The 132,502-nt window shown below is 41.6% G+C and overlaps 1 protein-coding gene across 1 annotated transcript; it reads right to left on the reverse strand.

Moving 5' to 3' along the window:
* Positions 1-25,168: 25,168 nt before the first annotated feature.
* Positions 25,169-99,396, reverse strand: LOC121192776 (contactin-associated protein-like 4). Its single transcript, XM_041054651.1, has 24 exons — positions 99,307-99,396; positions 81,449-81,559; positions 71,788-71,981; positions 68,271-68,418; positions 66,126-66,332; positions 61,410-61,585; positions 61,072-61,218; positions 59,483-59,750; positions 58,773-58,922; positions 58,145-58,316; positions 51,057-51,163; positions 49,133-49,252; positions 48,040-48,240; positions 46,636-46,798; positions 45,237-45,364; positions 44,593-44,763; positions 41,784-42,002; positions 37,415-37,654; positions 36,411-36,635; positions 34,665-34,798; positions 31,919-32,006; positions 28,606-28,824; positions 27,173-27,244; positions 25,169-26,341 (listed from the first exon to the last, which is right to left on the reverse strand). The coding sequence occupies exons 1-24, from the start codon at positions 99,389-99,391 to the stop codon at positions 26,145-26,147; spliced, it is 3,942 nt and encodes a 1,313-aa protein (XP_040910585.1). The 5' UTR covers positions 99,392-99,396; the 3' UTR covers positions 25,169-26,144.
* Positions 99,397-132,502: the final 33,106 nt, after the last annotated feature.

The following is a 132,502-nucleotide window of genomic DNA, read 5'->3' on the forward strand; positions in this document are numbered from 1 at the left end:
ACAACACAGTGAAAGCAGAGTTTTGTAGTGCGAGTTTGGTTTCTGTGTAAATGGACTTAACATGGCTCTGATGAATATTCACGATGCACCTGATGTTTTGTTTGCTGTGGAACAACTGCTGTGTGAGCATTATGAGGGAAGTAAAGATTAAACCATAGCAGCGCTTCTGTATCCAGTCTGTCTCTGTCTCTCTCTCTTTTTTCTTCTTCTTTTTTAATTAACGATGAAGCAAAAAGGCGTTTTAACAGACTGACAGGACAAACATACGAGACAAGAATTACATTAAACAGGATAGAGCAGGATGCAAGATGTGTAGCTGACATGGTGAAGAAATTCATGTTTCAGTGTGATGCCTGTGTGGTTTGTTAGGAGAGGATGGCATTGATGGTTTTTACACAGCTGTTTTCACTTATGCTGCTTGTTGATTTAGGTTCTGAAATACAGGCTGCACATTAAACTGTCCTTTAAAAAAAAGCACAGTGTATATAAGTTATGCTTATATGAATGGGAAACTCTTAGACCACTGCATAGTAACGATTTCAGATCCACTGATTGTATACAGAAGGCTTGAGTGTGATAGGGATGATGGTCTCTTACGCCGGCAGGTTACTCAAAACTATGAGCATGGCTGAACCCTGAATCTATAGATGAAGGAAAACAGATGGTCTAACATGGTTTGGAGCACAAATGTTTAGAGATACTCACCGTCAACAACAACAATAACAACAACATATTCAACTCATCTACAGACAAAATGAGTCGCTGGCGTCTGCTGGAGCGTAACAAAGCACAAACAACGTCAGAGCTGTAATGACAGGCAATAATTAAAGCTCGTTTCACGCCGCTGCAATTTGTGATGCTGCACGCGCACACACACACACACACACACACACACGCGCACACACACACACACACACACACACACACACACACACACACACACACACACACACACACACACACACACACACACACACACACACACACAGAGAGAGAGAGAGAGAGAGAGAGAGAGCTATTTGTCAATATTAGTTGGGATTCTCAGACGCACATCACACCTGTCAATCAGTCTTTCAAATCAATCTGTGGTCGCACTGATCAGCAGCACTGATGCTGACCAAGGCTGCACGGCTCATTCATCTTTGGAAGGTGCTGTCATGTTTTAATGATGTGAGGAACCATATTTGATCTTTTTGAGTGGCTTTTGTTTTTTGTTTTTTTGCATCATCTCACTCTTCAGTTTCTTTAGTCAATTTCTGTGTTTGGTGAGAAATCGTTATTTGGAAAGAAGCTGGCTGCAGTTACTTCAGGTTCTCGAGAATCAACCCTGAGAATATTGGCTGCTGCCAGATGAACAGCATGACAAGGCCTTTCATGTCTGTTATATCCTTAGATTTTTCTTCTTTTTGGTGACGTTAGTTTCAGCGACCTTGGAGGAGTTTAACCTCACATACCGTGGGTGTTTCATGAGCTGATTTAAGCATTTTTAGACTCTCTGTCTTCAAAATTGATTATTTTTTGGTCTTCAGAAGTCTCTAGAATATCTCCTATGGCTATGTGGGGAAGGTTTTCATCAGGCATTAAAAAAAAGTATAACTGTGGCATTTCTGAAATCCTGACAGCTACAGCACGCGGACCTCCTGTAGAGGCTGAAGAGTAAAACAACACATTTTTAGTCGTCTACTGGCGCAGTGGGGGAGTTAAGTGCCCTGCTCACAGGCACATCAGTGGCAGTGTTCTCCATGAACAAACATTTAAAGCTTCCAACTATGGCGTCCGCTGTCCGTTTGTCTTTTGTACTAACACATCAAATGCACTTAGAAAGATGGTTTTGCTTTGAGGTTGGTTGCACATCACAAATAAAGTTCTCATTGCAAGTTAGTGCACGGGATTTTGTTTGCTACTTTCAATCCATTCATCCCCTTCCTACGCACTACGAAGTGTTCTTCTGTTCTGAGGCTGACTGTACACTCAGTGCTTTAGGGTGAGGACAGCAGGGAAAAGAGCAGAGACCCTCCATCACTGAAGGGTCATGGCGTCCATTACCCCACAGTTAACATGTCCATCTCTGTCACAGAGTGCTTCAGGGAAGCACTGAACTGTTTTCTGAACCATGGCTGAGACTACGGGCTGCTCCTGATCTCTGACCCCTCTGGGTAATGGAGGGTACAGTGGCCCTGTTTCCATACAGCTGTCAAATATGTAAAAGATCCAGTAAACAGAATAAAAATATTTCCCACAGCCTGAACAAAGTGGATCATTGTTCAGTATAAAATTATTTTTCTTTCATTAAATCATTTCACATCTTCATCTCAAGATAAGACAGAAAGCTGCCTGTTCTCACATTGGCTAAAAAAATAAAGTACAAAGTTCATTATTGAGCTATAGTTGCATGAAAAACAGGAACCCTTCACCTGCTGATCATGTGACATGACTGAGAACTGTGGGTGCTACTGAGCCAGCCTGGCAACCACGCCCCACTTTGGTTGTTTTACAAATGTGTGTACCGGGTGGGGACAAGGTCAAGGACACCGCTTCATTATTCTTTAAACCCACAACCTCTCTGTTATCCAAACTGCTCCTTAACCAGCTAATCAATTTGGAGTTTGAGCTCCATCGGCTCTCACACAGAATAATTAGTTCGCATAAAGGTGAGCTTGTCACTTGCTAAAATTAATTGAGGCAGACAAATTATTTATGCACCATTACAGGGGGCTGATGTGTCTGGCAGTAAAATTACACCTTTGTTTTGAAAGGCAGAGTATGCTCAGGTGAACTGGTGGTGAGAGAAAGAAGTGAAAAGTGAGGACCACGTGTTCTGCACTGTAACAGCAACAGGGCTGATTGTCTTCAATACTCCAGCTGTGGAGCTTCATTTTGATCTGTTGGTGAAAAACTCATTCAGTCCAATAAGCCATAAAAACTGAATTTCATCCCTGAGTGAGAGACCTGAAAGGTGGATTGACTGTATGGATGTTAGAAGAAAAAAAAAAAAACAGATGGACATTTGGCACTTATATTCCCTGAGTGTGTGTGTGTGTGTGTGTTTGTGTGTCATATCTTTTCTTTATTTGCTTTTATTATGGCCTCTATGAGTGTAGTTTTATTCCTTTTCCACGACCCCAGCAGAGCTATAGATTTTCCAGCAGGGAGCAGTGTTAGTGTGTGTGTGTGACGGCAGACGCCTGCTGAGGTTTGTCCCAGTGATTTGTTTGTCCTGCTGAATGAGTTTGCTGCCCGTCATTAAAGCAGCCGAGCAGGGAGAAACAGTCCGTCTGTCACGAAGCCCCTGTGATGCTGCACTTCCCCCCCGGCTCACTCTCTGTCTGCCTCAGCCTAACCGAATCTCTTTTGCAGACACCATCTCCACATTTAACTCTAGGTGTCTAATCAATGCTCTTATGGAAAAAAAAAAAAAAAAACCCTTGCTCAACCCATCTGGAACGGTAAAACAAAGATCTCAAATAAATCTGCAAGCAAGAAGCAAGTAGGCAACCACGAGTGCAAGGAAAGCTAAAAACAAAACAATATATTATCCTTTTATGCCTCACAAACACCGAGGCTCAGAGGCAGGCTTTGTGTGTGACGTTTTATCACTTCTACAAACAAAACGTATTTCTCAGGAAGACTAGGAGTGTGATGTAGATGTGGTTATAAGAAACTGTTTATATTTTCCCACAAATCTTTTCATAACCTTGCAAAATAATCTTGTGAACACAGATTCTCCAGGTTGAGGGGAACAGCTGGGGCACACAAGATTTATCCAAAGCAGTATCGAAGTAACATGAAATAATAATGATAATAAAATAAACAGTTACAGTTTAAGAGCTGCATAGGCTTTTCTTGGAAATATATTAGTAATTACCAGCTAAAATAACCAGCCAAAAATTATTTGGAAGGTTTCCAGGGAATTAGTTGGAACATAAGGCGCTCGTAAAATAAAGCATTATTCAACTAAGCAACAACAGCAGGTTATTTTAGTGACAACATTAGCATTATTAAAATGTTTATGCCTATTTTATGTTTAGGCACTCACAGCTCATACATACTCAACTCATACAGAAACAGAAACCACGGTCTTTCTGTGCTTTGTACAGAATGTTGTGTTGTGTTGTACTAAAGTGGTGAAAGTCTACAAAATACAAAATGTGACTATGATGTTGATATGCGCGTTCCAAGTGAGCGAATATAAATAAATTAATAAATTAACAACAATGTAAGCAAAGTCCTCACTATAGCTGTCTGGAATCTGTACAGAAAAACATAAAGAGTTCACATTCGGGTCAAAGCCATTTTTAAAACCTCGTGTCCTGAAGATAACATGATGTTTTATTATACAGTAGATACAGGACCTTATATATAAGTCAAGCAGACAGAGGGAAATGCAGGCAACTAGTCGATCTGTACTGTTGAGTCTATAAATACTGTTCCGTATCTAAAACCCTTTTCCACTAACATATATAAAATATCTCTATGGGTTCTCAACAGAGCCATTATTCAGACAGGAAGATGGTGGAGAAGCTGTATCAATACGCAGAGTGATCGAGTGCATATTGAGCATGATGTGAACGTGTGTGTCAGTTTGCCTGTGAGTGTTATCTGTGCATGCGTGAGTGTATGTGTGTGTTATGAGCCTTTATCTGAACTTCCTAGCTCTCCAGACATTTCATTTACTGTATATATGGATCATTGTGTGACAGCTCAGTCTGTATTAAACCTGTGTATTTTCATCTGTCTCTCTGAATAATCCCTGAGCTGCAGCCTCGCTCTCACGTCTGTTGTGTTGCGTCTCATCTCCCATACATTTCAAATGCGACGGTCCTTTCTTTTACGGATGAAATGAGATCTGGGAGCCTGTCTGCTTTCGTATGAAGCAAAATGCAATGGCATGCCTGACTTCCTGTTTGAGTCAGATGCATCTTACAGCCCCACTAATCAATACTTTCATATTACTAATGGATCTGCAGCTACAGATCATTTTAAGTTTCTTTTAGCTTGTTGTTTTGGGTTCATGGCACGTTTACCTCATGGTTGAGGCTCAGTGCGCTCATCAACCCCATTTCCAGCCACAGCAGGAAGCCGTTTACAGCGAAAAGGTTCTGATGAACCCACTGTACGCCACCTGCCCAGCACCAAATGACAGTGTTAGGAACTGGCTGATGAAGAAAGTATACACAAGTATTACGAACACACACCCACACACTCTTATATAACAAAGAAAAATGATCGGTGTGACAAAAAATAGTTTAATTTAATACAAATTGACACAAACACACTTCTTTAACGACAACCACAAACCCCAAACACTTCATTACATCAACACATTAATAACTTATAATCATTTGTTTCTTTAAATTAAATTAGAAGTTTATTTTCTGGCTTTTCATTTCTCGCCCCAGGCATGTTGTTAAGTTTAGGCGCTCTTAAACTCTAAAACAAGATGAGCTGTAAGAGCCAACATTCAAATACTTAACTCTGCCTTCAACAAAACCCTTTGTTTGCAGATACAAGACAAGAAAGAGTTCAAACTGAGGCAGTGAAATGTATTTCCTCCCACTTCTGACCTTCACTCTATTTACAAGCCAGATTTAGACACGCAAACACTTAGTTCACTCCCCCTTCTATATAAAAAGCACTTTTCTTCTAGTTATAAGACAAACTGCGACAGCAAATACTGAGAGCGGGGATTATACTGTGACACCCAACGGCTTCGCAAGACTGAATTACTGCCTACTGCTTACAGAGAAAAAAAAATGAGATGGAGTCGAGCCAACTCATCATCATTCTGCTGGAGAAAATAGAAGACTCCCATCACAGAGGAAAGGATGTAGGGGGAAAAAAAACTAAAGGAGGGATGAGAGGATAGGGGGGTTAAAGCAAAGGGGTGTCAGATGAAGGAAGGTTAGAGGGAGGTGGTCGAGCATGAAAGAGGTTTGAAGTGGAGAAAGTGAAGGAAGAGACGAGTGGAAGCTAATGAGCTGGAGCTTCACAGCATGAAAGCAGGATGCTGTTTATTCTACTCGCACCGTTAATGGCTTCCACTATAGAATGACACGGTAAGTTTTCTAAAGGCTGCAACTTTGACTAAAGGTTCCCATTAATGGCTCCCACCAAAGACTTTCACAGACATTTACTAATGTGGACTTTTACAGAGTTTTACTGACTTCCACTAATGGCCTTTTAACTACATTTATTACCAACTTCTACAATGTAAGGTATGTCCTACCTTACTAAACTTATTTCGACAGCTACAATTCTCAATGATAAACTGAATTTTCATCAGTTTTCCCTAAAAGCAGATTAAAATGCAATCTTACAGTTCTGATATATGAATAGTATTAATACACAACACACAACGTTTAATATATTATTAGCTATTAGAAGACGTGCGTGAAGGAACAGACTGAATCAGGATTAGCATTAGCATGTGCCAATTATCAGCTGTCACAGGAAATCATTCTCAGCTGTGACTGTTTCAGGCACATAAGTGTCATTTCTCTGTCTCTCCAAACCTGTTAAACATATTTTCACTTCTTTTTCCTCCTGTAACATCTAAATTGTTGTCTTGTGAAAAAACACACGCAGTTCTGTGTTCACCATGAAACAAGCAGAACTTTGCAGTCTTTGCTTATACTGGTACAGGGGGGAGTCATCATAATGTGATCAGTAAAGTGAGTCTTTCTTCTCCTCTCTCCTCAGGGAAATAAAGTTCAAAGTCTCCCTGCACTATGTGTAATGGCCCGAGATGTTAAAACAGCCTCCATCATCTGTTTCATTGAAGCACTGGACCAAAGCCCAATGTGAAAAATATACCCTCTTTAATTAGATTTTTCTACTCCACTCTCTGGGGAGTTGGAATGCTGGAATACACTGCTCGGGCTTGTATATGCATAATGTGTTCATGCACCTGACCTCTGCATGTGAATTGATTCTGCCTGATTTGACCGTCTTTCTCTTTCTCTTTCTTTTTTCCTCTTTGTCTTTTATTTGGTTGAAGGTACTTTTTGTGCAGCCTTTGATTCTTCGGATCGGTCTGTTAGGTCTGTCTCTGTCTGACAGGAGTGAAGTCATCAAGCGTTCAGCGATCGATAACGCTATTCTGATCTCTGACAGCCTGGACGAGTGTGTCGTTATCAGATACTGCACTTGATTTGTTACTTCACTAACAGCATCTTTTTCACTTTCAAAGGGTCTCTCTCACACTCTCTCTCTCTCTCTCACACACACACACACACACACACACACATACATACATACAGGTAGTCAGTAAACCACAGTAAATATCCAGGATAAATCAAAATCCGATGCGGCCCCTTCATCTCTAAAGATCAGACCTGGGCCCCAGTTCCCAAAAGCATCTTAACACCAAGATGATATTTGTCTCATTCTAAGTCTAAAGGCTGAAATTGTCTTAGTCTTAAGCTGCTTTTGGGAAGTGGGACCCAGATCTTTTGTATCTGTCCTCTTTTCTACGTCTGCTTCCTCTGGACAACATTATTGGCTGATAAACTGTTTGCTGCCACCTGAACTAATAAAGGTTTCATTACAGCTTCAAATCGTATTAAAGCACAGAACTCTCCATATTAGATCTTTTATGATCATTTATTCTGAGTATTGGCTCCGAACCTGCAACTTGGGCCAGAAAATTCTGGAAATGTTTCCACTGTTTTATACCATTAAAAATGAACAAAGGGAAAAAATATAGAGGCAGGATAACAGATGCACCATCTTCTCTTTAGTATGGTACTGGTTTTCATTTCTTTTATCAAACAACAGCAGTAACTTTCATCTGAGGCTGAGGGGAATGTCTGTGATTTTCAAGATATTTAGATGAAATGAAATTTTGACCTAGCTAGTCTGGTCTGTATAAAATTTCCCTGCGATCCATCCAATAGTTGTTGAATTATTTCGGTTTGGAAGAAACTGGTGAACGGAGCGATACTCACTGAATGATATTCATTTTTAGAACCATAGTTGAAAAAGCAGTGTGAGCCAGTTCTCATGTGAAAGAACTATTCTGGGTCTAGAATTAGTTTCTCAGAGTGTCTGACCCTTGCTCTTCACCTTAGGAGACCCCTGTATATTTACCATCAGCACGTTTCAGTTCGCAGCGCCGCCGCTCTGGGATCCTTCGACCCTTTCAGTGGAGAAGGAGGAAATAAACGGAGCTGCTGAAGCTTGAAGATGAGCAGGCAGAGCTGTCAGCACTTCACCAGTTCAGACTCCTCTACAGGTTAAAACAGGAAATTGACAAAGTCCCTCTGTAGGTCAGACATGGTGGAAAAGTGAAAGTCCTCAGACCAGCCCAAGGTTATTCCAATAGCTTGTTGAGAAAGTCCTTTTAAGTGCAGTGGATTTAAAATTCTTCGACGGCTTTTTCTTCAGACTCCATCAAACTGCTCTCCGCCTTGGGCTATATTTGTCTTCTGACCTTTCCGTCCAGCTCCAGGCTAAATCCTCTGTCCGGTCTCTTTTCCCTCATCAATGTCAGTGAATCTAGTCCCCAGTGTCATCATCCCAAACATGGACGATGGCAAGCTGCCCTTTCAGGGGCACAAATTAACAGCCTGTGGTGGAGAATGATCTTGAAACTCTATACAAAGCTGTAAGAAACTCATCTATTACTGCGTTCAACAGAACGCCTTCAATAATACATGAGTGATTTGGTATTTCACCCTTTACACACACTTTTTTTTTTTTAATACAGTTGAATATTTTTTGTACGAACCTTCCCTCTGCACCTTGTGGGCCATTGTGAGTGATTTATGAGACCCTGTGACAGAAACAATATTTTGTTCACATATCTAGGTGTGAAAAATGAAAACAAACATATGTGCAGCCTGCAGCTGTGACAAAACTCACACAACAGTGGCTGCAACAACAACAACAAAAAAAACAAATATAGAGAACAGAAAAACATTCGTCAGGCACATTACCCCCTTAAAACCGGATATTCTCGTTTTTATATATATTTTTAAGGATTAAAACAAACAATATTCAGGATGATACGTTAATTAGCGAGCTTTAGAGGAGATGGCAGGAGGAATCTGTTACCTCTGGACAGAGCCGAACTAGCTGTGTCCCCTGTTTCCAGTCTTCAAGCTAAGCTTAGCTAAGCTAAGCTAACCAGCCGATAGCTACAGCTCCATATAAGTACAAAGTTCTTGTGCGAATTTCACAGTTCAACAAAAGTGCAGTTGAAAATGAGTTCTCTGAAAAATCACATCAAAGGAGATTTTTCTCTAAAAAAAAAAAAAAAAAAAAGTTAATAAAATTAACTGTCCAGAGCCAAAATCACAGCACAGACATGGAATCCTCTCAGTGGCTCAGACACAAGCTCAGACACCTGAGGGTAATTTGTGTTCACTGAGAGAATGAAGCTTTAACCCATAACCTCATCCTGACCCTTCCCTGGGTCCAGACCAGCTCTCTGGGCCACTTCCAGCCTTGATCCAAGTCCAAACCACCCTGCACCCCCCCGGCCTCAGACCTCTGCACCGTCCTGATCAGCAGACAAACCCTTCCATTCATCCATCTCTTTCACCAAAGCTGCCAATCACCTGCAGCTGCAGATCCACCAGACCAGTTGCTCTGTTTTCCACTTCAGGCAGCAAAACCAATTAGTGCCTCTGACCGTCGGCCAACGAGCTGCTGCTCAAGTTTCCAAACTGTTTTTATTTTCTTCTCCCTGTGACCACAAAACAAACTGGTCCACTGACCCGTGCCTGCGCAGGTCAGCCAGACAGGACAAGCTGCAGGATACCTCAGTGTTGTTGTGATTCATTTGTCCCCCAACTGTCCAAATCAGATCCTGTTCATCCTCGTTTGTGTTTCCAGAGGGGCTGTTTTAAGGTCTCCGATCTGGTTCATCTTCACCCTGAAAGCATTTTTGCATCCATTGACTTAATTTTCACTCAGACGAGATCCCAGAGAGGCTGTAACAATCACGGTAAAACTACCGGCAGAGTTTGCGTGAGCTTCCTAAACTGAGGCGAGACCAGATACAATGACCCCTGTGGAACTGTTAATTTCCCTTTAGCAGCATGTGTCTGTGCCATTTGCATATGAAATCTGTTTTATTGTTCTGTGATAAGACATCAGCTTTTTGGCATTTAGAAAATACAAGTTTCCACTTTTTATTCAATTTGGCAAACAGGAATAGCGAGTGTGGTTGTGAAATACAACTCTGGAACAAGCCAACCATGAGAAGCAGCTATGACAGCATCTATTGTTTTTCTCTGAATCATTTCATCAACGCTTCTTATTGTTGGGAAAGACAGTAATTAAGTTAAATCTCTGCCTGCGTTTTGTTCAAGCTTCCCAATCACAAAGTCTAAGAGAAGCCCTGGAGGGATTTTTCTTATTTAGAGAGTTTGGTTCTGTAATGAGATTTCCACTGTTTGAAACAACTGACGCCTGTGCAAACAAATGGATTGTGCATAAAGTCCTTAAATGACAAAATGATGAAGCTTGGATCCTTTTGATTTTTAATATTTCAGTTGATGGATGGCAGCAATTTAGAAATCGTTTCCATCAACCGCTTCCATTTTCTTTCACCTGCTTCTCATTCAGAGGGAGTTGTGTGTGTCTGAAGGAGATGTGTGTGTCTGCAGAGTGGGCGCTCAGATTACACTGTACCACAGCGATAGCACAGATAGCTGGAAGAAAAATAAAGATGAAAGGCAAGATGTTGTCACAGAGCAAAAAAAAAATTAAGCGCAGGTGCAAACTCTTAAGCAAGTCCTTGGACATAAAAACAAAAGTTACACAAACTGTGTAAAAATGGAGCAAATGAAGAAGAGATGTGAGAGTATGAATTAAGATTATTTCACCTTGGGTGTCTTTCACCAGCTTTCTCATCATTTGTTTCTTTCTTTCTTCCCTTCATTGCTAATCTTATCATCCATTCATGTCTCACTCTCACTTTTCTCTCAAACTCTTCATCTCTCTTCGTCTTCTCTACTAGTCCCACTCAGTTCGCATGAACGGTTCGATTCCTGTTTTATTGTCTCCTGCCTCCTCCACGCTGAAAACACAGAGCAGCATTTTAACATTTTCAAAATTATGTTTTCTGGATCCTTATCACTCGTTCCCGTCAACCCACAGAAAATTAATAGGCATGTTCTTATAGGAAAAAACAGATTATTCACTGGTGTTTTGACCCCAAACATAATTATCCTGTATATGCTAATTATTCCTGAATTTATTTTTGTTCTTTGTCCTTCTTAATGTTAATTTGCATTTTAAATCACCTCTAACTGTTTAAATGTTTAGTTGAATATTCATTTTCCTACTAAACATTTAGATTACTTCAGTATAGGAGATGTTCCAGTCAGATATTTAATCTCTAAACTGTTGTATCTGTGCTTTGAAAAAGAGTCTGAGTTAAGACTGATTTGGATTTTTATTTAAACTTGTTTAACATATTCGAGTTTACCCCACCTATGATTTTGAATACAGCAGTTTCTATCCCATTTCTTTAGCATGTTTTGTCTTCTCACTCTTGTCTGTCTCTCCCTCTCACTTTGTCCTCTTTTCTTTTTCCCCCGCCTATAACAGGCTGCAGTCGGCTGATAGCAAGCCTCCAGTCAGACCGTGCTGTGATGCTTTTATCAGCAGACAGAAGAAATAAATGAACTTCTAACTGTGTCTCTGAAGCCACATCAGCCCTCATCCACCTCCTATTCAGCACTCTGGCCTCAGCTCCTTTATTTCCTGTCCTCTCATACCTTCTGTCAGTCCCTCTCTCTGTCTCATTTTGTCTTCCTGTCTCATTCTGTGACTCCTTTGTATTTTTTATATTTTTTCCTTCATGTGTTTTACTCCTGTTTTCCTCATTGTGTGTTGCAGAATCCGAATCTTTTCAGTCATTCTTCTTGTTTGGGTATAAGTGTTTGGGTGTTCGAGGTTTGGTGCGGTGACTTCGACTGGTTTCTCCTCAGGAGTCGGTGCAGAAGCTGCTGCTGTTCACCAGTCTGAACAACCTGTTGTTGCTATGCCTGGGTTTTACTCATTTGTGGATGATTTTTGGTTGCCAGTGACCTTCTGTTATTAAAAATACCATTGGTCATCAGATTGCTGTGTGTCTGTATTTGGGTCCTTTCTGCCGGGTTCCTGGCCACAGCCCCTGCAACAGATACGCATACAGGTATTCAACGTACACATTGAATAAGCCAATGTGCATTACATCTTTTGTGTTCTTCATAATCACTTTCTTTCTTCAGGACCATTTTGGCCAAATCAAAATAATTTTATCAGCAGTAATTGATTGCTCTGACTGTGAACAGTTAATTAGGACTGTGGATTTTGGGTCCTGACCAGCGAGGCTGATAAATCAAACAATGGATGATTCTACTACTATTTCCTCACTGACACCGCATAACAGATTACCCATGAGCCTCTGGGGCCAGGCTGAGGCATGCAGACAGAGTCGTGGGTGGTCAGTGAATTGACACAGTAACAAGCTGTGAGCCAGCGGCCTTCTGGGAAGAGGCAGCCATGACTGACTGCAGGCTGAAGGAGAAACAAACACTCTGAATGTTGAGACTGATGATTAATGGCTGCTGGAGGTTTTCCACCAGTGAAGAATATAAAAGAAAATGATACTATAGGAGAAGCAGGAAAGTAGCTGGCATTAGCACAGATAAATAACAGGTATTATAGGAACATTGCTAGAGAAAAATAAACGGTGCTGCAGAATCATTTGTTGATCCGTATGTTTTGGTGTTGGGCTGCAGAGTAATGAGAAGGTCTGAGAAACGGAACAGAAATGGGCCAACAGAGGGGCGGTACCGAGGAGATGTGAGGCTCCTGGGAAATCAACATAATGAAACCTTCTCACCTGAAAACACAGACTGCCGGGCCACAGAGCGATTGCCTTTCATCTGGCCGTCTGGATCAGATGGAAAAATGAGCCGACAGCGGTGTCGACAAACACCGAGGCTTCTGAAAGAGGAGGATTTAAGTGGCCTGTAAAGATCTACAGTGGTGTTATACAGTGTGTGTAAGACTATTACTGCTCTGCTGCTTTAGAGAGCTGAATACACAGAGGGAAACATTTGGTTAGACACACGTTCGCTGCTGTAGAGCAGAGTGATGGGAGCAGACCTAAAAAGAAGTAAAGAAGCCTAAGGAGTGATGTGATGCTTTGGATCAACAGACAGGTGACAAATTAAAGGGAAAACCAGAATAAATGAGTGGAGAAACATAACGAATGCAGATGCTTCCACACAGGTGCACTGCATTGTACAATTAAGCAATTAACATCCAGTCATGCTATATGGCATGCACAAAAATGCTGAGCAGGCCCCGCTGACGAGGAACTTGATGACGAAATGCCAGAAATCCAACAGACACTCCTCCTCCTACAAGAACAATTACAGGCCCCGGGTAGAACCCTCCAGGGTCCCGTACTCACTGTGAACTTACATTCTGCTCTCCTTAACAACACTTTGTGTGCCTCAGAGACTCTGTCGCAGGTTGTTAGAGAAGACATATATGTGCGAGTAGGTTTAATGCAGGACCTCCGAAATTTAGAACCTCACTCAACAGCATGAGCGGTGGAAGAATACCAGCTCATCTGTTTCCGTCCTAAAATATGATACTACAGCTAAGTGATCCCTTCACTAGAGATGAGACCTACTACATCTGTGGCTTCAGAGCAGAATCTCCTGAGCAAAACTACCAAGGTAGCATGTCTGTCAAAGATCAAGGAACAGAAACAAGAGCTGAACAAGCTGGCTAGCACATCGAGAGCTATCCTAATACTGCTAAACTGTGTTAGCATCACAGCACCAAACTGCACCAAACACCAAGTACGGTGTTGCAGATTTAAATAAGTCTTTAACAAGCTGATGTAACTCTGCCTTAATTGAAGACATATTTACTCTCTTCCAACATCAGTGTCCACGTGGTGGCATTTGCTTTGCCTCTGTGTCATAGTTAAGCAGCTCCTGCAGACAGCAGACCAGCTCAGATCTGATACACTCTCCTCACACGTGCTGAAACACACGTGCTGACACCATCTCTGACTGTGGTGAACAGGAATGAACAACACAGTGATGGTGAAATGAATATGGAACAGATCCCATTATGACTGCAGGTGTTTTCTTTCAACCATGTGTGAATTTATTCATTATAATTACCTATATGTGTTTGTGTGTTTGTGTGTTTGTGCGTGTGTGTGTGTGTGTGTATATGTGTGTGTGATGAGAGCAGATTCCAACATGCTGTTAAATACATGACACTTTTCATCTGGGCAGAGAAAGTGGTTTGGTGTCAGACGGCTGGTGTTGCTGCTGAATGCGATTATGAAATAATATATGTCCATGTCTGTGCCATCTGCTCTTGTGCTTTCACTGGTTTTCATGAATCAGAAGAGGCAGAAATGTGCACGTGTGTCCATATAGATTCTCGTCTAAACTGTCAGTTCACTCCCATCTTCTCCCTCTGAGGAAGCTTGAGCAAAATTTGTTGCAGCTCTTTAAAGAAAGCTATCTTCCTGCCGTGTCTCAAGTTTTCCTTTGAGATAAGTTGATATCCCTTGTGATTCCCACAAGCAGAACTTTCTTGAGACCAATCATTGCTGATCTTGCAGTCATTTTTCTGTTCCTGTCAAACTGTGGCGCTTTGAAAACCCTGAGGAGCATTGAGCCGTGCCAGCTCTTCTCAAAACCCCCAAACCACAGCAGGCCCGTAGAAACAAGGAGACACAGTGGTGGAGGTTCACGTAACAAGCTGCTTTATTGTGCAGGTGTGAATTTAGCTGAACCGTAACTGAACATGGAGCCCACAGCAAAACCTGGTTGTTGTTTTCCTTCCCAAGCGAGCCCCTAGAGAACTCCCTTTCCCACTTTTCAAAACAAAACAGTGCTAAACAGGTGATTGTGGAGTCGAGAGCAAACAGCAGCACTAACAGGAGTCAAAACTGATTGTTAGATAATGATTTTAGAATTAAAATTGTGTGAAACTAGTTTTCTTTCATACTGTCAGTTATTTTGAATGTTTATGATCCAAATTAAATGTTGTTTCATGCATTAGTGTGGAGAGTAAACAGTGATGACATTTTATTGACCACGTCACCTGTCACAGGTGTGGGACCCAATTAGCAATCAGTAGCTGAAACACCTGACACACTCCTGTGTCTTTTTAAATATACAACAAAAGCAAAGAAATTAAAAAAAAAAAGTTTCTTGACATGAATAAAATGCAGAGAATCCAATCTGTGCGCTGTCCTTCTTTTCCCATGTGCTCAGACAATCAGCAAAACACCACAGCTGTGATTAAACAAGGGAGACCAGGCCAGTGAAGGAAGAGACATGAGTTAATGTTTTTAATATGTTGACTAAGTCAAATCAAATCTTCATGTCACAGCTTTGATTAAACAGCAGACAGTCTGTGCTGTTCTCATGCTTTGGTTTGGAATCTGTGGAAATAAGTTAATACTTTTGTTCTTTAATAAATTGATTTATCTAATTTTGCTCTCCAGACTCTCGCGTTGCTTTGGTTGTCCGGGGTTTTTGGTCTGTGTATTGTGTGTTTTTGGGCAAGTGTGTGGAAGTGTATCGTTTTTATGACTGAATAAAACCAAACCAAACCAAACATATTACTTTTATCTTGAGGTTTATAGTAGCCGATTAAGTTATTAAGCAAACAAGGGAGGTGATACGGTAAATCTTGTATTGAGCAGTGTTTCAGATCCACAAATTGACTTCACTGAGGCAGATAAAATACAAAATGTATGGTTTGAGTCCTGAAGAGTTAATGTTATTAGGGGTGACTGGGTTTCTCCAGCACAGGCTCAACTTAGACTCAACTTTAACACTGTGACTATTTTAATGCTATCACATACAAATAAAAGGACAGTATTAACCAAAACACTTAAACATTTCTCCATTGTTACAGGATTTTCAATTACTCCAAATGATGTTACCTTTTTTTTTTTTTTGCATGTCTGAGAAGACCTCTGTAGTGTCCATATATGGAAGAGACAGGAAGTGTGCCAGGTGCTTCACTTGCTGATTGCTAATTGGGACCCACACCTGTGACAGGCGATTTGGTCTATAAAGTGAAGTGAGTCAGTTGTGCTCTGTTTGCATGGAGGAAGGTTTGAAATGTTGGTCTTCCCTGCAAAGATCTGTTAAGGAAATAAACACAGTTTTCACCTCCAGTTTTTGGGGATTTGGTTAAGGGTTGGCACAGCTCAATGCTCCTTGTGATTTTCAAACCACTGCAAAAAGAAAAATGACTTTGTCCACAGAGTTGCAAAAAATAAAAAAACAATTATCACTGCTACCAGTTGCATGTGAGTTTCATCCACATGCAAAATTGCACCTTTGGGTTTGAGGCCTGTACTGTGTTTCCTGTGGTCTCTAACTGGGAATTTTAACCTGCAGTTCACTCGTGTACCATTTGATGGTAGTGATGTTGAAGTCAACAGGCCCCCAGTTACACTACTGATCGAGTGATGGTGACATGTAACATGCGGGTACTGTCCACCTTTGACTAACATTATCATGACAATATGTGGGGTTGCTTCTGTTTCCTGTAACATCAGAGCACCAGAGGGCAAATGTTTCAGTCGACAGCTTAAGCGTTTAAGTGGCACCAAAACGAGGCGCCGACATCTGTGTTCTTGCGTGACTTGGTCACAGCTGTTCTGTCACTGAAATACGTCCGTCTCATGCAGCTTTGTAAACTAATAAACCATCACTGGTCTCTGACCTTGGGGCATCAACAGCGACGCTGATGTGTTGCAGGAATACAGAGTGACATGGAGCAGTGGCCCACCTTTAACACCCGGCCTGACTGACTCCCTGTCAACATGGACGGACAGAAACATGAGTCCAGGTTGGACATGAATGTGGATGTGATCACAGCAGGAATAGGGACTCTAAACTCCACAATGATGGATACAGAGGTTTTAATTATGTGCATGTCTGTTGTATGTTGTGAAGATAACTACGATGATAAATCTGATGTGTAAACACAGTGTGGGTGACGACTTTGAGGAAGCTGTGATGTGTGAAACCCATCAGAACAGATGGTTTACATACTAATGAAATGATAAAACAATGATGAAGCCAGGAAACTGATGATCCGCCATGAAAATGGATGGTTTCGATGTACTTTGATCACTCATCAGAATCTGTTACTCATGATTATACAATTAGAAAATAGGCCACAAAGAAATACATGCTCATTTATCACAGATGATCTGAAGGCATTTCTATGTTGGTTCACTAACCTGCAGGGAATCTGTTCCTCTAACATAAAGTCATTTAATCCCACACAGCAATGGGAAGATCAATCAGTCAGTCAGTCAGACTTTAGGTGGCCAAACCATTTCAGTTTTGATACCACGGTTCCCAAAACGAAATAAAATGTAGTTTAAACCTAATTGGGTTACTGTGAACTGTACCACCTGTGTATATGTGACAACACTGACAAATAATACTACAAAACAAAACAGCAACATTAGAGAAATGGCCTCCAACACTGTAAATAAATGAATGGAGATTATACAGCAAAGTAACAATATGATTAGAAATTTTTTTTTCTGAGGTGATTAAGGCCAAACACAGTAACAATAAAGTTTTGTATGAATTTAGAAGTAAAGAATTACAGGTCATCCAGATCTTTTTATCTTTAAGATGTACCTGAACTTTGACTGTGCTTCCTGATAATATTGCCTAAAGAAGACATCCTGTATATAAGGTGAAAATTATTGGCCCTGGCACTGAAAACCTGTTGGAAACCCCCTCCTGTTACAGATAACCTACAGGATTGGAAATGCACTCTAACAGAGCTCTCGTGTTGAGAGGTGTGAATCTGCCGGATGTTTGAATTAAATTGCATCCATCATTTTTACAACCCCCTCGGCTGCTGCCTGCTGCCGCCGACGCTCACATTGTTGTGTGCTGCCTTTGTGCATTAGCAAATATAGACATGGCACTCTTTTTTGTTGAAAGATTTATGTCATTAAAAATCAACTGCTGACTAACGCTGCCACCATGGCTGGTTTGGAGTAAACAGGACACCTGCGCTAAGGTGTCACCTCTCACTCAGATCAACATTTACAAAGACAGTATTTCATTTTCATATGCATGTGTCGTTTCTTCTTGTTAAAAAATAAATAAATAAATATAAATCTCCAGCGGATATGGGAATGCTTTCTAAAATCGTCATTTCAACAGGGCCAAATCTGCCCAGTGGGGAAATTAATCTGTGGCTGTCAGCTCCACCTCAGCTGTGCTGCTCCTTGTGTGAACACACAAACGAGAGGAGAAAACCTATCTCAGTTTAAATAGATCCATTTGCAAATACATTATTCATGTTCCCCCGGTGAGCACTAATATATTTTTACCTGCTGCTATGTTTAATTCATTACTTGGAGACATTTCTCTTGCCTCCAAACTGGGTGAATAAATTGTGAGATATGTTGTGTGATATATCTCAGAGGCTGTTGTGCCGACTCAGGCCACATACCTCGGCTGGCACTAATGATTCCTCCAGCAACCACAATCAACCTTACTTTAGCAGGATATATTTATTAGGGGATACCAAATTGGGACATATAGCAGCAGCTACAAGTGTCAGTTTGTGGCAAAACTTTTTATTTTCCCACCGACAGCCGAGAGATATCAGTAAACTACACTCAGGGTACCTACCACTCTGGATGTTGTTTGATACTTAATTGTCCACAAACATCAGGATAGAAGAGAAATGTGTTATGCATTCTACAGACACAACAGAAGAAGGATTTCTAAAATGGACTAACTGTGTTGGGAATAGTATGTTGGCTGCAACAAAGATTTAGCAACATGGTGCATAATTTATTCGAGTTAATGTTGTACCACCGTTAACTGGTAAAGCATGTGTTCGCTAAATCTCAATTCAGAGTGCAGAGTCTCCCTGCATTTTATCTCAACTAAACAAAAATGCAGATTAAAAGCAAAGAGCACACAACAGGCAAAGAAACAAGTTAGAAAAAAAAAAAAAAAACAAGCCAGAAAATAAAAATAAGAGTAAGTTGCAGGTGGAAAGGCAGAGAGAATGGGAAGAAGGAGCCTGCTGAGCTGAAAATAGCTTTATTATCTGTGTGTGCAACAAATAGGACTCCAGTGTAAATGTCAGGATGTAGGTGTCTGCAATGGAAGAGGAGCGGTGGAGTGAATGAGGCACTTTAGCAAGTGACTGCCTCAAGATACTAATGACAGAGAAGGAGCTTGAAGGTGATCTCGGAGCTTGGAGTGTATAATTGAAAACAGAGAAATGATTCTCACACAATCAGATAATTCTGAATTTTGTACGGCCTGATGTAACAGATGTAATCATGGAGACAGTCAGATCAGAAACGAGGATCCTGCAGGACAGAGTCAGGTCAAGGGTTTTACCACTGAGTCGGTTAACGCACGATGAGTGAAACCAAAACTATTAAGTCCCAGAAAGGCTTCACTTTAAGGCTCAGAGGCCTTATTCAGGGGAAGGCTGAGATTGTACCACAAGGGGAAGTCTGTTGCCCTGAGATGGTTTTTAATACAAGAGCCTCCAAAGTCTTGAAAGAAATGTCAAGTTTGGAGGTTAAATTGAAGATGGACTTGTAGATTGATGTGATTCCCCCCCCCGTGTTGTACAGGGTACAGTCAAGTGGAGAAGCTTCCTGGGTGAGAGCCTCCGTGACTGTTAATATTTCTTGTTTGAAAGTCATAGAGGTCAGACACAAAGACACAAAATCACCACAAACACATGCAAAATGACTACCAAGATGCAAAATCACCACAAAGACACACAGGATGAATACAAACAATGCAACCGCATCTCTTTCAGTTGTGTATAGGAATATAGGAAAGGTGGGGAGGCCTTTTACCTGCCTGTGCCACCTGTTCCAAGAAAAACATAAATGCAAAGAAAAGGATCCTTAAACTGTTTGTACACCGAACGTGAGGTGTGTTCAGAATCAACTCATTGAGCTTCCCTGCATAGAACTGAAGATTTAATCAGCAGAACATCAGCTCCGAATGATCTATGTCTTTACTCTCTATCAGATTTAAGTGATCACCTTCTTATCGGAGGGATTTAAAGAACGCAGGGTTTTTTCGGAGACAAAAGATCTTAATTAATTGTCGAGGTCGTCTGAATTCTGCTGTGCCGAAGGCCCGCTCTTCCTCACGGCGCTCCACCTGCCTGATAAGAGGTGAAACTGAAAAATGTTTTTAGAAAATCAGTTTCTTATTGGACAGCGCGGCTGGAAGGTGGAGGGTGGCGGGTGGCTCGGCCGTGATAAATGAAACGTATAACGATGAACACTGTCTCCTCTGTGTGGAGGCAGACAGAGAGGGAGGGATAGAAGAGAGAGAGAGAGAGAGAGAGAGAGAGAGAGAGAGAGAGAGAGAGAGAGAGAGAGAGAGAGAGAGAGAGAGAGAGAGAGAGAGAGAGAGAGAGAGAGAGAGAGAGAGAGAGAGAGAGAGAGAGAGAGAGAGAGAGAGAGAGAGGAGAGAGAGAGAGAGAGAGAGAGAGAGAGAGAGAGAGAGAGAGAGAGAGAGAGAGAGAATAATCCTTTAAAAGTACGTGTCTTCTGCAGACAGCCATGTTTAAAAAGTTGTCCTCCACTGCTGTTATTTCTGTCACAGATTAGCTCTGTTTCTCCAGGGACTGTTATTTTCCCATTAGAGATTAGACCGGTGTTATCGTCTGTTAAGGAAAGGTGGGAAGAGTCAAGGTGCTCTTAAACCAAATCTGTGAGACTGTAGAGGAGTCTGATAAATATTCTCTGCAGACCCACACAACATCAGCTTGATCTGTTCAACAAGACATCCTTCTCTTTTAACGCTCATGGTCTCGGTCTACTTTGTCTTCTCTTCTTGTGTCTTCTCCTGACCATCACCTGAGGACTTTTTTTGGAAAAAAGTTTTCACACCACTGATCTAAACTGCTTTTATAAAATGTCAGTCGAAGTTTTCAGATATTAAGTTGCAGTCCACTTTGCCTGATCCATTTCTAAATCATTCCAAAGACTATAAAGCTCCGTCCAACTTGCCGACTTCTGTCTACATCTTTTCCTTTGTGATAGGTTTGGATTTGATAAGAGAAATCAATACAAGGAAATTGCCTTTGCCTGGATTCATCTTATCAGTGAATGTCATGAAAGTCTCCCTGGTATTTTGTACAGTGGGCTAACTCATCTCTAACAGGGCTGGTGATGTTGATGGGCTGTTTGATACTTTCACTGTGAGCAGTAGCTCTAAGGAAGCTGTTATGCTTTGTTAAATGTCACCTTAACCTTCTGGATAACTGATGATCCAGTCTGACGGGACACTGGAGGTCTGGGTGTTTTTTTTTTCTGGTCTGGTATTTTGTGAAACTGGTTCACCACACCTCAGTATCCACACAGCCTCATACTGACTCGTCCATACTGCTCCAACATTTCCGTATGTTTTTTTTAAAACCAACACCTCAAAAACAGAAATTGTCCATAAAGCTTGACTCCTGCTTTGCCTGCAGCAGCAGATTATAGTTATTCTGCTATTGGACTATTAGACACGCAGTTTCCCCACCTGTATATCAGAAATAATAACGGATGATTTTATGACAGTGTGGCACTGTAACTGCAGCAGTTATTCTGAAATGGTAATAGATGGTTGTTATAATAACTGTAGATAAAAACAGGCTGAAAATGGGGCCCTGATGAGCTCAGGCCCTGAAGGGCTCACAAATCAAAACATTTGATTTGACCAGAGTTCATGTTTGAGATCTTTTTGTTACCACTCACATGCCCTACTCTGTTAGTGGAATGAATGAAACTGACTTCCACTTTAAATACAAAACTATATTATAAACCATATCAAACTTTTGGCGATTCAATGAGTGTGTAACCTCTTCCACGTGGTCAGACGCCGTGTTCCAACGGAGGCTCTGGTGTTGAAAATAATCATTTATTCAAAGACATTAAAGGCTGATCACAATCTTTAAATTACTTTTAAGAGGAAATGTGTGATACAGCACATTATTCATCACAAGTATTACAGCAGTAAATGCTGGCTATTTAAAATCACTTCAGCGTCACTGTGTTGAGTTATTCCGCTACATTCATATAATTCACTGACTTTTCTTCCTCCACCTCAATGAATAAAATAATAAAAGATCTTAATCTTTAAATTACCTTCATTTTTACATTTAAAGACTCAAACGAAACCTGTGCTTGTACAGATGAGTGAGCAGGTGTCCGTCAGCAGGGGCCCTCTGGGTTCACACTGTCTGTGCTGCGTGAAGTGCTGTCGATGAGAGGATCGACTTCCTCCGGCTGAGCTGCTCCTCTTCTGCGGCGGTTGCGGCATAAGAGGAGCCGCTCTTCACAATTAGTCAGAGGGAGATACACAGAGAAGAAAGAGAAACGGAGGGAGGAGAGAGCGACTCGTGGATCTCTGCAGGATTCAGATTTCCTTTCCTCTGCTTCATTACCACTAAGCAGCAACACAGCTGTTTATTGCATTACATCATTGGCAGACTGGAGCTGGAGCGTCTCTTAAAGAAGAAGAAATCTCACGGTGTGACTAAATATCACACGGGGCAAATGCAGTTTCCGAGTTTCAAACGCTCACACACTTGAAAGGTGGCTGTAAAAAGTTCTCTGTCTCAAACTGCTGCTTAAATCACTTGAGGAAAGGCATCCCAAAGGTGACAAGTTCTCCCAGCAGAACATCAGAAAGTTCTGCAGCGCAATGCATGTTACCAGGCGTCAGGAATGTCATGGTCCCATGCTTTAATCCCACAGCTGGCATTATAAACTTGTATGCTGTGCACCGCTCAGTTTTTTTCTTATGGCACAGACACTACTGATCTCAAAACATTGTGGTGATGAACATAATATTGTATGGAAGAAAAAGACTGTGGAAAAATGATTTCATAGTGCATTATAATGCTAAATTTGATGGTTGTAGTATAGAAAGTGTTACTGTGACTTCTTCAGTAGTTGTAGGATTATATCATTTTATCATCTTATGCTCATTTATCTACATCCTCTGGGGTGAAACTCCAAATGAAAACTGTACTTATCTGAAAAAAACAAACATTTTTTTTACAAGTTTCTTTTTTTATTTTCATGAAACAGGATTTTGTCTGTAACCAAACAACCAGAATATGGTTCAAATCTTCTGGATATTATATTCCCCCCACCCACTCCCTTTAAAAAAAAAAAAAAAAAGAAGAAAAGAAAAGCCATGTCACTCAGACTCACTGACATCACTGTTATTCACCAGTCACCAATACTATGTACCAAGGCCGGACGATATGTCAAATGAATTCAAATTTTTGTTTTTTAATGATGTGTCTGCCATGGAACAGACCAACGCGCTGTGTAAAGTTTGTAAAAACTCTAACAGAACAAAAAAAGCAGCAACAGGACAAGCCTGTCCCAGCACCTGCTAGCTCCCAAAACCACAGCAAAAAGCAACAAACTTCAGCTGCCTAATTTTCCAGTGTCACGACGAATGACAAGACAGATTGACGTTGATATTGTTGTTTGTTGATATCACACATATGTGGTATATATATATATATATTGTCTTTATAAAGAAAACCATTTTTGAACCAAGTTTTGTCTTGAGCTCATGTGAACAGGAAAGAAACTGATCAAAATCATAAATTATCCATATCACTGAAAAAAAACTGAGATGTGATTATTTGGCCATGTCGCCCAGCCCTACTATGCACCATGACATTATCACAGCTACCCTGACAGCCAGTAACGAGAAATCAAACCATCAGCAAAATCTTGACTTTTGAAATTTAAACATTGTACAGAAGCACCAAAGCAGGCCAAAGAAAGCTATCACTGTTATGACTCTGTTCTTCTCTCATTATGGTTCAACAGATCATCTTCAGGCTCAGTTTTATCAGCTGACAACTTAAAGGTCTGATTCAGACCTTTGTCTCTTGTTAGTTATATGTTGATGATTATTACCTTTTTTTTTTTTCCTGCCAGGTTACCGTGATGGCACGCTACGTTTGCTTATTCGCATTTTCTAATTAGCACTATACACAAAGTAGCTTGTGTAGTGTTTTGTGGATATTTGTTGTTTTTTCACTTCTGTATCAAGCAACTTTTTGTCAGGAGATGAAAATAGTAATTTCAAATTAGTTGGACATGTTACCATCTATCTCTTTTGTAGCTGTGTGTGTGTGTGTGTGTGTGTGTGTGTGTGTGTAACAAGGTTGTTTAGTTTTACTCCTCAGTGTGTTTAGAGCGAGCAGCTGTTGCAGAACTGATGCGACAGAGATGCACAGCAGTGATGAGAACTTTCTAAAGTCAGCGACAGAGAAACAGCTGAGAACAATGCCCGAATCAGCGTCTTGTTGTGGGGTGAAAAAATAAATACTCAGAGCTTAAAGATCCACTTTGAAGTTTTTTGAAACTTCTGTCGTTAAAATCCCATCAGTACTTCGGGGTCTCGCAGAGAGACGGTGGTGTGTGTGTGTGTTTGATAAACAGCTGCTGTCGATCCTCTCTGTGCTTCTGAGCTTCCCTCTATCAGCAGCGCTCTTTACACAGGAGCTGAATTAACACACGGAGGGATTTGCTTCATCTTCAGTGTTAATATCAGAACGTGTTTTCATGGCAGCCGTGTCTCCTTGACATCCTGTGTCTCTCGGATTATCTCACTGTCTCATTCTGATCATCTCGCCGCTTTCCATCGACTCACAATCCACCTGTCAACGCTGACGCGATTAGCATTTCAGAAACACATTAACTGTCTCTGCGTGACAGACAGCCACAGTGTTACAGAACCCTGTGCTGCTGTCACTGTTAAAAGCTCTGCTGCTCAGAGACATTTAGAGAGCTGGGAGAGGAAGCTCTCAGCAGGTGGCATGCAGCACGAAGGAGAAAGCTTCTAAGTGGGGGTAGAAAGAGAAAGCAGAATGAACTGGATGTAATGGCTTTTGAACAAACCACAAATGGTAGAAGTCTACAACTGATCACAACTCATGGATGTGATTTGGTTTCCTGCCTGCGCTGTATGCTTCCTATGTTCAGAAAAGAGAGAAGCGGGGGAAAGAACAAACTGAATCCCAACATCAGTCCACCGTTATCCTGATTATGGCTCAGAAACTGTCATTGGAGGAAACATTCACAGTCAACTTTTCATAAATGAGCCCAGACCACAGACTAGAAACCTAGTTTTACTAGAACAAAGTTGTTTGAATCACTTGAACCACGGGAAGGTAAGAAGTCTCACTCTGGTGGTGGAGTTTCTGCAGGAGAAACGGCTTCAGTTCTTCATACGGAGATTTTTCAGAAAGCTTTCTTCAGGGAACGTTGCATCAGAGAGGGAACTCTGAAGTTCTGTAGTCAACCTTCACAGCTTCAGATATCTGTGCAGTTTTAATGAAACCTTTTGCAATGATTTGTGTAACTATGGGTTTAAAAGTTATTTAACTTACAGATTTTTTTTTCCAACACTCATATTTCCCAGTATAATGTTTTGATTTTCACCAAATCAAAATGAAAAGAAAATCTGGGGATGTTAGAGAGATATGATGTTACCAGGCCTCTGCAGCCTGTTCCTCAGCTGAAATTGACACTAGTGGCTCCAGGCTACATTAGTCCAGCAATTACTCCAACAATGTTGTATGACTGCAATGGGTAAATAAGGCAACGACCTGCCAATCTGGAGTTTGCCTCTGTCTCTACGTGTACCCGTCTCTCCCCAGGAGAAACCCAACCACAAGAGGGCGTAGCTTCACAGTATCCCTTCCCGTACACCATAAAAATACTGATACCTCCACTATTTTCAACAGTTCAAAATGACAAAGTGACATTAGCCAGAGATTGTTACAAAGACATTAAATCAACATTTACATTTTTGGAATATTTACAGCTGAAACAGGGATATCAACACCTTTAAGTCCAACACCGTTGCCTGTTTGCATCAGTTTTCACAATCTACAGAAAAGCAACAGAAAGACAACACTGTGTGAATTGTTCTTTTTTTTGCCTCCACATGCCGTAGAACCACTTCTGTAAGGGAAGTGTCTGAGTGGCTCAGAGTGCCATGTAAAGTCCTGAGGAGCGGCAGGACGCCCCCCCGCCCCCGTCTGCACCCTCAGCTCCGTAAACCACCGGTTCATCAGGTCATCGGGGTCTCCAGTTAAATGAAATACTCTTTTCGGTTTTCACTGGAGACGTTCTGGGAGTCAGTCTGGTTGTTGAACGGGAACTCTGGGCTGTCGTCCTGTTTGACTCCCTTCACTTCCTGATTTCGATACGTCTCTTTTCTCCGGTAGAGGAATCTGGCGGTAATCGCCAGGCCAGTCACAATCACAAAGATCACCACGGCTATCACACCTGCAAGGCAGAAGAATTTTAAGACGTACAAGGCTCGGATATTGGATAATTGTCTTTTCAAAGTTTAATATGCATGAATGCTCCGAGACCTGCAGAAACTGCTCCAAAATCAGAACTGTCTGTCCCCTGTGGTACAGTCATTTTCTTTCCTAATGCTTTGATTATCTTGCTAATCTAACTTTCGAGTACATTAAACAGCATTTTAAATCTTTTAAATCTATTGGGCTCCTCTGCTCTGTCGAGCACATCTGGGAACATGAGAGCAGGTTTCATTTAATTGGAATTCAAAAATACGTCTGAAATCAATTTAATACCACATTACGTTATAAAGAGCATGCAATTTTGAGATAACGGCAAAAAAAATCTCTGCCATCAGCAAGTCATTCCTGCACAGGTTTAATTAGGTGAGCTGCCCTTTATGCACTGAGACAGAGTCAGGCCAGTTTAATGGACAGTTTTAAATGACTTTTCTCAGGGTCTCACCTTTTTCTATCTGCACGATTATAGATTGAACCTTTTCAGTCTTCACTTTGAATCAATCAACAAAGTTTCAAAATGGACTCTTGCCTGGAACAACACTTTACTCCTACTGTCCACAGCTTTGTTCACCTGCTTAAAGGTGATGCGTAACGTAACCTTTAAACTTAGCCTTTGGCACTTTGTTAAAATGCATGCAGCAAAAACCATAACAAATGTTAGGTTGCAAGATTAAATATCAGTATGATCGACTATACAGTAAATTGATATGAAGGTCCTGGTGTTATACCAGTGAGACAAAGTGAAATGGGTCCCTGTTCGAGTACAGTGAAAGATGGTGAAATAGTTCAGTACCTCCAATCAAAGCTGAGTCAGTCCTGATGGCATTGACTAAAGGTTGACCTGAACCCACTGAACCAGACTGGTCTACAGCAGAGAAAGAGAAAAAGAGAGTGGAAAGAAAGAAGAAAAAAGAGGACGTTGTTGTAAGAAAGGAAAGCAGAAATGATATAAAGGAAACATGTGAAGTTGGGAAACCAAGAAAACAAAGATTGGAAAAAATCCGGAGACAGGAACACATCATTGAGAGCAGACGGGGAATAACTACAGCACCTCTCCAACTGGCACCTATAAAGCATCACAGACTGCATGAGAATTCACCCAGAGGAAATAAACCCCAAGGGAAACTCCCCGCTGTGGTCCAAATGAATGAAATCATTGATCACACTGTCGTCAGTCTCCCCAAAACAAGAAGCATACTGTATGCGATTAATGAGCCCCTTATGAGCATGGAAAGCTGCTTTCATGCAATTTACACACACAGAAAGTGAAAGACAACAGGAGGCGAGTGCTGCTCCACTCATAGATTAAACCCCAGAGCAGGGAGACAGAAACAGAGATTTCCCCCAACTAACTTCTAATCAGCGATAGTTAAGCAATATAATAAAAAAATGTCCTTGATTTAGAGCGAAATGCTTCACTGGGTGCCATCAACTTTGTGTCGTTGCTCAATTTGCACACTAACAGCTCTGCTGTAGCTGAACCAAGTCTGAGCAGAAGCAAAAAGCCATGTCAAGTCTGAATGTGTTGAGCAGCGCAGCTTGTCATGCTACATAATAAGAGCTTCAGGCTTGACAAGTTAAACCAAAGATATTTTAATGACTCCCAGTCTGGCATACAACACTCACTGTCAGCCGCACTGACTGTGGCCTCTTATTTAATACTGACAGGCTAAAGCTGATGATATTCTGATTTTTTTTTTATTATTGTCAAGAAATTGCATGAAACGACCAAAGCCAACAACGTGTTAATCTGTCTCTAAACACTTTCTGACCTCCCTAACCCTGCCGCACTCAGCAGCAAGCAGAGCTGCTACTGAAGACGCAGATGTTTTAAAAAATGGGTCACAAACATGTTTTCATTTTAAATAAAGGATCTTAAAACAGCTGGGAACTGTCATTTGCTGGGGACTATTTTCAGTGAGGGATTCTTAAACATTTTTTGCTCTAGTGATATTTCAGGCAGCAGGATGGTGTACGAGTGGGAACTGACTAAATATAAACACAGTGTGTGATTTATCTCCACAGGAGATACTTGTTAGATTAGTTAATAGTTGGTTTTGGTCATGTCATAGAATTTTTAACAAGAAGAAATTCATAAAAACACATAATGGACCTCACTTTTCATACGTCACCAAACATTTATTTTTGTTCAGAAACTCTTTACTCGCACTCTCACGTCTGAAAATACACAAAATACAACACCTAACCAACTCCTCCACCCTTTACCTGACAGGTGGTGTGTGTTCTCTGCCGCGTAGGGATTGGCCGAAGCCGAGGAGCCACAGTTGGACTGGACTAAAGGTCCGGTGATGACGACGGGGCTGGTGTCTGGGTGGAGCAGAGCAGCTTTCAGAGGGCTGATGGAGTTAAAGTGGACCACTGACAGACAGCCGGTAAAACCGAGAGACGCCAGCCTGGCCAGGTCTGGATCCAGCCCATCAGAATCTGGAGACAGGGAACTGAATATGTATCACTGCTGTAAACTGTATTTGAAAATGAAAAACATTTTATATTTGAAAGCTCAAAACACATTAAAAGCTCATTTAAATACAATCCTGAGCCTTTTTCTTCAGTTTCATCACAGGATGCTAAAGTACAGTTATAAATCACCAAATGGTACAAGAGGAAAAGTCAGAGTATCACTGAAGTCATTAGGACTCATCATCTGGGAAGAACGAATGTCTGTGTTACATTTCATGGCAATCCATCAAATAGTTGTAGAGATACTTTACTGTGGACCAAGCAGGTGGATGGACTGACTAACTGACACCGCCATGCTGCAGGCGATTTTTAAAGCTGACACATGGTTTGGTAGCTGTAAATGTTTTTATGGCAACCCAACCCCCAGCCCTCCTTCTGCGTCACATTAACTCCTTACATACCCGTATCACACAGGGACAGATTCACTGGCTGAGCTGCAGATCCCCCTGTTATCCCTCATCGGAGGACATAAGCAGCACTACGTCGACTTGAATCGATTGAGCACATAGAAACATGTCATTCACTCATTATCCTCCTCCTCCTCATCTGTTGTGCGTTTGCATGTTGACTCTGCCGACTGTGGCAGCAGGAAACAAACTGACATCAAGTCAGGATCAATCATGCTCACCCCCCCCACCCAGTCCCCAAAGATGCCAAACATACAGTGACACACACCCTCATTACAGTATACACTGTCAGTGATTCAGCCTCCAGTCTCCATCTATCACTGCACGAGACAGATGTGCTCTCCCGCCCTCTATCTGTTCATTTTATTGACTTGAATCCCTTCATCATTCACCTCCACTGCTTCACGGCAGCGTAAACAGCAGCTGCGAAGGCCGACGTTACGGCTGTAACCGGCTGCATCAGTGTCTGTTTGGATGACTGAGAGGTGACTGTGGTTTTACCAGGACACATCTGCACGTTGATGAGAGCAGCCGGCGACATTACTGCAGCCTGCGAGCTCAGCTGAGACACTCCTCACTCCATCACCCCCCTCTCTGTCTCTCTGTATTCCTTCCGGGTCCATTAGTTAGGCTGATGGATGATAGGGTTGGCAGGGAACGACAGAAAATCCACTTTCCTGCTGCTTTTCTGATCCTGAGCTGACTCTGCCTCTTCTGGTTTGACAGAGGAGACGACCGGTCACACGCTGACATGACGGGGTTAAAACACACAGTGCTACACTGAGCTGAGCTACTCTCTGAGGATTTACATCCAAAAACACAAAAGATCTTGAGAGAAATTGTATAAAATTAAATAGAATAGAAAGGGTTGTTTTTTTTTTGATAGATATGGATATTTGAAAAAACTAAACACCAGTATGTTTTGGCATGAAGCTGCTGCCTAAAGTTTTGAGCACTGATAGAACAGAGAACCCTCTGAATTACAGTCTGAAACCACAGTCAAGGTCTCTCTCTCGAATCCAAAGAAAAAAAAATCATAACATATTTTCATGCTTTCAAGGGATGTTTTTTAAGTTTAAGGGCTTCACATGGACAACTGCTGGACTGTGGAAAATTCATGCAAGAAAAATAAACAAGCTTCTTATTATCTTGCACAACACGGTTACACGATTATAGTAAAGGGCAAGGAAACACTTTGACAGAATACACCCGGGAAAAATTAATCATTGTCTTACTTGGTATAACTTCATAGCACTGAAGGACACCGCTGATGACAGCTAGTTTAAAAAATCTGCTTCAAGTTTCACTACTAATAACCCGTGTGTTTCCTTTTAAATTGAGAGTGTGTTGCTGTGACTGTCTTATCAGAGAGCTGTGACAGCAGCCTGCGGCTCCTCAGCCCCTCGTGTTATTAACAGCTTATATCTCAGTCTGTCCCTGATGGAGCCGCTCAGAGAGAACATGAATAAGTCATGACAGAGCAAATTACTGTCTCACCCCGACTCTGTTACAAGTCCCTGTCCAGGACTACACAGCTAAATGGATAAAGCATGGCACTAAAACACCCTGGGTTGGTGAAACTTTGCAATAAAGCATCCATTAAATGGACTATCTTCTGTTCACTTCTGTAAAAGTAATGAGGGAGAGGCAGCGTGTGGTGGCCATAGGAGTTTTATAAAGGAAAAGGAGAAGTGATCCACACACTGAGTAGTGCAAGCTGCCAAAAATGCAACGAGGCCACATTTTGACCTTTAAGTTTTTCATCTGGAAGTTAGAGTTTGGACAAAGTCTGAGCTCCTGGACAGCAAATCACGTTTATCTTATAATTTACCCACAATGCATATTTCAATAAAATGTCCAAATCCCATATAATCAGAGAACAGCTACAACAACTAAGGATATCTATCCAGAAGTTTGATCCAGCAATCAGCTCACCGTCTATAGTCCAGAATCTTTTACCTGTACACTGCAATGCAGGTGTTTTTAAAGTCACACACTGAAAATACTATTACTCTTTGTCTACCATGGTTTTAAACTCTTCTCATTACCATTAGAAAGTGAAAATGTTGTTAAGTCAAGGCTATTACTGGTGTCTGAAGTCATCTACTTCTCAAAGTCAGTCAGTCAGGAGAAAATCTGGATTGTTTAAGGAGAAAGTTAGTGACTCTGTTGTATTGTATTGTATTGTATTTCATCAATCTGTAAGGCTTCAACATTCATTTAATAACTGGGTAACAGAGTGATCTGGATGTAAGAGAGAACATAACTGAAAGGTCCGAGAAACGGTTCCTGCAGTAATCGTGCACACGTCCGACAACATTAGCATCAACTCTCCGCCGGCTCACTGCACGCTGTTATAGATGTGAGCCTCAGCTCCAAACGTAACACCAGAGCTTACAAATTTTGTGGCTGTATCCGACATCACTGTCTGCTGAGCCAGTTTCTGTTTACATTTCAACTCTGCCCTACTTAGCAGATAAAGTAAAGTGATTTGATTTTCATCTTAGCGCTAACAGCTCTGTAGATTTACATAAGAAAGCGCACGCTGCTTGTCAGATGAGGCCAAAGTTCTTTGAGCTGTTATTCAAATGAGTGTGAGTGCTCTCTGAGTAAAAAGGCCTTGTCTTTGCTTTTACTGCCTCCTCACTTACCGTGCACTCTGCCCAGCACCAGCGACTTGATGGCGTTGAATTCTCCGTCAGAGGTCAGGTTGAAGTCTTCTCTGACATTTTGGTCGATCTGAAACAACCAACACATTTTCCTTATTGATTGTGGGGGAAAAGATTTTTGTTGCCTCATTAGACTAATTAAATAAAAAAAAAACACTTTAAAATCACTCAGTAAGTTTTGGCAGAGTAGCATTCAAAACTGAAACTGAAATCTGAATTTGGAACTGCGCTTGCTCATAGTAGAATTTTTAGAACAGTGCTCAGCTTCCCCTTTGTTTCATCCATACTTTCAGTGAAAAACATTCAGTCATCCGGGGTGAAATTCTCCACTGGAGATTATTTTAATGAGGGCTGCTCTACTGAGAGAGTCTCACCATGTGGCAGCGGAGAGGAAAGCTAGTCAGAGCCCAAACTAACTTCAGCATTTAAAGGACATTTAACACCAAAGCCTGAAGAGACTTTACTACAGTCTATTTGGCTCTGTGAGTACAAATTATAAAAGCTGATCACTGTAATTAGGTATTGCTTGACTTGAATCTCAGACTAAAGTAAGATCAAATAGGTAGTATTCTTAAAATACTTTATTACCTCATTTCAAATGTGATATCCAGAGATGAGAAACACATCAGATGGAAACAGTGAGATGTTTCCATTTCAACTATCTATTGAACTAAACAAGGTTTCTGTGTGTCAGTTAAAATACAGCTTTATGTAAGAATATGTGCAATGTGAGTATAGTTGAGTATATAATCAAGGTCTTAAAATTGGATTTTGACTCAGGGCTCTTAGATAAAGCATAATGCAGGACCCACCTTTGTTGATTTTGTTCTTTATTGGTGCAAATTTGCAAAAAAAATATCTGTGATTAATCAGATTACCAAAAGCCACTGACAGGCAGTGAACCTGGGACTATTGGGAGAGAGGGAAATGAAAGTGCTTTTCAGCCTGGTATAAATTAACTCTTAAAGAATGGGGTCAGTTGAATGTTCACTGTTTACATACATACTGTATCCAAGTGAAGAGTTTCTGTTTTCAAAACTGATCTTTGCTGACAAACACAACGTCAAACAGTTGCTAGTAAAATGTATGAGAAGCAGTAGGTGTTGTTGGTGACAAGCCTGCTCTGCTAATATCAAACAATAAGCTCTGGGTAAAGTTTCCTGCCTTAAACTGATATGATTTATTTTACAATCCGTTTCTGGAGATTATGACCTGGAGTATTTCTCCTCCGGCGTCTGACCAGAGTGGACTAACTGGAGCATGCTGCTCAGAGAAACACACTGGACTCTGGTCTCTCTGAAAACAGTTGCAGGAACAGAGGAAACGATGTATTTGCAGCCCAGAGAGAGTCAATTTTTCAAAGGGACATCAGCTCAGTGGAGAGGATATGACACAGTCCGGTTATGAGACCAGGGTGGAGACTGGATGCTGCTGGTCATCAGGAAACAGCTCGGCGAAACACCTCGTCGAGGTTCACCTGACGTCCCCAGAGTATGTTGCTAACGATATAATGATTCAAGGTGATGGAAACTATATCGTATGAGATGCACCTCATATTTCACTGGAGCGTCACAACACAGTGACTCAGGAGGCTGCACCCATGCAAGACGAGGTCACCTTGTATTTCATCTCACTGTGTTGATAATTATACTGATGTTCAGGTTGCTGGCTCCTGGTTAGATGAAGTTAACCTCATATATCATCTGAGGCTGTTGTTAACAAGATAAGAGATTCACTAGATCCAGATATGATTAAGATGCTTCATATTTCATCTGGAGCTGTTTTAATGTGTAGTTTGTCCCTGCTGCCCTGCCGTAGCTCTGGTGTCATCACAGGGGCTTAATGATGGCAGAGAGGAACCATACAGTGCTCTAGAGATGGGACTTTGTTTGTTCTCGCTTCTTTACTGATTAAAATTATACACGAAGACACACGTGATCTACAATGTGTCTCTGGCAGATCATTAGTTCCAGTATTCTAACATTTCAGAGTATATTAGCTGGAGTGACAGCAGGCAACTCATTATCTCAAAACTAGGAAAACAAATCAATTTAAATGCCATGTACCCAAAACTGTCACTTTTGCGCTGGATTGTTAAAAGTTCGACACAAATTGTTTTCATTTATTTAGAACTACTTTTCCTGTTTTTTTTTTTTGTTGTTGTTTTTTTTTAACACAAAAACCCAAAACAAATTCAAGCTCTGTTCAATCTGTAAGTCAGCACAAATTCAGAAAAGTAGAATTAGATTTGAGCAGGAGGGCACCTTCAAACCATTTCCAACCAACAAGGTGCAACAGGATACAGGCAACACTGTTTTATTCTTAAAATGATGCAAACCATATCGCTCTTTGTCTCTATGTGGGTGTGTGAGTGAGTGTGAGAGTGTGTGAGTGTGTGAGTATGAGAGTGTGTGAGTGTGAGTGTGAGTGTGAGTGTGTGAGAGTGTGTGTGTGAGTGTGTGAGTGTGAGAGTGTGAGAGTGTGTGAGTGTGAGAGTGTGAGAGTGTGAGAGTGTGTGAGTGTGAGTGTGAGTGTGTGTGTGTGTGTGTGTGTGTGTGTGTGTGTGAGTGTGTGTGAGAGTGTGAGAGTGTGTGAGTGTGTGTGTGAGTGTGTGTGTGTGTGAGAGTGTGTGAGTGTGTGTGTGAGTGTGAGAGTGTGAGAGTGTGAGTGTGAGTGTGAGTGTGTGTGTGTGTGTGTGTGTGTGTGAGAGAGTGTGTGAATGTGTTACCTGCACAGACACTGAGTCTGTCAGTCTCCTGATGGTAACAGTGTGTAGTTGTCCGTTGGCCACATTCCTCACTCTGCTCCTCAACACCTCTGCTTCTCTGCTGCTGTCCAGCTTGTACCTCACCTCCAGCTTATCTTCACACAGAAAGAGACACACAACACACAAAGTTTTTTGTTTTTTTTTTCTATTTAAACTTTTTCTTCTCATGAAAATCAGACCCGGGTCTTATTCTCTAATCTTTACTTATGATTTTTAAAGATGAATTCAGTATCTGAATTTTTCTTATATTCAGAGCACTAAGAGCAGATTTAATGTGATGTCTGTGGACTTTTAAAATGAAAAAGGAGAATAAGAAATTACACATTGTCCTTCAAATGCAAACATAATAACATTTAGCATAATTTTCAATTACAGAAGAAGGGATAATTATTTGGTGTAAGAGCTCATCCAGTTAGCTGCTCTTTCTGATAACAAATACATTTTTGAAAACAGATTGACAAAGGATGTCTGTGTTTGGTCTGAGGAGGTTTAACGGCAGCAGGGGGCATAAGAAATAAATGAGCCGAACAAGAGAAAGCTCTCAGGGATTTAATTGGACACTTCAGTTTAAGAACATTTACCTGACAACTCCACGGTCAGCACGAAACCTTAATGCTCTGCTGTCCATCAGCTTTGAGTCATTAACACCAGAAAAAAAAATCCATTTACAGCTAATCCAGCAGCAGAGTGCCAGTTTTAGTGGTTTAAAGTCAAAGTGCCTCCTACTACTCTTAAAAGCCAAATTCACAACATAATCATTGAACTCAAAAGTTTATAAAACACGTCAGCGAGTTTTCTGCTGTTTTCTTCTGCAGCACACTGATCTGTCACCCATTAACAGCCCACCCAACTTTTATTCCCTCAGCATCACTCATCGGGTCTCACTGATAAAACCAGTCAGAGACAAAACATAACAGCCGACCCAGATGGACAGACTGAAAAAGGCTGATGGGGTGAATCCAGAGAGAGGAAAGATCTGACAGATCCCCATAGATCTGGGAAAGCTGCAGAGCAAAGGATGAGGAGGAAAGAGAGAATGGCAGGGAGGGAGATGGAGAGGAGAGGAGGATGAGAGGTCGATATCACAAGAAGATGACAGGGATGGGAGAGAGAAGAAGATGAGAAGAAGAGGGGAGGAGAGGCGAGATGAGAGGCTGAGAGGAGATGTGAGGAGAGGAAAGTAAAGAAAGAAGAAGAAAAGGAAAAGACTTGACAACATTTTTGATTTTAGGTTTGAAAATGTGGACAAAAAGAATAAAATAAGGGAGAGAAACAACCAACCAAGGAAAAGACAGAGAAGTGACGAGTTGTAATTAACTGAAATGTGATGGATGAGTGGCGTGGGAACTAGAAAAAGATGTTCAGAGTGTGCAAGAAGACTGGAAGGGAGACAGAGACAAACGGAAGATGCTTTTCATAAATAAGGATATTCAATTTCAAGTCTGAAATGTCCTGGAGGAGAATGAAAAGGATGTGAAAAGAGGCAGGAGGAGAGGTGGATAAGAGGGGTTTTTTTTTCTACCAAAGATGATAGACTTAATCTTGTGTGCAATCTTCTTTAAAAAAGGATTTGAAAAAATAAAAACTGGAGAAACGAGAAGTCAGGGTGGAGAAGAAGGTTGAAAAGACAAAGATGCTCCAGCTGGAGCTTGGACACCCATCACGCAAACAAGCTCTTTCAAAATAAAAGCCTTGTGTCCTCCTCACCGTGCTTGTTGATGAGCAGGGCCAGGTACTCTCTGTAGTAGGAGCTGACGTAGAGCAGCAGAGCCGGACTCTGGTTCGTCCTGAAGTTCAGCGAGACGTTCTCTCCTCTCAGAGTCACGTCAGAGTAGATGGAGGACGGCAGGGCGCTGCTGTTCCTGATTAACTCGTACGGCTCCTTGAAGGTGTAGCTGACAGACGTCCCTGACTTGAAGGTGGCCGACACCTCTGGAGGGAGAGGGAAAGTCACAGAGAGGCTCATTACACAGAAATGCAAAAGAAAAATGAAAGCAGATTATGGAAGATAAAGTACAGGCCCACATCGATCTCCAAGGCAGCTCTTCCTATCACATAATGCCACATTAAAAAGCTTTCATTTTGGACCACTGATCACCATCACCACCATCTTACAGACTACAAGTGTAGTTAAACCTAGACAGACAGAATAGTCTCACATTTTTTTTACTTTTCCTGTGTTGTATGTGGAGTTTTGATATCTGTAAAAAGGTATATTTGTGGTTTCAAGTACAAAAAAGCATCTCAGTTTAGTCTGACATCCCCTCTTTCTCCTCATCTCCGGTATGTCAGGAAAAATAAACTTCAGTCTCTAATTTTACTGTCACTGGACTGTGCAATAATATATTAGATGCCTGACATCCAACTATTGTGCAGTGTTTCCTTGACATTTCTCTGTCATGTACCTTGCTCAGTCAGGTCAGCAACTGAATGAAAAAAAAAAAAACATTGGATGGTAGGTCTTGATCTGCAGATTCACAAACTCTGCTCACTTCCATCAACGCTTTCACTCTCCTCCTAAAGAAGGGAGGGGGTGTGACACTATGCAACATGTAAAGTGCTCAGACAGGTCTCACAGAGAGAGGTCAAGGCAGACAGCACTACTAATGTTGCCTGAGCTAAAGTTACATTTCTGATAAAATAAACAGCTTCAGCTTTATAAGGACTCTGACAGCTTTGTCTTGCTCGAGGACATAAGATGTGGACAGTACCCGCATGGCAGAAGACTCCGGTGTAGGCTGACAGGCCGCAGTCACAGTGGAAGCCGTTGGCTCTCTCCACACAGCGGCCCTGGTTCTGGCAGAGCGAGCCGTAGCTGCTACAGTGACCCGGGCAGCCGGGCCGAACCCCGGGTGTGATCTTCGCCCTCTCCTCCAGGTCCAGTGTGACGCCGTTCAGCTGCAGAGAGCGAATACAGCCCCGAAAGCCCTTCTGCCTGGACGCTGTGCCGCCTGACAACATCAAAACATCGCATGGTGTTTATTGCTTTATATTTCATGCCGAAATGTAAAATGCTACGCTTTTACATTTCCTGTGTAGCTGAAACTGTTATATTGCAAACACCACAAACAATCAGTGGCAAAGCATGTAGCAATCAAAGCTAGCACTCCAAAGATCGAACAAATATTCTTGTCTGTCTTCTTTTCCCCAGCCTTTTTTTCCGTTTTCTTTGGGTGTTGACAAGTCTGCTTTCTCTGGTTTTTCATTTCCCCTCCTCCTGTCATCTACAGCAGATCCACATGTCGCCTCTGTTCCCCCAGAAGCTCCAAACTGTCAACACTCTTCTTATGAAATGACACAACAATGAAACAGCCATGAGGCAACAAGCTGTAGGTGGAAAACTGATTTGGGGACATAACTTTCATCAGCTGTCTTTGGATCTGTCTGTAAAGCATCACTCTAGCCGTTGACAGGCTAACTTGGTGGTTGGCTGCCTTTCTGAATAAATATCTGTCTGTGTGTCTGGTCATACGTCTGTCTGTGTGGAGTAGGAAGATTTTCTTCCCTTTCCATCACTTTTCCTTGCACCATCTCCAGCACCTCACTTGCAATTTGTCAGATTTCTTTTAATAATAGCTACAGGACGGCGAATAGTATCAAAAATACATGTCCACCTTTCCACACACGCGTACTGTGCTCTCACATGTGATGGCACATCAGGAGTTCAAACCTGACAGCCTGCCATTTCTGCATAGATCACAAGTTGAAACTGTTCTTGTCCTCGGAGTTCGTGCCGGCACTTTGCTCTCAGCGCTCAAAGATGACAACTTCCTGCGGCTCAGCAGCAGAAGCATTTCACACTAATTAATCAGTGAGCTCTGTTAGACTCCTCTCTCTGCTCTATTACAAGGCGACTAAACGAGTAAAGCCAGTCAATTGTTCAAACAGGTGTGAAACACAAAAGGAGAAATATCACAGAGATGAAAACTTATTCTGTTGGCATTCTTCTCTACGTCTGTACTTACGTCTACAATTTACTCCATTGTAAGGAGATCTTATGCTGCACAGTATCTCATATTCTGCTCTGGAAAGGCACTTCACAATGTTTTTGCTAATTGAAAGGGCACTCTTCATGGCATTTTGTTTTTCTCGTTCTCACCCCACTACAACGGCAACTCACAGGGCACTGCATTACATCTTCATTTAAAGGGCACTTTATCTTGTTTTCCTGCTTGTGAGGGCAGCTTCGGGGGCACTTCTTTCCAGATTGCCACATATGGAGGCATTCGACAGGGCACATCATCCCCATGTTTGCTCTCTTGAAGGGGCATCATCAGGTCAAATGTTCATCCAAAACTTTCCTTTATGACAAAATACCTTCAAAATTAAACACATTATCATGTGAAGAACTGCTGTGTCTAAATACAGCCTCACAGAGATGCTAGTGTGGCTGCGGACTTGTTGTCAATGAATAGATTAATTGTTTGAGCTATGAAAAAGTGCAAAGTCAATTCATAGAAGAAAATAGTGTATTCAGTTTACTGTTATACAGAAAAGAGGAAAGCAGCAAATCTTCAGAACAATAATCTGGAACCGAAGAATGTGAGACTTTACTGACTGATGAATCACCTAAATGACTAATTTAAAAATATTGGCTGTTATTTCATTTTCTGTTGATTTACCTTTTGTTTCAGTATGAATAGATCAACAGATATAAAGATAATTTGACTCTGGGATGACACTGAAGATTTGTTGAAATCCAACAATACCTCAAAAGCTAGACGATTAAACCAGGTTTTCTTTTAAACTAATAGGAAATAGAGTGTTTACAGAACCATTCACAGGACACACAGAACACATTTCTGAACACACCAGCAACACTGATGCCAGTTCAGCATCAATAAACAGCTTATCTATCCAAACCAGGCAATACAACAAATAATGTAAAATGCTGTTTGCAATGAATGCAAAAATCTGTCACTTGAAACTGCTGCGTGTGGATATTTTACACATACAGATATCAGGCAATAAAAAGCAATCCTGTGGCTTACAAATCCACGTAAGGCAATAACATGGGTTATTAACTGAGATAATTCAGTGTCTTATAAATCTGTACAAGGAATAATTAAAGCACATAAATACACAGTTTATGAAATTATGGCTTATGAATTCATACAAAACAACACTATACAATTAAAGTGCAGTGTTGTTAAGGACTGACTGCCCCATAAAGACACTGCACATGACAGTACAGCTTAGTTGTTCAACATGCATGCAGAGATTAGACATCTTTCCTTATGAATTCGTCAAAGGCGGGCAGCTCATAAATAAGCTGTTCATAACAACATCGCTTGTTCAGCGATGTTGTGGCTTATGATTGCAGAAAAGCTGAGTGGATATTCATGCTTATTTACACATACTGTAAACTGTGCACTTCACATTTATATTTCAGGAAGAGAGCCGACGCTCTAAATAACGCTTTCAAGTACAGTTTAACCGAAAATACATTTTACTTGTTACTGTAAAACAGGGTGGAAATTCTTCATATCTGCACATCAAGTCGTGACCCTCAAGTCAAATATTCAGCACATTTCCATTCAAACACATAAAGCTGTCAGTATTCCACTGTACTCTATAATTCAGAGGTAAACATGTACGGGTCTGGCTGATGGTGGTGACCTGCTGGCTATTCACAAGGGATTATCAGCTGAACACGTTCAGCCAATCAATGTCCACCTCGATATCCCTGCTTCTCCCGCCGTCGCTGCCGCCTCCATCCAATCTCATCAGTGTTTGTTGGTTTGTTTTCCCTCCACAGTGTGTTTACTGATATGAAGTGACATGCATAATATTTGGAGAATGATAAAACCTGATAATAACGGAAAGATGGATTTTTTTTTTTTTCCTCCCTGCAGATCTACACACAGACTCAGAGGTTGAATAGAGAATCAGACTCTAAGTGATGAAACTGAGATAAACAGAGGTGCAGTACTGATGAAGCTGGTAGTTTGATATTCTCAGTCTACATTTTGTTCATTACTTGACTTCTTGCTAATGAACAACTTAGAGGTTCAGATTTATTTACAGGTTATTTAAAGACCCTCGCTGCAAGAACTCACATTGCACACTACATATAATCACTGCTCACTGCTGCATTTTTATTTATGAAATGTGATTATTGCTCATTGATCAAAAAATAGCAGCACTTTTAGACCCAGTGGTGCTGAGCAGCTGGTGGCATCTGGTCAATGGGAGTGTAGGACTTTGAATCTGAGAATTTGTTTATAGGATTGAAAGAGGAGGCCAGATTTGTTACCATCTTGAATCCTGGATCTCTGTCTGTCAGGAGTTTGCACTGTGGATGAAGACGTAGTAGGAGCAGTATAGAACAGATGTGCAGACTCGGCATCTTTCATATCCAATACTGCTGAGCAATCAGCAAGATTCAGTCAATAACGGATTAACATATGTAGAAAAAAAAAGAGAAGATTTTGAGCCATTTTCTGAAGATTTAATCCCAACAGACACACACAATACTCTGCAGGATCACATCCTGTAGTACCAGTTACTGATCTCTAAACTTTACATTGTGTGTCAGGCTTGGCTCTAGATGCAGAGGTTTGGTATTAGATCCTCAGAGCCTGTGAAGCAGTTGTGATTTTAAAAGAAAAGGAGTCAGACTCATACTGTCTCTCTTCTTTGCCAAACAGCAGAACATGAATGAATGATAAAACTGAGAAATGTGGTTTTGGTTTAGCCATTTAGAACAGAATAGTATCGAAGTTAAGAAAGAAAACAAGAGTTTATCCTGTTCAGGCTGCAGAGACAGAAATACTGAGCTACTGATTCTCTCAAGAGCAAAAAGGGCAAAGGAAACAAGAAGTAAAGGAGATGGGGAGAGACACTAATGTTGTTCCAGCCCCTGAAGATTTAAGAAAGAGCCTCAAACCCACCAGCGCTGAGCCTAATGAGGCGAACAATCCCACAGACACAGAAGAACTATTGTGTAAAATTGTTAGGGCTGTTTTATAATATATAACCAAAGAAACTGAATCAACAAAATATGATGGCTAAGGATTTTTTTCCTTGCTGGACAACTGTAAGGACATTCAGTCACTGTGAACACGTCACACTTCTTACCTATGAACAGCTGGCTGTTGAGCTGCAGGTGGAAGTGTCCGTCAGCAGGGGCCTTCTGAGTGGCAGCAGGAAGCTCGTCCAGTCGAAGCGACGCCTCCTTGACGTTGCGCTCGGCTCGGACTCGATGCCACCGGTTGTCGTTCAGCGGGACACTGGACTCCACACGAACTTCCAGCGGGCCGTTACCCACATCGAAGGAGAAAAGCACCTGAGTGGAGGCTGATTGAGGGAAGATGACGGGATAGTGGAGACAAAGAGGGAAGGAGAATTTTAATGGAGGTAGAGGGGGATTGATTGGAAAGAGAAAGGAAGGAGACATAGAAGCATCCAAAGAGAAAGAAACATAATTAATGTAGTGAGAATCGCATTCAGATGAGTCTTCACCATCTTACTATTCGTTAGCCAAACAAAGCCATACAATTACTCTGTTGCCTGGTGAATAGCAATATATTATTGCATAAAGATATTTTTAAATTTCTCTTCTGACAAAACAGTGCTGCGATGGATTAATCAAAGCAAACATTTTCCACAGACCAAATTTAATCACAGAGATAAATTCAAGTTTTTCAATCACCAAAATATTTTTTCACAAAAAAAATTCTGATCTTGCTGAGCAGTAATTAATTCAGAAAAGTAACTTTCAATAAAATAGTGAAATTAAAATGTAAATGTAGTGTTCACCTGTCACTTCCTCTGGCACAGAAAGCCACAGACCCAACACCATCATTCAATTTGTGCAAAGAGGACATGTCCACATCCTGATTAATGAGAACTGGACATCTCTGCTGAAACCTCATTTTATGATTTAGTTTGAGGAGACAGGTCTTTACATATAAAATCTTACCAAGTGCAGCTGGTAGCTGCATATTTCTGCACTGCTCCAACCATCCATCTAAAACCTGCCAATGGCACAACTGGGAATGCAGACAAGAGCTTTAACAAGCAGGTAGGCTGGACACAAGTGTTTGGAGACCAAACAAGCAGACAGGGGAAACGCAGGGCTCTCTGGAATGAAGTTTAATTACTCTCTCACAATGAAACAACAAACCATAAAGCCAAGAGAGCTTCTGCTCTAAGTAGACTGGGACCAGTTCTCACAAGATAACAATAAACAAAAGACTAGAGAGTCTGGTAAGAGGCTACGTACTGATTACAAGGAAAGTAATTATCTTCATCACTTCAAATAATTCCTTTTCACGTTATCATTTAATACATTTTTTATTAAAAAAAACTGATCATAGGAACTAAATACTTCTTCCACCAGTGCCCTGAGAAAAGTTTGCCTCTGAGCTCCAGCATTAGATTCAGGACCACGGCCAGCGCCTCAGCCCTGATTCAGCACCATGGACAGCACCTCGGTGCTCAGCGTCTGTCTCGGCGTCGGTCCTCTCTGGCTTTCTGCTCAGCTCTCTGTGTCCTCTCCACCAACAGCCAAAGATTTACGAGAGTACAAACAAAGCAAACTATCATTCTTCGTGTCGCGCCGGTGGAAAGTGAGGATGTGTTACTATGGGAGTACAGAGCACGATGAAACAATATCCAAGCATCCTACGGTAATTTCATTTAGAAGTTGTTGACAGGCTTGGCCACAGTGCTACGGAGCGATCGGAGGCAGCCAGAAACAGAGCAGCAGTATCCAGAACTGGAACAACCACACTAACAATGATTTCCCAGAGGAGAGAAGCGGTTGGTGCTGCAGTGTTTCTGTGTTAGATTCTGTTCTCTTAAACAACTCCTTCCAAAATGCAACACAACACTAAAACAACCACCAACGCCGAAAACTAAACCAAACTAAAAGGGCAAAGTGTGGCGGAAGAGCTTCAAAAGGCAACCATGGACGACTCTGATAACTGATGCAAGGCGTCTGTACAGGCCTTTCTAAATGACACACACCATAGCGGCTCATAAATGTGTACTTCATATCTTGCTGCATTACTGTCATAACCGTATAAGCACAAGGACACCTTGTTGGGTAATACAGCTATATTTCAAATGACACAATCTATGGCAGGATATAAACATACATCTCACACCTTGCCACATTTCCATGGCATCCCATAAACTAAATAACACCCTGTTGGTTATTACTGTCATAATCTAAATGACACACTGTGGTGCCCATAAATGTGTGCGTTACGCAAGAGACAGGAATTAATGGAGGGTCACGGCGAAAACGCCCCTCAGAGTTCATGTAACAACTGAAAAATTAATAACAAGGTTGCAAAAAAATGCCTGCGGTAATTATGAGTTCCTGCTTATGGGTTTAATCTTGTTCACATTTTATTGGTTGTGTGGATAATGCAGTGCCGTCCCATGTGGGCCAGATTACGGTATCCATGGAGGCGTATACAATGCATTCAGCTGCAGTCAGAGGGGGGAGAAAATTGATTCGAAGGCAACAAACAATGCAGCCTAAAGTGGAATAAAATGTTGGAGACACACGAGCAACAACAGAGGAAAATGGAAACACAAATAGAACAGCACAATCCAGCCTCGCAATGAAAAATTGCCAGTTTCATCCAACCTCAGAACTTAAGGGTTAATGGTTGGGAAAATGTCACCATCCTCTACTGTATGGCCTACAGACATTTTCAAACAAAAAACAAAAATCAGATTAAGAGTGGAAAAAATATAATCCAAAGTTAACGTCTCCTGCATCTTTTAATCATCTTCTAACGGCATAACTATTAGACCCCTAATTAGAAATAACACTATTAGTTTTTGCTGTCATACAATAAATCACACACCATAAAGGGTTTAAAATGCCCAGACACACACACACGCGTGTTTGGATTCAGCTCCTACTCACAGCTCAGTTCGATGCGGATGAAGTCTTTGATGCCCAGGTTTTCCAGGAACACACCAGAGGAGGCCGTGGTTTTGAATAGGAAGGAGATATCAGCGCTCAGCTCTCCGTGGAAGGTGGGAAAATGGAGGTATGACGTCTCCTTGTCAAAAAACGCAGCGTTCCAGAAGTTCTCTGAAGAACACAACCACACACACAAAAAACAAAAACCCCACTGTCACATCAGAAACAAATGAGCCAACCGGTAAAGCTAATTAGCTGAAAACAAAGGTGTACAGTTATTCTGGCGACGCTTTGACATTTGCATCAAATGTATTAATTTTCAGGGGCTAAAAACTGCAATTACAAAATACCTTAAAAGAGTAAAGAATGGTTGCTTTGATAAGGTTTGAATAAAACCCAAAAGAAATCAGGTTTAGCCAAGTTACCAAAAGTCTCAGTGCGGTAAAGTTGCTAAGTTAAGAAATAAAAGAAGTTTCCATGTCTGACCATGCAACTTGTTGCCATAGTTTGTGATCATGGAGTTACTGAGAGATTTTGTGTTAGCCTGTAACACACGTGACAGGTGGACAAATGAGACAATTTCTGTCATCTTAGAATCAAGTGTAACCAGGCAGCTTTTTTGGGTGGGTGGGGGGAGGACTTACTGTCTCCATGACAACGAAGTGGTCCCACCCTGTAGGCAGCCTCTGACCCCAGCCTCTGGATGTCACCCAGCACCAGAGACCTGACTGGGAGGCTGTCCTTATGGATAAGCAGGCCCGAGTCTTCAGCCCTGGTGGACAAAGAACAACAAAAGTAAATAGGAGGAGAGGGAAAGAAAAAAAACAGAGGAGAGATGAAAGACAAAAAAAAAAAATTACGGGGAAGAAAAAAGCAAAGTTACAAGGAGGAAGACGATGCTGAAGAAGATAAAGAGGAAGCAGGAGGATGAGGACACAGATCAGTAGGTAAAAGAACAAAACGTTTGAAGCCAATGAGCGAAAACACATCAATCACACATACCAAACTTTGCTCATTTGCTTGCATGGATTTACTGGTGTGTCTGTTTTTAATGTTACATCACTCTTGTGACAATATTACATGTTGCGACAAGCTGATGCAAACGTTGCAGTGTGTAGGTGCAATCTCTCGGGAACCTATTTATTCCAAAGCCAAATTACAAACATCCTGACACTCATCGCTCCATGCCTGGCAGTTTTTGGAACAGCTACTCCCAAAACAAGACACCTCCTGTCCATTCACGCCCACACCCAGCGTTTTTCGGATAATCTGGCTGTTAACCTTGTTGCTGAGGAAAGCTGTGTATGAAAAATACATTCAGGACTGGAAGGACTGGTGTATACAGCACTTTGTGAGTCTGATGAAATATTAAAGAGCAGCTGTGGCAGCTCTGGCATGTAAAAATAGAGGCGGCGCTGCACAAACAGTTTGGACTGGTGGTAGAGGAACGACAGAAGAAAGGAAGTGATGCATGGCAGGATTGCTTACAACATGAAGAAACGTTAAAGCTTTTGTTTCTTCCTGTGCTCAATTTATCCCAGTCATTTTGATGTTTGCTCAACCGCCAACATTACAAGTCAAACAGGGACAGCTTGCTTGTGCAAAGTTATCAGTCATGTTTGGTATCCTGCAGGAAATTAAATTTAGCAAGGAAACTTTTCATATATATCATCTTTCTTATGTCTCATGCGGTTCTTTGTAGTCAGATTGTGTGCAAGTGTTCCTGCTACTTCCTTCAACCAAACTGATGATGACATGTTTTATTAACCAATACAGATTTTGAACAAACTGCTCTACTCTGCTATGTAGACTTTTACTTTTGTGTCAAATGAAAAGCACCATATTTTTAATGGTATACCAAATTCAAAGAAATAATGTCTCCTGTATATAACAGAGCATTTTGTGTTCCTGCCCCTTGTAGCTTCATGAGACATGATGGTCGATGCTTTGAATGTATGCTTAAACATGAAGTTTGTCACGTTACAGGAGAAAAAAACATGACTTTGTGACTAGAACTGTTGAGAAAATTTTAAACTTCAGTACCACTCCATGCGGTCGGCGTCACAGTTGCAGTAGTGTTGTGGGTCCACACAGTCGCCCCGCAGGCCGCAGGCACACTGCTGGCTGCCTGGTTGAGCTCCGCCCCAGTACGTCTGAAGGTGACCGGAGCCGGGACCACCGAGCCACCAGCTGAACGGAGATCCCTCTGAAACACACACATGAAAACTAGCACATACTCCACTGATCTGTGAGAGAAGTCGTTCATTAAACACCGTAGCTTTAATAGACTGAAACAGCACATGCAAATTAAACATTCAAACACAGACGCATAAAACCTTTTGTTGAGTGGTGCTTTCACTTCACTTCCCCTAAGCTGCACCCTGCATTACGTTCTGCTCTTGTAGTGTTGATGTACAGAATGAAGCTTTTTCAAAAATGCACTTTATTGTAGGCCACTCTAAAAAAAAGGAAACTAAATGCCAAGCGAGTAAAATACTCCCCACGTCTGTCTCTTACTCTGTTCTTTCCTCAGTGCATCTACCATTTCCCCCTAATGGTTCCAGCCTTGTTTACCTGCTGTCTTGGCTGCAACCAGACAGAAAATGGACAGAGGGCATTAATATCAAAAGATTATCCCAATGCCCTGCAGCAGTTTTCTCTGAAGCTGTAAACTTACAACACTGTATGCTGGCTGAATACAAAAAACCCCCCAAACATTAAAGACAAATGTTGGAATTATGTATGGATAATGGTAATCATAAATATTTTCCTTTCCACTTTTGTCATACACAGTGTTTACCACAAGCAAAACACACATCTAAACACTTTTGGTGGTTTACGTGATTCTAAGTCACAGTTTTAGGGTCAATTAATGACCATGAAAAAAAGATTTGAGAAAAACAAAACACGGATAAACTAATTGGATTCAATGCTCAGTCTAAAAGAAGGAAATATTTAAACAAATCATACACAATCCATTTGTCTGGCTCACTGGTAAACAGGAAGAAAATCCTCTGAACCTGATTAGGTTTGCTGCGATGAGAGTTACAATTATTTTGTTTTTGTCTGGTAGAGCGAGAAAAATGTGTGGACCTGCAGGGAATTAAATTGTTTCCTCCAGAGTTTTTGTTTTAGTACAGAATACAGAAACATGCCTCATAACTCACTCTTGTTAAATTAGATTCAGTGACAGCACAAAAAGTAAAACAAGTGGTTACAATTCAGTGGTTACAACTTGAGTAAAGGGGCGTCTCGCTTTGCTTAAAACCATGTTTCCTTGATTCCTTTCTCCTTGCACCTTTTTCATGCTTCCTTCCTTGTGTCTTTTGTGGGAGGAACTAAGATGTATGGAAAAGATGCAGATGATGGAGACGTGGAAGCAGTCAAGGCAACTGAGATGAAACCAGTTACTTTCTTTCCTGGATAGAAAAACAAAACAGGATTTACCTGGAGTGTTGAGGAGGCGGGACTTCCTGCAGTGGTAGGACAGTTCCTGTTCGCAGTGGTTTGATTGGCTAATAGCAGCCAACAGCTGTTCCTCTTCGATCAAGTAGTCAAAGCGAATTGAATACTGGTTTACACCTGGAGAGGGTCGGACTCTGGTCAGGTCTGTGTTGTTGTGCTGGATCACCATCCACGTGTTCTCCTCTACACAGACACAGACACAAGAAAACACCACAAAGGACACAATATGGTCAAAGGAGTTTTGGCTTCTGCTTGACACTTGAGGCTGAAGATCACTGAAGGGATGTTTTCTGTTGTTCTTCCCATCTTCTTTTTTCTTGTTATTAAAGAGGATCAGATTATCATATAAACTAATATCCATGGGAGAAGCACAGGGACTTCTCACTTTCCACTGTTAACAAGAAAAATCTTCCACTGACAGGAAAAATATCTCCAAGTTTCACACGTCAACATGGCAACATAATGGATAGCAGTGTAAGGTGTGAACATAGGAAACTGAGACACCAGCTCTGCGTGAAAACAGGCTTCCTGTTCCTCCTCCTCCTCCGTGTGTTTCAAACTGTTTGGGAGACTCGTGTTGTGTCTCTAAAAGTAGAAACACAACTCTCCTCAAAGTCATTTGCTGAGCTGAAGTTTCTTCTTGTTCTTAAAACTGGCCAATGACCCATGAGTCTGAAACATATGGGAACAATAAATTTACTTACACTACAAGGCCAAAAGTTTATGGGTGTGATGTGTAGGTGTCCTTGTATGTATTTATACAACGATCACATAAAGCACTGTCATAGTGAGGGAAAGATAAATATGAAGAAGAGAGAGAAAGAGAGTGTCATGATACAGATCATATAAAGCACCAGCACATGGACAGACAGGGAGATGAGTTGGGGGAAAGAGAGAGATTGAGGAGCAGAATGCAAGACAGCCTTATTTAAAAAGGAGGATGGATGATGAAGTGGGTCAGAGAGAGATGAGCGGAGCATCATCATTTACAATTATGTAAATGTTAATCATACAAGTGATGAGTGATGATGGGAAGATGCAGGGGAGTGAAAGTGTGTGTGTGTGTGTATCTCACCTGTCATGTTGCAGTACACCAGTTGTGGTCTGATCGGTCCGCTGCCGTCCACATCGATGTAAAAATGTCCCGACGTGTTGCCCTTGTGTTTGTACGCCTCGCAGGACTGTTCGTACACAGCTGGAGGAGGAAAATAATGAGATCAGCTTCAACATGAATCACATCAGCATCACACACATCAGCTGGCACACAGGAGCTGTGAGGAAATGAAGATCACACACTGTGGAGGATTATGGGAGCTTCTTCGTACGAATGTATCACCACCAAATCATAACCGGAGCGAAGAAAATCATTGGAGGTTTTATTTTTACTGCAGTGTCCCGTAAAGTCAAGATCAGCCCAGCTGGAGAGGACAGATGGGAAAGCATCTACTCAATAAATAAAACTTAGACCTTTATCAGCCCCGCCTCTTCCTCTCTGTCTCCACAAGTCTTCCTCCTCCAGTCACACACACACCGGTGCTTCCTCTGTAGTCAAATAATCGAGCCCCTTCGAGACAAATCCATATCTAAAGGTTCCCACACTCTGCTCACCTGTTTATCTCTCCTCTGCTCCACAGCCAAAGGCCTTTTATTCATCACATTCCCTCAGTGTGGTTAGAAAAAGGTTTGCACACAAACATCAGCAATGAAAATGAGACCAGAGGTGAACTGTGTGGGAAACTCTGCTCTCCAGGATATGGCTCGAAGGGAACTGGCACAGAACCAGTAACTCTCACCAATAAGCTCACCTTACCTCCATGGTTTTATTTATTTATTCGTTCAGTATTTGGCAGGTTAGTCACAGCTACAGACTCATTAACCTCCATCATATCACTCACACACAAACAGGTTTTTTAAGGAGTCTGCAGTGGGCGAAGGATATTACGCAGGCATCACATGAAGCTCACAAAGTGGTGGCTTTGTTTTAAAAATGCCCTCAGGCTGCAGCCAAAACATAAACCAAGAAATACTGTTTTTTTGTTTCTGGCACAACTCACAGTGTGCAGCGCCTATGCTAAAGGGGAAAGCCTCCGCACAACTGTAATTACTGAACAATTTAGCTGGTAAGTGCATCTGTGATTGGCACCTCCAGTATTACAGGTTTTCTAGGTGGTAAAGCTCAGACTGTGAACGGAAACCTCTGCCATTTGGAGCTGTCAGCGTTAAAACACTCCACCTTAAATGATGGAGAGAACTGACATGTACATGAAAGTAGAAACACAGCACTTTAACAGCAGCCTTCAGGCTGTTTTCTTTCATTCATTTTTCATCTCCGTACTGTTTCACTGCATGCATCGTTTCTGTTGTTTCGAAGTGTGTAGTATTTTCTTTCCAGTTTGTGCTAAAATCCAGTTACAGTATGTGAAAGGAAATTCATTATCTGCTGTTGCTCTTTCTCTCATATTTTACCTCTCAATTGATTCTAATTTCCATTTTATCCGTCATTACTCGCTCCCTGCTTCTCTCTCTCTCTCTCTGCCTACAACCCTGTCTCCCAGAAATTACATTTATATGCTACTAATTTGCAAAAGAAAATATATCTTGGGAGAAATGTGATGCCACCCCGATTATTTTTATATCCTCATAATGACAAACTAAAGGAAGATTAAACTTTTTTTAATGGTTATGTTTAGACACTCACAGCACTCACGGTGTTAGGGTTTGGGAAAGATTGGTTTTGGTTAAATATAGAAAAAGTCTAATGCGATTTAAAGCACGAGACACAGTGAGTTTACTTCGTTAACATTTAACCAAAACGCCAACACTTTCTTAACCTAAGCAGGGTTGCTGTAAATAAATGTCATTTTGAAGAGACAGGGTTACTGTCTCTACATCAAGCAAGGCTGGGTTACCAGTTGGGCAACTTCCACAGGGCCTCGGATTCACTGTATGCCAGTTTAATTGCTGTTCTATAGCCACACGGTGACTGACAGGTGACTTACAGCTGTGGCAGGTCGCTCCGCTGTAGCCGCTGTCAGAGCAGTTACAGTGGAAGACGGTCCAGGACTGACTGCAGCGGCCGCCATGTTCACAACGACTGGGAGAGCACCTGAGAGACAGAGAGAGAAAATGTCAAGAAGTCTCCAAAGTTTGTCGCAAAGTTTCACAAGAATTTTATTTCACTTCTCAACAACATCCTGATGGACATGTGTGGGAGGACCTTGAAGTTTTCATTTTTGCTGTCAAGAAAAAAATGAGAAAAATGTATAACTACATATTCTTTTATATACTCTGTACTGAGACAGCAGTTTTAAAAAAAAAATCTATTTTGCTTGTTTTGGCAGCCTGAATATTCTGCAGCTTTTACAGCCAAAAATCTTTCAAAGAGGACAAAAGCGGTCAATGCCAAAAGCCACCTTTCATCAGTTGTTGTCAAGAGAAGTACATGTTTTTTTTTTGTTGTTTGTTTGTTTGTTTGAAAAAGCAGCGGAAGCATCTTTTTATATTTTAGCTGAGTCATTTATCTCACAATGAGTGGACACATCAGGATCAGACCTTTGACCTTTTGGCTTTATTTTATACGGCAGATACTTGATAGTGATGACTGGCTAAAAAAAAATGCTTTCAGACTCTTACCATTCTCTCAAACAGAGTGTGCTTGAAACAAATTTCAGAATTAGTCTGTTACATAAAGCTTTTTCATTAAATGGGCAGAAAGCACATTGTGTTTACTCAAGCATGTTATTCTGTGTGTGGGAGGGTCAGAAATAATGTGACTCGTGGAAACAGAAAGTATTTCATTTTTAATATTTGGAGGTCATACTTTCCATTTAGGCAACATATTGTAGGAGGTTGCTGAAAAAAATCTCTTTGAAACTACTTTTTGTTCCGAATGTTGACTGAAAAGGCATTTAAACTGAACCACTGCACCTTTGTCCGAAGATTAAAAATCTTTACTTCCTCACACTAACTTTTTTTTTTTTCTTATGAAGGCTTTCTTGCAATTTGATATTTGGCTGTGTTGTAAAACTTGAGATGAACCATTTTCCAAATGAGGAGACTTTTTTTAAGACCAGTTAAATCTGTTATCCTATTTATCATACATCTTGTGTGGCCAGAGCTCCACTGCTGAGCTCAAATCATGGCAAACCTTGTCAGAATATCTGGATAAGTGTCTCAGGACAGTTAGAAAATGCCTGACCCAGATTTTGAGTAGATAAAAACAACTTCTCCAGAGTACAACACTCCACAGTTCATGTGCCCTCTTTTTTTTTTTGGTGCTTGAATTTCTCTAAACTTCTGTCACACTGACAAACCAGAAGTTTGCCTAAGTGGTTTTTAATCCCTTTTTACACCATGCCTGCAATAGATCAGACGTAGCTATGTGATATTTCAGTTACACTCTGTTAATGTTGCTCAAATTATAACACCATTATTCTCTTGTTTCAAGAAGATGCACCTAAATAATAAAACAAATAGATAATTTGTATTGTACAGCAACAGATCTTTCTATTGTTAAATTTGTACTGAACTAATTTTAAACAGTTCATCCGGATGAATTTGTGTCAAATAATGAACATGAGCACTACTTTTACCTTGCCTTTATGTTTGCTTTGTCCTTTGAGCATGACTATTTTTTACATACACTGTTCCCTAAGGTGTTGTCAGGTGAGCACATCCAGCTGTGATGTAGTTTGGTACCATAGTTTTTTTCATAGCCCAGTTTGTGGTGCACACTGTGACTGAAACAATAGACATCATACGACCTCATTCTACTGAGCGGGGAAACATGAAAAAACAAAAAACAGACAGAGAACGAAAAAAAAAGAAAATATATCTTTATATTTCTAAAGACGGTTGGATGCATCCTGCTTGCTAAGTGTTTCTCTGCCTGAGGAAACATGTTGCCCGTCTGCATGTTACATTAATGTTGCTTCGTCATTTGCTCTGCGTGCACCAGCAGCTTTGATAAGTATTATATTGTGCAAGCAATGTGCTTCAAATTATCTTTATATTTATCCCGGCTTGGCCTCATTGGAAGCCTCCTTTTCCCATTTGCATTTGGCTCAGAGACAATTTTTACTCACACGGGTTTCTTCCATTTGTTACAAGCCCAACTGATTCCTACAGCAGGGTTTAACTCTCTCTCTCTCACACACACACACACACACACACACACACACACACACACACACACACACACACACACACACACACACACACACACACACACACACATCCAGAGACATAATAATAACCACCTCTCTCCAATTCCATCTCATCAGTCCTCTGTTCTGCCTTTGCCAGTGTGTTTGTGTGTTGGTACTTCGGGGTGGTGGGACTCTTCATGATTTGGTATATATTGGAATATTAAGAGGTGCCAGTGTTGCGAACTAAATATAAACATATGTGACAGTGTTTGAGCGTGTGTTTGCCCAAACTCGGGCAGGAATATTGAAGAGAAAACAGATGACTGCACAGAATCTGCAGCCTCCCTTTTATTTAGGTGAAAGCCCTGACTCAGCAGCCTGTCAGCCCGCTACAGCCTGATTTTTTACCTCCATTTATCTCTATACTGCTTTGATGTAAAGTCAGCGAGTTAGCTTTCACATTAAAGTCACAATATTAGCCAAAACTACCACTGCATGTTGCCGACTTATTTTGTGCAGTGTGTGTACTGTGTGGGTTTTAGTCTGTAAGTGGTGACATCTGTCTGTTAGAACCATTAACAGATACGATTCTTGGAGCGGTGTTTGTTTCTTTGGACAGTCATGAAGATGGTGATGATGATGATGATTATAACAATAAAGATGTGGAAGATTAAGGAGAACAGGAGACTTGACTTCTACTTTCATTTAATAAAACACTAAGCACCACTCACAACATCCCACACAGAAAAAGAATACAAGAAATGATGCGTTTTGTGTTTACGTCTTTTCACTGCAAAGATCAGCTGCGTATCGTAAAAATATGACACTGACAGCGTCTGACAACCAGTTGTCAGACACAAAACAACACAGTGTCACAGACAGATAACCAGTTAAGTCCTCTTTCAAACTGCAAACAGCCTCATTTAAACCACAAATGCGTTGAAATGTCATTCACAGAAACTCAGTATTCATACTTAGCCCTAAGGCAGGCACAGAGCGGCCCTTTAAACACTAAATCTGAGTCCATCAGCCCGATATCCCACAGTGCCATGTGTGCTTAGTCTGACAAAACCGAAAATCAACAGAACACTTTTAACTGCAGTCCACACAGACATGGATCCCAGTATGTATAACCCAGCAGAGAAACCCTGCTCCTATCCTCCCTCAGACTGAGCACCATGCTTTTGTTGAGAAGCAACGGAGCACAACAAACACGCACCGTGACACATCTGATCTTAACACCGATTTTTTTTTTTTTTATGTGTGTGAGATATTACGATGCCATTTTTATGTGTTGACCTAAAATAAGCAGGCAGGTGCGGCGTAAAACAAGGTGTTAAACTGATGTCGTAATAAAGAGGCTCCTTGTGGGTTTGAATTCCATTTGTGCTGTTGATGGAGTGTTTGCTTTGGATGATAATACTCTCTGGGACTGGCACCAATAATAAAACACACAGACACACACACACCAGTACACACGCCTGCAGATATAATAACCCACTCTGAAGTATGACCACACGCTGAAGCTGTGTCGGTGAGTCCATTTTCCACCTGACTTTACAGTACAATATGTCCCGTGGGCCCAAAATTCAATCAGCAGGATTACAGTGAGAAAACATGTGGGAGATTTTTTTCTTTGTCTTTGCTTTTTAGGTTTGTTCCAGTAAACAGTCAGATCTGTGCAAGAACTGCATTGTACTGAATAATAATCTAATGAATGGAGAAAAATGGAGGCGTTTAATTAAAATCAGTGGAGCAGATTCTCTTTATCTGGCAAAGATATGTGGTTGGTTCAGTACTTGTGTGTATGCTAATGTTTACATACAATATACTGTGTGTCTGTGTGTGTGTGTGTGTGTTATGCCCTAGAGGCGGGTGTATAATTGTTGTAATTGTCTCATTAATTGTGCTGCTATTTGGCGTGACACCAAGACAGCAAACGATTGGATCTGCTCTCTCTCTCTCCCGTCCTCCTCTCTCTGCCTCTCTCAGCTCCTGAGGCTGATTCTGCATTGTCACTGATGATTCGCACTTTGATTTATCATCTTACAATCCACGAATTACACTGAAAGTATTTATCACGAGGACTAAAATCACTCGCACATCAATTAATTTAATTTAAACCCTCTGCTCACTGTTTTACTTCAGTGAATGTTGTACAAACATGAGTGCCAAAGTTAGAGTTGCATTGGATTGTATCTAAAAGCTGATCATGAGCTTAAAACATTCACAGCAGCTATGACCAGTATTGTTATATTAACAGTGGATCTCGTGGCTATTTGTACCTGAAAGGTGTTGCCTGCAGTGATGAACTGACTCGATTGTAGAAGCACATGTTTTCTGTGTCTCATTTCAGGCAATAAATGAACTGGCTCCTTTTAACCTCTTGTGTTTTGTCTCCGTTTTTATAGTTAGTTTGTGGTTTTTCTGCCTCTGTCTCTCTTCCTATCTTATACAGTTATATTCCAGTAAATGTTACTGTTGTGATGGTCGCACAGTTCAGACCTCCAGCCCATGTTTCCACTGTCTCTGAGATAATTGAATTGACATTTATAAAACTGTCATAATAACATGACATTTTGGGGGGGTGTCCACACATTTTTGGCAATTTTGTATATTATACATGAGTAGTGCACTGGATTCTAGTAGGAAGAGAACATGCGTCCAAACAGAACAGAAATCAGCAAGAATACAGTTGTCATACCACAGGTCTCCACTGAGCAATAATTCTGTATTTCCCAAGGGTGATACTGAGAGTGTGTGTGTGTGCAAGCTTATGATTCTTTGTGTGTGTCTGTGTGTGTTGTGGATGGTGCAGTCCCTCTGCCTCATAAATGTCGTCCTGCTGCACCTCACAAATAAACTACAGTCTGCCAGCAAAGAAAAACAAACAAACAAAAAAAAAATTTAAATCAACGAAAAAAAAAAAAAAGTTACTTCAGAAAAAATTCTGCGTGAGAAAACAATGGAGGACAGACAAAGAGTTCTGGAGGGCACAGTTTCTTAAATTATGCTTAAAGCCAATTCTGTCTAAATGAGATAATGAAATAAGTGAAAAAAACATCTTTAAAAATGGTCTTATGACTTGAAGAATTTCCATACATTAGCAAATAACTAAAACTTGTTTCACTCAAGATTGTGATGCCCCATGTGTGTCATCATCTGGGTGTGTCTGTTCCTCCTGGTTGCAGGTGTCTTGAGTGGCTCAACACACCTGGGCTCTGGTGAAGAGTCTATTTAAGCCCCTGCAATTGATTGCTCACGCTCTCATTTTCTCTGTCCACAAGCACACCATGGTTTTGGTTTGGTTTGGTTTGATTATGTTGTTTTGAGTTAACCTTTTGCTTCTGTTTTACATCATTCAACACTTGCATACTCACACTTTTCATTCATGCACATTTTACACCACTGACTCCACTGATTTTCCACATCCCATAATGTACATATTTAATTTGATTACTTAATTTGGGTTCAGTTTGGTCTTATTTGGTTTAATTTGGTTAAATAAAGTATTTATTTGAACATTTACATGGTGTGGTCTCCCTTTTTGTTGTGACCCTTTGAGCCAGGTCATGACAAATGGGGGCTTGTCCATTTGAGGTTATTTTGTGGTAGGTTTTGTTTGTTACCTTAGGAAGTGGACCTGGGGTGGTATGTATTTTTTTGTTTAGTTGGTTTTGATCTAGCTATATGCTGGTTTTGGTTGTGCTTTGTATTTTGGGCAGTTTGTGTGGATATTTTGATCTGTTGGCTTTGTGTTCATTGGGGGAGCTACACCATGTGCTTTCTGGCAGCCATTTTGTGTGATTTGTATACTGATCAGGAAATTGGTATCACCGTCTAGTTGCACTTTTGGACAAGGAATTCTCCAGCAGGTTGTGGGGCACTTTCCTTTAGGGATTGGGTCCATTTGTTTTTTTGGGGGGGGATAGTGCGGTGAGAACGTGGCAAGAGCAGTTGTCTCGGGGGCACATCCGCTGCTGCAGGTGGGTAGCCAGTTCATGGTTACTTTACCGGGCTGTCGGGTTGAGTCGTTGCCTGCATGATTATTGCCGGCAATGCAGTGCGTAAATACCCACCACAAGTATCACACGAAGACTAGGGTTGAGATTTAGCCAGTTTGGGGTAGGCAGTGAGGGGAGATATTCCTTGTGAAGAGGCTGGTCTTAGCCTCAATGCGGCTTGACGGTGTTCACTGTATTTTCTGAATGAGTGTTGGTGGTAATGGCTTTTACATGGTGTGGTCTCCCTTTTTGTTGTGACCCTTTGAGCCAGGTCATGACAAGATGAAATGGACACGTGTCCTCGTGGACACGCACTCCTGGCAGATGGTTTCAACTCCAGGGAGTAACTTTGAATTAATGCATTAACTTGCATTAGATGAGGGCTGCATCAGAGTTACTGGAAAAGCAGCAAGATTTCCAAAAACCTGTTTCAATGCCCTGATGATATTTGTATTCAAACCAACATGGAAAGGCAAATTCCACTCCTGGTATGAGTTTTCTTGACTACAGGGAGTAAACTGAATATAATGAAAAAAAAAAAAAAAAAAAAAAAAAAAGCACAGACTCATTCTGTGTCTGGCCTGGCCACACACACACACACACAGCAAAATTCATTCATACATCCTCACAAAATGGGTTGTGCTGGAAGGTTTGTGACTGCCCATTAGTTCCCTCAGAGGTGAGCACTGTCAGGAAATTGGCTGGTAATTTGTGTGTCGAAGTAAGCCGAAGCTCCGTGATTTATTTCACCTCCACGAGCGAATGCGCTCAAGGCAACTGAATTCTGCCCAAAGTTTCATTGCTTAAATACTGGTGTGATAAAGCTCAGTGGACTGACAGAATATTAGGAGACGATCACATCAACAAAAATGTGTCTTCACTTATGCCAGTGAAGAGTTGCTTTGGGTTTGTTTTTTGTTTTTTTTGGAAACTGACCTGTCGATGATTCCACACATGTCAATCTGCACGTTGCTGTAGTTTCCCAGCTGCTTCTGCTGCACCATGATTAGGTCCACGTTTTGGTTGTCCAGAGTTAAGAGACGCATGCAGCCCTGGAAGACATTGAAGGGGTTTCTGCATTCCTGACTGTCGTCCTCAGCAGGACAACCTGAACAGAAGAGAGAGGAGTCATCAGTTAAGAGTACACGTGACAACTGTTATCCAATGAAACTACATACATTAAAATGACAAACAAAAAAATAATTAGTGATAAACTGGGAGATTTAAACATTATTACTTTTACCTGAGTAATATCATATTGAGTAAATGTACATGCACCAAATTCCACATAATGCAAGAGATATGTAGATATTCCTTCTATCATGATGTGTCCTGTGACTGTAATTGGTTACTTTCACCATTAGTTGCCAAAATATATATGCTGCATTATGGGTACAGATTTCCAGTTTTTTGGGGGTGGTTACTCAGAGCAAAAACAGTCTGAAACTGAAACTTTCCTCAGATTCTGTGCTCAGTCCACAGTTCAGCACCTTCCGCGTGGCTGTTTGACGCTTGACAGGTTTTAATTTCCAACAAAGACACAGCTGACCTGTTTTACTCTTACCACCAAAGAAGAGGTGACTTTCTATGGTGACAGGAAATGAGGGGCTGGCATGAGCAGTGCCTCCTTCTTCTTTATCCACAGCGATGGTCAGACGTCCTCCTCTGGAGTTCAGCTCCACTGAATGCCACTGACCATCATTCAGAGCAGAACCTGGGAACCAAAAACTCATTAACACACACGAATGAAATTTTTTTTTTTCATGTGTTCATGGCTGCACATGGAGCCATTAAGACCTGCAGCAGATGTTGCAAGATTTTTGTTCCAAAGAGAAGAGGGCAAGCATGGGCACTCGTGTGGTGATGACCAGATTAGATATCCTATCACTCCACAGCCTGCCACACAGGCACCAAATTACCATTTGGAAACAGTATTTAGATTAGATACTCTGCTTTTGTCTGCTTGTGTCTGAAATCAAGGGCTCATTGGCTTTGTCTGGTAAAAGTGCCATCATTATCACTGTGAACTGCACATGTAAGAACAGAAAGCCTGACAGGCTTAGTGAAGTGCTTATTGTTACAGAGGTTTTGTCAGAGAACGACTTGACTTAATGGGTTAATTAATTTTAAGGCTAATATGAAACTATGTGGGTCAACTCGCATGAGAGGTGACACAGTAATGACTCAATATCCACAGGAGTAACCACTAATTTAACTTTCAGTGGATCTGAAAACGTAGGGTTTGATGGATGAAGCTTCTGGTTGTTGACTGACCTGCGCTGAGCTCCAGCAGTGCCCTGCCAGCCTTATGGATCTGTAGCCGGAGTCTGGCCTCACTCAGGTACAGCCAGACTACACCCCCTTGCTGAGGGAGGTCAAAGGTGAGCAAAAGTCCCGCCTTGTTCCACGTCCTGAACTGTAAGCCCATGGACACGCCTCCTGACGAGGACGCCGTCGTCCCAGGCAACTGGAGGAAGCTCCGAGGGCCCGGGAACGTCACGGCGACGGAAACTGGCTCAGCACAAGAAAAGGTCACATTGCCCTGAGATAGAGAGAGAGAGGAGGAGGTGCGACAGGAAAAGTGATTACTACAGAGATAAAGCAACACAAAACATGAATATTAATCAGCTGCAGAGGGTGTGTCGATGTGACATGTCGCAGTGATCTCATCAGCAAGTCTCCTTAAAGAGGACATGGGTATTACCATAATGATAACAGCAAAGCTTCGGATACGATTAGGAAAGCAAACTGAACATACCAAAGTCACCGAGGTTGGATGAAAGACAGATAAAGAATGAAAATGGAAAAAAAGGAGAGCGTGCAGTGTTCCCACTGCTGCTGTGACTTGACGTCTCTGTTACAGTCTATTGTTTTGAGTGGTGGTAATGACGCCAGGTCCATTGCTAAAGCTGCAGCAGTAATATATTACAGTCCCAGCTCTCTTCTGGGAATATCAGCCTGCTATCTTTATAATACTCTGGAAACACAGATGACATCTAAAAGCACTATGTGGTGCAGTTAAAGTGATGTACAATAACTCATGCTGGGATGGGATGTGCTGCTCCACAACCCAAAGTAAAAAGTTTTACTCAAAAACCCTGAAAAGCCTTAAGACTGCAGAACTGACACACCGAACCCCCATTCACAGTCTTATTTTCTTTGTATTAATGCTCCCTGCACAGAGGTACATGAAACATCATTTAGTCTCTGTATTAAACTGGCCCATAACTTCGTGGCGAGTACCTTAAGAGCCACAGCACCATTACAAAATGGCCTCTATTAGATCTTCAGCCATGCATGTGAGTCTGTACACCTCTTTACTGGGAATTCATGTTTTTTTTTTTTCTTTTCTGCTGCCTGGACCTTTATTGTAATGAGAGAGCATTTATTACTCCCTGTAGAGACGCTTCGCAGCCTCTACACGATGAGCTGGCTCTGCTCATTGTGAACGTAGAAACATCTGAAGGTCCTAATGGCCAAAATGAAGACGCATTAGTGAGAGTCTAACTGTCTACACTCTTTTGTCCTGGCTTCATTAACCCCAGCCAGCGGCTCATTTAGCAGCAGCGGCAGCAGCATCCAGATCGGTAAAGCCAATATTTCACCACTAAGATTGAATCCCAGTGGGTCCAATGGGAATCTAACACACATAAAACGTAAGAAACCAGCAGAGAAATCCCACAAGAAACCTTATTACTAAATGCTATCCAGTACATGGTCTGTTATGTATGCGCTGTATTGAATAACTGTTTAGACATTTGAGTTCAACTGTCTAAAACCACAGGACATTTGAACTCTGATCCACGTGGTGGTCCCCAAACAGCACTAAGCACAGGTGGCTGTGTTTTGATAAATTAACTTACCATTAAAGTAACTTGGTGGTCGTTGTGTTTAGCTCGTTCTATCAAGTTGAGGCCATTGTAGAGCAGGTTTTCCAGGCAGCCATGGAAGTTCCTCTTTGAGACGACTGGTTTCTGAGAACTGACGCTGTGGACCGCCCCTAAACTCAGCTACATGAGCAAAATGTCACAGAGGGTTACATACATGAGATTTACTTTTATAATGTAGCTACAGTAGTTTTAACAGCTCTAAATAGTTCTTTAGATTCCTTAAAAAGTGTTGGATGTGTGTGAGGTGTTTTCCCGGTTGTGCTGTGTGTGCATTTAAGTGTTTGTACCTTGTGGATTCTGTTTAATCCCACCTGTTCGACATCCCAGTGGTTGAACTCTGCTGGGATTTGAACCCTCTCTGTGTGTTTGTCCACAGTGAGGTTGAGGTGAGAGCCGCGTCTCTCCAGCACTACATGGTGCCAGTGCTGATCATCTAACAGGCTGCCGAGGGAGGCAAGACGCCGGGGCTCTGAGGATGAAGTCTCACCTGAAACAGAAGGTGAAGAGGTGGGAGAGGAGAGAGTAGTTAGTAGAGCCAAGCTGACAAGAGGGAGTATAAAACTGGGATTTTCTGATCTCACTAAAAAGAGTGTTTTCCAACATCCATCAGCTAAGAGAAGTGAACAACAGCCCAGTAAAACCTTTACTGTTCTGAATTTTCTAATTTTGTCAGCATCCCACAGAAAGGATCACACTCAGGTCACCTTCTCTCATCTCATTAGGGACTACTTGATATCTGCATACTCTGAGTTTGAGAACTGAATCCAAATATGTGACAAAGCCTAATCTGAAAAACTGCAGAGGAAACATGGTTAGACATCATTAATGATTGATGAGCACTAGCAGGTCCAAATTTGTGGATTCATTTCTGCATCCCCCAAAGAACTGGGAAAGAAACTTTGTGTTTCTGCTGAGAAAAGGAACTGCGGAAAGAGCTGAATACAGTCAGGCATGAAAAATGTATAAGGTGTTCTTTAGGGAGAAACAATTCGAGCTTCAGAGAGAGAAACACCGACAGTTTGGAAGATGATGGACAAATGTATCTTTGAAATTTCAGCCCGTTTTGTGAGACGATATGTATTTGCCGCTTGGATTAGAAAAGCAACTTCGTTCGGAGAAAGAAAGTTGGGATGTGCACCTGATGATAAAGTGGAAGCCTGTCCCTTCAACAATTCATTGTGATTATAGCCTGGACAAACAGAAAGAGACAGCGCGATCAATAGGAGAGGATGGATGACAAGACTTAAAAAAGCATAATATCACTTTATTGGCATTGATTAATGGAACAATTATTATGTTGATGGAGGTGGAGAAGAGAGGGAGAGGACTTTATGATTGAGTGTTTTATTGGACGGGTGATTTGATTACAAGCTGAATGGATGAAAAGAGAAAGCAGGAATCAATGTGAAGGATGGGGCAAACAACTAGAAAATGAATTGACATTAATATATACAGTGCTCGCTCTCTCTCTCTCTCTTTCCTGTCCTTTGTCGCTGTTTGTCTTTATTTTCCTCAGTGGTTTCCCTCCTTTTTTTTTACAAGGAAATTAATATTTCTTTAAGAAGCAACGATTGCACATGTAGGTTTATGACTGGGCAGTCAGTAATTTTAAAAAATTACTGGGAAAAACTGTGGAATAAGAAACAGCAACACCATCCTCTGAGTAAAACCTGGTATCAATGAGTCTTTGAGCAAGGCTGTTATATGAATTGAGATGGGGGGTCACCAAAAATCAATGGGTTACATCCTGATGGGAGAGTGAACGTGCACAGAAAATATTAACAAGCAGTGGGTCAGTAGACATGAAATATTTAAAGATCAATGTGATGGTGACACAGAAGAAAGGTCACAGGGTCTCAAAAATCAAAGTATGTTTCATCGTTGGAGCATGAATGTGCACAGCAAATTTCAGTGGGGTTTCTTTTCAAGAGGTGTTGTTCTTATGAGCTCCGAGCGCCTCAGCCCAGACAGTCAGACTGTGGTTGTGAATCAAACTGCGCGAGGCAGTCTGCTGCTGTACGAGCATGCTCAGCAAAATCTTTAGATAAATAACTGATTAAAAAAAAAACTGCTAATGACTATAACATCTTTTTTTAATGTCGAGGAGGGTCAGACTGGATGTGTTTGCCTCATTCTAGCAGCCTCTGTTGAGCACTTGCTGCTTTTCTTTCCTCCAACATAAAACTGTATCATATCCTGTCTACAGTTTCACTATACACTATACACAGGAAGACAGTGCAGGCTTTTACCTGGAGTTGCTGTAATCAGCTCCAAACATAATTTTCAAACTGTAAACACAGTTTGGAAAAGCAAATATTTTTGCACACTGATTTACACGACTGTGTCTGTTCTTTCTTTGCTTTGTATCTTATAAAACAGGTGTGATGAGACGTCCTGCTGGCTTGCTATTGTGAGCTAAATAAATGTCTCTTCATCTTCTAGTGTTTTGCTATTGAACGTCTTTTGTCAGTCAACATTTTTGGATGAGAATCTCAGTATCAATTTGCAACCACTGGCATTTGCAGAGGACATGAGCAAAGATGTACAAATTGAATTCTACAACTACGTATTATCATCGTTTTACAGCTATGCTGTTATCATGTCACCCAGTCAAGTTTTGATATTGTTTAATTAACCATTTCAATTTCGAATATATGCTTTACTAATCAGCCGGAACTGGACACACCAACCCTCAGCATGTTTGTTTTCTTAAAATTCCTGAAGTAACAGGAAAAGACTTGGCTGAGTTATGAGGCAAAAAAGATACAATACACTGAACTGACATTTTGATGAATGTAAAGCAGAAAGGAAACAGGACGGTTGTGAATAACAGACATAAATCTTAAAAACCAGCGTCTTTATTCCAGCTGTTCAGACAGCTACCGTCAGACTGACGCATTTAATGTTTGCAGTTAGAAGCCTCTGAAATCTAGTTACTGTACTGGAGTCTCTTATCACTGAGCAAAGATCACATAAGAAAAGATGACTAAGATTTTTGGTTTGATGTGTGGACACAAGGTTTAAACAAACAATAAAAGAAGAACACTCTTTTGACAGGACCCTTATTTTGTTTCCCTGTGTCTCTTTAAAAAAGCATCTCAATGGAAAAGGTGGAGAACAGATGACAAAATAATCCATCTTATATAAATGACAGTGTGCTGCCTCGCGGGTGAGACACTCAACTCAGTCAGCTTGATCTCACTTCACAGTTAACATGAGTTTTCTAATGGCTGGTGTTTTGGTTTTGCTGTTTTCCAGGACACAGTTGCTGTTTCTGTGCAGGGCTGTTTACTCACTCAGGGCTGTTATTCATTGTTGCCTCATAAAGCAAACTGCATCTGTTCAGACCTGGATGTGTTAGCATTAGCAGAGCAGAGCAGACCATGCATGAGCTCAGGGTCAATGCACACAACAGATGACTTAAATTACACAATCTGTAACCTAAAAAGCCAATGTAGAGAAAAAAGAGAGGGGGAGAGGGAAACAGAGGGAGGAAGAGAGAGAGAGAGAGAGAGAGAGAGAGAGAGAGAGAGAGAGAAATAATGAGAAACAGAAAGATGAAGCGTATCTGACCATGAAACAAGAGGAAAAGAGGGTGAAGAATTGCAGTAGCACATCCAAAACACCAAAATACACCAGTGTCAAACAAGAAAAACGGAAATCATGAGATAGAAAGATGAGGAATAAATAGATGAAAAAGGCAAAATGCCTCTTCTGATCTGAAATAAATAAAGTAATGGGAGACAAACAATACAAGAAAAGACAAAAAACAATGAGTTGAGAGAGGAACAGGAACAGACAAAGACAGAGAATAAAGCCTGCTTGTTGTTCTCACTGTTGGTCTCAATGGATGGCTTTAATTTCCTCTCACCGGGCTGCAGCCTCTCTTCACGGTGACACTGCCTTTCTTTGAGCTGATACAGTTTGTAAGATGAAACTGTCGCACTAAAACATGGCACAGCCTTTCTACATGGCAGAGCAGAGACATCAGGCTTTGTTAAAGCTGAAACTGACTCTCTTTGTGACACATTTTCAAATGAAGCAGAAGATGAGGACGTGATTTAGTCACAAGTTTAAATCACATCTCTCAGGTGTGATATGGAGAAATACTGAGTGTTGTTTAGATCAGGAGAAGGACAAGGGAGAAATGAATAAATCAGACCTAACCAAGCTCTCCACACACACACACACATCTCGGACCCAAGATATTGCTTGGGGCATATATTTCTCTATACGCCCCGACTTAAAGATAAGACAGCAAAAGCATTTTAATGAGTTAAAGGAAGAGAAGAAAAGGCATTTTATGTTAAAAAAAAAAGGGACAAAGATAAGATGGATGGATGGATGGATGGATGGATGGATGGATGCATGGATGCATGGAGAAAGTATTTCAGCAGCCAGATGGGATTCCTGATGAGAGGTGAGCCATATGGTGATTATTCAGCATGGCAGCCTGACAACCTCTGGTTTAACCCCGTTTACACACACACACACACACACACACACACACACACACACACACACACACACACACACACACACACACACACACACACACACACACACACACACACACACACACACACACACACATACATACCACACTGTGCAGACTGTAAGTCATGCAGAGTCTGGCCCTAACACAAGCTACAGTAAACGGGAACCATCCATCACAGCTCTAACTGGACAGAGTTTCAGCAGCAGAGTGTGAGCCAAGATTTAAACCAATCACCTGGCAGCGTGCGTGTCCTCCATCTCACCCAACCAAAACCAATTTAAAGTTATTTCAGAGGGCTTACATTGTCCTCGACCTGATACAGATGTCTTTGCGCCAATATGACCACAAAGTGATTCACAAATTACATGAAAAGAAACAGACTTGGTAGACTCATAGACTTGGTTTAGGTACCGTTATCTCCCACTGTTCTTCTACAGATAACCCTGGTATTTATACAGATTTTGTGTTATACTCCAATGTGTTAAGTATTAGTATCTATAAATAGATGTCAGTGTCTGGTGTGTTGTACCTTGTCTGAGCAGCAGCAGTAGCTTTCCTTTCTCTAACTCCAGACTGAGGCTGAGTCCTCCCTGTCCCTCTGCATGGAGCAGCGTCCCAGCATTCTTCAGGGTTTTAAACTTCAGAGAGACAACCTCTCTGGACGTCCTCCTTGGGCCGGGACTGAACCTGTACACCAGACCACTGCTGCCACTGTCAAAACTCACCACATCAGAGCCTGAAAAACAAAACAGGGAGATTATAATCAGGACTTTGTGGTTATATAACAGTATGTTACATGGTACCGTCAAAGACCATGGTGACACACAAACTCCCCAGGTTAAAAAACAAAAAGCGTGTGTGCTTTACTTGGTCTTTGGCTGCTGAGGGATGCATGTCTTTGAATCCACATTCTGCTGCTTAGCACTTGGACAAGACATCAATAAAATGAGAACATGTATTCTTATTTACGAGATCACGAAGGTGCTCGTGTGCTGGCACTGGTATGCATTTGGTCTACAGGCTTTAAACTTTTTACTCAGTATTATTTTCATAGTGAAAAAACATTTGTTTTTCCAACATTGTCTTCTTGACATTATGTTTATATACAATTGATTTGCAGCGAATGCTTTAACAACAGATACATTTGAATGTAATGTCCAATTACATTTTCTATCAACATAATGAGGGAATGTTGTTAATTAATGTCGCAAAAATGTTAATACTGAACATACCAGTAATATGTTAATTGGCAAAGCATTTAATTTGTTTTCTATCTCCACATCCAGTCTGGCAATGCAACATCCACCTATACCTAGACTACAGCACTTTTTTATGGCCCTGGCAGCAGTTTGTTCAAGCTTCAGTAAAGATCACAGTCTTGGTTTCTCTGACATGACTCACAAAACATGATTATCAACATTTAACAAAAATCACAATATTCTTTTGACCTTAACCAAAACACGTTTGTTGCCTAAACCTAATGGACTCAAGATGGAGACCCCAGTGTCTGGTGTCAAAGTCCCTGTCTTTGTACTTCCACCATCCATCATCATCATTGTCATCAAACATCGATTTGTGAGCATCATCTTGTCCTTCCATATTGCAAACTTATTGACACAACAGGGGAGAACTGTCTTAAATTTGTCTCAGTAGACATATTTCATATTTTGTTCTCTTTATTTGTGACGTGCTCTGTGTAAAAGGACTTTTAATCTTCACTCAACAAATCAATCTAACAGCATATGTTTTGATGTCCATCAGAAAAACAGTGACAGAAGGTGTGATATGTGTTCATTTTCACTTTAACTGCAAAAGGTGGATGGATACAGCTGTGATGTGTGAGGTGAACGAGTTAAAGATATGTTTTTGTGGCTGAAGGGCAGAAAACACTGTGTAATGTGGGGTAATTTTCACTGTGCTGACGCCACAATTAATACAGCAAATGTGTATTAAAATAAAACACGCAAAATGGAACCGGAACTAATTAAACTGTTAACACAATATGTTTTCTGGGCTCAGGGGACATGGGTGTGAAACATGACTGTTGTCAGTGTTGATAACAGAGGTGAGAAAATGAGCTGAAGGAGACAACAGTTGGCAGTGAAGCGTCGTGTTTCTTGCTGTACGAAAATATGAAACACACACAGCAAAATGAAACCAATAAGAAATAAGGTGTGACAGATGATGCATGAGTGTATTTGATGTACAGGACAGAGTGTAAATCGATAACACAACAATATTAAAATCAGGCGATACTGTATGAAAATTGAGAAACAAGGAAACATAGGGCCCCATAAATCACTGTACAGTGTTGAGAAGATACAGTTCACACTGACATTTTAAAGTGGTCCTGCCAGTCTGATAAACGTTGCCTTGAAAACAGTAATTCAACAGCTCCCTCCTGTCTCCTTCCTTTCATTGCCTCTGTAGTTCACTTCAGTTCAATATTTCTGATGTTACCTTGTTTTGTAAATTAAATTAATGCTGTGAATGATAATCCATTACTCCTGCTGAGTTCACTATTAGATACATTTGATCCAGTAACCTGAATTTAAGTTGAGAGCAGGCTGGATGCGTTGCTATGGTGATGCAGATCGCCCAAAAGTGAGCAAGCAACTGTGGGTTTTTATGAAGGAGAAAGTCCAGTCAGTCCAATAAAGAAGATAAGACTCACTGTAAGGACATCCGTACGTCTCCAGCCGGAGCCCGATCCTCCCGCTGGGGTTCCAGTCCAGAGGAATGAGGCGGAGGAAGCGAGCGATGGCCGGCTGCTGCAGTTTGTACTGGACCACGCTGTCTGCATTACTGTTACCTGGAAAAGACTGAAAACACGCACACAAGACGTGACATTTTAAATGACTACGTTCGTTTTACATGATTTTACATGTCAGACCTGAATAAAAACCACTGCTTTCTTCTCATTTTCATCTTTGGTCCGGCGACTACCCACTCACCAGGGATGTTGCAGTCATATGACGTGCGACCTGATTCCCCTGATTCACCAGACAAACTAAAATCTTAACCTGACAATGGTGTTAGATGAAAAATCAGGGAATCACAAAAGCTACTACAATTCATCCCGGGAGGCATGGACATGTGCGTCTGAACCAAATTCAATGGCAATCAATCCAAATCGTTTCTGGATGAGCAGTAAACAGTCTGTTTACAAGATCTGGAGAATGAACATGAAACTAATGGCTTTCTCTTTCTGACTCTGGGCTAAATGCCTGATGGATTGTTGTCTTTCCATGTCTCCCATCTGGCAATCTATCCTAATTACATTCCTCCCTCTGATTCGACATGCAGGTCAACTGGTTCTCCCACTGCTGAATAAAATCTTACATACATAATTAACTTATTAATTCCTCTGGAATCATGAGAGAGTGGAGCTGGGTCTCTTCATACGATGAAGAGAAACGCTGTGTTATGTAACTTATAATGATAATGCATTCTGTGTGTGTGTGTGTGTCTGGATCCCAGTTGTGTCTTTTTGTAATAAACGTTTGTCGTTCTTAGAGAAAAAGGGACCAATCAAATTCACTGCTGGATACATACACACACACACACACACACACACACACACACAGCAGCAGACAGGCAGCGACATATTGCAGTTCTAAAACCAGCAAACATTTGTTTTGTGTGATTTCACTGCGCATTATGTGTCTGCACTGTAAATCTGTGAATATACAGTATGACTGGGAGCCATCAGTTAGATTCAAGGGTCACACACTGCACCGGCTTTTTTTAGACTGAGCAGCTGAATGCAGATTTTCCTTATTAATTCCTCTAACATACTGAGCTGATGAATCAGATGGGCCTTGAGCTCAGTAAATGAGAGAACAGCATCTCATTTACCCTTAGAAACATGACCTGACTCGTGCTTGAAAAACAGAGAAGAGAAGAGAAGGAACGGGTGAAGTTTTTCCCACAGACACAGCTAAGTGTCTCCCACAGTACTCAGTTCCCTGTGCTCACACTGTTCATTGCTATCCATATCGAAAAAAACAGAAAAAGGGAAAAGTTCCCTTCACTGGTCGTCAGCCCAGTAAACTGAAAGCAGAAGCCCAGTAGGAAATATGTTGTGGTTGATCCTCCAGCTCTGCCATCAACTTTCCCCTCTGACAGCCTCTCTAAGCCTGGATGACTAATACACAGAAGTTCAGAAACACTTTGAAATGTGACTGGGACTGTGCACAGTTTGTGTAGAGTGTCAGATCAACGTGTTTTTGAGCTGTGAGAAGCCGTTCTCTGCTCTCGCAGGGAAGATCCCGAGCGCTGAGATTAGCCGGATTCTCCCCATATGAGGAAACTGCCTCAGCTCGGCTCTGAACTACTGTTACAGATGTGGTTTAACTCTGGATAAGTGTCCGAGTGGGGTTAATATGACATGTTTTCCCATGTTTGTTGCATAACCGGTTTTGGTTGCTGGGAGCATGCAGGTAAGAAATGCAACTATTAGATAAACATATTTTGAAAGGATTCATCTCTCAGAACTATTTGTTTTTCCAGTGTCTGTAGATATTTTCTGTACCATCAGCATATTGGGATGAACTGTGTCTCCTGGGAGGTGGGAGGTGATGCCTCACTGCCTCTGCTGCCCCCCCCGACTAATTTCTTTATTGATCAGTTCAACAAGAGCCAGCTGAGTCCTCGACATTTCAGTTCAAAGTCACACTTTGGAAATTATTTATGTACAAGTACATCCAACCTAAATTGCTCGTGTATCTGCACCTTTGAACAGCCCCATTTATGGCTTGTTTGTTTATCACATTCACAGTCTTTCTTTAGTGTGTTAGTATGCTAACATTTGCTAATTAGAATTAAACTACTACACTCTCTATTCCATATTAAAAAAACAATCATAAAATGCAATCTTGAAAAAAGTTAAGAAAAAAAGGCAGAGGAGATTAAAGATGCAGGTAAAGACACCACATCTTTTGTTAAATTTGTTTCTGGCACAAACACTGGACTTCTTCCTCACTGACTTTAGCATCCGGCTGCGCTCCAGGCTGCACTGCATGGTCTCAGCCTGGCGAGTGCTGCTCGGCTGCCTCTCTGTCCCACCCTGTGTCCATCAACAGCAGCTTAAGTGGTTTGGCAACAGGTCCGCACAGTCAGCAGAGCTCTTTCAGAGGTTCATCCATTATTGATGAAGAGTCAAAGGCTCCTGATGACTGTGATTATCTCTGTAGAATGGACCGATCCCTGCAGACCAGTGCCGCTAAACACCACATCCACAATATGACTGTAATAGTCCAGCAAAATGAGCTGCAATGAACCTGAGTGGTGTTCATTTTTACGTTTATAACCTGATACCCTCAAATTCAAAGCGTTCATTGTCACATGCACAGTTAAAAACCTGCCGTTTCCCTGCTGTTCACTCTGAATCCTGTTTACCAGTAAAAGAACACAAGGTATAAAAATAGGGGGGTGGCTGTACAGAATGAGGCCAACCCAGGGGAGGTGGGTTAGGGTTGGGGCAGGAGCAGCGGATTGGATCTGTTGACTGGTCTGATGGCCTGAGGATAAAAGCTGTCCCTCAACCAGAGGGCCTACATTTCACACCTCTGCACCTCCTGCCAGAGGGCATGGGTGTGAAAACCTGCATTGGGGGTACAAGTACAAAGCACAGCGCAGTACACTGAAGGTGGTACTGTCCTACGTGTATTTAATATTTAAAAACAAATGCACTTTTACTGTCTTCTGTTTGGCTCTGTCTTTATCTGTCCTGTAAGACTACACTATTATGAATGAAATGTTTATCGAGTCATACCTTATTCACATCTTATTGCCAGTGTGACAAACTGGAGGACAATACACGTGAGTCAGAAGGACTGTAAATTAATGGTCTGTAATATGACTGTGAATTCAAATGCACATTTCTACAGTTGTTTATTTTGTATTTTGTGGTTTTACAAAGACATAGCTACGTGCTGCTTTCCACAAACGTGTTAGGAATGTGAGAACTGTGTCTCAGACATAGACTGTATAAGACAGATAAATAACTGCCACTCAAACAGGATTTGTATTCCTCAGAGAAACTCTTGTTTTCTGTACATATGTTCATTTGAAATTGTTTAGGAAAGAGACAGAGGCTACAGTAACCAGACATTGGTGACTTGTCTCAGTTTATCTACTGTTCATTACAGTAACCTGTTTTGGTACTGCATGCACCAGTACGGACTCACCCCTATACTGTCCTCCTGTCTGTACTGTTTCCAGTTGTGTCCCGTGTCGCTGAACATCAGCAGGTATGACGCCAGCCAATCAGAGCTGCCATATCGGCCCTGGGTAGCAACAGCAGTGATCTTAGTCCGCTCTCCCAGGTCGACCTCCAGCCACTGATACCTGTCTGAGGTGAGAGGGGACCAACCTCCGGCTCCTGCAGAGAGCGAAAATTAAAGAGAGGATTGATTTATTACGTTTCAATCTAAAAAGGTATACGATTTAATAAGCTTATGAATCACCAGTGTGTGTGTGTGAGTGTGTGTGTGTGTGTCTGTGTCTTTACTGACATCACATTTTGCCGTAACAGAGCCAGAATAAAGCACATTTTTGTGTATCACATGCAACAGTTTTAAAACCCCTTTCAGTGCAATCGTTGAATACTGTGTTGTGTATTTTCCTTGTTGTGCTGAAACAGAGGATTGGTTTCATTCCAAGACACTGCGGGAGTTTTTTAATGTAGAAAATTGAATTTAAGGAATCCGAGGCTGTCAGATTACTGCTGCGTGTCACGCAGAATGTTTCCTAGTTGTCATTTTAGACACAGCACATGTTGGAATTTCATGAGTCCATTCGTCTTCATAAATCAAAGGAGACATTCAAAAGAATGCAAACCTCTGCCAATTCTGAACAATTTTCCAATTTACAAACCTGCAGCCTCCACAGCTTTTCATGCTTGTTTGTCATTTGTCTTTAGACTTAGATTTATGTTTCATTTTTTTCTTTGAAAAAATACAGTGTTGTTCAGCAGACATTCTGGGTGCTGGACGTTCTCACCTTTTCACTCAGTCTCTCAGCAGACAAATGCATCGTATGATGACCAATATGTGACTTCTGATCTGTGATCTGTCATTATACAGCAATGTATAATGACACACTCTCAGAATGTATGAACAAGACAAAGTTATTAAATTAGAATCTTATAAATAAAAATGTAATAATAAAATAAGTAATAATAATTTTAAAATTAAAAAAGCAAAATTAAAAACTGGCAGTTAAAGAGAACAGCTACTTTAGTTGGCTACATTTATTAAACAAAGCACACAAATGGCTTGGACAGAAAAAAAGACGATGAGTCTAACATGCTCTAACATGTTGATGATATCAGGTATCATGTATTTGTTAATTAGTGTGTCATTAGTTTTTGCAGCTATTAGATGAAAGGTTAAGGGATCGCTGAATTTATTACAAAAAAACATCTTCGGATACTGATCTCATCAGTTGTTGAGTGCTTCTCAGACAGCCACAGGAGAATCAGTGCTTCGTTTGAACATTCTTCCTGTGGCAGTTGTACAGGAAGCCCTTTTTTTTTAATGATTTCAATCACATAATCATTTTCTGCTCTCAGATCCTGACATCCCCAGGGCTAAATCCCGAACTACGTTTGACCTCAGCCCTGAAATGTCTTACCAGATTTAGTTTAATATTGTGGTGAAGCCCTTTATTACATTTCTCAAACAAAGCATCATCAACAGGGTGTTGCGGTGCCATGCATTGATTAGTTGCACAGAGTGCCAGACCATTTTCACCCTCTCCTAAATATAGCGTTGCTAAGAGGCTGTGGCTTGATCTATTGATTAGTTTTACAGTTTGCCTGCAAGTCTGCACCCTTTGCTATATAAAATATCATCATTAACAGGCTGTGGTTCTAAGCATTGATTAGTTTTACAGTACTCCCGCAGGTTCCTTTCCTGTGTTACACATCACCACTAAAGAGCAGTGTCATAAGATACCGATCGGTTGTATTCTGGGTCAGTAGGTTGAGAAAATAAAAAGAGGGTTTTGTCAAAATATAGTAACTAGTTTAAATAAAAGTTTTTCAATGTAGCATTTCCCATTTATGGAAGTGTATACTATGGTATTGAATAGTTGCTCATTATGCTAGAAGAAATGTGTCTCATCCCCAACTGTTATAAGAGAGAGAAACAGCCAGAATGTGTGTGTGTGTGTGTGTGTGTGTGTGTGTGTGTGTGTGTGTGTGTGTGTGTGTGTGTGTGTGTGTGTGTGTGTGTGTGTGTGTGTGTGGGAAAGTGCTTTGTCAGGCCAAAGCAAGGCCTCAGAGCTCAAACACCAGATGGACGCTTCTGAAGAAGAAGGCTGCTCACCAATGTCCCACTGAGCGCACACACACACACACACACGCACACACACAAATACACACACACACAGGCGTGCACACACACATACACAACATTGGAAGTCAATAAGCTCCTGGAAAGCATTAAAAAACAAACAGACAAACGGTGCAAATATCACTTGTCCTCGTGTTACCATGCTGTCGTCTGCTTTGAGTTTTACCAGCAGGAAACTAACATTTTGAAACAAAGCACCAAACAGAATTTATCCTAAGCCTCCAGGGGACAGTGCTGGGTTGTTCGATTCTAATGTGGAGGCCGAAGTCACAACTGCAAGCCATAAGATACCCTTGGGTCCAGAAAGTTTTTTTTTTTTCCCCCACAAATCCATCAGAAAAGAATAGGCTGTGAGACGACTTTGTGTCATTTGTGTGGTCCAGCATTCAGCCACACAGCTAATACCATATTGGCCAAATGAGCAGGGATCACTGGGAAGTGCTGAATCTTTTACAGACTATGTACTGAACACAGATCAACTGGTAAATCGAAAGTTTCACCTTCAAGCTCAGATTCCTCCACACCATGATTTTCAAGTACGATGCCTGCCTCCAGCACTGTCACTGAGCCAGTCCTGGCTGAAGCAATCCACTGTTTTACAGCCATGTACCATTGCATCAGACTTGGAGGAGCTGACACACTTCACGTTCAGCCACAAACCACCCAACTGAGGTTGTGGTCTGATGGAAGGAACCACAATTACATCATTGTCAAAAAGATGGGATGCTGTGCCAAGGCCTCCAAACTTCTCAGCCTTGAGATTATGGAAAAAGAACTGGAAAGTTGGTGAACTGATAAAAGCAAAATGCGACAAAGTGCAATGGAAACAGACTTAGTGAATAAATCATGATGCACCTGAAGCATGTGACTTCGCTCCACGGCATAGATGGGAAAAAAAAAAGTTAACGTTTGTTTTATTGCAATAATATAAGTTTCATAGATTCACAACACTCACAGATTTTCAGAAAACAAAGATAATGTGACAGCAATTCCACATAAATGTATGTTAGCTCTCAGTTTGTGTTCAAATAATACTAGTTTCTTTTCATCTTGGATGTGGGAAGTAGAACTGGAAAATGTAGTTTTAGCGTTTCGTTTATTTCGTTATCAGTGAAAAAGGAGTCTGAACAGCGTTCGGTGGCAGACGAAGGAAAAAAGCTGTGCAGTGAAAATGAATCGGTGTCGGTCTGGCGGCTGGTGGAGCCTGATCTTTAAAGAGCTAAAGGCCAAAGCTAATGAGCACTTGACTAACAGACGTGTCCAGTGACAGCAGAACAGAAAAGAGCAGGCACTCTGACCTTTTCTCATGAAGATTAGACTGCAGAGGAAAAAAGAAAGAGATGAGAGAGAAACAAGTGAGAGGCAGAGAGGTGTTACAACGATTTACTGTGTCCACCCCATCAGATGTAGTTGAAACAGAGGTGAACTGATGGCTGATGGTCTAAACACTTTCTGTCATGGCTGTCGCTTGAAATCAAATTGATCTCCGTGGCTTCTCTCTCCCCCGGTGTCAATCAAAGAACCAACTCTAGCCACCCACTGAGAAATGTAGTCACAGTTAATGATGGTGAGGAGTGTGACATCACTGCTCTGCCAGCCAATTACAAGGCCAAACTCTCCTCTAGGTGTCCAATCAAGGGACAGTGAGACAGTTGCCAGTGGCAACATAAAGCTCATTATCTAGAATTTCTTGGTTGTAAAACATACCAGAATTTTAATTGCTTTTCATTTGTGAGTTTTATCATACAGGGTACATCCAATTTCACCACACCAATTACAACAGTCGTGTCTTATGTGAGTGGTGCTACTGTAAAACTGACACCACGTTGCTAAAGTCAGCAATTAGCTAAACCAACAAATGGAAAATTACAAGCACTCGGAGCCATCGTTTGCCACTGAACAAAAGCCCCAGAGCCATGCTGTGCTTTCTCCTCCATTTTGGATTCTGAGCCATGCTTTGTTTTCTCCTCCATTTTGGATTCTTTTTCAAATAACTGTCCACATGGCCAAACTGTTTTGTTGGTCTGTTGTGTATATTATTTCACCCAACAGCTGAATGTAAAATTTATATTCATATTTGTACTTCACTTGAAGTTTAGTGTCGCTACAAAAGGAAGAAGGCAGTGCCTCAGAGGAGACGAGGGGTGAGGACTCACAGGTGTGTCCCATGTGTAAGACAGCAACACCCCTTTGATTAGACCGTTTATTGATTGGTCACCTGATCTGATGGGACAGAAAAATGAATATATATATTTAGTATATATATACAAGAGAAGCTGCCATCTCTTCACTATCATGCTTGTGGAAGTGGGGATGTCCTGCTTGGTGAATACAATTCTTCAGTACTGTCTTTCTCTTGCATCCTCACTGGGAGTAACTAGGACACGAGGATTTTAACATGGGGGTCAATGGAGAATTGCTTACTTCTGGAGCCAGCCCCCAGCGGCACCTACAACCCCCCCCCACCCCCCACCCCCCCCCACCCCCCCCCCCCACCCCCTTGGATATGACACTCTAAATTTTTGTTATTCCCCACCTGTCCACCAGATGGCCTCAGAGTCTTCCTCCCTTTTCCAGACACCCGCTCACCACACCCACCGTGCACACCTGTTACTTGTTCCCTAGTTGAACCACACCTGTGCTTCATTCACTCATTAAGCCTCAGTATATATACCCAGCATGTTCCAGCTCTGTGTGGCCATGCTGTGATCATGTTCAGCTGTCCTTGTATATTTCTGTCTGTCTGTTCTCTGTTCTGTGAACCTGCCTATCCCTTCTCTGGTTTTATTTGCCTGCTGGGACTGTCTTTGTGTCATGTCATCTGTAAGCCTGTTTATCGCCCACAAATTCAAGTTAAATCCATTTAATTTAAAGTACTTGGCCCATGGGTGCCCATCTCTGTTTGGCTCGTCTTCCCTGCTGCCAGTAACATGCACCACCTCAAAAATATAATTACAACTTGAGCTAAGGTGGCTATGGAAAGCCTGTGTGGAGAGCACAAGAACTGTGATCACTTAACTTGGGCTGCTTGTGTTTTCTCCCACAACTTTCATGGCAGAAGAGGCTGTCGACAATGACGACAACCTTCAAAGTTGCAGAAAGGCTCAGTAATCTTATTTTCAGTGATACAGGACATTTTTGATACCGTGGAGTCATTTCCATTGCTTCAATTTGTGACAGTCTGTCACAAAGTAAATGAAAGAGTGAAAACAAATTACTTTAGGATGTATAAGAACAACACGACTTGATGTACAAATCCAGCACTGATCTACAAATCAGTTCCTGTGCTTCAGGCACAGAAAGACAAACCTTCCCTAAGAACACACACAGTGGCTGAGGTAGAACTGCTGCTTCTCTGTAAAGCTGATTTAAAGATCCCCCTAGGTTACGTTAGCAATTAATTCAAATTTATTAATTGTAGGCCACTAACTGATCTCCTGTGATATATACCAAATCACATTTCTGGGAAATGTACAATAAATTATAATAAAATTATTTCTGTTCCACAAAACAAAAAACTAAGTATAACTTGAGGTGGGATTAACCTATCACTTCATTCCTGAGACTTCCACAATCTACTTCACCTGTGAGGACTCTGACACCTGAAACCAACTCAATTTGTCTCTGTCTTGTTATTAGAGCAGTGCAGGTAGTGTGTGTAGCAGGTAAAGAGAAGAGCTGGTCAGGCTGCACAGCTGTCCTTCTGCTTTACTGTTGAAGGGAGACCAAGCCTGACACGAGGCTTCAGTGGACAGCAGCCTCACCATAGGGAGCAGATGGATGGATAAGTGAAGAAAGGACTGCTGAATCATTAATAATGCACCGATATTCCACCTGACAGGTACAGATGGGATCATACAAAGAGAGAGAAAAGTAAAATGGAGAGTCACGCAGGAAGGAAAGGGCCCGACAGGCGGAGGAAGAGTTGAGCTGTTATAGAGGGGTAGACAAGTGAGCGGGCATTGTTACAGACAGACAGGTAGCTGAAAGGAAAAGAAGAGAGACAGGTTACAGGCAGACTGTTACACAGGCCCGGAGTGACTGCTCATAATTTGCATGAGAATAGCGAGCCTGGATGGTAATTTCAGCAGCCTGATAACATGTCAGACGGACAGAGAACCTAATGCAGCAGGAGTCTGGGAAACATCGGCTGTCTCCTGCAGGCAAAGTACAACACGTTTCCACTCCAGTTTCAAGTGTTGTATTGGAACTTTGTGGAAGCAGTGGAGCGCACACTGAACACACACACACATGTAAATCAATACTTGATTAGCTGGCAATCCATACACACAACCAGAACAGGTTCCAATTAAAGTTTAATTCCACTTTTAAATCTAATTCATTTAGAAAGTGATTACTGTGGCACAGTAATTCTTTTTAAAGTCCATTCCAGCATAATTGCAGCAACATCGCTGATAACAGTCAGTGTTGCCCGAGAAAAGAAAACGCTTAAACATGACGACTTCTATTAACATTTGGCAAGAAGAGAGAGCCGACTAAATTAGTTCTTACTGATGAAAATGTGACTGAGGACGGAGTGAAACGAACGATAATAACAGAAATGAAAGATAAAATAGTGAAAAAGGGAAATTCAAAATGAAGAATGAGAGACTGAGGATCAAAACAGAGTGGTGAGGAAACCAAAATAGTGAGTCATTCATCCTGCAGGTCCTTGGTGAAGGAGACATAAATCTCCAATCAGCCGCCTGCCAGTGCCAGACATCTCTGGGCCCAGATGTAAAAACGATGCGCATGAACAAAATATTAAGTGTGCCACCTTTCAAAAGAAACTGCAGTGCATACAATGTACGTGTATATCCCCACATCTGCTTTACGTCAGGCATAAACACACACATCACTGCTAAGCTGAGCTCTGTGAGATAAAACAATGTGGCAAAAAAAAACAACCTCAAAGAGGGAATTTTTGGAAATTTCAGCGGAAGCCTTTATCCATTCAGCATGTCATAATCTGTTAGGCACACCACCGGTCTCAGCAAAGTCCCACAAACTGGCACAGACTCTATCAACTGGCTGCATGCAATGACACAAAGGATGCTTTGTACAGTTAGAGGATGTTACTGGTGCCAGATGAAGGAAACAACAACTCTGATTTAAATTAAGCAAGATTAAGTAGGAGTGTGTTAACATCCATTTAAGGACAGAGTGGGCATTGGGCTCATAAATGTATATGAATGAATAAGGGGAGGTGGCGGGCGGCTGAATATCCGGCTCAAAGAAAATATGTATTTTCCTGAACCTAACCACTGACAGAGGTCAGGATGAGAACCCTGAGGCTGGTTTGTTTAGGTTTGTGGTCAGGTTTAGGAAAAGATCGTGGTTTGGGTTAAAATAAGTGCTTCCTTAAGGTTAGAGGATGTTTGGTTCATGGTTACAGAAATAAACATGCAGTCGAGGCTGTGGAAGGGTCATGGATAAGAGAAGCGACTGTTGGTTTCACACAAGAAATGAACGACCCATCCATACACCCCCACATTTTCCTCCTCCTCCTCATTCAGACTTTGTTGCTCTTTATTCTACATCATAATCACCACGGCTGCTAAAGGTCACCTGGCAATAAAAACTAACTATAGACTCTAATAAGCTTCTTTAACACGCAACCTATGGACTCGTTTTTTACACGAGGACAGCTTCTACGCTGGAGACTGGTGCTGTTGTGGCACTTTATAGCTATATTAGTTTAAAGTCACAGCATCAGCTTGGTTTTATAAAGTGTCTGAGGAGAAACAGAGCTACAGAGTTGGGTGACAAAATCTGACATCAAAGGATTCACCACGTGGCTGCACATAAACCTCTACCATGAACTAAATGATGAAATTTTGATTACTGCTGATGCTAAATCCCACATACAAAGTCCCTGCTTTTATCTTGTAGGTGGTATTTTAGGGTTCAGATAATCTGTTCATTTAGTGAGTAAATTAACCAAGCAAAGCTGCTCCTCTGAGAACAACTGGAGGAGGCAGTGTCAGCAGCAGCAGCAGCAGCAGCAGCAGCAGCAGCAGGAGGAGGAGATGGAAATGAGATGGAGAGATTCATTTATTCATCGATTTCCTCAGCAAACAGCTGGGATCGTGTGGGCTTTTCACGGTTAATATAGCCGGGGAAGAAATGTGACACAAACAGCTCCCCTAACCTGCCAACAGCTAGCACCAGATTTGAAAAATGCTGTCGTGAAATGACAGGTGAACCCAAATTATGAGGATGTCGGTAGCTGGTCATTCATTACACTCCCACTCCTAATCTCCGCATTTTCTCATCTTGATGTGATTATTATCACAGAAAGGAAGCGAGTGACTCTGAACACAGACAGTCTGAGGCTTCTGTATCCAGTTTACCAGCATCTCTAGGTTTGAATAATATGCTAGCACAGTAATGATCATATAGGGTAAAGCTGTGTTATGGTGGTAATGACGTGAACAGAAGCCCACTATTGAATTTTAAGCAGCATTAATTGATCAGATGAGCAGTGTTCTGCTGCAGCTCGGCTTCCTTTATGTTCCCAGGTTGAGAAAATCATTCAGATACAGACGACACTCATCTCACTCTCCTCCGGCTGATTCTGGGCTTTGATGTCAGGATAAAACAGTGAAGCCCGCTCCCTGGAAAAAGCTCCGCAACAAACCACAATATTCGGTTTGTCAGACCCTCACATCAGAATCCAGCACAGGACTCCCTGCTGGGTTTTCATTCTGGACCAACAAACACCATTCGCATTTATCCTTCTGGCATGAACCCTCAACACAAACAGCACCTATAGAGAATAAAGACGGAACAAAGCAACTATTGCTTGTTCTCTCTTTTAAATTGTCTTGTCTAGGAAATTATTCTGATCCTCTGTCTCCCTCTAAACTAGTCACCTGTGAGTTACCTGTAAATCTTTAGAATCCATCGAAAACTTCTCCTGTTCATTATATTTTGTGTTCTGTGTTTTGAGCTTAACAAAAGTCTTTCCTACACTGAGCTCCACTGCTGCAGTGCAGATGCTCAGGAAAAGAAGAGATTCCTTCATGAAAATAATCACATTCAGATAAAAGGACTGAAGAGGTATTTTAGATCTCATTTAATCCACATTTAGTTTCATGCACGATTGTCTAAAACAATAACAACAATCCCTGCCAGCTTGATGTTCCTACAGGCTAAAGACTGACAAAAAAGGGGAAACTAAAGAAATCTTTCAAATATATTAAATGTGTAAGATTTCATAATGAAAAACAGTAATTCTGAAAAAATATCAGCTTGTATTTCAGGTACCATAACTAGACAAATAACACTAATCAACACTGTAAACATGCGAACTAGCTACACCTATGCCACAGAAACTGGTTAAGTCATGTGATGTAAGACTGTGCTGTCCAGTATTCAGTCATATCCTGCTTTATATTCTAGTCAAGTGCTAAGGTCCTACTCATCAAGCACAACATTATCCCGTCTGTAATTCATTCAGTCAGTGTCAGCAGCAGAAATTCTCCCTCACCTTCTCTCCTGTTGAGTTTGGCGAAGCCTGGCGCGTGGCTGCTGGACAGCTGGGAGGAGCTTCTGAAAGATGATGGCATCAGATTGGACACCAGTGGGTTGTCACACACCTCTGTCAACATACAAAAAACATACAGGGTTAGGACACTAAAGTGAGGCTTCATTAGCAAAAATTGAATCCTTTGTTAGCTGTTAGTGATAATCAGTGCACGTCCTACTGTACACACTATGCTACTTTTAGGGTTTAGGATTATTTGTGGTATGGTATTGTAATGTATAGTACTTTAAAGAAACGGTGACTCTGATAGAGGGACCAAGTCTTGTTCTACTGATTTTTTTAAGCCCCCGTCGATATGGATGTGTACAAAAATTCAGTTAAATTACCATTATCATCAAAATCATTCATATTTCAGGCCTTTCCATCTTGCAATTGCCCACATTTTACATGTGAAACAAAATATTAAGATGAGGGCAAGAGCAGAAAATCCACAGATGACTGTATTCAGAACAAAGTCTCACAGCAGAATCGACCATCTTCCCACAACAAAAGCAATGAAACTTAAAAGCTTAGAAAAGTAGACATAGCTGAAGAGAAGTACTGCAACACTTATCGTGAGCGATACAGCACTTAGAGGTTCACAAAAGCAGAACACCAGAAATGATTTGGTAGGAGTATCACTTTTTTTTTTTTAGCCTCAGTAAACACCTTTGAGTGGGTGAGGAGAAGTGGAGTTGTATCATTGAGCTGCAGGTTTAATGTCAGCTTAGTGAAAACAGGCCTTTGACTTCACGTTCCAGTCTCTCTTCTTCTTTTTTCTTACTGCTCACTCTACGTTCCAGTGAGAGCAGTAAGAAGTTCACAGCAGCAGGTTGATACAGGAACATCTCTCTTTGCATGACTATAAATATTTTTTGTGGTCCAAAATCATGAATGTAGTTGGATAAAAGCATCGAAATTCTTCTCCAGAGTGAAAAAAGCTGCACAGGCCAGAGAGCAGCGATCAACGGTGAAAACCATACTGAGGGTGCCACAATATTTCCTCAGTATCCAACAGCCAGAAATGGATTTTTCTCCATCTTTAACCCTGAATAAAAACTTAATTGTTAACAACAGAAGGACAAGAGCTCGCTGATGCTGTGAGATCAAAGTCTCCACATTATCCAAGCTTTTCAGGACGAAGGAAACACAGCACTGCTTTCAACTTGAGCACCGTACATTTTACTCTTCATCCAGCGCAGTTCTGAAAGGATTTTTATTTTAAGGCCAAGGGGCGTTTAATACCATCATATAACACATAGAGAGGCAACACTTCCTTGAAGTGAAATCAAAGCACCAAAATCTCAGTAATGAAGGTTTCACATGACAACAGCCTCATCATCATTCCTATCAAGACTCTGACTATTATAACATGAGTGGCAGACGGGAACCTAATCATTGAGAAGGAGGTTTAATGTTACCCAGGTGGAAACAGGTCTTCCAGCTGTAATGGCACCACATTAGATGAATGAACAGTGTAATAATGTCCACTTGGATGAATGAATGGTGTAATTCTGCCTAGATGGATAAATGAATGTTGTAATCATGTCGTGTTGTGGAGATGAATAGTGTCCTGACTGGCTCATTACAGGCTGGATACTGATGGAGATGGATCAGTTTTGTCAGAGGAAACCTTCACATGTTAATGCACTTAAATGGTTTATGGATGATCGACTGCAATTAAAACATCATGCATTATACATACCGCAATCATTAACAGTAATTGAGCTTGTTTTAATTGGCTTCTCCACCACACACTCCCAGGAAATCATAAACACGCACATAAGGCATAAATCTTTGTAAGAATTTGACTCTTTAGTTTTGCTGCAGCTTTTTCATTGGTTTGCTGAATTTGCATTACACTCAGAAAACACTCTAAACAGTAAAAAGTGACACAGTAGAAATGAATGTTTGCTTTATGAGATGCTCTGAGGTCTGCACAGCGCAACTGTATCTCACAGAGATTCATGAACATCGGCTAAATAAGCATTCAGTTTTCCTCTCCGGCTCCAAACTGTGAGCTAAAGCCAAACTAACGCTGCCTGCGTCTCAAGCCTCTCTGTTAATGGATGTTGTTCTCCACCGCTGAGACAACAGCCGATTACTATGATTCACACTGCAGTCTCATCCCATCCCACAACTCTGACAACAAGGCTTTAACTTTGATTACTCGGTCAACAGATACTGCTTTGACACATGCGATGCAGCCCTGAGCTTTTCTAGGCGTCCTCTGGGGGAGCCGTATGTGTGGACACAAATGTCTCAATCGGTTGAAGCAGACATCAAGCGGACCTTACCCTGCCAGCATCTTATGTCATGTGTGAAAACAGCTGTAGTGTACTTTATGACAACAACACAAGGTCTTCATCAGCCTCTCGAGATCCACAGCCTGATGACTTCACTTTCACAACAAGACTAGACAAACCAATTGAGTTTCATACTGTAGATGCATATTAAATTCCACTCTTTTAAATGCAGCTACTTGACACTCTTCAGACAGTCCTCAGAAGGCCTCCAGCTCTTTGGTCCTCTGAGACTTTTCCTGATAATCTTTATCCCTGCAGGCCTTGACTTGACAGACACTTGTTACTGTGGGTGGTGGGGGAGCCCTCAGCGTGAAAAGCAGGTGAATTACAGTAGTCTGAAGAGCTGAAATGAGAGGCACGGCTCTCCAATGCTGAGCACTGTAATCCCTGAGGAGATAATGTGTGTTGAGAGCACAACCTCGCTGAGGTAACACTCGACACAGAAAAGAGAGAGAGAAAGAGAGAGAGCGGTGGTGGAGTTTAAAAACACTGGGCCGGTTTTCCTCAGCGGGGGTTTGGCATTTAAGAGTGGACGTCCCTGACAGTGTGACCAGTAGAGCACAAACACTGAGAGCTCAGAGGAAAATGGAGCTAAATGTTGAATACCTGCTGGACTCTGCAGCCACTGAACCTCAACCCTGACCCTGGCTGTGTTGGACAGGGGAACCTTCCTGAATATTAAACTACTGCACCTTCCTCCCTGGCACAAACTGCTCGAAAACAAACACACCTCCTTTGTCTTTCTGTCAGCCTGAGCGTCTGATCCACGGTGAATTCACTAAAAACAGGTTTTTCTTGACTTTTACTTTTTAAGATTCCAGGTTAAGAAGAAAAAGCTGACATTTCTGAATAAGTTGCATCACTTCCAACCAAGAGTAAGAAGTTCAAGGTGTCAGGGGCAAATAACACAGACACAGCAGATATGACAAAACATCTATCTGATATTAGAAGGCTTATTATGGAGAATAAAGCTAGGGAAATTCAGGGTAAGAGCACTTCACAGCACTTCAGGAGAATATAATAGGGACAGTGATTCAGGACAAGGTGACTTCTCAGCCTATTGTAGAACATAGGGATTGATTCTGCTGTCTTGAATCAACTGTGGTACAGAATACACACTAAGAAATAACACTTATTAACTGATGTAATACTTCCGTTTCTTCCCCAGCTCAAAAAATAAGGGAAGTCCCAGTGTAGTGCAGACTTCCTCTGACAAGAGCAGAAAGCCATTATGTCAACGTCTGAGTAATGGGATACGGCTTTTCATCTCAATAAAATATCCTCCCATCAAATGAATGTTTAATCGTCTCTGGTACCTGAGGGGGATTTAGAGGGGGTAAAAGAGTCACACCTCTCTCATGCAGCCCGTCCATCCATCCACAGTGTCAGTTTTATCATTCGAGGTGAATAAACTGAGAATCTGACAGCAGTGGAAAAAAAAAAAAAAGTCTCAAAAGATTAGAAAAAGAAAGAAAATCTCTGGAGTGTTGAGGCCTTGGAACTGTCAAGCAGGATTAATCACAGCTGACATGATAGGTAGACTAATACTTGGCACAGGTGAGACAGGGAGGGAGGCCACAGCTCATTCGCCTGCATTGTCCACTTCTTTACTGTTTTGTTGAATAGCAAAGTGCCCACACTGGAGACCCTGAATACCGATGAGCTCCATCCATCACCTCAACAAACAACAGCGAACAGGAGGTCCTGCACTTCAGAGCTCTATAAGCTGCGCAAACCCAGAGTTCAGTGCTTCTCAGTCTGAGCCGAGGCCACTTATTTATCCATTCAGAGCACGTCGCAGTAAGCAGGATAATGAGGCTCCAGCGATGGTTGTTTTTGCTCCAGAGCACTGACAAGAAAACGTCAATGTTCATTTTACTAATCTGCAAAACTGGTACCTGCAGTTTGACCCAAAGAGATCCAACTACTACAGAAAGTAGAAGTAGAAAAAAATTGTGTTGTTGTGTTTGTGTTCACAGTGGGGTGTCTTAACAAGCTGGTTTTCAGAGTTCAAACTTTTCAGAGTTCAATCTGCATTAAGCCAGATTCTAATAAAAGAATCTTCAAGATTCTACCTTATCTATACAAGACAAATCCATTGAAAGGAACTGATTTCACCCCAGACTTTTGTAGTTTAAATTGCTGGTATGAAAGAGTCTTAAACGATTTCTATTTTCCCCTTTGTCAAAAACCAAAGTTCAATTTTTTCTAATCCAACTTTAATCAAGTCAAATGGGCATCCATCTATTTTTTTTCAACATCCATCTCATATTCCAGTCTAAGGTTTGATGTACGCAGCCTTTAGCTCACCTACCTAAATGAAATACAAAGCTAATGCAGAGAGACAGAGCAAATGACCTTGTTAAAGAATCTGTGACAACATACATCCACTTTAAAAATACACTAAACCAAAAAAATCAGCTGTTCTTGTTCTGGTTTCATATTTACTTTGTTCACTTTGTGATTTATATTCTGGCCGTGACAGATAAAACAAGCTGATTAAAACTCCTGAATTATTCAAGAGGAGCCAGTATCTGTTCTAAAGCTGCCTGTGGCCCGACTTGTTAATTGATTAATTGAAATGCAGAGCAGTGAACTGTGCTAACTAATACCCTGAAGGTAAGGACATGGCAGGAGCTCTCCTCCCCTGGTTTAGTTAGCACTGCCTTGACACCTAGGCTGATTAACAGGACCAGTTTATAGCACCTGCCATCTACAGCCACAACCACGCTGCAACTTCAGACACCTCATTTAGTCATTTAATGCAGTTTACTCTGGTATATATAATCTGATACCTGAGGAATGATTTCACAAGCTACTTGATCCAAATACAGAACTCACAAAAAAAAATCTTCCTTTTATAGGCTTAAATTCTTGACATGATATCAATGAAAGTTATGTATGAGCAAAATTGTGCACTGTAGAGCTTGACTGTAATACAGGAGAGGATCTGCTAAACTATGACTTTGCCTGTTGGTACTCCATACGTGTCCCTTGAACACATCTGCTGTGTCTCGCTAAGGAGGGGCCACACACACATTTTAACACCAAATGACCCAGACTGGTGTGGACTCAGTTTAACTTGGTCCCATCACACGATGATGCCTAAATAACTATAATCAGCCCAACAACTGTGATGTGTCCCTGCTTTTAAACAGTGCAATGAAAATGAAATCAGTTGCTGAAGCAGTCGTCTATTTGCAACAGAAACCCGCTCCTCCAGAGAGACTTAGTCTAATCATAGCTTTTCTCATATGGTGTCAAAAGACCTTTCAGCATCACATGGTTCAGAAATGCACACTAATGTGTATGTACAGTGGACGGCCCATACTAACAGCATCCTAACGCATACACCACTCTGCATAACATCAGTGTACCGCTGCCTTTGAAAGGAGGGAGCGATCATCCTCCTCAGTGACGCTCGTCGAAGTGAGCAGCGATGTGGGCGGCTGAGTGGGAGACAGACATCAACCAAATGAAGTGATCAAAACAGCAACGAGACACATCACAGCAGCGTTTAAAATCTCTCCATCTCTAAACTGCCAGGTTTAACTCACATAAACACACACACAGAGCTGAAGCAAGCTGCTGAGAAACACGACTTCCACCAGGGCTCCGTTCAAACTCTGATGAAGCTCGAAACATTCACTGTGAATTATAATTTCAGAATTATGCAGATTTAGAGGGAATGCTGCGGGCTACATCACTCGTACTAATGGCTCCAGGGGGAGATATGTATCATAAAATATCTGCTAATCCACCAGCTGCACTAAGTAAATGGTTTGAATACATTACTTCTTAATTGAAAATATCAACACATCTCCATAGAAAAAAAAGGTCATTTGTTTCTGTCATTCAGGCAAAAAGCACAAAAATATTCACATCATCCAGGCGGCTTAGCAAAATTAATTTATTTCTAAAGTGACACATTAAACTGAATGGGACACTGGGGACTCATAAAATGGGGGGAAAAAAACAGCACTGATTCAGCTGAGAGAGTTATAATGCAGAAAATATTAAATAACTGATATTTTATTAAAACATAATTTAATTCGAGCATTTTACTTTTCCGGCACAGACCATTAATCTACATGTATTGTTGTCTTTATTGTGACAGAGGAACAGTCAAACCTGTTGTGATCTGCCTCCTCTGCAGGTAACATCATGCAAAGACTGTGCTCATGGTTAAAGAAAACCACTGTTAACTGTTGGCAGACAGGATACAAACCCTGGTATCCTGCATCAGTTTAAACCACTGGTGGCACAGTGGAGCAGTGTCAGGAACAAATACTTAGCACAAATTACTCACTGAAAAAGTCACTACAGCACTTTACTAATTTACTAAACAGCAAAAGTAATTAGTCACATTACTTTATGCGTTACTTTTGTGACTCAGCTCCATCAGCTGTGGAGCCTCTAAACAACTCCAAAGCCTCCACACCCACATGTCACATGCTCTGTATTTAAACCTGCAGAAACTGTTTTGTTGGCCACCTGATGAATGTTAAGCCCGATATTCACTCTCTGAGCTCTGGTTTTGATGTCTACCAACGCCTGAGGGAAATATCTGGCTCTTTAGCTGCTAAATGCTCCATATCTTCACCGGCTAGTCTCTTAACTGAGTCTGTCTGCCATTTGCTGCTGAGCAGGTGGTGTACAGTGAGGCTTTGGAGCGTTTTCGTTTAAAACAGCTGCCTGCTGTGGCCAAAAATGACGCTATGAGAGCAGTGAGAGTGAACCAAAGCAGCGAAGTTGTGGCTGTGCGGATAAACAATGAGCTTAAAATCGCTGTGAAGCTCCGTAACACCGAGGGGAGCTGCAGATTCAGGTGACAGTTTTCTCTAGATTCTTCACAATGCCTGTCTGAGTCACTGTGTCCTCAATGGTGGCAAATATCTCTTGTCACAGCTTGTTGGTCACATCCTTCTCAGGACAGACCGATCTTAAAAAAATGTTGACATTTGAAAATCCTGCACTGACCGACCCAAAGATACACAGGAGCCCTTTCAGAGAAGATCACAGTCTTTACACCAGATAACACATAAAACTGATAGACTATCTCCTTCACACCAAAGAGACGCTCCACTCCTTCGTCAGAAAGATGCTGGTTCTGGTGATTGTGGTGGTTTGGGAGCAGAGGATTATAGGTAGCATTATTCTGGAGCAGTATTACACACATTTGTTTACTGCCAGCCTTAAATTTAATCTTTTTGCTGGTGCTTTAAGTATTTTATCTCAAAGTTGATAATGCACTTCACAGAAATTCAATTTTTTTTGGTTTGTTTCTTGCTACACTGGGATAAAATTTATCACACTGTTGTGATATGACTGGTCAGAACTTGAAACCTGCTGCTATTATACACTGCTCCCTGAGGACCGGCAGACTGCTCTGTGAGAGCAGCAACAACTGCTCACATATGAGTCGTAACTGTTTTTCAGGACTATGTTTATGAAGACACATGATACAGAATAAACGCTCATAGGAACCTTGTCTTTCTTCTGGAATGAGACATAATATCATCTGAAAGTCCAAACATCTGTAGATATAATGATGTGACATGGCTCACTCTTTAGCTACAGGCTTAATTTAACAGATATATGACTGTACATCTTGATGAATCTTGTCCTAGGCTGTTATCTTATATATAACTGTTATCTTGCCAAGATACCTCTAAAGAGAAACCTCGTACCAGGCTGAAAAGCATTGCTTCACAGTTTAGAATCTGTAGTATCTCTGTCTATTGAGAAATATGCTCTGTAATCACATCCTGCGGTGATGCTACAGTGTGCTGACAGACCTTCAGATATACTTCTACATTACTGCAGCAAGCCAGTCTACCTGGGGGCAATAAATCTGAGATTTAGAGCTGTTAAATGTAGCCTCGCTAAATTTAATGCAGCCTGCATAATCTAGCTAGTGTTTTATTGGCTTCGTGTTATTAGATGTATTGAAATACTTTTGCCAATTTAGCAGTTCAGAAAGAGTAGCTTGATTTATACTGTTTCAAACTTTATCATTCCACAATTTAACATTGCTCAATGGTCATTTGCTTACACACAGCTGAAGGCCTGTAGTAACTAAACTAATACTTAATGCCTCTCGCCAGGTGATTTTCCTGTCTGATAGCAAAAAGAACTTTATGTTAAAATCAGGATCAACAAAGGTTTGTATTGATGATGCTTCCAGCCTTAAAGTTTGACATGCTGGGAAATTGATTTGGACAAGTATATGAAGGCAGAATTGATACAGAGATATAATATATGAAACTGACTTTTACAGTTTTTTATGTAGACTAGCTTGAGAACTTGGCTACAGCTTGAAGAAGGAGAACCTTGTTAATACCTTTAACTCATACACTCACTGAAAACAAGGCTGGAAAGAACAAATATCCGATGTATTTGAGCTGAGGGTGTCTTTAAAACTTTTATTCAATCTTTGTTTGACTCATTTTAGAAGAAGCACACAAGACAGAGGTACAGAGGAAATCCCATTTTTGAAGAGGCTGTTTTTTCAAAATCTCAAATATCACTTGAATTGCAGACATTAATATTAATACCAGTGCAGCCTTGCAAAAACCCTCAACTTGCAGGGCTCTGCAAAACTGAGAGCAGAACATGAAAACACACACATAAATGCACACACACGCTCAAAAGCCAGCAGGGGGTGAAATTGTAGAGGCAGCTGAGAATGTCACTGCAGGAAAACAGGAGGAAGCTGCCAAATTCTCTGAGCAAAACTATCTCCTCATCCCTCCAGTATCTTCTTTTTTCATATTCCTTGCTCCTCTTTTGATCTCTATTGACCCTTCTACTCTTCCAACTAACATTTCTCCTTTCCCAGCTTTTCCCTAACTTGTTTCCTTTTTTCCTGTCCTCATCCTCCTTCTCTCATACCTGCTGTCCTCCCTGTCGTCATCCTCCTCCTCCTCCGCCTCCTCCTGCCTCCTGCTTCGTCTCATGAAGTCAAATCATCTCAAAGATGTGAGGCGGTGCATCCAGAAAGCAGATGGTGGCCCATACACACAAACAGCAGAAAGTCAGCGAGGGATAAAATGGGAAAGGCAGCAGAAAATGTCACTGCAGTTGTGAGAAACACAGAGGGAATACTACACTCAGACAGCCTGCTGACTCCTGACCCATAAAGTTTATCCCCTCATACTTTATATTGCTCTTCCTGCCATCCTTCCCTTTTCTTATCCACACTCGACCCTCCTCATCCTCATCTCTCTCATCCTTATCCTCCCTCCTCTTCACCTCTGTTTCACCTCAAAGTGCTTAGCTTTGATTTAGCCCTGTCTTCTTGTGTTGAAATTCAGCCTTATCCTTCCGTCTTTAATGGCCACTGACTCAGCTCTGTCCCCCTCTCTAATACAAACTGACCGGCCCTGCTTCTTCTCATGAGCAGCTGCAGCAGAATGTCAGAGCGGCAGGCTGCGGAGCTGTGGTCACGCAGTACTGGCTTCATAAGAAATACACAGCAGTGACAGGATTAAGCAGTGATCAGCATCTATTCTGGAGTGTAACGAGGTCACGTTAGAGCCTGGACTGCAAGGTATGAAGTCATGTGGATGCTCTGATGCTGAAGACAAACATTAGCCAATTAGCATTGCAAAATTTTAGAAGCTCATAAGTACGATATTAACGGGCCACTCCAGATTTTCAAGGTGAAGCTTATTCTACTGTGGAGAGGACATATGAAAATGTGACATTAAAATTCCCAGAGCAACCTGTGTCTCCAGAGCTCGGTCACACCACCTGTCTCTCTCTGTCTTGATGTAGAGCCTGTACTTCATTTAGAAAGTGAGGATAAAGACAGTGCCAACATGTCACAACAGAGGAATTGTTCCTCCTTTCTGTTACAGTGGTAAATTAGTAAACTGTGACCACAGTCTTTTCCTAACTGTAATCAAACCAGAGAATTTTAAAAACATTGGCAACTGGAAATCATCACATGAAGTTTTGCTTAATTGTTCAATATCAATCTATAGATCCACTACTCACACCTTTTTTTAAAATCTTTTTAAAAACTCACACCTGAAACTGGGAAAACAACCACGATGATGTTGATGCCCCTCAACATCATCCCTCAGCTTGAGAGTGACTGAGTATCATGACCTCTGCAGAAGGAAAACAGATCCAGAATTCAAAGCGACAACAAGTCATCATGTGGTGATGACAACCACACATGATGAATGGCTTCATTTTTTGGGAGCCAGGCCTCTTCTGGGGACGGCCTTGAACAAATACAGCAGTCCAGCAGGTCCTAATATCAAATGGATGGACTGCAGTCCTCTGTCAGCTCCTCACTTAACTACCTGTTCCCAGGTTAATAAATCCAGATTCATGGCTGGTGGCTCCACGTTGGTTCTGTAACCTTGGCTTCATCAGATCCCATTCATGGCTCCACTTTGCCTGCACACATTTCCATAAACGACACTAAAGAAGAAATATGAAGGGCATTTATTCTCAGCTACTTTCCTTTTTCTAAATCCCGGCTCACGCTGATGCTGCCCTCTCATGAATCACAAAGGACTGGGAGGTTTGCAGGGAATTTCACCACATATTCACACCCATTTGTTTATATTCACAGGTTTATGTTCTCCGGTGCAAACAACTAGCTCATTGAAAAGCAATAAATTCTCACGAGACAGGGTTCTGTCACACCTGAAATAGACTGCCGAATTTACAGATTTAAAATTGACATTTTCTTTACCAGATTAATCCTGGAAGAGATGAACGATACTTCCTGAGCTCCGAGATTTAATCAAGCGCTCCTAATATTCCCCCGGAGCTCCCACAGTCTAAATTACCAACTATTTTAGAGGAACCCAAGTAACCTTCTTTGGGTCTGTGATAACACCCCTGAATTCAGCCTCCAGTGTTTCGCTTTAACATCAACTATGTGAATAACAAAACCATGCTGTTTTTAATTTAATGTAATTAGCAGAAACACTAGCGCCAAAATTGAGATAAAGAAATCATGATCACCTGCCTCTTTGTAGTGCAATCACAGGACGACTGGAGAGCAGGTGGCAAAAAAAATAAAATCAGAACCTGTCTGAATATGAATGAATTTCTCCTCGACTTTCACAACCGTCTGTTTCACCTGACAAGACATCTGACTCCCAAACACGTTTTCAAACTCAGCAACTGACATTGAGGGAGGACAGGCCACCTTTCTTTCTCTCTGCAGGCAGAAAACAAACTGACAACTAATAACAGCTTTAGGTGTAAAACTTCTCTCCATGGGGCCAGAGCCCCACGAGCCCCTCTGAGCCACCATGATTTTAACACCCGCGGACCAGGGTTAAAATGCAAATCAGCATACACAGACACACGCACAGTAGGAGTGTAGTGGTATTATCTGTCATTAGGCTAGGATTAAAGTCATTTAGTGTTCTTGAGATTATCTGTCATTAGGCTATGATTACAGCACACACTCCAGTGGCTTTAAATCAGCTCAGAGGGGAGATAAAACCCTCAAGAAAGACTGATGACAGTGAGAGAGAGAACGAAAGAGCAATATAGAGAGCATACCTGAAGATGACGGCTGGGAAAGTGAAAGCTACCATCTATCCTCCATCTGTGGATGATGAGTAATATGATTAATGCCTTACTAGACGAAAACCCCTTCATTCCTGCCACGGCAGAGCCTGCGAGGTAGGATTATATGAATTAATGATAAACGGTGCGTCATTGCAGCTGGTCCGTGTATTGATCGTAACTTGACCCCGTTTTGCTCTCAACTTTGCCCACAACCAGTAACCGATATTATTTGGTGATGGGGAGGAGGAGGGCATACTCCCAGACCTCGCCCCTGGCACGAGCAGAGCACTGAACCAAATGACATGTGGACAGGAGTCACAGACGATTATTAAGTGGATGATGAACGCTTTAAGGACAGCTTATTGGTTTGAGTGAACTGTAGATTCATTTTTAAAAGCCAGATTTATTTCTTGGTCCCAAAGCAACGAGGCAAGTCTTTAGTCTTTGGGTTCATACAGTCTCCAACATGAACACTTCTGTTTCCAGCTGATCGATACATTCTGTCAATACTAATATATATTTTTTGTCCATCATTCTTTTATTTTTCGTCTGTCCATTCTGCCTCTTTGGTCTGATCCCTCAACAGTAATTTGCTTTCTGAAATACTATAACCAGGACAGGTTTGTTGTATCTGTCATGACATGTGTTTATAACCCATCCTTCAGCTTTTTGTATTGATCCTGAATTCCTGCTAATCAATGTTTGTGCTTCATGTCGCCACAAGAGGTTCACTGCTCGGCCCCATCCCAGCTGAGGCCAGAGGTGCTGTTGCAGATGTGGTTGCGGGGGACATAATGTTGAACATTCATCCAATCATGTTGAGTGCCAGTGTCCTTGGTCCAGCTCTCAGTGGAGGTGAGCTGAGGGTCATGGTGGCGCAGGGCGTCCCCTCAGGCCCCACAGTTCTCTGGTCAAAGACAAGGTGTCAGCTGGGTCCATGCTGGTCACACTGTGCTATGGCATTTTGAGAAAACTCAGAACCCACAAGCACAACAGAGTCAATGACATGACATGACAGTTAGTGGAAAAGAAAACACACAACTGCCAGAACATAAATGGAATGTGAGAACCATGACAGTGACAATCAATCCAATGCTGTTCCTGTCTGGACCAAAGTGGCGGAGGAACAACACTGCAGTCCCAAGAGCCATAATGGAACTTACCTCAGTGGAATACATTCATCATTCTTTGTTTCCCCAAAGTTGACATTAAACTTTACGTATGAGCACAGCAGTGGCCTTCCTGTATAACTGCATGGTACAATTAGCGACAAGAGTGTGGAATAACATTATCAAACTTGACACGTCTGCACTGAACTTCAGCCCAGAAAGCAGAACACGTCCAAAAATGAGGAGGATTTTTAAAGGCAGAGAAAAACAAAGCTTATTAATAAGACAAAATTAATTAAATAATCCACTAATTGATGTAGAAATGCATTAAAGTCTACCCTCTCAAGTTATGCTTGAAGGAACAGCAAAATAAAGCAGGATAAAAATAAATAACTAAAGAGATCAAAACTTTTCGAGGGCATGATTAGAGACACTGCAGACCACTGATAAACAATGCAGTCAAAGAAAAAACATTATGGTCTGTACAAATGTCTCTCTGCTCTGTGTGAAGAGTAATAGAGAAAAGCTTATATTGTTATTGAGATTAATGTTATTCAGGAAAGGTCCTTCCAGAAAACTACTGCTATTTTCTACTTCATCTTCTATCAGCGTCACATATTTACTTTCTCACCCATGACAGACTTGACTGTATGGATGGCAGTGTCAGATGAACATCTGACTTTTTATCTTGCGCCAACACAAGGTTAAAATTATGTGGTTGTAAGTGAAATGTCAACATGCCTGTTGGCTTCAGGTGTACTTTCAATTAAGAGCTAATTAGCAAATGTTGGCATGCCAACATGCTAAGCTAAGACAGTGAACATAGACATCAGCATGTTAACATTGTCACTGTTAAAGCCTCACAGAGCCAGTAACATGAATGTACTCTCAGTCTTGCTCCACTAAACGCAGTTTTCTCCTGCCAACATCTTTGCAACTTAATCAGAGGAACTCATTTTCAAACAGGCACCCTAACTCTCATTAGCAAAACGCTTTGGTCTACAGCTGTCCAAGCACCTAAACGAAGAGGGAAGATTTGTACTGTAGGTTTATAGTCAAACCTTCTGAAGTTATTTTTTGGTTTCTTTGTTTTTCCTTTTGAGATGCTGTTGAACAAGCAGCATCTCTCTCAGCACAGTCACAGAGGCTAAAGCCTCAGTTTACTGGGATAAAACTGGACAGGAACGATCCATCGAGAGAAACGGTTCCAGCTCATCAATCTGTGATGTTCAGCGATGTACGGCTACATTCAATGATGTGGTTTGCAGAATTCATTTTCACAGCTGCCAAACATCGGGTGCTAATTTGTTGTTTTCAATCAAAGCCGAGCGTACGGGCATAGGAACAAGTTTAGGCTGGCTGACTTGTTTATGCCCCGTATGTATGATGACAGCCACATGCTTTATTCAGAGCATAACGTGCCCCGAGGCAACACTGGTCTTTTTCTTCTGCTGCGCTGAGAGGAAAAATTAGTCTCTCTTGCTCTTTATGATAGATTTCTCACTATATGATTTTTGAGCGTAAGTGCAAAACACGCTACTATTGACAGAAGCCGTTGATCTTTTACGATGACACACAAACCTGATGTTGGTGTAGATCTTTTAAAATGCCAGGGAGATTTCTGCTCTCGCTTTCAGCTTTACATCTACGTGTGGTCACTTAAAATACAAACAACAAGGTCAAAGTAAAAATGTGAGATACATGGCTAGGTTAATGTCACACAAATTGATATTTTTATATTAAAGTAGATTAAATGACTGTGTATAATGTGAAAGGTGTTACTCATAGTTTTACAACCTGCAGCTTTACTGTTTTGGTTCACTCTCGTCGTCCTCTTCTGATGAAAAAAAATCACCATGACAAACAATGGCTACTGCCTGCTATGGGGATCACACCTTTCAGTTACACTATGGTCTCCACAAACACGAGGCCAACCTGCCTTCATTCATCTACCTCCGTGTAAGAAGCTGTTTCAAAACACACAGCGACTCCATCACGCTGTTAATATCAAAAAGCGATTAAACGCACGCTGGTTTTACAGCCCTGGAGGTAGCTGTTTCACACGGTGACTTCCTTGAATATCAACACATAAACCCCAGCACTTCACTCCTCCAGCTAACAAGTCATCAGAGCACCATCTGTGGCTTTTAAAATATGTATTTCTATTTTGCTGTCATTTTGTACCACCTCCATAATGAACAGTGAACTGTCTCTAGGGGGGAATGAAGATGTGAAGCTCAGCCTGAAACCTGCAGCTGGGATCCCTCCACCTCTGCACACTTAACTTATTATGCTGCTGTGGTTTATGATCTGTGCATGATGAGTGTGCTGTTGGGTCAGGCCACGCGAGATAAACAGAGGCAGTCAGAGACAGAGCTGCCAAGGCAAAGGACACCAAAGAGGAAACACAAGATTCATGGCAGAAAACACTGATTGCATCTCGTGCTGGACCAATAGAAAGCACACACACTGGGCCAACACTGACCTTTAATTACATATTCAGTATTGATCAGACATTGTTTTACACCTCTGATACGATGGAGATTCCCCCCTGCCTATCACTGCATGAGAACATGTGGAAAAAACTGCAGAGAATTTTACATTCTTCATTCCTCATTTTACACGTTACCTGTTAAAAAAATGTTTTTGTTGATTTAGTCGTTGCACCACAGACTTTTGTCTGTTGTTGAATAGGTGTGGTGATGCTAACTCTGAAAATATTCAAGAAAAGAAAGAAAAAAAAACTTTATTAATTGAGAATGAGTTGAAACAGCAGCAGAGATGAGGCAACAAGAGAATCAGAAAATTACCTGAACAAGCAAAGAGAAAGAAGAGATCAGCTGCAGAGGGTAGATATGAGAGATATGAGGTGATGTGGTCATGAAATGGAGAAAACATGGAGGAGGGGGAACAAAAAGAGGACAGATTGGAAAGAAGGCGCAAGCTACCCAGCAGCAGCTCTCTGATTCAGATACAGCAGGAGGGCAGAGATCCATGTTGAAGACATGGGGTGGACAGAAGCTAAAGAGAAACAGCAGGAAGAGAAGACCGATAGAAAAGAGCAACGAGCAGAAAGACAAATCGGGGAGGACAGGACGGAGAGTTGACAGCAGATCTGAATCAGAAACAGCAGGAGTGCAGAGATCCAGGTAGAAGACAAGGGGTGGACAGAAGCTAATAGGACGCAGCAGGAAAAGAAGACAGAGAAAAAAGAGCAACGGGCAGAAAGATGAATCGGGAAAGAAAGGATGGAGAGTTAGCAGAGGATCTGAGTCAGAAACAGCAGGAAGGAGGAGAAGCAGCTGAAAGAGAGACACCGCAGGAGGAAGAGAGATTTAGAGGAGAAGCCTTCGATGGAGAAGCAAACTGAGAGATTCAGATATGTTGGAGAAGCTGTAGATTTTGTTTTTAAGGACAGAAGAACAGGAAGGAAGGAAGGAAGGAAGGCTGAAAAACTACCGATCTGTCCTAACTACATACTCCTCCCTGCATCATCACCTCGTTTCTCCGTTCATCTCTCCAGCTGGAGAGGAAGCAATCTGTCTCTCTCACGCTTCTACTGTCTTACAGCCGACTGCCTTTCCATCAAACAGCAGCAGAAACATCAGACCTCAATGATTACTGAGCATGCTGCTTATTTGACATTTTCATGATGATGTGTGAGAGACAGCCTGTCACAGAGCGGACTAGAAGGATGACTGTGGAGCAGATTAAAACTCAGAGGAAGCCAGACAGGGAGAAGACAGCGATGATGCCGACGATGTTGGTCACATGGCAGGGAGATGAAATAAAATACACAAAAATAAAGAGGGTGTCAGGTGGCATATGAATGAGTTGTGGGAGAAGAGAGTAAAACCGTGGATGGATGGAGAACTTTTACAGCCATCTGCTTCAATTACACCCAGGCATGTCTCATTACACAATGAGATTCATCTCCATATCTCTCCTCTCTTCATCTGGATTCTCTCCATTTATCTGCTTGGATTTCTCTCCCTCCCTGCACATTCACAGCTGGGCTAAACTGCCTGTTAACACACTGTGGTATATTGGCACAAAATAACTCAAAGACAATTTCTCCTTCATTCCTATCACAGAGTTCAAAATCATCAAACCAGCGACCCGAATACAGCCCTATTCTCTCTCACACACCTTCGCACTCCGACTGCTGTGCGGAGTGCGTGAGCACAAACGTGGCTCAGTTTCAGGATGCTCATCATGCCGCGCTGAGCACCAAATTAACCAGAAAACAAAGCCATAGTGTTATTTTACCCACACGGTGAATGGACTGGCTTCTAACACGTTTGAGTGACAGGGAAATTTCTCTTTGACAGAAGGAGTCTGTCCAGAACAACAGCATCCTCGATTACGCAAAGCTCCCCAAGAGGCAATGGTCCTTTTAACCCTGGAAGTCAATAAGCAGCTAATTAATTGGAGTGAATAAAAAGGGGCTTTGAATAGACTACCTGCTTTCAAATAGCCCAATATGTGCCCACAGAGCTATAACTGCCATCCACTGTCATCAACGGTTTTAGTGAATCACACTGAAATCACTGTTTTCATATAAAACCACTTTAATTCCCCTTGTTTCTCCTTTACAACCGGGCGCCAGCGCGCAACCGAGACGCGCTGCATCCCCCAGCCTTTACAAGAAAATAAATACCTGCACTTTATCCAACTTAACATAACAACTGCATGTGACAAACAGCGGAATATCGCTGCATCCAGGAAAGAAAACACTGGTGTTTTCCAGGAAGGATGACAGAAGAATGAAGCCCCGTTTAAAGCCTCCTCTCCGGGTCTGCGCTGCCCGGGTTCGCTCCATCACCGCCGGGAAAAGTAAAAGAGCGCACAGCCTGCTCACCTTCTCCGGTTGTCCCGTACGAGCTGGAGAGAAGCAGGGCGACCTGAGCGATAATCCCAGCGACTCGTTTAGTCCCCAGATCCATGATGAAGCGGCGGGAGGCTGCGGAGAAGCCCGGTGGCTACTGGAGGAGAGAGACGAGCGACCTCTCCTCTCCAGCTCCAAGAGAGATCTCCTCACACCCGACTGAAGGAAGAGAGGAGGGGGGAGAGAGGGAGAGAAAGAGAGAGAGAGAGAGAGAGAGAGAGAGAGAGAAAGAGAGAAAGAGAGAGAGGTCAGTGAAGTCTGCCGTGCAGTCTGTGTTAGAGTCAAGAAGAAATGTGACTCTCATTCACGCATAAATTCTCGCTCATAATCTGGTTGGGAACTTTAGGCTATTTGCCACAATGTGGGAATGTGTCTGTAGTTTCACTTAATGGTCTGAATTTAAAACAAGACCCGAGGAAAGAAAAAACATTATGCATGAATTTACACATAGGCGGTGCCTGGGCCACCCATAGCACAGCCCCCCCTGTGGTTTAAGCATCATTTTTAGTGTGTGAATACTGTGATTGATCATGTGATCAATGAATAAATACATTCGCAAAACAAACACTCATTGAACATTTGACCTTATGTCCAGAGCGCAGTTTTTTTTGGTAACTCTGCTTTAGCAAAGTGAGGTGTATCATAATGGGTCGTTTCGTCTTTGACTGTGAACCTGACAGGGCCGATACAGGTGAAGGTAACAGGTCTCTGGCTATGGCCCATCGTTATGGAATCAGTGAAGAAAACACAGCTCTACCAGGCTGCTGCAAAGAAGAGAACAGGGACACACTATGACGAGTTCCTATCCCTCATGAGAGCATTTACAGTCTTGCACAAGCTGATATGCATATATCTGACACTCCCCGTCACATCAGTAAGCTGTGGGCGCCTACTGAATACTGTTAATTCATTAGCCCAGGTGTTGGTAGCTGGCATGAGTCTGTGGTCTCAGAATGTGATGCTGAAATGTGCACAAACCTGCGTTTGCTACCAGCTCGTGTGCAAACCCTGTCAGCAGCGTGACTGTGTGAAAATTTAAATTCACAGGTGTGTTTACGTAGGCCAGGCACGTGAACCTGACATCTACGTCCCTCGAGCTAAATGTCTCGCCTTGTTTTACCTCAGAGTGACTTATTATGTAGTTGTCCAGGAACGAGTGTGTGTGTGTGTACGTGTGTGTGTGTGTGTGTGAAAACACAAATTTCACAGCTTCCTCACTGAAAAGTTAAACGACCCCAAAGCACGAGTGAAAGAAAATCTGAGTTCACACAACAGATACAGTTAACTATAAGCAAAGTGTAGACACAGTACGGGCTGTGTGGGGACCACTTGTTAACAGACTGATGTGTAGCAGGTAATTTTGTCCATTATCACCATCGTCACCAAAATTATGAAGAAGAAGGCCTCAGTGTTTCAGAACAGATGGCAGAGGCAGTACATGACTGTATTGCCCCTGGGGTTTCAAGCATCATGTGCAGTACAGAATGTGAGCTGTGAACAGAGGTAAACAGAGGTGAAACACTGACTAAACCATGTCCACGTCACAAGAGAGTTTGGTTGTCTTATTGCATAGGATGGTAAATTAATGACAGGAATAAAACAGACCAGATGGGAGGTAATGAATGCCCCCTGGCACCCAACTTTTCAGTTACACTTTTATGAGTACAGGCATTGATATTGCTGGGAAGGTTATTAAAAAAGTATTTTGGCTGTAGCAGCGAGGAGGAGGTGTTCATAGAACCTTATACAAATTTTATTCTCTGATCTACAAGAGCCATCGACCTGTTTCTATTCAGGACTGAAAGTCGGTCAAGTCAGTGAAGTTTCTCTGTGTGTTCAGTTTGTTCTAAACACTCACAGTTTCACCCAAGCAGAGATTGCAGCAAGAAAAAAATGGCATGCAAAACACACCCCATTTTTCATGCAGCTCACGCAGAAGGCCATGAACACGCTGAATGAAATGGCTCTGTGTTAGCTCAGATGCACACCCCTTTCAGGGGACAAGGGGGGTAACTGTGCACCCACATGAGAGAAGAGGTCTTGGTAGCTTTCAGCAAGGTCTGTACGTTAAAAGAAAAAGCCCTGAAAACAGAGAGGAGAGGGGAAGGCGTGCAGAGAGAGTCAGCGGGGGAATCTGATAATGAAAACCTACTGAGAGTATAGACAGCAGGGGAATCAGATGATAAAACGAGAGCAAACACAGCAGGAGAAGCAGATAACTCTGAAGCCAGAGTCTGCAAGAAACAAGGGATCACACAGCACTAACACACCTCGGTGGCCTGCGGACGCACCGCACACAGAGAAACCCGCTGACTGTTTAATGTTCAAATCAGATGGGTGAGAGATTTTAAAACTACAGGAACCTGAGACACACAGCAGGCTGTTCAATGGTCGTCATGAAGATTTTTCTGTTTCTCGGGCTTCCTTCTCCTTTGATAAAATCCCTCAGATGAGTAAAATGCTTCATGATGGAGAGAAAACACAATGTCACTTTTGTTATTTGGGTTTCGCAGCCTCATTGTTGGAAAAATCATTTCACCATCTCCAGCTTTTCCTCCAGTGAGAAAGCAGAATGATGCAATTTCTGTTTTGTTAAGGAAAGATTAGTTGTTGCTTCGTCTGAAAGGTTTGATAAAAATCACTTGGCAGTCGTGACTGAAGCTGGACTATAATGAGAACATTGGGAAAAGCAATTTTGTTTTCATTTCAAAGAGATATTTCCTTTACCTCTTGGCAAACTGAGCTGTGCTTTCAAAGAAACGTGTGTAAAATGGCATCGTGAGCAGAAGACTTGAGAGTTTTTGTCACAATTAGGCCTTGGAGTAAAGACATTATTAATAAAATATTTATTGAGGAATTTGTCATTGAGATATTCGTCTCAGGAAGACGAATATGCTCCTCCGAGACTGAGGCTATGATTCTCGACAGGAAAAAGGTGCATTAGAGAGTTGTTTCCGGTGAAGGAGTTTAATTTTCTTCTGGTCCTATTTGCAAGGCACGAGCTTGACAGGTAGATCAACAATCCCAGTCTTGCTGGAGCACTGAGGAAACATGGCCTGAAGGGGAAGCTCTGATTTACAAAGTGTCAGTTAAGGTCATGAGCTCTGAGCGCTGACTGAAAAGATAAAATCACAGATACAAGCAGCTGAGATAAACTTCCTTCACAGAGTGAAGTAGTTTCATAGATAGACACGTCACAGTGGGAAAAGCACTGGTGATAAATCAGTGTTGGATTAATTCCATTTAGCTGCTTCAGTTTCAGGGTCTGGATATTGTGCAAGCTGGTCACACTGTCATGGCTTATTGGAACACTTGAATGGAACAGAGCCTTTGTTAATAACACCATGGCTGTTCCTAAGTTTGACACAGTTGGACTGAAACAAACCGTCTTTCCCTCGAAGATGCTGAATATATATATTTCAATTACAATTCACTGATCTGGATGTGATCAGTGAATGTACTTTTTTGACCTCAGTTGATTTTTAGCTTGTTCTGGTCCGATGTCTAAGTCTGCTCTCAGATGTCCTCACCTCTCTCTGTCAAGAGAGTCACACTGACGTTTTCTTAGAAGAGGAAATTAATTTGAATTTTTACGTTTTCAGTTAATTAGTGCAGCCGGAGTCCAAATGATTTCACTGTCACTTTGCCAAATGAACCAAACAAAATTAATAAAGAAGTCAGAGACTGAATTCACCGTTCTAAAATATTTATTTCTTTTAGCACGTCTTCAGCATTTGACTCCTAACAGCTAAATAGAAATGTTTTAAAGGAATAAAGGACCACAGCAGGGAGCAGGACGGAGATACAGGCGTGTTTGTATGTGAATGAAACTGAGACGATGTGAGTCATGTAATGAGAGTGTGATCCGGATGATCTGGGAACATTTTTCATTCATAACGAGGCAGAACTGAATATAAACTGTGAATATTTGGGAAAACAGTGACTAAGGATTTGTTAGTAATTCTGTTTGAGTCAGTGGATAAATATTGATAATGTTCAGTGGAGTCAGTTCAGTGTAATGGCCTCTCTATTCCTACTGATGTCGGCAAACAATCTGTTGCCATGCTCGTGTCTAATGATGAATATAACACAAAGCGTGGAAGGGTGTAGCTCAGTTTCATTTTTTAGTCAATTATTATTCTTTACAGATTTTAACGTTTTGTATACTTTTTTCACTTAACATATACAAATTGCAAAAATAAGTGTAAATTATTTAACTGAGAGCAGTGTTTTCATCCACTATCATGTATTGCAGAGGGCCACAGCCACAGCGAGCTCTCAGTAGAGCAGTGATTAGCAGATAATGGAGTAAACTGAAGCACTAAAAGGCTTTAAGTGTCTCTGACATGATGAGTCGGTTTGCTGCTGAATGATGGGAGCTGTTCCTGAGCCGCAGCCTCATCTTTTCGTCCACACTCGCATTTATCTTGAATATACCACATGGAGCGAGCTGGTGATCGATGCACTTTGACTCCGCTTAATATTCACAGCAGCAGCTGCAGGCTGCTGGAGGCCTGCTGCCTGACCGGCCGGCCAGTTGGCTGAAACAAAAAAGACACTCAGAGTTTCTTTGAGATCAAGCTGTTGGAAGCCAGAAAAGAGGGAGAGAAATCTATCAGTTTCAGAGCGGAGTCCGCTCTTCTGTGTCCTGTTCACAGTTTAGGCAGCGAGAATATCCTTTATCTCCACTGTAAATTTGGTGGAATAGGACTGGGACGTGGGGGACACTGAGGTGGTGTTGTAAACTAGTTTACCCCAGTGCACTGTAGGTGGAAGATTGCTTGCTATGCTGCGGGTGTTTTGTTCCCTCAGTCCAGCCTGGCAGGCACTGACCTCCTTCTAGGCTGCCGGTATTGGAAACTGACATCCTGAACTGCTTTTTAAGTAACCCAGTGTTCCACTAGCCTCCTCAACTCTTTCTGGCTTTGCTGTGCGTGTGGGCGCATAGGCATGGAGCAAGCTAAACACACTTTCAATAATGGCTGAAGACACGAGTTGGCCTTTGAAGTCTTTATGGGAAACAAGACTGGATTACTAACCGGCTCCAAAAGCCACAGGTTCATCCAACGCCTCTGATTTTGGCAGTGTGATTATTTACAAACGTGCCAAGTGATTTGTGCCTGTGACTCAAACTCTAGTTTGTTATTTTAGTGTTATAAAGGTTCAGCACCCCCCCGTGTGCGATCACGTAATGCGACGTTGACGTCATCGCGCTACGTCCCTGTTCTGCCGCGACGAGGACGCGCATAATCCGAGGACGGGTACCGGCGTACTCTGTTATTTAATAGCCAGTTTATAACGCACATAAATCCTGATAGTACCTGCGGTTCCAGCCCCGCTGATGTTTCCAGTTTCAAGTCGCTGATGAAACGTGAGTGTTGCTGTGTCGTGTCGCTAAGTTTGTTTGCTTGTTACCGAGTCGCTATGCTAGTTAGCACTGGTTTTTAGCCCCGCGCGTTGCGGTGTCGTAAGGTCGCACGAAGTTCACTCGTGTGTTTACATGTCGGTTCATTTCTATGTGAACAGTAAAGTCACGTGTCGTTATATTGAAAGAGGGAGATGAGAGGAGGTTGTGTGTTTGATGCAGAACTTTGAGCCCATGTTAAGTTGTTCATATTTTTTATTGTGCTCCTTTACCTGGTTGCATTTAATGAGGCGGTATAAGGTGTGTGTGTGTGTTCATGAATGAGCTGAATGCTGTTTCATTGCTTATTTTAGTCTGCTGTGATGCTGTGAACATCAGAGAGCAATAAATACAGCTGGAGCACCGTTTCAAATCCTGTCCCTCTCTACCTGTGTCCTGACCGACACCCCATCTTGTCTGCTGTTGAACATTTGAGTAATTAGCGTACCAGCTTCCTACCTGACATTTAGTTTACATTGTCGTTCTACACAGGAGGTCTGGTTGAGCAGGGCTTCATGGGAACTTTGAGATGGCAGTGTACATGTTCAGGAGATGGTAGATGGAGGTTCGAGGGCCCACAGCAAATTTTCGCCCGGGGGCCCCTTAACAAGTTCATTCCAGCCATAAGCTGATGGAAGCTGTTGATCAAAATCATGCAGGGGTCTTTGGAGGGTGTGTCGTGTGTATCAAGTGGAAATGGGTGAAGTTCAGTGTTTGTTAGCTGGCTAACCTTGTAATCAGTGCTATGGACAAGATCACTTCACATGTTTTTTGTCAGTGGTGATGAAAACACACTGACCCCCCTGAAAGCTTTTCTGCTCCTGCTAAAATATTAACAGTCAGGGCAGAGCTTCAGATGAATGTCGGCCTGCCAGAGTGCACTTCACAACTGATTTCTTAAACGCATCAGGTACAAAGTGATACCAACTACCGGCTGCCAAACACACAAGCAGTGTCACAGACTGCAGAGTGACATGTTAACCCTCCCCACGAAGACAACAAGCAGTAGGTGGCTGGCAGACAGCCCAAAGACACATGTCTAACTGCATTTCAGGTAATGCAAGTGGAGTCTGTCAGACACTTAAATGTGATTTTAGCCATGACAGTGGAGTGACACAGATGGCACAGAACAACTGTTACCAGCATTATTTGGGATATGCAGCCACAACCAGATTTCCAGAGCATCCACGAGTAAATCCTACATATGTATTTTTGCATTTTAAGCAACTGAAGGTAAAGGTATTGGCCCTCTGCTTCGTCAGTGACACATCAAGGTAGAGGGTGTGTGAGAGTGTGTGTGTTTGCGTGTGCTGTATATTAATTATGTTGAGGATAATAATATGTTCACATTGTGGGGACTCACCTTCCATCTGGTTCCCATGAGGAAATCATTTATTTTAGGGTCTGATGTTTTAATTAGTCCTGGGTTAAGATTAGAGAAAGAGTTTAATTTAAATTCACATTTACTCCCATTTTCATAAGTTAAACTGTTTTTTTTTTTTTTGTTTTTTTTGGTTCTTTTTGTTCCAGTTTTATTTAGAGTTAATTAATTTATTAATGTAACAGATTTTATTTTGGCACAAACAGCACAGAAAGTTCCCCGCTGGGCTTCAGTGTCCCAGAGTCATGTTGTTGGCTGCCAATGCACTTTGATAAAATCACATTTTGTGTTGAATTATGAAAATATTTCTGTTATTTATTTATGCCAGAAATATGTTATTTTAATTTTTCAGTTTATTTATTCTTGCTAAACCTACACCACCCGCTGGTTTGGAGGAGGAGGTTGAGGTTCAGATGGGATGGGATGGGCACCCACTGGACGTGACTGAGGTCGGCACTGCTCTCCAAACCAGATCAGTAGCCTTGTTCACTGTTTAAAACCTTGAACTTCCAAACTAATTGTCTCTTCTAGCCCCTGAATCAGCTTATGGCTTTCATTCCTGCTTGTCATCCTAGTTTGTGTGCCCCTGTTTTACTTTTTTGTTCTAACCTCTGTCTCGTTTCAGAATGACTTCCTGCCCTCCTGTGTTTCCCGCCTGTTTGATTACCTGGCCCCGCCCTAATGTGTTGCACCTGTTTCCCATTGTCTCTCCACCCCCTCTTGTATTTAGTCGTGTCTTCCCCTTTGTTCTCTGCCAGTTCGTCTTTGTCCTTGTGGCAAGCGTTCCAGCAGTATTTTTCCTCGTGTGTTTTCCGACCCAGTTTTTTCCCCTTGTGTTTCTCGAGTTTTCCTAACGATTTGGATACCTTTGCCTTATTCTTCTGACCACCGTGTACCGACCCCTGCTTGTGAATAAACCTCCCTTTACTCACCTGAGCCAGCGTCGAGTTGTTGCATTTGAGTCCCCGGTCCGAGCCCGGCCTGATACTAATGATCTGTGGTCCTACAGATGGTGTGAGTGCCACCATGATTTAATGAAGCAGGCTTTGAGGGCAATAGGAATAAATTTCTTGAGGGTCATCTGTTTAAAAAAAAAAAAAAACACAGCCTCCGGTCTTAAAGCCAACATATGCCGGGCCTGATTAACACTCAGAAGTCCACTCACTGCTTCAGGACAATCTGTGATTTGCAGCGCTTCGTAGCCCTTCACCACATATGATTAGCTTCAGTGTCCTGATATGATTGAACAAACACTCTTGTTCGCTCGTGCTTGCAGAGGCTGTATTTGATTGGACTGAGAAATGAAATCATGTTGACTTTAAAACCTGTTAACACCAAAGAGTCAGAGGTAATGTGCTTTAATACTCTAGTGGACAGGGGCTCAGACCACTGTTCCAACAACACACGACACAAAATAATGATTTAGTGATCTGGTAGAAAAAACTGAACCTCGGTTTTGAACCATCTCAAGTCCTGGAGCTGTCTCCATCGAGCTGTCTGAGGTTCACCCTTGTTTAACCTCGGTTTCTATCACCCTCCCTCTTCTCCTTCTTTGCCTCCACTAACAAGGGGTAGAGTTTCCACAGTTACTTCGGTTGTTCCACCTTTCACTATTTCTGCCACCTGGGACAAAGAGCTATCCTCTTTCTGTTTTGCTTGGACAATGTCAGACATACTTCCTTTGTGCCGTAAATCAAGCAGCCATTTTCCCGGGAGATTTCATTCCCTGTGGCACACAGAACTGAAAGCCAGGCTTACAGGGAACCACTTTAAATGCCAATGGCATCATTACTCTACAGCCATTACATTGTGCAGTCAACATTTACTTCATAATGACAAGTTAAAGCAAAAAAAAAAAAAAATTACTTGTCTATTGCCACTTCAATTAAATAGACAGAGTTAAAACACTGTAATTAGTTCCAATCTTTAACATTTACAATGAATGAATCTCTGAAGGAATAAATGCTGCATTTTTGGACACAGTGAAAGCTGTTAATGAAGACATTTTTATTATTTTAGTCTTTTCTCAGGCGGTAAATATGTGAGGACGTGTCTAGTTGGGGGGAGTTAGAGAACTCAGGCATTGATAGTTGTGCATTGTTTAATCCATACCTGACAGATGGTGTGAAATGCCTGCAGGCTGCCAGTCAGATGCTGAAGACGCCTCCTCAGAGAGGCACTTCCTGTCTCTGCTGGGGGGACTACAGGTGAGGGTATTGTTGAGCTGAAGGTTTCTTATCTCTGTCTTCTACATGTCTCCATTACTCCTGGATCCTGAGACTCTAAACTGTAATATGCAGGTTAATACTATAAGAATAACATCTGCCGTACTGCAAGTGACTGTGAAGTGAAAACACATAATGAAAGACTTATTTTCATCAAAATACACATGTACAAAACAAAATTTAATGGCTACATGTTGTGCATCACCTAAAATTCATACACTGCTTCCTACAGTTCACAATGTGAATATTGTACTATTTATCTCCAGGCACAAAAATAATTAAAAATGCATTAATGTCTGTTTCTTTGTTTTTGCTGGTGTGTGCTTGTAGTTTCTGCCAGAACAACAAAATTTCCACACAGCAAACAGGCTCCCGCTCTCTGACTTACTGTTGATAGAAAACTCGGAGCGAGGCTTCCCTGCCCTTGACTTTGCCTTTAAATGTCTGATGTCTGTTGTAATATTAAATTATTTTGTTCAGCAGATAGTCACAGTCATTCTGATGTATGTCACTCACTTATATTTACCCAACAATTGGATTTTGTTCCTGATAACATTGCCTAAGGGAAGCAAGGGAACCTTGTAAAAATTTCAGATTGACAGACAGAGATTTATCACTGATCATTTACACAACACACCTGCTTAAATAACAGTCAGAATGAAGCCCTCAGGTGTTTTTGAAATCCTGGATTTGTGAAGCCTGGGTCAGAAAAGAAAGGAGATCCAAGTGGTATTAAAAATGAGCTCAGTGTAATTTTTCCTCCGTTTTATCCTTCAAACACTGATGTTAGACAACTCCAGACAGCAGCTTCACTAATCCCATTGTTTTATCTTTCAGGGTAACTGAAGGGTTTTTTGTTGTTTTGAAACAAAGCTGATCAGACCGGCAGCAGCCTCCTGTAGCTTCAGACAGTCGAGTTGTTGGTCGGTTCATCGCAGCTCATCTCCCCCAAGAATGCACAAGCTTACTGCTGGATTACACAGCAGCAGACAGCGGCTCTTACATCCACATCGCTCAGTAAAAACTTTTCAAACATCAAAATAACAAAGCAGAAAGACGAAGAAGCAAAACAGAATGATAATGCTTCTCTTTGATCGTGGCATTAACAGGACAATCTGTGGATGTTTTCATCTACATAACAAAGAAGAGAATGTAAATCCATCACAGTGTGATGATTACAAGAAGAAAGTATGGAGCTGTTTTTTGTTGGGTTTTGTTTTTTTTTTTTTTTTAATGCCTAATGTCGCAAATACATTAATGTTTAATGTTGTCTTAGTACTAAAATTAACAATTTCCAGCCAGCAATTGCCCACAGTACAATATAAAATCAGCCCAGCAATGATTCTACTGCATTTCTTTGCTTGTCTGCATTTAATTAATTGATTGTTGGGCGTGTCTATAAACTGCATTTGATTGTTGTGGCTGTTTGGCTGTTTGTGCATTTATGTAACTGTGTGTCTATTTATGTCCTTTTTGTATTATGTGCACATTGATCAGCACCAGGCAGTTACTGGAAGACACATGGATTTACCTTGACTGAAAATACACTATTTATGAACTACTATATTTACACATTAGTAATCTAAATATGGACGTGCGGGAAGCTCTGCGTTATTACTGAAAGTTGATCATCAACATTTCTCTCTGAAGACAATAAATCAGTTCATCAGGACCTTGTGGTTACTGGAACATGATGACAAACAGTTCTGTAAAAACAACAACAACAAACAAACAGAAAACGGTGCTGTAAACAGAAAAAAACACTTAAATCAGTATTTGCTGTGACCAACCTTTGCCTCTCAAACAGAAACAGTACAGCAGCACAATTTTTCAAGGTACTTGGCAGAATCAGTGGATTTAACCTGTTCAGTGTCTTCTGTCTCGTCATGTAATCCCAGACAGACTCCATGATGTTGAGATCAGGACCTAACCATCTGTTGCAGGACTCCTTGTTCTTCTTGTCTCTGAGGGTAGTTCTTTATAACTGTGGGATGGGAGGTGGGATTAATCAGACACCTCCCTGATGCACGATGAATGAGAAAATGAACATCTAAAGAGCCTAAAACTTTTGCACTGCGCTGTACATTTTTACACCCACATAAATACTGTGATGCTTTTAATACGCATTGATCCGTGCAGATAGCTGGAGAGCACATTGATTCCCCCTGAGCCACACTATTTCTATCCATTAATGGCCTAATTTGAGGAAAAGGGGGAAATAGGTTTTCATTAAATCTGAAAATAGCATTTCAATTCATCTCTTTCATCAAAAATGTTGTTGAAAAGAAATTAATCAGAGCCCAAATCATCAATTATTGGAGAGAAGCAGCTCAACTATGGCGAGGAAATTAATCACACAGATCATAATTACCACCGTGAATATTTGCTGGTTGTGTCTCCAACCTTCAGTCCAGTTTCTGATGATGCAAAAGTTTAACGAGGATTTCTTTGGATCGATTTTTTTTTTGTAATGTGATATGTTATTGAAAGTCACTGCAGCCAACATCCAGTCCTTAATATCAACAGAACTGTGCAGAGAAGAAGGAGAGAAAATGTTTCCAAAATAGCTCAGTTACCTGGGACATTGACTGGCTAACACGGTGTGCAGACAGGTGGGAAAGACAGACTGAGGGAAGGATGGCTGGTCAGCCGGCAGAGTCAGGGGAAGACGAAATTATTCTGGGTTGAGTTCGTTTCAGCTGGAGTTTCACTCCCTGACAAAATCTTATCATTTGCTGACACATACCGTAGAGCACTGCAAATAAAAATACCATGTTGGGACAGACTGGCAGACAGAAAGGCAGCCACCCACACAAAACCAGACACAAACCAGAGTCAGAGTCAGAATCAGGTAACACTGGCTACACTGGGTATCAGCCAATCACTAATAGGCTTGGAAATTCATTAATTTGTGTTTTTTAGGAAACAAATTTGTCTAAAGGCACTAATGTGTCCCAGAGGTGTCCTAACTGCTAACTTCATGGACATCAAGAAAATGGCCCAAAATCCTAAAATTATGTTTATATGCAACTAATCAGCAGCAATATAAATATGAAAGAAACGTGATGCCAATGGATTTTATTTTCATTAACATAAAGAAATGTTGTTAATCATAGTATTTAATTTGTTTGTAGCTAAAATATCTGATCTAGCACTAAAATGTCCACTTGCAGTGACTCCCACATGATGTGCTTGATCATCTCGTCTGTGGTGTATTAATGAAGTTTACTTTAAATTAGATTCTGATACATTTTAGACTGAGATCAGCTCGCTCTGCTTCAGCCGTGATGGAGCTGAAGAAATGGACACGGCTGAGGTTATCACACGAGTACTCTGAGGCAAAATTAAAATCTCCTGTCAGTTATAACTTTTTTCATCCGTGTTTTTTTAAAAAGGCTTTGACTTTTAATATTTATTGAATTTATTCACAGTCTGCCAAGAAAAATGTCTGCATAAAGCGTGAAATGTCTGCAATTTTGAAGTGTGTGTGATTTAAGCTGAACAGCTCCAGAAATGGAAATGTTCTTTCTTTCTTTGTTAAAGGCCTGCCTCAGATCTCTACTCATTTTCCCTCGATGACATTTGTTCACACAATGTCAGACAGGAGCACAAATGTTCATGAAAATAGTGTAAACTGTCCCAGAGAAGAAGCTGTGTGTGTTTTTTTTATCTTCTAAAAATAAAATGTCTCTTCCAAGACAAGGGACACCTTAAGCTTTGTCAAATATGTGAAGGATATACAATCACTTTATCTCAGATGAGGTCGTGAGAAGTTGTGACAAAGGGTCTCGTAAATACCTGTTGGGTGAAATGTCATGTTGATCTAAAAGCTGATCTTTCAGCGTGCACGCCCTTTCGTTTCTCGAGCTCCTGAACTGAGTTTTAACTGAGACAAACTCAACATGTGTGCCTGCAAAGAAGGCAGCACCATCCTGCACATTGCATCACTGACATGTTTGTTGCTTTACCTCCCAGTTATTTATTTATTTATTTGCTCTGGGAGTTTACAACTAAACTGCACTAAGAATCGATCGCTCTCTTTCTGAGGCGAATACAGTATCAAAGAAACATCTCGTTTCACTGAGAGACGCTCAGAGAGAGTTAAATGCAGACATCGAGTCAGAGAGGTAATCAAGTGTTGGCCTGCAGGTATGTTTCATGCAGAAAACAAGATGCTGCAAGAATTTCACAAGATTTTTTCATGAGGACCTTAGAAGAGAGTCAGCTGCAACAGAGATGTGTTTACTGACCACTGAATCCATGAGCGCTTCTGACTAAGAAAAGAGGATTGATCAGAGTTGTGTGTTTGTCAGGTGGTGCGACGAGTGAATCGGTGCCATTTTTACACGTAGTTTTGTGCCAAGGAATCAAGCCTGAATCCAGCGAGACTAAAATGATTTCTTTTAGTTAAGCAGCTTTTGCTACCGAGACTAAATGTTGCTTGAAAACCGGCCAGTTGTTACAAACTGAGTCAGTGATTAAAAAAAAAAAAAAAAGGGAATCCCACATGAATAAAGCTTAAGCAAATTTATTATGAGCTCAAACATAAAAAATAAATATGTTAATCAGGTTGGACAATAATGAGTGCAGGGTGTGGATGAGTGTACAAACAAAATACAAAGCCCCGACCAAACTGGCTGGTTGAGACTGGAGGAGAGCGATGGTGCTCTGCCTGTTGGCTCCTGAGCCAAGAGCAAACCAACCATACAAGAAGCAGGCATGGAGGGATGGACGTCCCACAAATCTATACCCAGTGGCCTGAGCTGTCTCATTAAAATTCACATTAATTAAAATGCATGTAGAGGACAGAAAAAGTGTCTGTGCACTTGTCTTAGTGTCTTTACTCTGCAGTGGGTTTAAGTTTTAGAGAACCTCAGATCCACTGGACCAACTGAGCGTCACAGTTTTGTGAATTGTATTTCAGTTAGATCAGACTTACAGAATAAAAGCCCAGTGAAATGCAGCTTGATACACACCTACATGAAACGCTTCGCTCGACATCACTGCTCAACACAATTGTCTTTCCACAGGAAGTATACTCTGGCCTTTAGAGTGAGGAGTTGTCTTTGTTTAGTTCTCTAGACTCATGGTTTCAACACCTAACGGTGTCACTGTTTCACTGGCGGATGAATTAAGTGGCTATTTCTCTGACTGTTTGGCACCAAGAGTGTTGTGGAGCATGACATTAGCCCAGAGCTTCACTGCAGGACTGAACGAATGCCTGAGCGGGCGACTGACTGTTTGACTGGCTGATTCTTGAGGTTTGTATCCAGCCGAGGAGCCCTGAGGGGTGTTGTGAAGCGTGATATTAGACCCCGAGCTTCACAGCGGGAGCCCTCAGAGTTCTAACAACCTCTGAGCATCTCCGACCCATCGGCTGTGACTGGCAGCTGCTCTCATCTGGAACAAAACGCTGCTAAAAGAGAGAAGCTGGCTCAATAGTGTGAAATGATGAGGCGAGGGTCAGCGAGCTAAACCCGCTATTAGGACAGAGTGACTGTCTACAGATTACTGAGCGCTTTGAGAACACTGATAGATCTGGACCAAGAAGTGAATAGGACAGAGAACTAACCACAGATCACTGGGTAACATGATACAGTACTGAAAATCCAGGGCGACTGCCCCTTCCCACTAGAAAGCAGCACTTTATATGTATGTCATCACCAGATATGTGAGGCCGGAAGCTTGGTGGCGTAGAGACTGCTTGTGGGTCGTTGCAGGCCAAATGGATATGAAGAGAAAAGCTCAGCTGCTGTGGCCTCTCTCACCCAAGGTGATGATTCTCAGTGGTTAATACTGCAGAGGTGTTTTGCAGTTGGTCAGTTTTCTCAAGCTGCACTCTGACTACTTCATAAAAGCTTTAATAAACTGTTTATTAGCCATTACTAAAGCAATTACTTACAACTTTACAGAGCACCCGTCAGATGACCCGTCTTGTTTCTCACCACATCATTCAAGTAAATTTCCAAGTCGGTAAAACGCAGGATGAGAGAGCGGGCTGACATCTGACTGGTCTGAGGGCTGGTGTGAGTCCTGTTTTATAAAATACTGCAGTACTGCTGTACCAGTATCAGGGCTCAGTCCTATAAAAAGGAAATTGCTCACATACACATTCAGATAATTATTCATTTCTAATAACCTGCTTCACACTACTTGATAATAACATAATTTCCTGCTCTTCACTGACTCTTAATGCATTTAGCGCTGCCTCAGGCTCCATTCTCCATTTAGATTATGTCTCTGCTGCTCTGCCTCTCCTCCTCTCACTGTGTCTACAATGTCCCTCTCTGGTCTTTCCCTGTCCATCTGTCTTTCTGTCCATCTCTCATCAGCTTGTTCTCTCTGTTCCTTCTATCACTCTTTCCTCCTGTCAGTGTTTTTCTCTGCAGGGTCTCTTCCTGTCACAGCTGACACTTGTTTCTCCTCCACCAATCTCCTGCTGACAGCAGCAGGGCTGAACTGAGCAAACTACTTCTCCCATGTAAACATCCATTACTGAACACTGAGAGAGGGAGAGAGAGAGAGAGGGGGGGGGGAGAGAGAGAGAGAGAGAGAGTGAGAGAGAGGGGGAGAGAGAGAGAGAGAGAGAGAGAGAGAGAGTGAGAGAGAGGGAGAGGCAGAGAAAGAGTGGGGGAAGATGCCACGAGTTGTTGGTGCACCCACAGCTGATGTGTTTCAGGTCTCTTCAACCAAACAAACCTTGTGAAAGCTTTGACCTCAATTCCACATCAGGTGAGGATGTTTCCAAGCAGCAATCTGCTTCCATTACCAACACTCTGAGCAACAGTTGTTTCCAACAGCAACTGGAAAAGACGTCAACAAAAGCAACGCACATGGTGGACGCCAGAAAGGTTGCAAAAAAAAAAAAAAAAGCAGATATGACCAGTACATTTCACAACTGAATTCAGAACATTTGTTCCTAAAGTTCAACGTTTGTTCCTACACACAGCTCATTGCCCATCTGCAGGAAGTTTCATCAGATGTATGATCAGTATTACTGGCAAATGTGTTCATAAAAAAAGGTGTAATTACACATCAAGCTGTCATCAAGTTTGTTTCTGACTGTTGAGTCCAAAACTAACTCTTATTTTGGCTCGGGTAGCGTCTCTGCTTCTCCTCTTCGCACCAGATCTTCTCTCTTACAAACACACTTCCAAGGGACCAAAGTTAAGAATTTAGACAATTAAAATGGTTTAAGCTGTGTTTCCACTCCAGTGTTTCAGCTGATGTAAGCACAGAGAAATTTTCAAGCATCATTGCTATCATTGCATCATATACAGTATATTCAGCTATTCTTTAAAGGAGGTCAGTTTTTGGCTTGTTACTCTTTTCCAGGATTAAAAGCCTCTGCAGAATTATAAACAAAACTTTCCACTGAAACCTGCGCTGATGAAATACTTTCACAGTTACTGTTTGTACGGGCAGTTTGCTGCCCCACCTGCTGCGTCTGGAAACAACAGCTTTCAGCTCTGGTTATGGTCTCTACAACTCTGAGACTAAACCAAGTCATGAATGTGCCATAAAACTAAACTATGGTTACTATAATTAGAAATGGTGACGGTAGACAACACAACCACGATAACCTCAGTCCTGATCGAGGCTTGGAATTTATGACAACACTGTTTTGATATTCTGTAAAACGGCAGATTTTTTAAAAAAAAGTCTTTTCCCTGCTGACACTTCGGGTTCAGCTTTAATACATGTTCTGCATCCTCCAGGTCATCCATCATCATGGAAGCAACATCAAACTGAACAAGATTTAATGAAGCCTTGGATGGTGAAACCTTGTACAGCCGTTTCCTTGAAGAGGAACATGATGCTCTTGAAATGTCAACACCGGAGCGTCAAACTGTCAGATCCTTTTTTACTTCACGTCAGATTTCTGCTCAGGCCCATCAAAGGTCGGACTCCATCTACACCGACGCTAACGCTCAGACTGACACAGAATAAGTTAAACGCCTCATTTCCCATCAGCACTTTCCCACAAAAGGTCAAGCAATCATCAGACAATTCAGCTTTTTTATGGGCGAGCTGCGTCGTTGCTCGGAGCTCAGGACCGTCTCAGCGCTCGCCATCAAAATGTCACCAATCACATGTTGATTCAGTGTCTTAAAGTTTGACCTGCTCAGCTACAGTATATTTGGACTGTGACTTTCTCTCCGTGCTGAATATTTGGAAGAAGTGCTGTACTCTGCCGTAACAATCCTTATTTGAATTGTTTACAGGAGCTGAACTGCTGAATGTGGAATTAATGGAGATGCTAATGACTCTGCTGAATCAGAGTGGAGCTGTTTGTGCTTCAGTGGCTCCAGGTTCAAAGGGTTAATGGATTATTTCTGCTTCAGGGGCAGGAAGGTAACTAATGTGCTAATATAGTATTGAGAGGAGAGGAGAGAAGAAGATTTACGATTGTACATATTTATTTAGACCACAAAGTTGTGTAACTGATGTTCTTTTTTTTATATCTTTTACATCTCACCTCTGTTCCATCCCTTTCTCACTCATCTCTTGCAACCTGCAAACGCATTTTAATTCTCCCCAAAGGTGTTAAATAGCAGCAGAGATTCAGTGGGTCATTTATTCATAGCTACACTCATTTCTGTTCTGCCAGGACTAATTAGCTGCTTAATATTCCCTTTTTGTCACGGCAGAATTAATTAACCCTGCCCCTGACCCGACCAGCCAGGAAAAAAAAGAAAAAAAAATCTCCCATTACATCATCTGTTTTCTCTCTCTCTCTCTCTCTCTCTCTCTCTCTCTCTCTCTCTTTCTGTAATGAATAAATATTGAAGTGAAAACTGACACTGTTTCGTTGACACTCAGCAGCTCAGAATCCTAATTGTGATTAAATGACTGCTGTGTACAGTAATTAAGAACTCATTTGGGTGATTCTGAAATAAAGTCTGCCCTCTTGTAAACCCAGGAACCCTTAGAAACCACTATAAGCATTAAAGGGTCAATTCACTCAAATTACAGAAAAGCTATTTTCTCACTTACCTCCAGTGCTATCAAGCCTTGCAGATGCTTCTGGTTGTATTTGTCCAGATCTCTGAGATTCCCACCAATGAAACAATAGCGATGAATTTATTCTTGTTTGTGAAGTTCTCAAAATTTGCATCAAAAAATTCAAAAGCAACGTGTCTTTCAAAAAAAACCCACTATCTTTGTTTCTGAATTAGTCTGAATGATTCATACAACACAAGGTTCAGGTGTGTTTGGTGATGTTCGGGTGATTTGGCTCTGTGTATCATGACTAGCCCCTAAGGGGGCTGTTTTTGGAATTCTTTGGTTTTGTTTTGAACTCTTTTGTGGACTTTTGGACATTTTCAGTTTCAGTTTAGTTTTATTTTGAAAGTATATTCCTTGTGTATTATGTCTTGTTCTACTTCCTGTCTTTGTCTTGTTTCCCTCCATTTGTGATTGTCTGCCCCGCCCTAATTGGTTTCACCTGTTGTCCCTTGCCTTGTGTATTTAAGTCTCGTCGTTTCCCTGTCTTCTTGTCAGTTCGTTTTTGTCTCATGCTCTTGTCTCTTGTCTTGTATCATGTCTAGCGATCTAGTGTGTTATCCCCAAGTTGTCGTGTCTCAAGTCAGGTTTGGTTTTGGTTTCTCAGGTTGTTCTGTCTTTTTCCTCACAAGAGTGATTTTGTGTTCACGTTTTGTATTTTTGTTTTTGTGCCTTCTTTCCCCTTATGGGTGATTCTTGTTTGTCACTTTGTCCAGTGGGTTTGCCTTCTTCCTTTGTGAATAATTTTCTGTTGCTACTTTGTTAGAATAAAATAATTTTTTTTGACTACGTCTGAGGGGGTCATGCATTTGGGTCCTAGTCTTTGCCTCCAAGCCGTGACACTGTGTTTAGAGGCAGTGACACTGTAGTCTGCCACAGTAATAAAACAGAGCAGTGGATTGTGGGTCGCTGGTGTCCAACCACACTTCCCATCAGCAGATCTGGACTGGGCTCAGTCACATCACATTGCCTGTATAAGTGGCACTCTTTCAGCTCTGTGTAATTATCAGCCATTTGACACAGTCTGAGCGTCTCGTCTGGAATCCGAATGAGGGAGATAAAAATACGGAGATCACAACCAACCGGAGCCTTGTACCTGAAAGAATTATCAACGCCTCAACTCCCATCAATGTCCTCACTGAGTCCTCACTAACACACGACAATTGCCTTGTTTGTGGCCACTCTGCCTCCTCACGTCTTCGGGCTGGTAAATTACTTCCTTTGAGAGGTGAATTCCTGCTGTAAACCCTAAATATCAGCCAGTGTGTCGCAGGTTTGTTGAGGCTATCTGGCACAAAGCCATGATGTGTACAGCTCTTAGTGATGCAGCTAATAAGAGCTTAATGATGTGTGTGTGTGTGTGTGTGTGTGTTTAATATTTATTCTGCAGGGAATCTGTTTCCCAGATATCAGGGGTCAGGTCCAGGCAGTTCATCACCACATCCTGTTTACTGACCTTTGGTAAAACAAAGTAGGAATCAGACCTTTCACACGTCCTCTTTAGCCTTGACCTTCCTAAAACATGCTAATCCAAAACACACAAAGACGTCCTTGTAAATTAAATCCAATTCGTTTCAGCTCCTTCCAAAGGCTGAAATGTGACAAAAGAAGCTAAATCGCTTTTGAAGTAACTGAAGGAAACTGTGTTAGCTGCTGAGGCTGTTGAAGGGTGAAAGACAGGTTTTTAAAAAATAGCTTGAATCTGGGGTATTTTCAGAGGGACGTTTGATCAATTTCCACTTTAGATTGAGAAGGCCCCGCCTTCTGAGCTGATTTAGCATCACTGTCTAAAAGTTTTTTTGTTTTTGTTTTTTTTAAATGAAGACCATTTTCCTATGTTGCACTAACAGATTATTTCCTCCTGACATATTGTGATGAGCAGACATCATTTGTCAGCTCTGACCATAATTTCAAAGAAATAAATCGTGTGCTTTCCCACATCGGCTGAGCTTCCCCTGGCTCTGACAAACCTCATTAGACGTCACTGTAAAAAAAAAAAAGCCGAAGGCCCCCGCCAACTCGTCAAGGCCTGACTGGCAGGCTAATGGCTCTGCTGGCTAATTGTAAGCTTCTTCTTCAGAGATTGAAAAAACACAATTCTAAACACATTGTGTCACACATTCAGGTGCATTTGGTTGGCAATAAAAACAAAGTGGACAGCATAAAGAATATTTATTTCGGAGCTGTTTTTAGAAATCACAGTGTGCCGTCCTGGGCAGGCATGAAACAAACAAATAAATAAATAACTACATCAGCTTCCTTTTCATACAAGATATATTAAGACAACACAAAATGTAAGTGAAAGAAAACATCAAGTCAATTTAAAAAAAAAAAAAACTGAATTAAACATTTGTCTTAATTTATCAAATACACACATTATCTTTATGTGATGTCAAACAATAGTTTTTAATCACTTACTGATTCATTGATCTTTATAGAGACACAATAAAATTGTTGCAGTAAGCAACCGGAGCCCACACTGTTCATCCCTCTGTCTCCAACCGCAACATCACTGTTTATGGAAAATCGTCATCCCTGCTGGAAATATTGGCCGATCTCAGGCATTGACACTTTGTCCTGCGTCCAGTCCTGTGGATTTCGATTGATCTGACCGTAAATGTTTTCAGTGGAGACGCACAGAGACACGTGTTCAGCGAAGTACACTGAGCTGACATGAATCATACGGAGCTGAGGGTATTGTAAACAAATCCAGATGATGGACAGAAGCGCAGCACATGTTTGACAGCAACACAACAAGCTGTGTTGGAAATAAGTGCACTGAAAAATTCAAAGAACAAAACATGACGTGTTTTTTAGAAAGTACATATGTTTAACAAACAAACTGACACAAACTTTTTAAGGTGACGTCGACACATCATACTGACGTTCACAGAAACTTATTAGAAGAGATTATTCCAGGCTTCAGCAGACTTTGAGACAGATAAATGTCTCTGTCTTTCTAATTAAGCTGCTGAACAGTTTGCTGAGCTTTGACAAGACAGACAACTTCTTCTGTGGGAGGAATTAAAATCATCTTCCGACGAGCCGAATGTGTTTCAGAGGCAAAACAAAATCATTAATTCTTTGTCTCAGTCGTGACCTTTATCTGCCAGTTCCAGCCCACTCGGCACTGTCTGTCTATCTAACTGTCTGTGTGGAGGATGGGAAGATTAAACCAGACACTAAAAGTTTTTTTGAGTGTCAGTCGGGGTGAAGAAGAGCAGAACACGACCAGAGCAAAGAGCAGAGAGTCTATTTGAAATCAAAGTCAGATTCTGAGGTGGCTTTCTTTTCTGTCTCCTCTGCAGTCTCTCGTGTGTTTCAGATGCAGGAACGATGGTTTGAAACCTACAGAACACTTTAAAGTAGCAAGTACATTATCTTAAGACTTGAACACTTTTCAGACAGATTTAGATTCACAGAGAAAAATGTGCAAAATGTAGTAATTATTAGAACATATTTGCCTGTTGTATGCCCGGGGCTTATGGGGGATGCTGTTCATTAAAGACAGCTAAAAATGAACATACTGAATAAAGAGCAATGTTAGATGGTTTTCAAAAAAAAAAAAAAAAAAGCTGCCATCCTCATCTAAACAAGCCACACTGCTACATGACTTTTTTCTGGAACAGAGCCTGGAGCCCAGAGTTATTGTATTTCTGGCTTTATTCAATTCTCATGGCCAGGAAACAGTATAAGGAGCATTTCCACCTCATCAGAAAAACTCTGTTGTTTGCAGAGGTAAAAGCTGAAATAAAAACGTCCAGAAAAGTGCTGTGTTAGTGAAGGAGTGCTTCTCTGGATGTCTGGACGCAGCTGAAAGACATGGTTTGGAACAGGCCTGTGATGTATTTAAAATACATGCACGTATTAAACTAAGACAGACAGTGATCGTATTGACCCAGATACATGAAGGTTTGAAATTTGTTCTGCTTTTCAAGGTGCATCTGAATATGCACATCCAAGCTGCACCTAGTGAGTTTACTACGGCCCATTCAAGGCTACAGTCACATCAGAGAAACAACAAAGACTTTCAGCACATTCAAACTGCTGTCAGGTACAGTAATGTGCTTCAGCCAAGAGGGAACAAGAGATGCAGAGGAAAAAAAAAAAGATAAAAGACAGACTGCAAGGTAATAAGAGAAGAGGAGGCGGAAAGTGAGAGAAACAAAGACATGAGACTGAGAAAGAGATGTTTGTAAATTCAGCCGACTTTCATGTCACATATTCCAACGTGGACAGAATGAAAAAGAGAGAGAGAGACAGAGAGGAGATAGAAGGAGAGGAATAAAGGTTGTTTTTGTCCGACACATCAGCCTTCAAGGTGTTTGTGTGGAAATGAAAGAGCGAGCAGGTTTCATCTGCTGGCAGGAGGTCAATGAACTGAGACAGGACACTGGAGCTGTGTGTTGAGGGGGTGAATGGAGCTCCTCAGGGAGACCCTCGCATAAACACATTTATCCCCCCTCCAGTCTCACGTTTTATCAAGGCTGAATCTCAGTCATCCAATCCTCTGATGAGCTGCTGATGAGCCCATGAGCAAGGCAGTCATTGTGTCATCATGAAAGAACCTGAGATCTGATCCAGTCTGGACACCAGACAGTAGTCTAGCTTCAAAAACAAAAGCTATAAAACACTTTTAAACACGTCAGTGTCTGCAGTTACATGAGACATGCCTTTTTCTTTTTAAATGAAGAAGAAGAATGAACAGGCATTGATAAGAATGACGGTATAATGTGTCCTGTTCATGCACAGTAATACCAGGACCAGTACAGTACTGACCTTTGCTGTCTTTACTCGAAGACACACTGACGCTCATTGAGAAAATTCTTGAAACGAGAGAAACTTTGCAGGGAACGAGTTTGATTGTCTCCGACCACGAACCTGAGGGTGTGTGGGCTGACGCTGTTGTCACTTTGTTTTGATAATGTGCGTTAATGTAAAGGACTTGTGTTCTGAAATGCTGCAGCTGCAGACATTTTGTTCTTCACTCAGTGCAGACATTAAAGAGCTAAATCCAGCACAAAGAGCTCTAATTGGACCATTTATGTCCATTTCCTCGCTTTTAGAATGTGGTAACAAAGCTCTAACAGATTAAAGATGAGCATTTTGTCACGGCCACGCTGCTGACATCCTGTTTAATGGATTCCTTCCCCTCTGTAAATTTTCATCTCGTCGCATTTCAGATGGCTGGCTGCAGAAGATGATAACCAGGGGAACAGGAATCTTTTCCTGGTTGTTTTTGAGATTATTTTCATCCCCCTTCTTGCTGAATGGTTGCTGATGTCTTTTGGAGGCAGTTGAACGTTTAGTCTCTGTCTTCAGAGACACAGGAGGCTCTGTGTCGGCTTGGGTGCTTGGCACAATCAAATCTCTTCAAACAGAGCTCTGACTGCAAAAATCTGCAGTTTCTCTGACTCACAGAGGAGACGATCCGAGAAATTGCTTGAGATTTTTGTTGTATTGCTGTTACGTGAACTGCAGTCTGTATCCCGTGCTCTCCATGCTCCATAGGGAGGCACAAGCAAACATCCCGGGCGTCGGCCAAAACAGAGACATGATGCTGTTGCATGGTGCACACGTTTGCATATTCAGAAGGATCATATGTCATTTTTAGAATTTCTACCTCGAGGAGTTCATGTTCTCGCCGATGTCTGTTTCATGTCTGTTTGTTGGGTTTGTTTATTTGTTATTTTATTTGTCAAGGAGATTACGCAGAAAGTATTTAACCAATTTGCACTGAACGTGGTGGAGGGATGGGGCAGGGGCGAAGGAAGAACCCATTCAATTCTGGGGCAGATCCAGGTCATTTACTATGAATTTGAATTTTATTTTTCTCTGAAGTCTGGTGTATGTTTTTCTGACATTGCCTCTGGCAGAGGTCTACGCTCTCTGAGTGCCGTTCTATTTAACTAGGCGGTTGAACTTAAAAAAAAAACCATATCAGACACAAACGGTTATTCAAAGCAGAGTATTTGTATATGAAATAAAACATGACTGATGGATCTTAAAAGTAACCGCTAAATGGTCTCACAGTCAAAGTTTTTTTTTGACTAGCTTTTAAAATCTCAGGTCCAGGGGTGGATCCTGGAGAGATTTCGTGACACTGTGAGATTTTATAACATGTTCACTATTTTCCAATGAACTATTGCACATACTTAAATGGAAACAATCTGGCAAATGTCTGCTTTGTGTGTCGCAGAGGTATGCACACTCTGATCTCTTTCTATTATCCTTTCTGTTGTTTTGTCTCCAGCAAACTGTCACTGTCCCGGTAGAAACCTGGTTTTGTACAAAAAACAATACAATACAATCTGCAGCTGAGTTTGAACTGAGAATGACTGCAGAGCTTTTATTACACGAGTCCATTTTCCAGTGTTTGACATTATGTTTTATAGAACATACATTTAATCACTCCTGCTGGTGTGGAGGAGGATGTCAGCAGCTGGAGATATTATGTTTCCACAATTACAAGTTTATAATTATCTGCCAATTTAGCTTCTTGCTCTGCACATTATTCAGTCAGAGGTGGCACTGGAACAGGCTGAAAGGGAATGAGACAGTTTGTTTATGGCTGTGTTGACAGATGTCTTCACTGGTCCACTGTCATGTCTCTGTGATCTGTCGACACTTTCCACATGCAGCTGCTCTGCATAGTATTTGCGATATGTTGAAAATATTTAGAAAGGATTAACAGTGGTCTAATTTACGCTTACATTTCTTATTTTTTTGTTTTTGTTTTCATTTCATTTTCAGAAAATCTGCTGTTAAAGTTAATAACGCTGCCGCTTCCTTCATTCAAACACTTTACCACTGAACATTTTCCAGCCAACGATTACAAACGTACACGCTGTCGCAGTTTAGTTCTGCAGAAACACAATTTCAAACTTCTCTAAACCTCTTTAGCATGTTTCAATTCTAAAGAGCTAATTCCTAAAGAAACATTTTTTCATATTTAATTCCTGCAAAAAATTTATAAAGCAAAATATAAAATGGATTCCTGCATGTGTATTTCAGTTAAAAATACATTTTAAAATGCGTTAAACCAAATTCCAAAATTCCAATGATGTGCAAAACAAAAGATCAACATTTCCCCTGTGGAGGAGTCGAGCTTTCTGTCAGTGAGCTTTGAACACCAGAGCTCAACATGGAGACACACACGCGCACACACACACACACACACACACACACACACACACACACACACACACACACACACACACACGCACGCACACACACACCTTGGGCTCTGTGGGAGTAGATTTGATGCAGGCTTAATTAATGATTTGATAACTGTTGGGGCGTTAAACGGAGTGCGGGGAAAGGCGAGAATCCCAGATGAGGAGTGAGAGCAGAGCTGAACTGGCTGCTAATGTGATGTGAAGGGTTTCTCTCCACCTGCTGCAACACATGCTGCCTCTCTCACTCTCTCTCTCTCTCTCTCTCTCTCTCTCTCTCTCTCTCTCACTCTCCTCTTTTAAATTCCAGATCAAGTCAGGTTTATTTGCACAGCCATTAAACACAGTTCCACTATCATAGGGCCTCTTAACACCCAACCTTTGTAACAGTAAGGAAAGAGTCTCCACTCTGGTAAAGCAATGAAAAAAAAAAAAAAAAGAGAGTGAGGGAGTGGACTTTGGTCGTGGCTGTGCTGCTTCCTTTGCGGCACCTTTATTTCATTCAGACTCTTACCAACATTTTGTTTTTTCCAAATTCAGGTTGTTTGGCTCCTGTAAGTGAAACGATGCCAGCAGACAGTGATTTTGTGACTGAATAACAAGTGAGTGCAGTAGAAGTTCAGTTTCCTGATACAGTTTTTTTTTTTTTGTAGTCTCCTTCTTGTCTCACTAAAATAAATTATAGAAATTTTGTTGTTTGCATAATAGAACTCTGTGCTGTTATCACCCGACTCTACGTTGCTTTTTGCTTTCTTAGTATTTTACTTCCTCTGTTTTATCTAGTTCCTTTTATCTGCTCATTTCTTTTCGACTATTTGGCTGTTTATTTTTAGATATGCCTTATCAGCTTTGCGTATGTCCTCATGTCAGGCATATTTTTGCTTTTTGAATCCTTTTATGCTGCTGTTCTCATTGTAAATATACAGTATATCTTGTAATTGCACTTTCTATATCTTGCTGCTGAAAGCACTTTGTGCTTATCATCAGGAAAACTATTAAATTTAATAGTGTAACTATCATTACCAGCTGCACATGGAAGCAGCGTAACTATATATAGCTATAGCTTACATTACATAACATGACTGTGGAATCCATCATGCAGATCACTTCTGAAATCCAGTGGAGTGATTTCACTCTCTGTTTGTTTAAAATGCATAATGTGTAAAAGCTGTGGTACTCATGCATCCAGGAGGTCAAACGAACCAGGTAAAACTGGTTTGTCGGTTTGTCTCCTGAACCCTGAGTCTGACTCTGTGTTTCTTCTCTGCTGTCATTAACAAACCGGCTGCAGCTCTGAGCTGCAGGCAAAGTCAGCCAAAAAAGAAACAGGACAATTACACACATAATGAACACTACCGAGAGGAGAAATTAAAAATTTAACTGAGCCAGGTGTACTCCTGAATGAGGGAGAAAGAGAGAGTGGCATGTGCTGTGAGGGTTTATGAAATTAGACAGAGGGACGAGAGGAAAAGGTGGGACTGAATAAATACTGAAGTGAGGTGAGAATTAGTCCAACTCATTCAAACTGAATTTTGATTTCTCTTCATCTGTATTTGGGGTTGAGCAGCGGTGATGATACAAAGAGATTAAAACACAAAGAGAAAACATTTTTGGTCTGTTATTTCCTTCCATATCCAGCGCAGTTAAAAGGCAGTCGGCTGCTTTTCTTATGAAACGTTTGTACGGTTGGTTTTTGAAAGTTAAGGGTTTTGAGTTTTACAAATGCTCGTCTTGATTAAATGCATTCTGCTGTTTTGCCGTTCTGATTGTGTGGAGATAAAAGTTTTTTATTTTTATTTTTTTAAATTTAAGAGCAGAAAGTTGTTCAGAGCTGCCTCATAAATCTCTGCCCCTCTCTCTCTTTCTCTGATGACCTTATTTTCTCTACACTATAATTCAGAGGTCTTGAGTTAAGGGGCATTTTGATCTAAATGATGTTATTAATCAGCACCCAGAGGAGAGGAACCACTAATGACCTTTATAATGAGAGGGCTGGAGTCAACATGCTTCTTCTTCTTCTCTCCTCCTCACCTCCTGCTGTGCACTCCTTCGCCTGCTCTTTTTAACCTCCTCATCTCCCAGTTTATTTTGAAACACGGCTGCTGATACCTTCTGTTACTTCCTTACTGTTTGCTTCTGCACCACACCTGCAGAAGAAGTGTGCAGTTGCCCTCCAGATCGACACGTAAAAGCAGATTGACTCATCTACCTGCAGGCCTTCCACATCTGTCCCTGTCAGTCCCATCCACCTGTTCCTCTCTCCAGTAATTCCCTCCGTATTTATACCTACTCGTGCCTCTCTGCCTCTGTTTCAACTCCCTATCTTTTTGCCCCATTACACATTTTGATATTTATGACACTGGCCAGCTTTTTAGTGACCTGTGAAACCTGTGGAAAGTGGATCACTTCTTATACAATCTCTGACATTTAGAGGATTCTTTTATTCAAAGCAGCTTTCATGTCCCACGAAGGAAGGACCCTCCTGAAAACCTTACAATCAAATGCATCTGTATTGTAAAGTTTATTTGATTTTAAAGTATTTAATACTTATTAAAATACTATAATGAAACATGAATTATCCTTTACAGTACAGCACTTAAATACAATTTACAACATAAGATAACATACAACATAAGTAATTTTTTTATCCCTTAGTGCCACAATGGGCGTCACCATCACACAGCAAAGCACTTTTTGTTTCCTGCTTGTGATGAAAAGTTCACGCTGTTCCCCTCAACGCTCTGCAAGCTTTGTCATTTTTAACTCCCACAATGCCAAGAATAATTCAGTTACATGTTTTGAATTGATTTTAGGAAGTCAAAAGGAGAACCTCCTACAACAACGCCAGTCACAGCACACATTGTTCATTTTAGTTTTATTTTAATCCGTAATGACTGCTGGCAGGAGCTCTTTTAAGCCCTTGTCTAGAAGCCAGTTTGAACAGGGGCACCACTGGCTTTGCAAATTTGAGTGCGACAGACAGCAACTTGTTTCTCTAATGACTCTAATGACTGACAATGTCATTACTCTTCCCTGCAGGTTCCCATCTGATTTATTAGCTAAAAGATGCAGCAGATGTGGGACTGAAACAACAAGTAAACTGTCTAGAACCATTTTTTTCTCATGTTTAACACCACGTAAAAAGGGAAATAAAACTGACTTGGGGCAAAAGATTAAATCTTGAATGATCAGATCTAAAAACTCTGATCATAGTATTCTGTTGGGCATACTTGTATGTGTTATGACTGCTTATAATGAATTAAAATTTTATGTACAGTAATGTGGACTACCCTTGGTACATTGCTGTTTATCTGCAACCTTTCAGCTTGTGTTGATGCTGGATGAAAGAGACTTGCAGCTTCAGAGGGGACAACCTGGTAAAAGAAAAATCTAAATGTGGGAGGAAAACCCTGCCTGCAGGCTTAAGACTTAAATAGTGTTTAAAGTACATACATATACAGACACTGTAGTATATGGTTGCTTTTTTGTTTTTAGAGTCAGAGTTCAGACCAGAAGGAACAGAAGAAGAAGAAGAAGAAGACATCCTCTGCAAACCAATAAAAAATGGCACCTCAAAAGAAGAGGTGAAGAAGGTCTCCTGTTTCTCCTCTGGCCATTCTCCTGTCCCTACATGGTTTCCATGGAAACAAAGCAGGACCAATGGCCGAGGCCGAATCACGGTGAAACGGACCAGAGTGACCCACCCAAAATCTCTGAACAGGAAGCATTAGAAAAGATGAGACTTCCATATGATTGTGGTGGAGAAACTGAAATTAGATTTTAGGTATTTCTCGGTTGAAATGGCCTCGCCTCATTCTAGGACACGGTGATAGCATCTCCCTGCCAGGTGGAAGGTTACTATCACCAAGCATCCAGCACACAGTCAAAGAAAAGACCAGATATAAGCCTGCCTTTACAGAGACCAGACAAACATCACAGAGGCCAGTGCTGCGTATTCAGGTCATCTGAGTTCCTGTTTTTAAAGTTAGATTAGTTCTCTGACAATAGGGAAGATGAGGAAAGACTCCAACAAAAAAAAGAAGAAAAACATGAATAAGAACATAAGAATAAGACTTAAGCTACGCACACACTGTGCATTTTTATTGATCTTGTGTGTTGAATTGACTTACAGTACATCTTTTAATCTGCCAGAACCTGCAACTTTTATTGTCAGACTGTATCGATCAATTGACCAGTCACAATACATGGCCTCAACAGTGTTGATTAAAAAAGAGAGAGAGAGGCAGCATTAATTTCTGCAATTCTATTATGAACAGAAAGTGTGAAGAAAAAGAATTAAAGAAACATACGGAGCAGGGGATGCTGGAGGATGCAGGCAATATTGCCGATTGTTCACTGAGGCAGCTAATCAGGTGTCGAGATCCCCTTCAAACTGCAAGTTAAACAACAACCAGTCTGGCAGAAGTTGGACCGATTCTAAAATTAGATGCAATTCAGGGTGAAACCTGGGCTTCATCTGTACAGAGTCTGTCCAGCATAAGAGTCTACAGCCATGCAAGCAGCTCTGTGAGGCTGTGCTTGTACACACCGGTGCTTTGGGCTGAACACTAAATGTACAAAATTTCAAGGCAGTCCATCCAATAGTTCATTCCAGTGGTTCATTCATCACAAAAGCAAAACCCCCGAAATAGAGGAAAAATAATTGGGTATGTCAGAATAAAGCCAGCTGAGACTAAAATGTGACAGTATAAAACGTCCAAGTGAGCATTAATCCAGTCAAAATGATCATTTTATTTCTCTTTATTTACTTTGAGGAAACATAAATGTCAGTAACTTAGAGATTAGAGACAAAAAACCAAAAAAAAAAAAACTATTATCAAAACATGATTGATCACATTAAATCACATCCACTCACACAAACACTCAACTGTCCATCAGCAGCTCCACCATCCAGAGCTGCAATCACGTTAATCCTCCTGCTGGAGACCTTGTCCTGGATGTTTGTTTCCTGTTCGTGTGTTTACCTGGCAGAGTGTGAGAGCATCTGTTTGGAGCTCTTTCTGAAACAACAGTCACTGTTCACCGGCAGAAAAATCATCATTACCATGTTGTGCACAGAGGTGTAAAACCACACAGCGCCGCGGCTCAGATGGGTCTGTTTTTCAAAGCTTTCAGCGCAGGTACAAACACAAACTGCCGTGTTTCACTCCAGGAGACACACGGTAAATGTTCAGTGGTTATAAGTCATAATTTACTCTGCTGTGGTCCACTCTACACTGCGTCTTTTTGGTCCATTCATCCAATTTGAGCATTTCACCATGCGCACAATGAAGATGCTAATACGTTAGCCTCTTTACCATCTTTACGTAGAGTTTTGCAGCATGGCTTAAAACACATATTTTAACTACTGTTGACCAAAAAAAGGGGCAAAATATGGAGCAGTGCATTAGTTAGCACTGACCAAGAGGCTAATCCACCACCTGTTTGTTTACCAGCTTGTTACTAACACACAATTCATACACACATACAAGACCTTCACAACCTGATTTCTCTGCTCTTCTGCTGACACCTTCACACCTTCGCTCCCTCCACCTCTGTGACCTCCTCCTTATTGCTTCGAAGCTTTTTGTATTCCACCAGTTCTTGCCATATAAGTGATCTGAACCTGCAGCGCTTCGTGTTTTCAATCACAGACCGTTAGCCCTTTTGTAAGTGGCTGTTTTGAGATAACACAAGGTGTAGGCTCAGCTTTACCTATTAACTAATTATGAGATAATGATTTTCCCCTGCAGTAACCAGTAACATGCCTCTGGCTTCCTTTAGGCAGACAGCAGGGCTGGGATGTGCTGCCATCCTCCACTGTTTCGTTCTGCTGCAGATTAAAAAGCAGAAACGACTTTGGACTCCAACTAAAGTTCCAAAGACCAGCTGAATACAGATTGAGGTGATCATCTGTTCAGAATATTTGTCTCATTATCCACAGTTACAGCGACGCTGAGCTCATGTGAATGCCATGTGACTATGTTTTAGCAGCTTCTCTTTAATCAGAGCTCACTGTTCAGCCTGGGTGCTCACACACTGAAGCTGGAGTTTAGCCAAGGATGCCCGTCCACCTCGACAAGCTCCAGTCACCAAACAAGTCCAACTCCCACTGGAAAAAGACACTTCCTCCTCCTCCTCCTCCTCCTGTTCTTGTTGTTGTTGTTGCTGTTGTGATGACTTGTTGTGCTGTGAAACAAAGCCAAAGGTTGCCATGTGTGAGGATTTTTTTTTTTCCTTGTATCAACATTCAGCTGCAGCAGATAAAGACTCCACAGAGAGGCAGACATCCACAGACATTAAAACATTTGTTTAGAGCTTTTCTCTTTAACAGTAAAGCTGCTGCTTTATTATTTAGTATCTGAGTGGAACCACTGCTTCATTAGCTGCTGATCAGCCTCCCTAATGACACGATTATCTGGTTAAAGAGTCATGAGAGGCAGGTGTGTCTGCAGCAGCTAACAGTCAGCGGCTAAAAACCCTGTTGCTGTCTATGCTGCTGAACCTCTGACATCTACTTATTGCTTTCTGATTCACAACCCCTGAGGAGTGGAAGTGATGAAAAGTGCAGCTTTTTACGCAGTTTCATTCAGTTAATTGTTACAGACCGGAGGTTCTATTATTTCCTCGAACAGACGGCAAATAAAGAAATACAAACACAATTCGATTGACTTGTGGTCCACAGAAAAACTGCTGGGTCCTACATTTCCCATATTGTTTGACACTTCCTGTCCCTCTGACCTCTTGCATAATAAATCAAATGTGCAGTTTTTTAACAAGTGGAAATGCAGACTTGGCACCGTGTCCTTTTTTGGAGGAGCTCCGTTAGTCGTGTTGCCCCTCACATATATGTCGAAGTTCTTATCTCCAGACCTCTGTGACAGTGGTCATACATTTCATTTTCATTCAACAAAATTTCCCCATACTCCTCAAACAAGAAACTCACATAGAATAAGAATAACTTCTTCATTTCGGGCTCATACAGGGCATGAGCTTCCAGTATGTCCACCGGATCCAAGCTGAACAAAGGTGAACGTTGCACTTACTGAGAATCAGTAGCTTAGACGTGACATTTAAGATACTGGACAAGTTCCCATGCACATTCCCGCTGAACAGCTCTCAGTGTTGCTGCAGCTGTAGTGAGACACGTGGACAATGATTTTCTCGAGGAGATGTTTTTCCATTAATTACCTTTAATTACACTGTTAATGGGCTTCTATCGTTGTAGCCTCTGCACCGCAGGAGCTGCAGCTTTGATCCGTTCTGCTTTCACTCAGCCACGTCGGCCGTTAATGGTCACTGTGCGTTGGCTAATGAAGAGCCTTTAACCCGTCCTCTGAAATGAGTCACTGACGTGAAATCTTGAGCAGTGACAAAGCAGCTCCGTCTGAAATCTGAATTTCACACACGTTGTGTATTTTAGCTTTAACTTTTGAGGGTTATTTTTGGAAGGTTTGTCTTTGTTCAGATTCGTGGATAAAAGCTGTGCTAGTTTTTTTATTCCGTTTTTTTGTATCAAAAAACACCAAATTCGAATTGATTGACCCCAACAAGAACAGCAAAAGCACAAAACAGCTGGTAACAAATGGACAGTGACATTTAACATCCTTTACAAAAACACTCTGAACCTGATGCTCCTTCAGCGCCTGAGGCAGCTTCTCTGTCGTCAGCCTCAGCCTCATTCCTTCTTTTTAAATTTTTAATTGTGTTTTTATCCTTTTAATTTGTATTTTAAATGTCTTGTGCTGTATTTCTTATCTAATGTCTTTTATACATTATTTAGTGCACATTAAGCTGCCTTTGGGCGTGAAATGTGTGGCTCGCAGTGCTTCATTCCTTACTGCAGGAAACTACGCAACAACCCGTCTTGTTTTCTTTTCTTTTTTTTTTTTTTATGTGTAAACTATTTTCCAACATTTATACCCTTAAACACAGTGGAGTAAATCCTCTTAGATCACATTGTTTAAAACATCATTCT

The sequence above is a fragment of the Toxotes jaculatrix genome, chromosome 14 (assembly GCF_017976425.1).
Source record: "Toxotes jaculatrix isolate fToxJac2 chromosome 14, fToxJac2.pri, whole genome shotgun sequence".
Lineage (NCBI taxonomy): Eukaryota > Metazoa > Chordata > Actinopteri > Toxotidae > Toxotes > Toxotes jaculatrix.

Excerpts from the sequence above, each read along its gene's own strand:
- LOC121192776 (XM_041054651.1), bottom strand. The coding sequence starts at position 99,391 with ATGGATCTGGGGACTAAACGAGTCGCTGGGATTATCGCTCAGGTCGCC. Across the intron at positions 51,164-58,144 it reads ATGTGTGGAATCATCGACAG|GTGCTCTCCCAGTCGTTGTG; the intron begins GTCAGTTTCCAA and ends TCTGTCTCTCAG. Across the intron at positions 46,799-48,039 it reads CCGCCTCCTCAACACTCCAG|AGGGATCTCCGTTCAGCTGG; the intron begins GTAAATCCTGTT and ends TGTGTGTTTCAG.